The sequence below is a fragment of the Episyrphus balteatus genome, chromosome 1 (genome assembly GCF_945859705.1).
Source record: "Episyrphus balteatus chromosome 1, idEpiBalt1.1, whole genome shotgun sequence".
NCBI classification, from domain to species: domain Eukaryota; kingdom Metazoa; phylum Arthropoda; class Insecta; order Diptera; family Syrphidae; genus Episyrphus; species Episyrphus balteatus.
This window is the reverse complement of record NC_079134.1, coordinates 157,945,791-158,066,856: the sequence shown is the minus strand read 5'-3', so window position 1 is coordinate 158,066,856 and position 121,066 is coordinate 157,945,791. Positions and strand designations below refer to the sequence as shown.

Genomic DNA, 121,066 nt, shown 5'->3' with positions numbered 1-121,066 from the left:
CACATCAACTTTTTGACAGATCTAGATAAACAAAAATACATCGATATTTTCAACAATAGAAAAATCCAAAAATAAATTATTCCTTAAATATAAATATTTTTATTCGTACTGTACTCAAGTATATTTTTCATTATGTTCACACCTTTAAATGTTTCCAACAAAAAACTAGCTTGTTTTTCAACTTTATCCCTCAACTTCAAGCAGCTGCTTAACTATACCTATCTCTTTCTAACATTCGTATTTTACGAAAACAAATCCATGTTGCTACACATTTTCCATACAAATTCAACTCTCTGGTCATCTCTTTTACACAATCAACAGCCGGTTTGACAAGTTGTTGCAGATTCAAATTACTTGACGTTTTGTCAAATACAAAATATAATTTTTTTTTTTGCATACCATTAATCCGTTGCTTTTTCAAGAGTTTTATCTTATTTAAATAATATTCTAATAATTTTTTCTTATTTATCGCAAAATAAATAATCTCATTAACTAACTAATATGTTAGAAAATGTCTTCGGATAAATTAAAACCACCAGCAATTTGGAAAAAAGCCGCCGCCAGCACATCAAAAATAATTCCCACCACAAACAACAGCAGCAAGAGCAACAAAAATTGCAATAACGATGAGGAAGAAAGTGCTTCATCAGCAAAACGAATTCCAGCAAAACCAAGTTCTTCAGGTAAAGAATCTTGATATTTTTTTCTTTGTTAAATTATTTTAATTGAAATTTATTTATAACAAATAAACAAGATTTTTTGTTTTTTTGCATGTATTTGCTTAAAATCCTGATTTTTTGTTATTTGTTTGGAATTCTCTTATAATTTATTGTGGGTTTCTTTTTTTTCGCTCTTTTACTTGGTCCGAAAGCCTGCTTTGGTTTTTTTTTTTAGTTTAAAATTTATTTCGCAAGTCTGGCAAATTTTATTTAAAAACTTGAAATCAAACAAAATAAAATAAAGAAATAGTAAACTTCGTAGTAGAGATTCATGGAGGCTCCATTGGCTTGTATTCTTGTTTTATTGAATAAACAAAAATTTTATGACGTTAAAGCACGAACTTTTTCAAAAAGTTTTTTTTAATTTTTTTTTTTTATTATTCTTTCCAATTAACATTCAGAGTCAGAGTTTATGCATTTTGATTTGATAGCCAACCTACGTGATAAAACTTAAATTCTTTCCATCTTTCTTGTTCTTATTGTTTTGTATCGGTGTTGCTTGCATTTTAAAAAAGGGTGATTATTCTCTTTGCTTGGGAGTTTAAAGTTAAATTGTCTTCTTGTCTCAACCCTCTCAGCCTCAGGTATAAAGACAATTTGTCCTTGAATTTAAAATAGGTTGCAGTTTTTTTTTTTCATAGGAATGCAGGGCATTTGTTCTAGTTTATGAAGTTCATATGGTAGACAGATGTTTGATTATTGCTCAGAGTCACGTAGATAGAAGCGATGGGATGAGAAAAAAAGTAATATGAAAAAAGTTAGTTTAGGTAGTCGTAGTCAAGATTTTTGTTTTTATTCCTTAATTGAAGGGTTGTCTGGAGTGATTTCTTGGATAACAGATTCTGTTAGGTGTACCAGTTACCTGTTGTAACCGTGACCGGCCTGTTTCTATTAATTATAAGAAAATTAAACATTATGTATTTACATTTGCATTATGATTCTAATTCCAGCCTCATTTTATGTTGTTTTAAAATTTGGCAGATTTGTAGTTCGTTAAGTTTTTGAGTTAATATTTAAAAATGCAATATGGGGGGAAAGAACCAATTTGTTTTTTTTTTTGCATTTTCGTATCAATAATTATAAAATTTGCGGCCATGAAATGTGAAAATATAGGAACTTATTTAATAATGTAATTTATTATGGCCTATTTTTGGAATATAATTTTCCCTTAGAATTTCTAGGTTTTTTTTTTTTTTTTGATTGATTGATACTTGGGGTGTAATCCAAGATCTATTGTACCCCCCTTTTAAGCTATATGAGTTAGTACCTCATTTTATAGCTCCTCCTCTAACCTAATTCCTTTCATGAAATTGATTATTTGGGGTATTTTCAAAGAGTCCAATTTGTCCTCTTCGGCTTTGTAGCGACCAATGTGTTTAAATCTTTGGTGTATTAGTGCATTGCAACTACCCAGGATGTGATCTGGTGTTTCTTCTTTTTCGCTACAGAATCTACATGTTGCACTATTAACTAAGCCCAAAATATGTAGGTTAGGGTGGGTCAAAAAAATCGAAATTCTTTTTTTTGAATTGGTACTCCGAAAAATCGATTGCTAGACCCCTCTAGAATATACACACCAAATATGAGCTCTTTATATTAATGGGAAGGTCCTCCGCTTTGCAATTTTCCATTTTTACATCAAGCTTCTACTAAAAAAAAATAATTTTTTTATTAATTGACTTTTTAGCAAATTTCTTTTCATATTCTTGTAGGAAATTGAACGCTCTACAAAAAAGGCCTTATACACTTTTTTCGTTTATCTAACCGTTGAATAGATATTTGAGGTCCAAATATCGAGAAAATCTTTAAAAATTCGTTTTTTGTTCTTAATTTTGTAACAAATTGAAAAATTATAATGATTAAACGCGCAAGACATATTCTTGTTGGAAATTGATTGCTCCACAAAAAAGGTCTTATTAACTTTTTTCATTAATCTAACCATTCTAAAGATATTCGAGGTCAAAGTTAAAAAAAAATATAAAAACATTTTATATTTTTAAAAAATTTCTAATTCACTGAAACTTTATTATTTTCAAATTAGCAAGATATATTCTTGTAGGGGCTTAAACGTTCTACAAAAAATTCCTTGGAATGAAATTGATTGCTTTAACCGTTTAGAAGATATTCGTATCCAAACCAATGCTCACTGATTTCAATAGTTTTCTTATGACCCGTATGCATTGCGATTTGGATACGAATATCTTCTAAACGGTTAAAGCAATCAATTTCATTCCAAGGAATTTTTTGTAGAACGTTTAAGCCCCTACAAGAATATATCTTGCTAATTTTGAAAATAATAAAGTTTCAGTGAATTAGAAATTTTTTAAAAATATAAAATGTTTTTATATTTTTTTTTAACTTTGACCTCGAATATCTTTAGAATGGTTAGATTAATGAAAAAAGTTAATAAGACCTTTTTTGTGGAGCAATCAATTTCCAACAAGAATATGTCTTGCGCGTTTGATCATTATAATTTTTCAATTTGTTACAAAATTAAGAACAAAAAACGAATTTTTAAAGATTTTCTCGATATTTGGACCTCAAATATCTATTCAACGGTTAGATAAACGAAAAAAGTGTATAAGGCCTTTTTTGTAGAGCGTTCAATTTCCTACAAGAATATGAAAAGAAATTTGCTAAAAAGTCAATTAATAAAAAAATTATTTTTTTTTAGTAGAAGCTTGATGTAAAAATGGAAAATTGCAAAGCGGAGGACCTTCCCATTAATATAAAGAGCTCATATTTGGTGTGTTTATTCTAGAGGGGTCTAGCAATCGATTTTTCAGAGTACAAAATCAAAAAAAAAATTTTCGATTTTTTTGACCCACCCTAATGTAGGTACCTTCTTAACTTACAGTTGCCCGTGAGGAGCCCAGTGATTAACCTGAGATTGTTCCTACTTAGACTGATACATGATTTGAAACGCTCTCGGTTTTAGTTCCCGAGAAGCATATTCGATTGTCTCAGTTTTGGTAGCTCTGCCCAGTTTTTTGCTCTCCTGGTCTCCTCGTCTAGTTTTATTTTATTTTTAATAACATTTTCTCCTATTCCGCAATACGGTTCGGGTCCCATTAAAGGGGAATTTGCTCCCGTTTTTGCTAAAGAGTCCGCCTCCTCGTTTCCCTGGACACCAACGTGCCCAGGTACCCAGTGGAGAGTGACTTTGTTTATTTTGCCAAGTTCGTTAAGTTTTCCTATACACTCCAATACTAGCTTGGATTTGATTTCGTAGGATTTAAGTGCTTTTAGGGCAGCTTTACTATCAGACATAATGGCAATATTTTTGTTCTAGGTACCAAACAAGTGGCCGGATACTGAAAATTTGCCTGAAATTTTTTTTACACTAAAACAAAGGAAAACACTTTTGTCCACCACTTCAATCAATTAGAATGTATTTAAGTATGCCAAGTTTCAGTATACGATTTTTCTTTTTGGATAAAATATTGCCATGGCCGGTATATAAAACAAACAGCACCAGAAAACGGCTACTTAATTACTTGCATCGAATTACTTTTTGTAGAAAATCAGCAAATAAGAATCACAAAATATTTAGCTGCACTCCACAGTCTTAAACAGATCAATCTGTCGTCCCGTTTAGATAAAACTGACTCATTAAAAATTAAAAATTTTCAGACTTTTTCGTTTAAAGTTATTTCTATAGGTATAATTTGTCGGAGACTACCTTCATCTTCCAAAATCTTGAGGTACTTACTTATTTAATTAATTTAAATAGAAAAAATGAACGGCATTACGCAGGCAAAGCCAATAAGGAAATTGAATAGAAGTTAAATAGTTAATGTCTTAGCAAATCCATTAAACTTGGTATGTATCATGATGTCTGAATTACTACATATTCTTAGCCTAAACGTTTTCAAAATTTTGTTAATAAAATATACAAATCTCGTAAATACGTGGAAATATTTGAAATTTTCACGTATATAAGATAAATTAAGCCTTAAAAAGGTTGCTTTAAAATATTGATTAGGTACAAATGGATGACTTTTCCAGGAAAAATGATTAATAATTTAAAGATCTATAGAAATGTTGGCTAGTTTCTTATTAAAAAATGCCTTTACGCCATATTTGACTCTTATTTAATTACCAACAGAACCAAGAACCACATTCGATGTGTTAGCTGACCAAGAACATGTGTAGTTTTTGAGAAACGGGCCTTCCAAAAACCGTAACTCACCCACTGCCAAAAAAAATTCAAGGTTACAAGTTTTAAAACGATAAAATGCTCTAAGAAAACACACAACAAAAAATTTAAGAATACAACAGCAATTTAAAAAGGGAAAACTTCTAACGATGAATCTTGTAGATGCTAATGATGAATCAGAATAAATTATACAAACAAAAAAATGTCTTAAAATAAACACAAAAGATGTTCTTATTTCAACGGCACACTATCCATTTATTTTCATTTAGTCATTCCATAGATCTCTCTTACCCTGGCAACTACCGACTTTCTCAACTCCTCAACCCTTTAAGCAAAATTTTAATTTTTTTTTATAACATAAAAATGACATCCAGAAACAAAAAACTATATTTTTAGTGATGTTTTTAAATTGCACCTATGAAGATTGATACTAACTATTAACCCAAAGATCTTTTTATGGCTTTCTCATAAGCTCTTCGAACCACGATTGTTTTTTTTTTTTTAAGAAGATTACATCCGGCAACCTAAATGTATAATTCATACAGTTGTCTCTCACAAAATTCTCGTTAGCAATTGGAACATAATTTTCTTTTTTTTTTTTTGTATGAATAAAAAACCAAAGATCTACAAAAATAACGTCTTATTGCTTAAAATTACAAATATTTTTATGTTATGCAATACGTTTTCTATCAAGATCTTTCGTAAACTTAATTCTTAATTTTGCTACCATTTATTGATTTTTTTGTATTTTTATCCCTATGAGAAAAAATAAATAAAAAACACTATTTATTGAGAAAAAAAACATCCAGATGTTTGCCCGATGCGATTTCAATTCCTTTTAAGTGTTTCAATTCAACAAGAAAAAATCATAGATTTATGTAAAAGAATTTGATTTTTCTTTGATAAAAAAATCATTCAAACTCAAATAAATGGCGCCAAACATATATTTATTGAATACAAATTCTGTCTGCGTTTGATTGTGTAACTCTCAATCGTGCAGACATTCTAGTTGAAAACAACAAAAAAAGCAGTTTCGATTTGTAAAACCAAAATACTTGTCTTCATTGCTTATTACATAAATTGCGCGCCTTACTATTAAACCACTCGTAACCATCCCTTCTTCAGGAACCAAATTCGAATTCATTTGAAAAAAAAAAAAAATGTTCAACAAACACTGAAACTACGAACGACTTACTTTTCATGGTATACCACCAAATTGGAATTGGTGTAACATTCTGAGAAAAACAAACCCAAAACCATTTACAGAAATTGTATCGCCTTTGCCAAAATTGGCAAAGCAGTTTCCATGTGCAACCAAAATCTGCTCCACTTAGGTGCCATAAAGAATACTTGAACTTTCCATATAAAATCAACATCAAACAAATCCAACATAATTTCACTTTGTATTTTGAATTTTCTTTTGGTAATATTGTATTTTATTTTTTTTTCTTCAGCTACAACAACTGTTGGCACAATGCGGAGTCATAGTCCCAGAAAGATGAAAACCCAAATAGCAAAACTTGTTTATAATCCATCAACAACAACAGCAGCAGCATCAACAACAAATTCAATCAATCGAGATGATGTGAATGAAATCGAAAAGACTGTCATCGTCGCCGCTGAGGTGGGAGACTTCCAAAAGAAGCGACAAGACCGTGATAGAGAAGTCAAAGAAATCCAAGAAATGCTCAATGAAATTACAAAAACTCCAACAAAGCAAAAAAAGGAAACGGTGGCAGTGGTTACGGTAGATGACCCACCCAAAGTTGTAGTCGCAAAACATTCACCACCAAAACAGCAGCCAACGACTACTATTCAGAGAAGCAAGACTGATACGAACTTACGACGTCCTACAGCACGAAAGATTCAACCAAGTAAAGAAGCCCAAACAGCACGTTGCAAATCAGCAAATGTAGACGATAAAAACAGTCCACCTAAGCTACGCCAGAAGACATATAACTCCGAAGAAGCCCAGCGTTACATGCAAGAACAGAAAAAGAAAAGAAGATCTCTTCAAATCAATGATGCAAAGCCATCAGCAATTGATAAAGATGAAATTAAGAAGCGTCTGGAAAATCTTCGTCAAAATACTCGTAAGATTGTAGATAAGAATGTTATGATAGCCAAGAAGAAAGCTGGTTCATCCACAGAGCCACCCATTAATCGGAGGGAAGAAGTCAGAAATGGAATGAATAAGGAACCTGAAAGTAATTTGAAGCCTTCAGGGAGAGAAGCCTGGCCTGAAAGGGTACTAAAGGCACCGTCTCCACGTAAAAATGAAGTTAGGATTGAAGATGAAAAAGAAATTCCTGCAAAAACTTCCAGAGTTGAACCATGGGCAGATAAAGTAAATACTGTACATACAAAGATGTCACCAACGAACCATCAAGACCCAAGTCCATTGGCTGAGAACCACAAGAAGATTGGTCTCTTGAGGAAGCCGGAATTCAAAGATCATTCCTTCAGTGCCATAAAGGACATAAACATGGACAAAGAAAATCTTATTATAGATAATCTTACACCACAAGTATCAGCAATTCCCACTTCCAGATTACAGATAAATGGAGAACAACTTCTTTCACATCATCTAACACCTCAAATCTTGGAACATACTTCATTAAGATTCAAAGAGGATAGCAAAGAACAATCAGCGTTAAGCAGCAACAAAAGTCTAGATCGAAAACTATCAGAATCAAATATATCCGGGAGAAGCCTTAAGAGAAAAAGTTCTCCCGAATTGGATTTGAAAATCCCAGAAGCAAAACTTCTATCACGTACATCGGTACGGGAAAAATCTGTTCAAGTCGATCCGATAGGATCTTCCAAAGTACAACAACAGCAAAAGAATACTGATTTACCTTATTGGTTAAAGCCAACATTAGTTCAAGCTTATCCCTATAACTTTATTATGGCAGTTCGCAAGAAACTTGAAGCTATTGCGAATCCCCCAGCTGTTGCGTCATCTTCATCCTCTTCAATGGAACAACAAGTGGCAAAGAAAACTACAACAGAAACCCCAGTTTCTTATCCAAAATTCCAGCGAAATAATAACGTTAAAAGGCGAATAATTGATGAAGAAGATAAATCTCTATCCAAATCAGTTGAAAAGTCATCATCGAATAAGGAAAATATCGGTGAACCTAGATTATCAAGAAGTTTCTCAGAAGTTACATCCAATTTCAGTTCAATATCAATACAACTTCCTGAGTCGAATAATACATTAAGCATTCCCAAACCGAAACCACCACAGCAACAGCAATTGCATGACGATGATGACACAACGGTCTCTAGTTCTATATTTTCAAGTCCCGAGAAGAAAAAGAAGAATTTCAATGGAAGATCAAATAATTCTCAATCAGAAGCATTAAGTCCTCTTTCTATGGATAATATTACAAATTTACACATTAAGTCCAAGTCAATGATGAGTAATATTACTCTCGGAAGAGGTGATCATTTCGATAATTCCAGTACTATCTCTTCGCATCGAAGAAAAGAAACTGGTTCGATTACTAATAGATCAGATGGCAGTGTGAATTTTAGTCAACTCTTGGATGATTTTAATCGCAGTCTTTCGCAAGTAATTGAGGTTAATCAGCAGTTGAAGACAACCCTAGTTAAGTCACAAATTTTCAGTCCTGAAAAGAAGACTAATTCAGTTCTTACAACTAATCGTGTTGAATTGGCTGAATATGTGTCTGATTTTGAAGAATCTTCCAATGTCGAAGGCAAAGTTGAATCAAAAAAATCATATAAAACACAAACTGATAGTAGTATCCATGAAGTTCGACGAGAATCTTCAAAACAATCAAGTGCGATCAATACTGATCAAAAATCTTCTTCGGTTTCTTCGTCAAACGAAGAAGAAATTCCAGAAGAAGCATCACAAAGTTCACAAAATTCAATTAAACATATCCAATCATCATCCCGAACAATCAATCAATCCCCTATTTCTCTGGGAACACAGACATTTACTGTGTCTTCAGAAGAAACAGGAGGGCAAACACCAACAAGAACTCAAACAATTCATGAGGAAAATATTGACGAATCACCCAACAAAGAGAATATGTCAGGAAATCAATATTCCTTGGATTCGTTAGAAACTTCGCAGCATGATGATTATATCAAAAGTCATATAAACACTTCGCGTGGGGATTATAATGAACGAGTTGAATTACTATCAGCTGGACCACCACCAAGCTATAAAGTTTCTTCAGAATCTCAAGCACGTTCTTCGTCGAATTTTATAAATTCCTCAATGGATAGTGAATTTGTTAGAATTTTCAATAAGTCGGACATGGAAATATCTGTGTTGTCATTGAATAGGAGTTTATCGGAGTCGACTGTAAATTATTCGAGTATTGGAATGGTAAGTTAAGATTTCTATTGCAATTTTCTTTAGTAATTTTCGTTTTTTCTTTTAGTATGAAAAATTGATACAAAATGAGACGAGTAAATCAGATCATTTAGCTGCTTTGCTTAAAATGCGAGAGAAAGCTTTAATCGATCGTACTAAAGGTCAAATTGCATGGTTAGAAGTACAGAAGGAACGCTATAAGACAAAGGGTTTGGTACTTCAGATATCAGCTGTTAAGAAGAAACAAAGAGGAATTCTTATGAAAATGGAAAAAGAAAGAGAGGAAATTAAAAAGTAAGTTAAATATTTGGTGAGCTTTTATATTTGCATCTGGTATATGAATAGGACGATTTTGCCTATATTTGTATAGCCTTACGAATACGTCACTAAAAAATTTAGCATTTAGAAAGTGCGAAATCCTTATTATATCATTTCAGAAAAAAAAATTCATAGAGATAGGTGTTCCATATTTCCAAAGTAATCAAAAAATTTAAAGTTTTGATTAATTAATTGTTAATGAGAGCGGGGGAATGAGTTTAGGCGGTATTTTATAGTTGGTCTACTAGGAACAGCTTTATTGCTAGAGGGATATTCAAACCATACCAATGTTTTACATTGGTCAACAAAATTTAAGTTTCTTTTTTTTCCAAAAACTGTTTAAATCTTCCCGATATCACTTTTATTGTCATGATATCTTAAGTTTAAGTAATTTTTTGGCTAATTAGCTTAAACTTCAGGAACATATTCCATCAGCATGATCTCCAGTTTTCAGATATCACCATTATTATGGCCATTGCATTCGAGATAAGTTTTCTTTTTCTTATACCCAACGGCATGGTAAAAAGCCTAGATATCCAAGTAATTATTATTTACCTTTAATATGTAATAATAATTTACCTTATCTATGACATGCCATTGAAAAGATCATATACGAAACGACTCTTAAATATTCGGTGTATTAAGCTTCTTTACTGCTAAAGAGAGTATTAAAAAGTTGACCTTTGGTCAGCTCAGGTTGAAGACATGAGTTAAACTTGAGGATGACAAAACGAAAGTATAGTTTGTAGAGAGAGAGAGCACATATCGACGATTATTTGATGATATTTTGAACTCTTCCTGTAGTTCGCGGCCTTTACTTATCCTAAAAAAAAAAACAGAACCGCTTATCAAATCGCATTAGTTATGATTTCAATCTGCATAATTTTTTGAACCTATTAGTAGTTTAAAAGGGTTTTGTTTTTAGTTGGCATGTAAAATTTAGGGAAAAGTTTTAAGGTATTAAGATTTGGCTTTTATGACAAGGAGGAGAAATGCACTCCAAAAATATTCTAACCCGTCCTCCCAATAGCTTGTAAATGTCGTCGAAGTAGTCCCTTCCTAGTATTAATGCGCTTATTCTGACTAAAGAAAGGCAATAATAGATAGAGTTTACGAAGGTGTTATCTATCGAACTGGAGATAACAATGAGACATGACATTATGATGTTCTTGCATTTCTGTATGTCTGCATAGGAGTCTGTCTGTCTGTCTCTATATCGAGCTACAGCCCAAACTACCGAGGCGATAAACGTTTTGGTGATTCTCTAGGGGAGAAATTGAATTTTTTCTTTTTTTTTTCTTGAAAAACAGATTTATGAATTTATAGAAAAGTTGTCAAAATTTGTTGAACTGTGTATTATCAAGTTTGTGCCAGATTCAACTTTAAAAAAAAATGTTTTATTTAATATGAACGTTTGTACCCAAAATCAAATTCTTTTCAACATTTTAAAGCTGCCATTTTGAATAAGTTTTGAAAAAAATTTGTATGCTTAATACTAACATCTTCGATGGTACCAAATTTCATCAATTTTCGCCAAAAAATGGCCATGTAAATGATTTTTGACTCCAAAACTTATGAAGGCACCAGTACGTATGATCATTTCATTAAACTGATCCCTTCGATACAGTTATGGATGTTTTAGTTTTTCTTCTCGCCTTAGGCTTGTACCGCTTGCCATTCAGTGTACGTCCATACCCAAAATCTTTTGAAAAATTTCGTCATAATCCCTTAAGTTTCATATTTTCCGATTCATCTGCATAATTAAAATGGAACTCAAACACAACCAAATGACTACTGTGAGATCATTCCATTTCTACTCTAAAACAATGACGTACAAATTAATTCCTTCTTATCTGATTCAGGAATTTGTTTACATTAAAAGCTAATGTTCAACAACATTTCTCTCGCATTTCAAAATGTATACCTTCTATCTACTGTGTATTTGCTTGTTGAAATTGAAAAACAGAAAAAAATAATCTGTTTATCTTAGTTGTATTGACATTGTAAATTCCAATGGAAATTATTTTTAAAAACTGCTGTTCAACAAGCTTCATACAGTAAAACAAAAAAAAAGCATTTGTTCTTACTACTTGAAGCTTTGCCTTTGTCTTATTGATATACAACGCATTTACTATTTTTTATTATATCGAATTAGTAAGCAATTTCTTGAAAAAGAAAAATTGAAAAAAAAATACACTAAAAAAATTCGTCACCTTTCTAATTTCAAATAACAAACCGTAAAATTTGTGAGCGATAAAATTATATTTTTAATCAACAGACAAACAACAATAACAAAATACACACACCATCCATCAGAAAAAAGCTACTAATTATACTCATATCTTTTTTAGTTTTTGTCTTACATAACAAATCCCTCGAGACATTGGCGCCATATATTTATGTTATTTATGTGTCACTGCTTTTCTATATGTTCAAAAATAAAATATGCGTGTAGGTCTTTGCCCTGCTTTAAGTGCTTGCTCTCTCCTCCTGTTTTGTCGATTGTCTGGCGTTGCAAGTACATTTTTCTTCTTTTTCTGTTTTTGTCTAATAAAACCACATTAGAACATAAGGCAAAACAAATTCATTTTCTGTGCGCAATCCCGATCATTCTATATGAGCGCTTGAAAGATCTGACGTACTAAGTTATAAATTTAAATAAAAACACAGGAGAGGTAGTATATTCTGTATGAAAGGTACCTCTACTCTGCTGATGCGTTTCATTTCATCCACCTAAAAAAAAAAAAAAAAAAACAGAGCAGCTGCCAAAAGTAATTTCACTTCGCAAGAGGGTGTAGGAGAACTCTCCTGCCATGGGCAGACAACAACGACAGGCAGGCAAACCAAACCTAGAAATATCATCAGCAGCGCGCGCCTCGCTACCGCTACCATAGCCGCTGCCACTGCCAGTTCGTCGATTGTGCAAATGTGAGCTCACTATATAGGAAATCCGCCACAAAGATGATGAATTCTATTAATAGTGTGATCCTCCGTCCAAGATCGCTCTTCATTCATAAACGACCGACAACAACGACGACGACGCTGGCTGCCGTCGATGAAAATACGCTTGGTCGTGCTCGTAGTTTTAGTTAGTATTGAGCGCGCGTGTGACTCAATTTTTTTTTTATTTTGTGCGAGCATCTCGACAAAATGTAAACAAGACAGCTAAAAGCTAATAACAGAACAGCGCAAAGATCCAAATCGGCATGCTGCTGCTGGCACTGGCATAGCTTTCTTTCGCTTATTTGTCATCGGCTACTGCCTCAGCTCAGCCGCCGCCGTCGACTTCGAACACGACAACGACGCACCAATTAATCTAATCTAGAGAATTTCTGCTATTTATTATATTACTAGTAATTTTTTATTTTTTTGTAAATAATCTTATCGCGCTACAAATTAAAATACACATATTGCGCCCATCGGGTGGCGCACACAGTCCAGACCTACAAACGACGGCCAACATTTAGTCGATCAGTGTATCTCGTCGTTGATTTTTGAATAGAATTTGGAATAGTAGAGAAGTTAGAGTCAATTGGAAAAAGGAAAAAGCTCCCAAAATCGAAAAACAGACAGAGGGCCACCCTCGCCCATATTTTCCATATACGTGTGTGTATTGCTCCGTGTTGAATACGGTGGCGGCGGCTGCAGTAAATAAAAACTTGTGCCTCCTTCTGTGTCTTATACGGTATTTTGCGTATTTTTAGAATTACAGCACGCGTATTAGTGAGTGAGAAAGAAAAAAGATAGAGGGCGGCCGACGTTGTCTACGTCGTCGTTCTCGTCTTCGTCGTCAAATTGTAATACTCAAGTGGAACCTTGATTTTGTTGTTTAGTTCATTTCCTTTCTCGTCTCTTTATTCACAGACTACTGCAGCGTACAAAAGTTCAACGAGACGACAACAAACTTCGAATACCAGAAAATCGTCCTTTCTTGGATGTTTCTTTATTGCAACAACGACGACCATCATCAAACCAGGTAGCATCTGTGTCACAACAACAAAAGCAACAACAGCAACAATATCAAAATAATCAACAACAAAGTAATAGTGTGCGATCAACTAAATCCTCATCAGCCATTGTGAGGGGCTACGAATTAGAAACAAGTCGCAGCTTGGAGCAGCTATTGCAAAAACGTGAGGAAGATCTGCGCCGAAGGCGAGAGCATGTAGAACGTCTGATGGAATGGCATCGACGTTTAGATCAAGAGGAAGCCGAAGTTCTTCAGCTTGAAAGAATTTTACTCGATTACAATAACGTGCATGTTCAGCAACGACAAGAACAACAGCATCAACAAAATGAAAATGTCGCTATCCAAGAAAGAAATCCTAACCAAACCAAAATGGAGAAAAAACTTCGTGAAATCGATCGAAGTTTACGAGAGTTGAGTAGCATTTCAGGAGCGGATGGAAGTACTGATGCGTGTGTTCAGGGCTCTGGTGAATTTGTTCGCACAAGTGGTACTAAATTAAATAAACTCTGGCGTCGACTAACAAGTCAACGCATTGAAAAATTCCTACCCAACAAAAAATACAAACTATGCAAAGCTGATGTTGAGCAACTTTATGAAGATGCCAAATTGGCGGTGTTGCATGATTTCGGTGAGAATGCTGGCCAAATGGAAGTCTTCTTGGGTCAAACGTCAATTATTAGTACACCACAACCGTCCAACAATAGCATGGAAATACCACAATTGAATTTGAATTTTAGTTCTGGTGGACAATCTGAGGAGGATATTATGATGCGTGGTAATTATAGTCCAAGTGCAGCTGAAGAAGGATTTCATGTGCCATCGACTTCGAGTCGTGATGTGTTATCTGATGAGTCTAATTCGAAAAGAAGAGGAATATCTAGAAATTCTTCATCTGCTTTGCATTCGATGCCAGAAGGTTATAGCTCCAGTTGTAGCAGTCAAAGAAGATTTGATAATGATGACGAATCGAAAACAAATAAATTCAAAAATACTTCGTCAGATGTGGATTCGAAATCGGTTTTTAGTACTAAAAGTGCTAATGTGTCAAAACTGTCTATTAATTATGTGTTAAGTTCTAAAAATGATGTTGATCAAAGAGTCTCAGGAATAGATTCAACAAAGAATGATAACAGAATTGATATTTCTGAGAATTCACAGACTCTAAAGTTTAGTACTAAAAATGAAAGTGTGCCAAACGAATCACTTTCAAGTCAAATTGGAACAATAAGTACTAAAACTTCTTTATCGCTTCCTCCTTCTAAAAGTGACATACCAGAAATCCTTGAAGAAGACAATACACAAAGCCATCAAATAGATTCTCAAATCGATGGCAATTCTACTTTGAGTAGAAGAAGTACTAAGCCACGAGAAATCCTATCAAATATTGAAGAAGACGTTATTAGTACTGCCCCAGAACTTACTTCAAATGCGGCCGAAAGTATTGAAACTCTTAATCGAGTCAATGAAAGTACAATAGATTCTTTGTCAGAGGTCTCTAAAGGTACCAGTGTACCTGAAGTGGATTTTAGTACTAACTCAAGAAGCTCTCAAATTTACTCAAGTTACAATGCGAATGCAAACGAAAATGTTTCTAAATTCATTGAGAGTACTAAAACTGGTGTTAGTACTGCAAGTAATTTGCAAAGTCAATTAGAAAAAAGTGTTCTAAAAACTCAAACAAGCGATATAACTGATGGAAATGTAACCAGCTTGATAGCGAGTATTTCAAAATGCTCTAAAAACTCTTCAGATAATGTGCCAATCACTAAGACGACGAATCAATTAGAAAGTGCCTCAAATATAATAACTCCATCGGAGAGTCTAAAACAAAGTTCTAGTTCAATAAAAAGTCAAACTTTGAATACCGCATCGAGTACTAAATCAAATACCTCAAAGGATAATGTTTCGATCGAGACTAAACCATCAACAAATTCACAGACTGAAAGTAGAAGCTCTAAAACAGAAATTGAAGAAATAGCTCAAACCTCCAATAATGAAGAAAAAACCCCGCCCACAACAAACGAATCACGAAAATCTTCCGAAGAATGTGCAACAGTTTCCATATTAAAATCCCTTCTAAACAGCACTTATAACAGTAATTCAATTTTTATATCAAATCAAGCTTCAAATACTGCCAGTGACATTCAAGCACAACTCCGAACGAATGGCCATGATTTTTCAAATTGGTCAAACACCACGAAAGAAGATTCTTCCCCCTCATCCAAGGATGAGCAGCAACAGCAATCATCAATAGCAACCCAAGTTTCTGATGAAACTACTTTAAAAAGTATTAAATCCATTGACAATAGTACAAATTCAAAACATTCAATACAAGATCATCCTCCTACTCCAGTTTCAAAGTCTGCAAGTGAAGGAGATATCATCCATCATTCAAATCAGCAAACTCATAATGATTCGAAAACTCCTGAAGATAACAACTATCAATCGTATTCGTCGGCATTTGAAGAAGATTCTTCAAGCTCCAATCAGATGCGTTCAAGTGTAATTATGAGTATTAAATCACCAACATCTCATCAGATTGAATCTGAACCTCTTACAAATGCATTTTATGAATCTGATTTTACGGAAGGTGAAGAAACTAATATCGATGATATTTCTTTGCCTAAATTCGAGTCTACCGGTGAAGAGGAACAATTTAATGAATCTCAGTTGGAAGAGACAGCAGTGAATTCAACTGATTTTGAAAAACGTCTGATTGACTTGGATGTGAGTTTAAAAGATTTAGATGCGACTTTTGAGAAGGCCTTGAGTCCTGAGAAAACATTAAGTCCGCCACGAGATGATGGAAGTAGCAAGAGAAATCAACAACAACAACAGAATGAGAGTGCCTTAATGCCAGATATAATTAGTGAAGTTGAATTGCGACGTCGTCATCAGGCTATGCTTGAAAATGAGGTAAGTTTAAAGAAAATACTCAAATATTTTGTCATAAATTCAAGTTTTTTTTTTTTTAACAAACAGCTAAAGCAATTTGAACATGCCGTTCCTTATATGTACGTCCGTGAGATTCCCAATAAACCACCTCCACCGTATGTGCCTCCTGCCCATGGCAGCCCAATGACCACAATATTTCCATCTGAAGAACGAATCAAAGATATTACATTTCGACGAACGAAAGAGTTATATTATGAGATTCTTAATATAGGTAAGATACGACCTCAGAATAATTCCAATTTCAAATTTATATTAAATAATTTTTTGCATTTAGATACAAAAGACGAAAACGGAATAAAACCACCTTCCGTGCTGGACGAGAACATAACAAATATTTACGAAAGAATAATTTTAGATATTTGTAAAGAATATCTAACCGAATACAAACCAATACTTACCTCAGCCGATCCAAATAACTTCCATAGTTCGTTGGCATTCTTTAATCCACCCGATCGTGTTAAATGCATGCAAGAGTTTATATACAAAGAAGTTAGAAAAAATCTAGCCATGGATAAGAATACAACAGAAAAGAGTCAATTATATTCAGTTTATGGACATCGAGGAAAGAGAGATCATATTGGGGAGATTATCATCCAGGAGATGTTTGAAGAAGATAATATTTGGAGTAATTTTTATATAGAAGAAGAGGAAGTCTTAGAGTTGATTATAGATGAGATGATTGGCTCTACAGTCAGAGATATTTGTATTCGAGTATTGGAAGATGAGGTTCCAAGAGATTCGATTACACCAACAGCTGATAATGCTGATGGAGATGAAAGTGTGGAAATGCGCTGTAATAATAGTACTTAAAAATTTTTTTATTATTCATGTTTTTTTTTTATTTTTCATTTTAAATTTCTTATTTTAACTTATGAATTAGTTTGCCGTATTTTTTAATTATTAACTATAATTATTATTCTTGTTAGTTTTTAAGGTTTTATTTTGAATTTTAAGTTTTTTTTTATTTTCCATGATTTTTTATTGGATATACAAGTCAAGAAACTAAATACATTTTTTTTATGCGATTTAGAATTTGCAATAAGAATGTTCAATGTTTAAGCAGGTATCTGGCAGACAAACAATTTCTGGGAAGTTCTAAGTAAGTAGGAAGCAGATATCACAGCCATACCATTCAGAAAGTGTGATGAGATGGAGAAGACATACGTAAGATTTTTCGAAAATACAAATCCTCCCAAACCAATGCGTTTCTGTAGACGTGACAATATGCTGTGTCAGGTTAGAGATTTCAACTACATAAGGCCATATTCATAGCAGGCCTGCCAGAAATCATGATTTAGCATGATTTTCATGTTTTTTTAACTAAAATCATGTTTAAATGTTTTCGTGCCCAAAATCATGTTTTTTTTTTTTTATCCAAGAGAAAAATCTTTACAATCTGTTTGTTAACCAACAAACTTTTTCACTTGGTGAACTGTTATTTTTAATAATGCGTACAAATTATAAACTTATTTATGTTTTCAAGTTTTATTCCTGTCATCTTTGTAAATTAATGGCGTTTTCGATTGGCAGTCCGGAAGCGTCCGGAATCATTCTGAAAGCGTTTTATTCGCACAAAACTAATAGTTTTGTGTGAATAAAACTTTTTCAGAATGATTCCGGACGCTTCCAGACTTCCAATCGAAAACGCCATAAGTTATAACTACAACTACAACTTTTTGAAAAAAGTGGGAAAATTACAAAAGCAAAAAACTATTTATTCCTACAAAGTCCATCTTTCCGGAAAAATCAACTATAAACAAAATGTTTGAAGCCAAGATCTAAGCTTTCTGCATCCTAAAATGAGTTTAAAATCGTTCATTTTTAGAATTTTTGCAAAACGGAGCCTATGTAGTTATACCTTTGATACTTTATTAATACTATTTTATAAAATAAACTCGAAATAATTTGTTTAATTCCTCCCTAGTCACGATGTGGTTGCTCATTTTCTATACGTTTTTTCTTTTTTTTTATAACTCATGTTCTTTGAACTGAAATCATGTTTTTTATCATGTTTTTTTTTTCAAATTTCGAAATTGCAGCACTGATTCATAGTCATATTTTAAAAGCGATCCTAATTGAGACTGGAGTCTCAAGTTACTACCCACTACCCAGGTTAGAAGCAGGGGTCGAATTACCGCACACGATTACGATCATACGTTAACGTTTTGACTATTGCTCTCTCTTTAATCAGTAGAAAAAGATAGGGACACATAGAGACCATACGTTAACGAACGTATGCCGTAATTCGACCCCAGGTCTTTTCCATACAAAAATGATTTAGAAGTGGGTCTAAATTCTCTATGAATAAGATAAACCTCAGTATCATGGTATACCATGCCTCAGAATATCTTAGAAGCAAGAAAGTTACAGCTTAGGAAAGAACTATGAATATGGCCCATATTGTCGTATGGGAGTCCCCACACGAAAAAAATGCCAATATTGGCGTTTTTCGTACAAAAATGCTGGTGGCACCCACGCTGATGTGTACCCTGATCACGATAATTTTTTGAGAGCTGAATTTTCAAACTGTCGAAAGTGTATCCCAATTCAATCACGACATTGGACCATATTCGTAGACACTGTCTAAGCCGCTTCTAAGAAAGACTGGAGTTTATCATATTCAAATAACATTGCATAAACCCCAGTCTAAGATAAAATGGGGTCTAAAAACGACTATGAATATGCCCCATTAACATTGAACATTTTGTTAAGCAAATTATCTTATTTAAGAGCCCATAATGGCAAATTTCATCAAAATTATATCATTTTCCCTGATGGAGATAGGTATTTTCATTTTTAAATGTGCTGATGCTCTAAACCTGGGGCTGAATTATACGATTACGGCTATACGTTAACGTATTGACATTTTATGTCTCTATCTTTTTATACTGATTAAATAGAGACAAAAATAGTCAAAACTCAAAACGTTGACGTACGATCGTTATGCTACAAATCGACCCCAGATTTTTTTCTTCACACTTTCATATTTTATGCCCTTTTGTTTGTAACTTTGCTTGAAAACAATTTTATCTATAAAAATGTATTATTTTTCTATCACTTTATGAATTTTTTTTTATTTCTTTAAACGATAATCTTTTTTTTTTATGAAATTCCTCTAGATTTTTTACATTCATTTTTGTTCACACAGTCATCAAATAAAAATTGCGTTACGTTACGTTTATCTAACTTTTCCAACACATCCCTAATATCGCATGCAATAAAACAATTTCAACGCTGTCCCTTCTTTATACCATGACATTTTTCTATCAAAACATCTAAAAATGTCACAAATTTTTCTGTCAAAAAAAATATCGATTGCATGGTAGACATGAAACAAAAAGCATACAATAATTATTTCTCGTGATATCTTTTTCTTGATGCTTCGTGAATAAAAATAAACAAAAAATAATTCCACTTCCTCATTTGTAAAAACAAAACAAATCCTCAAAATGAAGGATGCAACAAAAGCCATTAAAAACTGCGAATGGACTCGTGAGAAAACAGCCACTCTCATATCACTCTATCAATCACACGAATGCCTTTGGAACAATTTCATTGAATCCTATAAAAACAAGGACAAACGAATCAAAGCAATCAATCAGATTTGCAACCAGTTGAATCTAAGCAAAGTAGATTTTGGTAAAAAGATTCACAATCTTCGAAATCAGTTCAATGCTGAAATGAAGAAGCTGGAAAAGAGGAATGAAAACTCGACGGAAATTCGTCGTAGTCGATGGGAACATTACGAAGCTCTGATGTTTTTGAAAGATGTCATAGCTCCCCGGCCGGGATTCTCGATGGCTTTTAAAGGTCCACGGGTAAGGGTCGTCTTCATTAAATGTATCAGCTTTTTATCAAACCGTTTTCTTAAAATCAAAATTGGTTCTAATTTTTCAAATCTAGTTCAAGTCCATTCTGGTATTCCGCAGGGTTCCTTTCTTAGCCCTCTTCTTTACAACATTTTCATTCATTTTCTATCTTCGAAAGGTGCTTCACGTAGTATTCAATACGCCAACGACAATAATATTTGCCTCTCATGAAAGACTGACACCCCATAAAGGCCTTGAATTAATCAAATCTCACCTTAATCAAGCGATTAGATACCTACTTATTTTGATAAATGAGGCATTTCACTTAACTTTCCAAAGTGCGAATCAATCGGCCTTATTTAAATTCCACTACGATTCCCGAAAAAATAATCACGGAATCCGTCCGTTATGTTAAAAATCATACAAATCACCACAATTTTGTGATTGTTTTATTCGGGAATCGTTGAAATTTTCCGATACGATGGAATACGTGATAAAGCCGAATACACTGGTCTGCAAGGAAATCTTCCTATTAAAAAAACTATACTTTTCTAAAGGATTTTTGTATGCTGATTCTGAATCCGAAGTCAGAATTGGCCGTAACGTTTTTTAGGTATTCCCGTTAGAAAATCTCAAAAACCCATTTTTTTGCTGTTTTCGAAGAAATATTTTGGCATAATGTAATCTTTTTCAATTAAAATTATTGCGGTTTGTGAAAGAACTTATTTTTTTCTTTCAAATTAGTTTCAATCTTCTCAATATCTCTTTTCTTCTCCGAGATATCTTCATTTAAGTAAGTTTAGTAAGTTTCGCATATCTTTCTCCCTAGAACAAAAGTATACTTTTCTAATGGATTTTATGTCGTTTTCTTTCACTCTATTAAGGAGTACTCTAAATTTGTACTCCTTTTTCTGGAGTGAAAGAACATAATGAGAGTAATTTTTTTATTTGTAATTGTGTGTGTGACAAGGCAAAAATGGATAATTTCCTTGAAAAAAATAGTGATAACAGGCCTAGGGAACAATTTTATGAATTAAAAAAAAAAAAAAAAAATTAATAACATAGGTATGAAGCATAATAAGCGTTCGTTGATAAGTCTGCTTCTACACGAAGACGCAAGGCGCAGAAATTATCTTCGAATTTCCTCTTGATTTTCGTTTCGGTGCGTCGCGTGCTTCTACACATAGTATTTTTTTGAAGACGCAAATTTGACAGCTATTTTCTTTGGTTTTATTTTGTTCTTGATGCACATAAGAACAAGGGAGAGAGAAAGATCGATTTCTCCTTTGCTCTTATGTGCATCTTGTGCGTCCAGCGTCCACGTCTTCGTGTAGAAGCAGACTACGTATTTTAATTTAAAAAAAAACACCAAAATATACAAAAAAAAACAACTCCCGTGGGATCTACGTGCAACGAAAACTTTTGAATAAATTAAAAACGTTACTATACACGCAAATAATACAAAACCGACGAAGCAGACTCCGCGACCGATGAAATAAAATAAAGCAGAACAGCAAACAAAAGAACAAGATCAAAAAGAAACGTCAAAAAGAGTCACAAAATTTTTTACCGGAGACTCACGGTAGAAAATCTTCCTTCCCTTTTTTTCGAACTTTATTTCTCCCTTGCTCTTATGTGAGTCTTTGCGTCTTCGTGTAGAAGCGGAATTATTTTTACTTTTGGTATATTTTTCATTATACTTCTGATCGTTTTTTTCAGCTAATGGGATTTTTTTTTTAACTGGCACAGGATTTATTTTTATTGATGAAGAGCACTGGCTGAAAATTTTTTTTATTCGGTTTTCAATTTCATTTTGGAAAAAGGGAAGAATTATGTCGAATTCCTTTCAATTTTTTGAATCGATTCAAAAAAATCGAATTTTTGGTGTTAAAAAGGAACATGAAAACAGACCGAATTCTTTTTGCGATTGTATGTGTGTCATTTGACAACAATTTTTACACGAACGTCTAGCTGAAACCAAAACAATTTCTGCAAAATAAAACCAGAGATTCCTTTGATCAATAATTTTGTTTATTTTCTTCGGTAATATAGATTTATTTTAATCAGAATCAAAGGGAAATTGCAGTTATTATTAAGATATGAGTGAAGATGAAGTAGAAGGTTATTATTTTGGCCGTATGCTGTGGTTTTACAGAGAAAAAAAATTTTGACGACAATTACGAGAAGAAAAGTCACAGTAATTTGACTTTTTCACAAGAACTATGCCAGGAAAAAATATATTTTGATCGCACATTGTTTTTTTTTTATTTATTTCATATTTTTCCGCAATAAAAATACGATATTCAATTAAAATTTACTCTTTATTTGAAGTTGGTGTTCTCAAATAAACTAACAACACGAAGAAAACTTTCAGCTTGACGTTTGAGAAATGTCAAATGTTCCAAGTGTGTGTGCAAATCCGTGTAAATCTCTCAAAAAAGAGGGATTAAAAAAAATTCGAATTCTGCTACGTTTGAATTTTTTTTCTATGGAACATGATTTTCAAAAAAAATTCGCTTCGAGATCGCCGAAAATTCGATTTTTCAATTGAAAGGAATTCGACATTAAAAAATGGAAGAAATATATCTGGCGGAATATAATACAGTAAAAAATATGTTCATAATTGTTGTTTTTGTTAATAACAAAAGAGTTTGAAAGAAAAACTTTTCGCATTTTTCACTTTTCAAACAAAATTTTAAAATGTCAAACTTCAAATTCATAAGTGTGTGTGCAAATCGGTGTAAATCTGACTAAAAATGTGGAGTAAATCCGGGGTACTCCATAGTACTAAAATTACTCCGGAGTAATTTTTTTTTACACTTGTGGCGTCAAAGAACACAAAACCTTCAAAAGTGCAAAAATAAGTACTAAAAGGGTACTCTCATTGGAGTGAAAGAAAACGACATTAGTGTGCTGATTTTGAATCCGAACTAAAAAAATTTCGGTCAGCTCTAGTTTTTGAGATGTAGTAGTTTTTTTGAGATTTTCTAAAAAAAAAACTTGATCCTTTAATGCGAATATCTCAAAATCTTGACGTGATAGAATTTTTTTAACTTCGGATTCTAACTCAGCATATCAAAAACTATAAGAAAAGCATATTTTTGTTTCTAGGAGAAACAAATCTGAAGCTTTACAAGGCAGTTTATCGAATGGTTTATTACAAATAAGATATTTCTAAATAGAAAAATATGTAGTATGTAAAATTACAAAACACTTAAGAATTTTGTTTTTCTTTACATATTTGACTTTTTAAGTATAATGTGTGTTGACATTTTACATTTTCCTTAATTAAGGTGTTTTTTTTTTTACGTGGGATTTACTAAAAACTGCAGGATTTCGATATTTTTTTCTGTTTTTGTCAATTAGTATCCTAAAATGTGTTTAAACTTTTCTTAATAAATGCAAATTTGGTGTCATATTACAGATCATGTTATGAGAAATAAGTCCTCCAAATTTGAGCTTAATATGAATCAGAGACCGAGAAATTACCTAAATATTTAGTCCCTAACGTTTCTGAACCTGCCCAATAATAGTTTATAACCGCATCTAAAAGGGTTATTTTCTACAATCCACTCATATTTAAAAAAAAAAAAAAAAAAACATTTAAATAAAAATGGTACGTGCTAGAATTTTTCTGAAACCAGATTTAGATTCAGGAAAGTCAAATCTTTCATAATTTCAAAAAATTATTTGAAGGAGAAAAAAAAAGATAAATTTTGCAGACCAGTGATATGTTTCAGAAACGTTTCTCCCAGAGATCATTACCTGGCAGTTGGAGAGAGTAAACAACTTAATCTCTGTATACAAGACAACACAATTCTATTAAAAAATCAAATAAAATACCTAGGCATAAAACTTCACCATAGATTAAATATGTATGTATATGAACATTCAGACTCATAGCGTTTTCGTTTGGTCGTCCGGAAGCGTCCGGAATTACTCCGAACGATTCTGAAACTGATCGTTTGGCACTAAATGACAGTTCTAATTCTGAAAAGAAGAGAAAATCAATTCCGAATTTTAAGGCAGAATCAAAACGAGAATCACGCACACAAGTTCACACATGAGACGTCAAAGTAATAAAGTGTTTTTGTTTATTGCTTATTTCTGAAAATTGAGACTTTTTACTACGCCAAACTTTAAATTATATTATAAAAAGTGAAGAAAACAAAAATAAAAGATAACTTTTTATGAAATAAACAAAAATAACAAAACAAAACTTTCGCATTGTTTGATGATTCACAAATACAAAGAAACCCAAACTTCAGAATCAAAAAGAAGTATATAAGTTTGTTCGTTTGGCATTCCGAATCGGACAGTCCCGGACCCTTCTAAGAATTACCAAACGAAAACGCTATCACTTAACAAGAGTAAGCCCGTTGCTGTTCAACTTAAATTACTATTAAGATCTAGATTTATATTATAATTGCTCATGGCCTTAATTGGTTCAAAATCTCCCCCACAGTAGCTAAGGAATTTCAAATTTTCGAAAGATATTTATATTGAAATTGTGTTCATTAATATAGGAGACCTGGAGGAAAATGGTATAGAACCTCTACTATCTTATCTTTCTGATTTAGCAATCAAAAGAATACATTCATTTCGTTACCACGAAAACCCACTTATAAGAAATTTGTATTCTGAAAATATTAATCTCAATTTAGAAGAGAAATACTATGCTTCTCCAATTGAGAAGCGTTTTTTTTTTTTTTTTCAAAACTTAACAAATACTTTTTTCAAGTTTTTCAGGGGAAGATTTTTGTTTCCCATTTGAAAACAAAATCAAATTTTCAAAAAGTAGAAAGGAACGATTTGTCCTTATTTTGAACATGAAAACACCGCGTTTTTTTTAAGTAAAACAAATCCAAAAGTACACTTTTTTTACCTAATGTTATAACCTTTATTCCATAATATAATAATATTTGACACATATAAGTCTTTCCAACAATAGGCAAACTTTATTGAGTTTGGCAAAAACCTGAAATTTTGTTGAGTTTTGCAAAACACCTCCATACATTTTGTTGAGTTTTGCAAAAACGATTTCCTTAAATATTTTTTTAAATTAAAACTATTATTATATTATATTTTTCTTTTATTTCGTCATCTTATGCGCCTGGTCATGCCAAAAATTTTTAAAACAATATTTCATTTTTGCATTTTTGGCGTTTGTTGAGTTTTAAAAAAAAACCTCCTCAATTATTTTAGCCAATTCAACTCTTTACAACATATCACCAACTCAATAATAACGAATTCCTTTCTGGCTTCTTCAGGAGAAGCAGCCATGCCATAGATAAATCTTTTTTAATTTCAACCTTATTTTTAAATCATAAGAACAAATTAGTTCTTAAAATTGTTTTTGTTTATAGATAACCTTGCATTTTATCCTAACTAATTAATAATTATTTTTTTTTTCAATCAATTTTAAAAATGTTACCAAATTTGCTATAAAAAAATTCAAACTATAACTGATATTTATACAATTTTTGATAAATTACCATACGTTCCTTTTGTTAAACTTTAGTCATTTCACTTAATAAATTGACAAAAACACAAGCACTTTTTTTATTTTGATTAATTTTTAGTTTTTTTTTTTGTTTGTTAGTTTTAAGTTGTATATACTTTTGTCTTTATATCTAGTTTTAAGAAAACCTAAATAATTTGTAGATTCTGTAGCCCTTAAAATTGTTCCTATATTACTATATGAGGCTATGAGAACAATAGTGGCGTAACCCACTTTTTTCAAAAATGATTTTTTCATAAAAAATGGGTCTCTTAATACACTCAAAAAAAAAAACTAGATGGCATTAAAAAAAGTGTTGTTTTAAAAAACCCTGTAACTTAAATCTCTCGTTGCTCAAAACTGAATTTTATAACTTAGCTAGACCAATTCTAAGTCAGTTTTTTTTTTTGTTAAATACCAATGTATTTCAAACATAAGTAATTATATTGTAGTCAAAAATAAGTCTCAATAAATCTAAATTTGAATTTTTTTTTAAAGGAATCACCTGCTTCTTTCCAGAAATATGAAATAAAATACAGCGTCTTGGACGAGGACGAAGAACAACATCAAAGTAACAGCGAGATTCAAGAAACTACAGATGCCGAAGTTCAATACGAAGAGACCACCGAAACTGATCAGAATGCAATTGAATTTGATTCAATTCCCGTCGTGAGTCGAGAAGAAGTACTCGAATCGAAATACCATCGACCGAGTCAAGAAGAATTGGAAACACAAGAATATATTCATCATCCGCCAGTTCATCATCATGAGATTATCCATCACCAGCCACAACGTCAACAATCCCATGAAGTCATGCACATTGAAAATAGTCAAATTGCACCGACACCACCCACGCCAACAACAACTAAAGTCGTTCATATGGAAACACTTCCGCCCAAAAAAAGAGCTAGAACTGAGGAATGCGACGAACTGAAACGCGATCAATGGGATGTATTTGGAGAGTTTGTTGCTGCTGAATTTAAGAATTTGAACTCGGAGTTGTCGAGAAAGAAATTGAAGAGAAAAATCATGCAAGTCATGTTGGAAGTTGGTGAAGAGGATGATGGAATTAATATTAATATTTCTTTAAATTAGTTTGTATTAAACCAGTTAATAGTTAGTAATGATTTATGTACTAGCTATGTATTTGTATTTTATGTTTAATTCTTTAAAAGAAAAGAGAACTTATTTTTGTGTCGTATCTTTGTTTCTGTTTGTCCTGAAACAAATTGACCTGTCAATAAATTTTTTTTAAATAATTTGAGCGGGAGCTAGTTTTTTTCTTCATTTCGTAACAGAAAATGATCCATATGAATTTCTAATCGTCTACTATCAACGAATGCTAAAAAAAGGTTGTTTTTACTAACCACAACTTACCATTAGTAAATTTTAAATGCTAAAAAAAACAAGTTTTGTATAAAAACATTTTTTGTAAGATAAATTTATGTCTTTTTATTATCTTTTTGATAGTCGGCATTCGGCCGAATGTGGTGAACTATTCGGCCAAATGAAATAAAATACCGAATATCAAAAAAATTGGCCGAATACCGAATAGTGGCTCTTTTCTGAATTCAAGTAACCCAATAGGTGTCAGCAAGCTATTTGACTTCTTTTTTTTTTATTTTGAAGTAAAATCTTGAAGTGAATGGCTTTTATTCAATTTGGAATAACGGTGTGTTGTGAGTGTTTTTATGAAAAAAACATAAAGCAAGCAAAGTTAATTTCTCAGATATAACTTTCATGAAACTTTCATGTTATTCTGGACAAATTAACGGTAATAGACAAAATGTTAGGGTACACTTTTTTTCAGGGTTTAAAAAAAAAACATGATTTAAACCAATGTCATTTGGAGGGATATATGCCAACTGTGTGAATCAAAATAAACTGGTCCCAAATTAGATGCTGCCAAATGCCAATACTCGATTGTATGGACCACACTCGATAGTACCAAGTTACGTGCTGAGGCCCCCCGAATAGATTTTGGATATTTATAATTTAGATATAATATGTTCAGTGGAAGATTTAAGATGTCTGTGTGTATGAGGAGCCACAACCTAAACGGATAAGTCCATTCACTTGTCACGGTTCACGGTTTTTGGAGATGGTACTATATATAAGCAGCCTTACCAGACTAAACTATTGGCCGACAGAATGTCTGCAATGTAGGTACTTGGGCTTACGAAAAACTGCCTTTTAAAAGTTTATACAATTTGTTCGTTGGGTTTACTCTTTCAGTCACGTTTTAAAATGATAGATAAAATATATAAGTTCTGCTCACAATTGTATTAGTTATGGTTCGAAGATTGCAAAATGTATAACATTTTGTTCTATACATTTAGTTGTTTTTTTATTAAAAAAAAAAATAAAAATATTTAGGTTTTCTGATACTTCAAAATGTCCTGGGGTGGAATCGGCTAAGGTGATAGTTGATTATCACCTTTTTGATTGTCACTTTTGACCATCACCTTTTCTTTGCTACAAGTGCAGAAATTTTGATGAGTATTCGACTCACACGGGGAAGACCGAGGTTCAATCCCTACCGGTGCCCAATTTTTTTTTTTTTTTTATTTCTTACTAATGGCGTTTTTAATTGCAATCTGGAAGCAAAAAAAAGCAATCTGAAAGCGTTCAATTGGGCAAAACTGACAGTTCTGATTCTGAAAAAAAGAGAATTTCTCTTCTGGTTTTAAAAACAGAAATGTGACACAAGTCAATATCAACCAATACATTCACATCAAACATCAGATTCTTCGGAATAAAAAAAAAAGTTCAATTGGTATTCCGAATCGAAGAACAATTCCGGATTGCCAATTAAAAACGCCATAAATATTTTACTCAACGAACTAAAATATTCGTATTATTTTTTAATATAATGAAGTTCGCCGTTGAGGAAATAGAAAGTGGAAGTGACACATAACAAAAAAGTGATCGTCACTTTGATAACCACCTTACGTGGAGCAAAAGTACTTATTGTGATGATCAACAATCAACAACCACCTTAGCCAATTCCACCCATCTTTTTTTTACAAACCATGTGAAACTTTGAAAGTTTTCATTATCAAGATGTGTGACCTGGATCATGCGAACTTAACCGGAAAGCATACCAATGAGATATGCAAACAAAAATCCGCCAAATGTTATTTAGAAATAAATAGAAGCAAATTTGAAAATGTAGTTAGTTATGTTTACCAACGGTACTGAAAGCGTTAAAGGCTTTGATAGAAAATGATTTTCATTTAAGAAAACCTTTCTTTTTCCTATTTAAAAAAAGTGAACATAAATTATTTATCGTAACTGTGTGTACCTATTCGAGGATAAATAGGTTTTCCAAAATTTGTTATTTTGCCAAATATTGTTATTTTTAGTACAAAATGTACGGCAATAGCTAGGATTTTTTTTAAATTGTTAAGCCTAGTATGCAGCTGAAGCGAAACAAAATGAACCAAAAATTTCATTTATCTTTTCGTTTTTCAGTACGCAGCTCTAGGGAAAAATTGGAGAGTTTTCACTCATTTGTCACTTACTTTTTACTGTCCTGTGCATTTTTTTCATTCCAAGAGCAATTTTAATGGTTTTTCACAAAATGTATTTATTTCTTGTGTTGAAAATTATTTTCTGTTGCTTTTTCTCGATTTTAAATTAATTTGGATTTTTTTTATTATGACATTGACAGAATACTCGATATTTTTTCCTTAGCATTTTCTTTGTCGACTTGAAAATTTTTCACTTTATAGGTCGTTTCAAATCAAAAGTCCCATGGAAAATTGAGCAAAAATAAAAAAAAACTCATTCGCTTACTGGAAGGAAGCATTTATGACGCAGCTGAACTTTTTCTAAAATTACGATAAAATAACGAAGAACAATTCTTGATATACTTTTTTTAATTAATTGATCTGTCTGTGAGATTCCCTGGGTTAGCCTCAGAAAGCGGAGGCAAGTCTCCCGGGCTTGCATCACTCCATATCCGCGGGCAATACAAAAAACATACAATTATTTATTTATTTATCATTTGAAGGCAGTTGGGATAACTTTGCCGAAGATATTATTATAGGACTAGATGAAGATGGACCAGAAATGTCCAGTTTATATGATAGAGCAATTCAAAACTTAAAATTCTATTCACATCTTTTCATTTGTATAATTGGGCAGTAAATATCTTATTTTTATTTTTCATTTATTTTGGAGTCGTCACCATAGAAATCATTAATAAACAAATTCAGATTTTTCGTTTGTTTATTTTTTTTCTCTAGCATTTCTTTCATTCAAACAAGCATGATTTGTTGTTATTTTTGAGTTGATTTGTCGCAATGAGCCAATAAAATTGAGTTTTTTGTTTATTTGTTCTCAATTTTATTGGAAGGGAGAAAATAAACTTTGAGTCAGGACTTTTGATTTGAAACGACCTATATGAAACAAAACATAAAGCAAGCAAAGTTAATTTCTCAGATATAACTTTCATGATACTTTCATGTTATTCTGGACAAATTAACGGTAATAGACAAAATGTTAGGGTACACTTTTTTTCAGGGTTTAAAAAAAAAAAACATGATTTAAACCAATGTCATTTGGAGGGATACATATATGCCAACTGTGTGAATCAAAATAAACTTGTCCCAAATTAGATGTTGCCAAATGCCAATACTCGATTGTATGGACCACACTCGATAGTACCAAGTTACGTGCTGAGGCCCCCCGAATAGATTTTGGAGATTTATAATTTAGTTATAATATGTTCAGTGGAAGATTTAAGATGTCTGTGTGTATGAGGAGCTACAACCTAAACGGATAAGTCAATTCACTTGTCACGGTTCACGGATTTTGGAGATGGTACTATACATAAGCAGCCTTACCCGACTAAACTATTGGCCGACAGAAAGTCTGCAATGTAGGTACTCGGGCTTACGAAAAACTGCCTTTCAAAAGTTTATACAATTTGTTCGTTGGGTTTATTCTTTCAGTCACGTTTTAAAATGAAAGATAAAATATATAAGTTCTGCTCACAATTGTATTAGTTATGGTTCGAAGATTGCAAAATATATAAACATTTTTTTCTATACATTTAGTTGTTTTTTTTTATTAAAGAAAAATAAAAATATTTAGGTTCTCTGATACTTCAAAATGTCCTGGGGTGGAATCGACAAAGGTGATAGTTGATTATCACCTTTTTGATTTTATATATGGTCATAATTTTGAAAAAAAGATACATATAAAAAATATTAATGCAGAAAGTGTTTTGTTTTTTTGCTTAGAAGAAGTAGCATACATTATAGTTTCATAAAAAGTTATTTTCTCAGTTCTCCGACTTTTTTTGGTGGTCATTAGCTGTGCATGTTACTTACATGTAACATGAGAATAACACGTTAGTTTTGCTATTTATTATTTTGGAAAATAACTTTTTGCTATTCATAATTCTTAGTTGTGATGTTTTTGACCCGATAATACCGAAAAAACATTTTTTAATATTAATTTTCATAGCTTGGGTTCGAAAGGGTTAATGGTTTTTCACAAAATGTATATATTTCTTGTGTTAAAAATTATTTCCTGTTGCTTTTTCTCGATTTTAAATTAATTTGGAATTTTTTTATTTTGACTTGACATTGACTCGATATTTTTTCGTTAGCATTTTGTTTGTCGACTTGAAAATTGTTCGTTTCACTTTAGCTGCGTACTACTCTTTATTATAAGAAATTGATAAGCTACATAATTACTATTTAATGTACCTAACCCAAATGGTAGTGTCGAATTTAAGCACTTTATCAATTGCCTTTGTCATAGCTTTTAACCAAATTTCGTCAAATAGTTCGGAGTACTTAAAGCCAGAGAACTTTTTTTAACCAAGTCTCCGAGTCACACATACTTTTAAAAGCTGCGTTCCTTTGGAAATATTTATCTACTGCTTAGTACTTAAAGCTGCTTTGAACTACTTTTTCAGTATAGCAAAAGTAGTTCAAAGTAGTTTTAAGTACTAAGCAGTAGATAAATATTTCCAAAGGAACGCAGCTAATAATTATTCGGCCTTATCACGGATTCCGAAAAAAATAAAATGCACGACTGGAGTCGCACGTACTTGCTCTTGCAGTTCAAAGTACTTTTATGTTAGTTTACTTGTTGATTTTACGAGCTGCCTCTAAAATAAATTTTAAAGAAATTTTGTGGAGGTTGGGGAAGAGCCGACATTTAGACTAAATTTTTTTCATATAAAAAATTTTTTTTTTTGTATTTGAGAAAAAAATGCAATTTTATTGCCATTGCTTTAAATATTACGTATACAAAGTTTAATCAAAATCGTTAGAGCCGTTTTCGAGAAATTCGCAATATCGTATTTTTTTGTATGGGAGGTATACGTTCTAAACGAGATATAAAAAAAACAAAAAAAAGGGCGCTTTCATAAATGCATGGTTGCGCAAGTCTGACGAATGCAAAGCTTTCATTAATGCAAATGACAAATGTCAGGTGTTCATAAATGTAAAACGCAAATGTGCAAATGAAAAAATTCTCATGCGCAGTGAATTTAAACTTAAAGAAAGAAGGAACATGTTGAAAAGATGATACAGCTTTTCTTTGTTTCTCAATTCTGTCAAAATATTAATTGGAAATTGGAAAGTCAAAATAACAAAAAAAGCCGCAAATTTCTTGGATATAATAAATTTGTTAATATTGACAGAAATGTTTAAAAAAAGTGTTTTTTTCTTAAAGGATGGAATCAAGATAATATTTTGTTAATTTTGGAGAAGAGGCTGAATTGCAAACTTAAAAATTTTGACAAATGACGCAAATCAGAAAAAGTGTTCATAAATTCAAAGTAAAATACATGCGCAAATAGTTTTTCTGACATTAGTCTGATCGCAAATGACCGCATGTAAACAAAGCAACCATGCAATTATGAAAGCACCCAAAACCAACTTTCAGAATTCCATAAAAATCATCTGTACCAAATTTGAAGAAAATCCATCCACGCGTTAAGGCTATGGAAATGTGTACAGATGGACGCACAGACGCACGGACGGATTTGCGAGACCCACTTTTTTTGAATTCTCCATCATCGTAATGTTGGTTTTGATTAAAACCTCAAATTTTTTTTTCGACACGAAACCAATACTTGCCCTATAGAGCAAGTAAAAAAACAATCACAAAATCCCTTCGTAATGACGATTTGCATGAAGTAATCCATTTCGAACGGCTTCTGTGACTGTTTTTTCGAGTTTTGAAGCAAATGTACCTACGATAAAAATAGAATTCGTGAAAGGCTTATTTATTCAACAAACAAGTAACTTTTCATTCAAATTTCAAAATCAGTGAAACACGTAGTTATGTGCTTATTCGTATTTGTTTTTTCTTCTGTTTGAAAAATACAAAGGCAAACATCCTTTGCAAATCATACAAAATCCACCCCTATCCGAATATCCTCTGTAGCCTACACAAATTCTATGAATCTTCAAAGTAAAAACATTAGATCGGAGCACTGAGAACATTGAACAAAGAGCCCCTTTTGAGCTATTTAATGATAAGAATGAATGCAAAATAAATTGCTGCAGTTTAATTGCACAGTAAATGCCGTTTCTCAACAAACGCAGCACCGACATTAACTTTTGCAAACCGGCTTCACATGCTATAGAAATTAAAGCACTATTCGTCTTTTTTTAAACATGAACCGAATACAGAAATCCATTTCAAAAAATTACTAAACACAAATTTTAGCTCAACATAAGTTTTTATTAAATGTTGATTTTTTTCTTTGTATTAAAAAAAACACTCTCCGGGAATTGTATTATTTTTTTTAGGTTAAAATAATCTTCATTCTCATTCTTTTTTTACTTAACCTCCTTAACTTGGAGACCTGGAGGAAGAGACTGCTTGATTTTCTCGGCCTTCTCCTTGTCTGGAACGACCAATGTGTAGAGGAAACGTGAGCAACGAATCTTGAACTTGGTGTTGGATGGGTTCTTCTTTATTTTCACAGCACGCGCATCTGATCTGCGGGCTGTGTTTAGGAATTCCTTGACTTCTTTAATTTCACGCGGCATCTAGAAATTATTGAAAATTGTAATCAATTATTTCACATTCATTTATTGAAATTGTTTAATTAAATCTTACTTTGCGTTAAATTTGTAAAAATTATATTAATTTTTAGCAGCACGATGTGAAATTCAACTTAATGTTGACGTTTCCACGTTTCGAAAGAAAGAGAGAAGGAAAAGACCAATGCAAAATGGAGTAATATCCGGTTGTCATTTTTTAATGACTTTACTCGCTAGCGATTGAAGCGATACCAAGTGAGTAATAGTAAATACAACAAATTTTTTTTTTTTAACAAAAAAATAAAAAAACAATTTTTGTTTAATCAAAGTACTTTCAATTTATAAACAATTATTCGTCCAAAAAAATCTGAACTTGAACCGAAAACAAATTTCAGTTTTTTCGTATTTTCGATTGGCTGTTTTAGGTTGAATGTTTGCACTGAATTGATATCGTCTGGATAGAAAGGTTCCCCGATTTCTGTACCATCTTCTTTGGTGGCAGTGACTTGAGCATCTTTTCCAACAAATCCTCCTTGGAATTGGAAACTAAACGATGTTACTGTTTGTGGTTCATCAAATTGAAGTGCTATCCATTGAGGAGTACCCTAAAATACACGTGAAATGCGTATATAACTCCAAATAGACATCAAATTCATTTTGTTGTTTACCTCGCTGGAACTCCAGGATGTGTCCTCCTCCGAGTCGAACATGAAGTTTTTGCCATGCTGTTTGATGTCTTTGTTTAGTACAGAGCTGACCCTATTTGAAAGATTCTATTTTATTTTATTCAAGAAGTAAATGTGAGTAAATTTATTTTACAAACTCTTAAATTTTACGGAATCAAGGAGGCTCATTTTGATTTTTTTTTTGGAATATTTTGACTTGGTTGGATTTGACGTATTTTTTGAGTTTATTTTCTATTCTCCTCTAGAGGTCAGAAACAAGAATAGAGAGAATGTTTAAGGCACTGTTTACACTGCGTTGAGAAAAATTTGATTGAGCGATTTACATTGAACGATTTTGGGTGCCGATATTCGCTTGTGTTTTCGTGGGAATTAAATCAGCTATTACACGAAGCCTCAAGAGGAGCGCCTCCTTTCAAACATAATAGCCCTGTTCCATTGGAGGTGGTAGTTTACTACTAGTAGATGTTTTGGTTAATCTAGTACTATAATCTACTCATGCTCTTCTTCCCGAGTAGATACGATTTGTATTGAATTCGTTGAAAGTGCGTTCCATCAAAAATCGCTAGTAAACTACTAGTAGTACTTTGCTACCTCCCAAAGAAACAGGGCTAATGAGTGCAAAAGAGAAAAAAGATGAAACAAAAAATGATCAGACCTAAATTCTGAGACTCTTTTTTGACGTTTCTTTTTCTACTTTTTTTTCAAGTTCACTTTCATTTCTTTTTGCTTCTTGGTGCAATACCCATACCCAACCACAAAAAATTTTAAATCAAAAGAGAAATGTCAAATTTGAGTCAACAAGAAAAGTGTAAAAGTACGCGCTTCACAGAATGATTATCAAAAGAAAATTAAAAAAAAGTGTAGTCGCTGACTAACGAATGTGTGATTTTCTAGCTCAGTCTGCGTCCAATTCAGTTAAAATTCTTAAATAAATTTTATCTCGGTTAATTTTTTTTTTTTTTTTTTTGAGGATTTTGTATGGGAGTAAAAATTTAGTTCGAACCGCGTACTAGGCTTTAAATATAATTGAATGTTCAAATTTCATTAGTGCCGGCGACTACACGGTGATTTTTCAATCGCCTTACCAGTCATGTTTTAGGCAAGAGGCATGGTATAAGAAAAGAAGGTATGATCACCATTGTATATATATTTCCATAGTACTATCATGAAGTAAAACGATCTTAGGAACTCTAGTGGTGACTTGAAAAAGCAGAATTTGTATGAAAAAAACACACTGAGCGCCACCTCAAAAAAGTGGCGACATCAACTAATACTAAATTCGACTTCATGATAGTACTATAGAAATATATATACAATGATGATCACGCGAAGAAAGTCTGTGCCTACGTTCTGTAACTCTCGCATCAAGAAATTTCTCGCATGAAACACGCAAATAAGAACAAAAATAATGTGAATCGACACAAAAATCATTTTCTCACATTCGCTTGTTTCTATAAACAAAATTTTCTCGACTTGAAACATTTCTGAATAAAAATGCTTGAAAGACTGGAAAAATATGTGAATAAAACTGTGTCTGTAAAAATGCACAGGACAGTAAAAAGTAAGTGACAAATGAGTGAAAACTCTCCAATTTTTCGCTAGAGCTGCGTACTGAAAAACGAAAAGCAAAACGAAATTTTCCGTTCAAAATTTCGTTGACAAAATTTTGTATGGAAAATTTCTTTTCGCTTCAGCAGCGTACTAGGCTGAAAAACGAAAAGCAAAACGAAATTTTCCGTTCAGGATTTCGTTAACGAAATTTTGTATGAAAAATGTCTTTTCGCTTCAACAGCATACAGGCCATATTATTCACTAGTTTAAAAAATAAAAACCGGCTAATATGGCCGTAAATCTTTTTTATTACATTTTAAATAAGTTTATTTGATAAAATAACAAAACTTAAGCCTTAAATACAATGACCTAAAAAGTGAAAAAGTGGGAAATTTACAAAAGTAAAAAAATTGTTTTTAGACTTTTTGCAAAAAGTGGCCGTTGTACTTATACCTTTATAAATATAATTGTTTTGTGAAACACAAAAATGAATTCATTTAACTTTCGTCAAAAGTTTTTTCTTTTTTAAGAAATGTCAAATTTGCGGACGTTAATTTGAGAAAGGAAAGTGAGTTTACGTCCGAAAACAAAACTAAAGGCTTGGCCACACCGAAGGGTACATGCGGTAGCGGTACGGGTAATTGTATGAAAAAAATTCCACATCTGAACGTTGATGTGTCAGTTTGGAATTTTTTTCATAGTACCCGTACCGCTACCGTATGTACCCTTCGGTGTGGCCAAGCCTTAAACGAAACCGAGCAAACCGCTATGACGTGTGATTTGCATGTATTTGGGATTTTTCGTACGTACGCACTCTTCCGACTATTATAGTTGGGCCTTTACAAACAACACGTGATCATTTTCATTGAACCTATTTTGATGACTTTTGTACCTTGCCCAACTAACATTTCAGCTTCGGTTAAGGTATTACAAAAGCTACATTTCAGCTTCTTTAAAACTTTAGTAAGGTTGTTGGGCATTGAAAAAGGAGAACGTTATACAAGTTTGACACACTATAAGGATCTTAAACGATGCTTTACCGAAGCTCTACCGAGGCTTTGAGATCTGACAGATAGCTCCGGAAGAGCTTGTATAGCTCTTTAATACATGTCTTATCGAAATAAAAAAAAAAAAACTATAAAAACAAAAAAGAATTCTTTTTTAACTGGTTTTAAATCATGAATTTTATCTTTTGATCTGATATTATATATAACATTCCATTAGTTTTTAGTATATCTATTAATAATAATTTTAAAAGTATATAATTTTTTTACCACACCCAGGAATCGAACTTCGTATCTGCTTGGTGGTAGTCCATCACTCTACCCATCTCGGCCATTCTAGTATATTCATTAAGTGCCAGTTGTACAAACGTGGGTCAGCCTTGGTTCAGGAATTTAACCCGCCGATTTCGGCGGATTAGCTGCGGGTCAACTTCGGTTCAAGCATGAATGTGGCTATTTTTACATATATGGACCTTGAACCAGTGTTAAAACTCATCCTTACTACAGATTTCACAAGATAAAAGTTGCTGATCCACGGATTAAATATTTGTACAACTGGCCCTAATAATATCAAAAACTTAATCAGTTCAAATAGCAAAAAAATGTCCGAGCTAAATTATTCAATGTCAAAACCAAAAAGTGTCCGAGCTAGATTATTTAATATCAAAACCAAAAATCAAATACAAAACTTGATAATTTCTGTAAAGCTTTTATAAATTCATTAAACAGGCTTATAAGAAAAACAAGCTTCCTTCGTTTAAGTTTCTTTAAGAGTATTTAAACAACTTATTAGAAGTTGTTAAACAAGTCCGAACTTCTATAAGCAATCAAATTCTGAAGCAAGCTCAATACAAGCTGTATACAAAGTAGATCCTGCGAGATTTCAATTTACAGAAGCTGTCGTGCTAGTTGGGTGTACGTCACTAGGCAGACAAATAAGAGATGGAACATGAATCGGATAGCTAAACAAATAATATTGAGCGAAAAAGAGATGAATATACAAATCTGCATCCATATTGATCCAGATGGTTTTATTTTGTAATCATGATCTATATGGATCATTGGTCATAAAACGCAGCTTTTCTCTAAAGTATTTAAGCGAAATTATAGGGGTATTCACGATCCGATGCAACTGGTCTAGTATCATTGCAAAAGTGCAAAAGTGTAAAATCTTGCAACACTACAACAACAAAATATATGGATTGAAATTTTACAATGGTCTTGCACTTTTGCTATACCCTAACCCTATTGCAACATAAAAATACAATGGTGTAAAAATTTTTTGACATATGGCAGCTCGCCGTCGCGTGTCGCCCATGATGAACAGTTTATCGTTTTTATTCTTATTCTTTTTTATTTTGTTTCTTTTGATGTAATTTGTGAAAATAAATTAACCCGAACACAATAAAGAATGAAATTATAAAAAAATTGAAAAAAAAGAAGAAGCATCGGTGGACAGACATTTCCGTAAAAAAAAAATGAAGCTGATATAAATCATATCATGGATTCCATTCAATATTTACTATAGATAAGAAGAGGTGCGTTCACGATCTATTGTAAAAAAATAAAATTTTACACTTTTACTAGGCCTGTTGCACCAGATCGTGAATACCCCTTATATTTTTCCCGCTGATGCAGCTGGTTGGTGAAAAAGAGTTGACAAATTATTTTTGTATGCTAAAAACCTAGCTTTCTACATAATTTTTTTAAGATTTCCAGCCTCAAAAACTAGCAAAAAATATGTTTGAAAATTTGTATTTTTTGTTTTCGAAGGAACATACAAAATCTAGTTCTTAATACCATGCCAATGCAACAGTACCATAATATTACCATGTGATTTATATGTATCATGCAATTTCTATCGCAAAACAAAAAACTCTCATCAAAAATCCAATTAAAAATTTTTTCTTCAGTTCGATATATTTTGCCTTTGAAGTTGGATGCGCTTTCTCTCGCTGTGTTCTTTTTTTGAGTTTTGTTTTAATTTTTTCTTTGAATAAAAATTAATACACATTTGTGTTGACATCGCTAAAGTTATATAAAAACAAAATTTATCTCTGTGATAAAAATAGAGTTTACAATTTGTAAATTCTTCATAAATATTTATATATTTTCTAACTGTGAACTTTCCAAACTTCTACAAAACAACCGCTCAATATTCTTTTGGGAAATACCTAAGAACTTTTGCTAAATGTAAGTTCATTCACTATATTTATTTTTTTTTTGTATGTTAATTGCCAATTAATAGAGTGTCTGCAAAAAATGTAGGTACTATCAATCATTATAATCACATTTTAATGCAACTGGTTGTGATGATGATTACAAACAAATTCCTTCATAATTTAATTACACCTAGGTACACCTACTCAATAAGGGTGATTTGATTTCTATAAAAAATTACAGATTGTGGACCATTTTTTTCTCTTTAATTAGGTCAAACGTGGTTGCATTATCTCCACCAAAACTTTTGATTTCGTAAAAAAAACAGAAATAGAAAATAAAAAACAACTTTGCCTTTTTATTACTCAAAAACACACAAAACTGATTTATTAATTTTTTTAAAGTTAAAAGTTAACCTGTTCGCCATTCATTTTACGAAATGCCATAGACAGTACCGATTCCGATACCCCCGAACAGTCCAAAGTCCATTATTTATTGTTTTTCTGTTTTTTTTCTGTGTTTCTGGTTTCTCTCCACATTCAGAGCTACTTTATTCATCAAGAGTTTTGATGATGTTGTGGTGCGCTAAGCGAAGCGCTGCGCTGGCAAAGGCAAGGCATTAAGAAGACAAGATGTTGTTTTCTGTTTTACTGTCGTAAACTCGTAACGATATGATACAAAACAAAAAAGAAGGTGTGTGCCTCAAATGCATGCAATGTATAGGCACGCAAAAACATAGATAACACGAAATAGAGACAGGTTGCCTAGGCCTAGAGCGCTCATGCTAAGAAATTTCAACAAAGTAGTCGCTTTACCTCTTAGAAAAGAGATATGATGAGATGGCTGTTTGTGGATTATACAAACACAGAAACAAGAGCAATAGATATTTCATCGTTCAATGACTTAAAAAACGATGGTAATACAGATACACCTGCCACAACTCAACTTTACTTACACATAGCTCCTATTTGTTCTTGTATTCAAAGTTTCTAGAAAACTAAAAGGTACATATATAACAAGAACAGAGAACCAGCCTCTACGAAATTAAAGTAAACAAGGTTGTCTTTTTCAGTTCAAGGCAACCAACTAAAACGAAATAACACTGAACACTGATGGAGTTCAAGTATGTTCTGGTTTAGCGCCTTTTTTTTCGTACTACTTGTTTCTGTAAAGGGCTGGTATTTGTGGTGAAATTGATTGATTAATTTTTATCAGTTTAATAGAAAAAAATACTATTATCTCTTGTGAATAAGATTTGATTTTTATTTGGTTGGTTCGGGAAAGGTTATCTTCATTTGGAAAGTATTTTCGACAGATGGCCGATAAGAAATAAAAAAGTTGTCTTTCCACCAATTTGAATCAGCTGCAAATGAGTTAGAAAAGTTTGTAGTGAAATTATAAAAAGGCCATTTTATGAGGGAGATAGGTAAATAGCGTTCAAGTAAAACTAAAACTTAATCATTTTATACATTCTGTACCTTTTGTCCATGATACACGGAAAAAAATGGTCCACTTACTTGGCAAGCGTTCTTCAGGTGAAATAAGACCTTAATTACAGAAACATTAATAGGTGATAAAGTATCAATTTAAGGTATCAAATATGTTATGTGTTTGTTTATTTCTTTTTAATGACCGAATAATGCTCGGTGTCTTCGAGTTTCTAATTAAATTTTATAACTTTTAGTAAAAAAAGTATAAATAAAAAAATTTTGCTAGTCGAACAAAAAGTTAAAAAAAAGCTGTGTTTCCAATTTCTATGAAAACAATAAAAATACTTTAATTTGCATTTTTAACATACGTTATTATTCCTATGTCTGGAAACATCAACTTAATACTTACCCTCAAAATTATTTAAAATTTCAATTCTGAGTTGTGACCTTATCATACTCCACGTGCGTTATGTGTATATGTACATAAAAATATGAGTAGGGTAATAATATGAATGTACAAACTTCATTACATTATTACACTTATGATATTATAATTTTTAAGTAAATTAATGGCGTTTTCGATTGGCAGTCCGGAAGCGTCCGGAATCATTCTGAAAAAATTTTATTCACACAAAACTGTCAGTTTTGTACGAATAAAACGCTTTCAGAATGTTTCCGGACGCTTCCGGACTGCCAATCGAAAACGCCATAACGTAATACCTTTGTATTTTGCGAAAATGTGACATACAATACAATATTCTATGAATGGAGAGTAACGAATTCAAGTCGAACCTATCGAATTTAAAAGTTTGTAATAGGTGTCCCAACACGACGCTGCCTCATAGGTAGACATGCCATTAGAATTGGCGTAGTTTCAAACGACTTCTGCAGAAGTTGATTTGATGATGAAGAAGAAGAAACAATCTAACATCTTCTTTGGTCATGTCCTGCCCTTTCTAGTAGACGTTAAATATACTTGGAAAAATACTTCTTAGAAGATACTAGTGAACTTATTAATACTGACATTTTCAACCTTTTCCGCTTCATTAAAAGCTCCAACTGGTTAAATTAGTGAGGAATTGCCTTGCAAAATCATGGTATCTCAAAGGACAAATAAGTGGTCTAAGTGTGTCAGTCGTTTTCGTGACAGCAATTTCTACCTAACCTAGCCTACCATTCTTGTCGTTTTAATGTTGTTGCAAAGACATGTGACGCAATTAAAGCATAATTAAAGAAATTTTTAATTTCATTTTGTGGGGTGGCAAGTCTGAAATGTGAACTGGATTAATAAATTCTGTTGTGAATTCAAGTCCTCCCTTCTTTCCTAAATTTCAAAAATAACTTTCATTGAAATCTTTACATCCATTTTCAAAGTAAAGTAAATAAAAACGATTTTAAACATTAATTAAAATACAAAAAGCTTTAAAATCGTATCAAATTCTTTTTCAGAAGAAATTACATTACCATTATAGAAAAAGCGAAAAAGTCTGTAAATTCTATGTGTGAATATAGTTTGACATAAAAATGTTTAAAATATCGATTTTATTTTAACTTTTGAACTCGATTTCTTATTTCTAGAAAACAAGTTCCTGTCATTTTGCTTTATAAATCTATTCAAAATTGTTATCAGACACTCCATAAAAAAGTAGGTTTTTTTGTTCTTCTTTTCTCCTTGTTCTTGCAAATTATTAAAAATACTTTTCTGTGTAACTTTACTATGCGACGTAGCTTATTTACATTCTATTCACATAATTGCTGTGCGTCTTAGTCAAGTCGAGTGCATTGACTTGCATATATTTACTGGAAATAGATTGTGTTATTTAATTTCGACCGGAGAGAAAGAGCACATGTTGAAGCACTTAAAAGTTGTTTGCAATTTATATTATGTCCCAAAGGCTTTGGCATATGAAAGTGTTATATTCTTCAATTAGAGGGTCATCTTTTTAAGATATTGCAAATGAACTTAAAGCTTTAACTTATAAACAAATTTTTGAATTTACGAGTAATTGCTAAGTAAGTTGAGAGTGCAAAGTTTCATTGGTAAATTAAAACGCAATTTCGGAAGATTATAAATGTATAAACCTTTTATCATAATTGCGAATATAAAACCTAAGCAATGTGTCATCGTTTAATAAAATGGATTTTTATAGGTATTGTGAATAAACTAATTGTGCTAACGACTGGGGGTCATTTGCAAATAAAATTTAAAACGAATACTCTGATAAGACTTAAAAACCAAATTTTGCTGCTATCGCATATTTTCTTCAATGGAGATATACATTTTTTTATAATATTATCACTATAGGCGTTATTTCTTTATCATCAAACGCATGATAACATTAACTAGGACATATAAGTTTATTATTTATTAGTTTTGAAGAATTATTTAAAAGTCAACTCGTGAGAAGCAATCTATGTTTGTAAGTAGTGTAGATGATAACCCATTTTGAAAGTAAATCTTATCTCTATAAATTTTTTGAGTTGGACCCACCTGAACTTCATAGTAAATACATAGTTAAATAAGATAAACTTGTTTTTAAGTTAAGTTATCCGTTATTATTTTACAATATTTATTATCAAAAATTAATTCTTTTTAGTTTTTATTAAAATTTCTGCTATTTTAAATGCTGAGTAATGTTGATTTATAAATCAACCATGCGGAATAATTAAAAAAAAAAAAACTTTTAAAAGCTGGAACATATTGATTCTCTTTGTAATTGTGAGGAAAGATATGAGTTTTAAAGTTTATTCTAATCAGTGGACTGTTAAAAAAAAAAAATAAGCTATTTTAAAGAGTCTTTTGAATGTTATGTACATCCTACCTATGCATAATATTGTTATTTGTTAAAAGTTCTGGTTCTAAATACAATTTCAGTGTCCAAGATTATTCCTAAAATTCAAATAAAATAGTGTTTGAAGCATGCGATTTCCAAGAAGAGTCATAGAAATCACAAGGAGAACCTTAATACAAGCTACAAGCGCAATGATTTTTGACGTTTCTAATGTGGTTGCTCAGTTAAAATTATTTTTTTTTTTTCAACGCACTTTTAGTGCGCCACATATTCTGTTCATCTTTTCTACATTTTGAGCGATTTTATTTGACATCTTGTCCCACGGCGTTTTTCTTTGCTACAAGCGAATTTGCATTCTGTTCAACCAGTTAAGATGTAAAAATTAGAGAATTCGGAATTCAAAAATTGGGAAAAATTCCCTAATTTTCAGTTAATGAATTTAAGATTTTGAATTCGTAAGACTGAAGTTCTAATAAATCTCTAAAAAAGTAATAGAAAAAACTGGGATATAGGACCTTTGTATGTCTATTTGAAAAAAAAAAAAATAATAACATTCTCATATATACCGCATTTCATTGTTGTGTACCTATTTTTTAAAAAGAGAACTTTAACTAAATAAAGTAAACATTCACGACTTATTTCTTTTTTAATGCGTTCGCGCTTGCCAATATATTTTTATATTATTTTTAATAACACAAATTAAATGTGTAATTATAATAGAAAACACGTTTTTATGATTTTTTTATTACTGATATTAATTATTAATACTTTGTCGTGTTGATTTTTAAATAGTTTCCGCATGTTTTTTTTTTAATTATGATGACAGGAGGTCTCAAACCGAAAGCTAAAATTAAAAATATATTTCCCAATCCAAACTACAAATTGGTCAATAAAATTATCTTTAAAAAATATATAACCCATAGCAAAATTGCAAAAAAAAGCGAGCGAAGAAATAATCTGAGCAATCGTGGGTGATATCGGCAATTGTGATTTGTGATTGGTGATAGTCACAAGAACCAAACTTTGTATGTGACAATCATTTCGCAAAGCGAATTGGTCTTTTGTAATTATCACCGATAACAAATCAAAAATCACAATTTCAGATTCCATTTCAGATAAAGTGATTTGTGATAGTTGACAAATACTATTTTGTCGTTGCTTTATGGCCACGAGAACATACAAAAAAGTACAATGTCGAAAAAACCGCCAATTTAGCACGGCGAATTATGAATTATTCTATTATAGACATCATTTACAGTGAAACTAGTGAAATACATTTTATTATGTGACTAAATATAACTTTTTTTCCGTGAAATTAATTATGTGAATTTATGCTACTTGCTCAGAAAAAAACAGATTTCTATTTAAACATTACCACTAAAAACCCACTTGATGTTCTACGTCATTTTAACAGGAACCTGTTCTCATTTATAAAGCTTAACAAGAATTGCAAATATAATTTCTGTGTTTCCTTTAACACAAATATTGCACATCATGCAAGCACATCGTGTAAAGTGTGTCTTTGAACAGGGGATAAACTGTAAGCTCTTTTCTTCACGATAATCGTAATTTTTTTTTTTTTTTTTTAATTTCAATCTACGTCATATTTTGTGAAAAGCTTATGTCTCTGGGTTCATAGTCCATTTAGTTATTTATTGGTTTCCCCAACAAACAACACACTTAGTTAGTATGCCACTTGCATTGTATAATTCCTCTGTCTATAGGTATTTTAACAATTGACTCAATTCTTCGTAATAAAAATGATGAATCTAATTTGGAAGGAATTTTGTGTTTTTGCTTTATATTATTGCGAATTAAATGAGAGTATCAGTATATGCACGGGCACGCGTAAATGTTCACCGGTAATTTTTGTTGTAAAAAAGAGAACTTTGATCGTGGCGATACTACTTACACTTTTACAGCTAAATTATGATATTTGAACTTTAAACATTGTCGTAAGCGATGAAATAAATGGAAATACTTAGTAGTGTTTATGAAACAGTATTTTTTCTCCGTAAAAAGTACAGCTTTTGCTTTTCAGTGAAAAATATTCTTTTTGAAAAAAATGTCTGTTTGCTGTTCAATAATTTGGTCTTAGTATAGTTTAAATATGCGGATGCAATTCCGAATGGACTTGGGTTCAATTAAAATTGGACTACTTTGACTACTTGGACTAACTGTATCGAAGTCAAAACATGCGTAATAATGAAATCAGTAAATAATTATTAAGATTTAGCAAAATGATACTGTCACTTCAAGTAGACATTGATTCGACATTAATCCAGCATGGTCTATTACCTGAGCCCACCAGAAAGAACCAGAGTTAAATACCCGACCATTTTTGAACCCGCCCATTTTCTCTACCAAAGATGCTTGTATTTCAAACTCGCATTTTTTGCGTTAGTCAAAAACTAGAACCTCAAAAAATTTTAACTACTTAGGTTGAGTTTCTGATATAAAGGTTTTCGAGTATCTCAAAAAACCTCACTGACTGATAAAGAGCAATTTCCGATATCGTAGAAATTTTACTTACCTTTTATTAAACATTATAGACCAGTTCTGACTATCGTAGAATCATGATATTATGTAGAACGGCATAGTTAAGTTGGTAGCTTATGCAAAAGAAAAAAAAAAGAAAATTTTCAGATTTTCTACTCAAGTGGCGTAGTATCCGCCCATTTTCGCTGAATATTACAAAACTAATAAGCACTTCTTATGATCATAAAACTTTGAAACTTGGTAAAATGGTAGAATTTGTAGTTTACACAAAGGAATTTCGTGTAATTCGTTTTAAATTTTGGGTAAAAGGACAAAGAGGAGTCGTTTTCTAAGAATTTTCCGTTCGGGTGTTTTTATTGTGTGTCAATGAAATTTTTATTATTATATTTGGCAAGTTTTAAAACGCATTCAGTGCGTTCGGGATTAGAATCCCAGCTTCCACCACTTAAAATAAAAATTTTAGAATTAGAAGAACTTGGCTCTTTTTTGACGTGATAGTCTTATAAATTTTAGTACCTGGGTGACCGAGCTTTGCTCGGTATCTTTAAATGTTATAACTTTCAGTGAAAAAAATCAAATGTAAACAGCAATTAGTTGGAGTGGGTTTGAGTTTGCAATGACCAGTTTTTTCGCGGGTTACAAAACACCACATTCCCACTTTATAATTCAGTTTATTTACGTTTGAATACACACACGAGGATCAGCAATGGATAGAAGCGTTACAGGAATCTGCGTTATCGAAAATGCCTACAGCAATGAGATCCTTTTTTGTTCAAATTTTAATTTACGGGTCAGAAAGTTTTGGATGGTGTACATAAAGTTAATCTTTTTTTAAAGTTTAGCCTTGTCGGCAAAGCTTAGTATGAAGAAATACTATTTTCTATCCCTGTCTCTGTTTTATTTTGTATCAGTGGATGCTTTACTTCTTTCTTTTTTTTACTTAGGTATTATATATGTATTATAAGATTGACATTAGGTCAATGCTGTTGCTTGTGAGTTATTTTATTTTTATACGTTAACAATAGTCGCATTAAAACAAAAGAAAAACTTAAAACAAAGATGATGGGTGATACCAAATTAACAAATAACTTAAAAGTTTCAATACATGATCAAAAAAGTCATGATCTTAAAAATTTTGTTTAGTTATTGTAACAAAAAGAAAAAGAACAATGCGTAAAAAGTGGAACCAGCCCTCAAAATTTTATTGAAATCGTTGAATCTGTCTCCGCGAAAAAAAACTAATGTAAGAGAAAATACTTCCAAAATGTTGTATTTGCCTAGGGGAAAAAACCCTCAAAATTTCATCGAAATCTTTAAAGCAATTACCAAAAAACTTATGTATATGTGAGAAAAATAAGCGTACCTGTTGGCGGATATTTCTAAAAGTACTTCCAAAATATTTTACTCGCCTAGAGGACCAAACCCCCAAAATTTAATTGAAATCCTGAAAGTTGTTATCAAAAAAATTCCATGTTAAAAAAGTGGGCGTGGCAGTGGGCGGATTTTTCCAAAAAGACTTCCAAACTTTTTACTCACTTAGATAAACAAACCCTGAAAATTTCATCAAAATCGTTAGAGCCGTTCCCGAAAAAAATTATATGTTAAAAAAGTGGGCGTGGCAGTGGGCGGATTTTTCCAAAAAAACTTCCAAAACTCGCTTAGATAAACAAACCCTGAAAATTTCATCAAAATCGTTAGAGCCGTTTCCGAAAAAACTTATATATTAAAAAAGTGGGTGTGGCAATGGGCAGATTTTTCCAAAAATACCTCCAAAACTGTTTACTCGCTTAGATAAACAAACCCTGAAAATGTCATCGAAATCGTTAGAGTCGTTTCCGAAAAAAACTTATATGTTAAAAAAGTGGGCGTGGCAGTGGGCGGGTTTTTCCAACAAAAAAACTTCGAAAACTTTTTACTTTCTTAAATGAACAAACTCTGAAAATTTCATCGGAATCGTTAGAGCCGTTTCCGAAAAAAACTTGTATGTTAAAAAAGTGGGCGTGGCAGTGGGCGGATTTTTCAAAAAAAAAACTTCCAAAACTTTTTCCTCGCTTATATAAACAAACCCTGAAAATTTCATTGAAATCGTTAGCGCCGTTCCCGAAAAAACTTATATGTTAAAAAAGTGGGCGTGGCAGTGGGCGGATTTTTCCAAAAATACTTCCAAAACTTTTTACTCGCTGAGATGAACAAACCCTGAAAATTTCATGGAAATCGTTAGAGCCGTTTCCGAGATCCGAATTTTATATATATTTATATATATATACAGGGTGTCCCACAGTCACCGCCCCAAATGAAAATCATGGATTCCTGAGGTCATTTTAAGTCGAAAAACTTAAGATGTAATTTTCTCGTTTTCGTCCCGTTTTCGAGTTACCACGGTTTTAATGGTTTTTTCCCTTTTGTCCTTTAACTGGCCTTATCTTTGCCAAAGTACGTTTGATTTGAAAGATTTTTTTTGCAACCAATCAAGAATTTGTTGCAGTTTAAGTTTGTCTCAAAACTTTTTTTTCTGCGGACAATCATTTCTCCACAATTTTGCATTAAACACAACTTTCTTCGTTTTTTAAGTTGTTTTTTACACTTTCATATCATTTAAGTCAAAAAAACACGTTAATGAGTGTAAATTTTTTGTGCTTTTTATTAAAGCCCAGTTTATTTTCATATTAAAATAAGTTTTATTTCATAAAAAAGGCTACTGAAAGTAATTAAAAAAAAATAAACAAACTGAGTGAATTAAAAAAAAAATAATTTTTAAATACAAAATTAATTTAAATGAATTAAAAATTTTTCTGAGCTTTATCTATTTATTCTTTTCTTAACCACAATTGCTCAGAAAAAGTTTTAAATTCATTTAAATTAATTTTTTATTTAAAAATTATTTTTTTTTTCATTCACTCAGTTTGTTTATTTTTTTTTTTATTACTTTCAGTTGCCTTTTTTATGAAATTAAACTTATTTTTTTTATAAATATAAACTGGGCCTTAATAAAAAGCACAAAAATTTAATACTCATTAACGTGTTTTTTTGACTTAAATGATATGAAAGTGTAAAAAACAACTTAAAAAACGAAAAAAATTGTGTTTGATGCAAAATTGTGGAGAAACGGTTGTCCGCAGAAAAAAAAGTTTTGAGACAAACCTAAATTGCAACAAATTCTTGATTGGTTGCAAAAAAAATCTTTCAAATCAAACGTAGTTTGGCAAAGATAAGACCAGTTAAAGGACAAGAGAGCAAAAATCATAAAAACCGTGGTAACTCGAAAACGGGACGAAAACGAGAAAATTACCTCTTAAGTTTTTCGACTTAAAATGACCTCAGGAATCCATGGTTTTTATTTGGGGCGGTGACTGTGGGACACCCTGTATATGTATATATAAACAATTTTAGCTCGTTTAAAGTTATAAGATAAAAAGTGTGACTCATTCTCACGTTTCACCTGAGCGTCTTAGCTGTGTGTTATAAGTTGCAATTCCATACTAAAGGCCAAGTCATATGAAGCCAAGTCCAACTCGTTAGATTTATCTAATTTCTACTTGTTTTATTTTGTTAAATTTTTTCCACGTTTAACTTTTATATATTAACTCTATGTAGGTCCTAATCAAAAAATATGTTATCAATAATATATTGTGTGTGCTTTTCTCTTACGCACATTCGCAACCTTCATCAAAGTACTTTCCAACGTAACATACCGGCAAAGTTACTCACAAATTAAACAATGTGTATCTAAAAATATATTATCTTTCGTACTGATATCGAAGTATATAACATAAACTGTCAATTTTTTTCCGAAAAAATGTGTATTTTAGCAATAATTCAATCTATTTACCTATGTATGATCTAAATTGAAATTAAAATAAATACACAAACCCATTTGAAAAACCTGCATCAACTCTTTCATCAACAGGCTAACAAAATATGTAGATTTAAAATTAGAATGAAAAAAATTGTTTTTCGCTCAGTTTCATGATTAAAAGTATCTTTTTATCAAATTATATTCATACAACGCGGGGGCTATTTTTCGTATTTGTTTTTTTTTTTTTTTATTATCAAGAGGGTCAAAGTCCTCTTTTTCATAGGAGGAAGAAGAAACTTTTTATACCGGCAGTGGCAGTGGCGATGACAGTGTTGGTATTAGTATAGAAGGTGTAGACGGGGGCTTGATTTTATATCTTTCATTTATAATCACAATAATGTTTGTTTTTTTTGTAAAATTTTTATTTACTTTATTTTGCTACTCGTGTGTAGTGTCTCGGGGGGGAATAAAAAAGCTTATTTTGTTGTGTGATTGTAATAGTGTTCGACTTTTTGATATCCCCCTAATAATCTCATAGCTAAATGATCGCGTAATATGACTTTTAGTAATCAGTCAGCTTTTGTCTGGTATTGAGACAAGTCGTTTTCTTAAATAGACCGTGGGTCAAGAATAAACTTGATAGTATAGTTCCTGACTGACTTTGAAACTGTGATAATATAAATTAATACATTTTAAAAACCTTGAAAAATTTTAATTCCTCATTGAAATAATAAAACATTGTTTGTACTATATCAAATCAGCTAGTAGAACTAAAGTTAGAAAAAAAAAATATTAATAAAAGTGAAGTGGTTTGTTTGAATAGCTATTATAGCTTTTTGAAGTGTTTTTACAACGCTCTCTTTTTATTGCAACGAAAATAAGGTAAACATTTTATTACATTATTTTTCGTTAATAATGAATGATTTGTTTTTGATTTCATTTTATTTATGGCTTGTAAATTGAAAGTGTTTGCAACAACGAAATAACATGCAAATTGTTTGATGACAAATTAATTGATCAAAATTATAATTTTAAAGATTTTTTCCTACATACAACTTTTTTTTTTTATTTATGGGAAAATTTATCGGCATTATGCAATTAAGTAGTTATTAATGGTTTTATACACAGTAAAGATTTGTGGCGTATTTACTTTTTAAACTGCGAGTATAGTATATTTTTCTAGCTGGTGGAACATGACGAATTTGGTTGTATTAATCCAAATTTCAAATAAAGCATTCGCAAAGGATTTGCAAGACAGAGTGAAAATTGACCCATTTTTGACAATTTTAGTTTTATCAGTTTGTTTTTGAAAGGAAATACAAGTGCTGTCATATAGACACAAGCTTGTGGTTAGTGGTTACTAATGTAATGTATGGCGTTGACCCGAAATTCGGGTATAATTTGTTAAATTCGACGTAAAAGCATTTTTTCCTTCTTAACCCTTTAACATTCTTGTCAAAAAGTAAATTTTAAGAAGTATAACTTCAAAAATCTCATACATTATAAAACTTAATTTAATTAATTAAGTTACATATTCAGCCGAGTATACATTTTTGACACTATTGAGGTGAAAAGATAAATTTTCAGCTGTCAAAAATGTACCTGCTTGGAGTCGGTTAAATTTTTATCTTCAGAGGATACATTTTTGACAGAAGGTTTTTTTTACATATAACCCAATTGCCACACGCCCTTAAGCGGCCCATACACACCACACTTGTGTGCACACCGGAGCAACAAAATCAAAACTTTTTGATTTTTTTGTGTCGGTGTCATGATCGGTGTGCCGTCTGTGGTGCGGTGTACACACAAATGTGCGCACAAGTGTGTCTTGTCTATGGACCGCTTTAATTCTATCCGGTCGATGATACAAGCTCTTAGAATATGATTGTCAATTCTTAATTTCGTACTTTAATCATTCCTTAAAAGGGATTAATAGAGATGAAGTGAAGAAGCTAATGTATTTTCGTTGCAATGCTTACAGTTTTTTCTTCTTGAATACGTTGTGTTCCATGAAGTTGTGCTGAACTATTCCGAACAGAAAAATACAGCTTATTGCATTTCAATGAGTTTTTCTGTTCCAAATTGTTCTAGTTTGCGGTTCAATGACGCTGCCTGGAACAGTTTATAACAGTTTTTTGTGTTGCTTTTGAGTCATAACAATTTCGAACAGATTCGAGAGAACTGTCAATTTCATTTTTCGATCGAACTCAATCCACATTGTTTTTTGCTTTGTGAAATTTTTGTCTTCAACAATGAATGTGAAACTTTGTCCTTGCCTGACAAATCGAAGCAATTTCGAAACAGAAAGAAATTTTGGAGATGGCATTTTATTTCGATCATGTTGAAAATTTATTTCCATTCGAAACCATGAACGATCGAGTTAAAATTTTCTAAGCTTTCGCAACAGCATGAAATCTAGGACATGGTATTTAATATCGACCGTATTTGAATATGGATTTCAATTGGCTCCTTATCGAAATGCAAAACATGGCCGATCGAGTAAATTTTTGAAAAGAGCACACCAACTCGACTCAAGATTACAAAGGATGAAAATAGCTTTCAAGAAAGTTTCTAATGGTGTTTTCGTTTGGTAAAAAAATCAATTTATTTTTTTATCTAAATCTGTCAAAAAAACAATTTTTGATCTGTTCAACTGCAATTAAGTAGTCGCAACAACAGATTTAGATCAAAAAATAAATTGATTTTTTTACCAAACGAAAACACCATAACTTGTAATAAAAATTGATCTGCGTTATTTCATCAAACAAAAATGTGTAACTTAACTTTTACTTACTTAAAATGAGTTGCATAATATTTTTATTGTGATCTAAACATTTTGATCAAATTTTATCAAACAAAAAGCTTTTTGTCTCGACAATTTTGGGGTCAATACCTATTTTTTTTTTTTTTTTTTTTTTCATCGATAAAAAAGGGGTGGCGTTTTATTATTTTGTTTGCAATCTATAAATCAATTGAAAATATCATGAGTCGCATTTTGTTTATTTATCTCTTCAAGAAGAAAAAAAAGAAACAAGAAAAAAAAACAAATTCATTTCCTCAATTTGATTGTATCTTTCTTTCTATGTTTATGAGTACAATTATTTTAATAGAGAGAAACAAATTGTGTGACAACTTGAACTGCACATTGTGTAGTTCAAAACCTTTGATTGCCGGTGCACGTATTGTAAACTATTTACATTGTTTTCTTCTTTGTTTTTTATTACCTGCACGTTTAACCTGCCTTGAGTTGTCTATGTTTTTTAATTTTTTTTTTTTTTTGTTAATAAAATCAGAGATGGTAATGTAGGACAAGGTCGTCTTTGAAACCCCAACCAAAACCAAAACGAAGACAGACGCAAATCAGTTTTGTATGGACGGACGAACAAATGAAATAAAAACGACAAATAATAATTTTCAATGGTTTGATTTTTTTCAAGAGCACTCAACTTAAGAGGCATATACACCTACTCACACATAAACGGCACATCTGTGAAAGTTACTTTTTTTAAAAGCTCGACAAAAACTCGAATAGAAAAAAAAAAACAGATGGATGTGGTTTTATTTGTATCTGTTTTTATTTTGTATTTGTCTTTTAGACGAAACGTTGAGGGCAAAGTCCAGATCTGATAGTAAATAGTGTTATATGAATCTTTGATTTTATTGTTGTTGTTTATACTTTTTATTTCAAGTATTGTGGCAGTTTTAAGTAAAATACTTGTTATGCCGCTATTTAATCAACAAGAAAATCAAAATGAATTGTAATTTTATTGCTTATCAATTGGTTTTGTGTGTGGTCAAAGTCGCAAATGTTATGAGATAGGTTAGATACCTAGATCAAAAGCAAAAATAAAAAGATGGCAAATGTGTCATGTTTTGACGAAGAATGTTTTCAAGACTGTTTCAGAGAATATTTTTTTCAAAACTTTTTTCTCTCTCTATTTTGTGATAGTAGACATCCTTGTGTTTTACTAATTTTTGTATTAAGAAATAGTATCGGTGTCTTAATCTACTCTTGTGTGACTCCACTTTCGAGTTTATTGCTTTTAGGCAGCATTATTTTCACTTTGACTACCAAGATGTTTGTTTATTTCAAATTTTGCTACGAAAAACTATTCTCAAACCTTTCTATCAAAAAAAAAAAAACTTGTAAATATATTCAAGTTATTTATTTGTTTACAATTTTCTTTTTGTATTATCTTTGTTTTCTTTTTTTTTTATAATACTTGCATGTATGTATATATCTTGAAAGCTGTTAAGATATTTTATTGTAAGACTTTTGTTGTTTTTTTTTTCTTTTCTAATTAAATGCCGGCCTAAGTTTACCTTGCCAGCTGATTTAAAAAAACATGAATGACATAAGAAAGATAGACAAAATAAATAAAAGATACATAATGTTATGTCGACATTTATTTATTTACAAAGCTCTGCCGGTTTTTTATTTTTATGTTATGTGTATAATTTTAAAAAGCTCACCTGTATATTTTTACACAAAAATAAATCTGTGAAAAGAGGCATAATCGCATAATTATTTGCCACGTTAAAGAACAAGCAAGAAAAAGTTATCCGATTATGTTTTAAGTTAATTGGACTTGTCAATAAATTGCACAGACAAAATTGATTTTATAAGAATGTAATGATTTTAAAGCGGAAATGGCTTAGAAAATTTCTTTTAGATTGATGACTTAATTTAAATATTAAAAAAAAAAATAAACACTTTTTCGTTACAAATTCGAGTGGAAGAAATTCGTTTTTTTTTATAATGCTCTTTTCTGTTAGAAATAAAACCCACACTTTAAATCTTTCAAAAGCGATTTCTAATATACATATGTACATATGTACATATTCTCAAAACTTTAAACTTAATTCCGAGTTGTTGACCCTTACTTTAGCGAGTTAACAGACATTTTTTGGTTATAAAGTTAAGGCTAGTTTACACGGGACTGTGATCTTCCAATATTGGCACATTTTTGGAAAACAAATTTTACAATTAGGTTTAGCAATTGGAAGATATCTGACAGGTATGCCAATATTGAAAGATCTTCTATTTTGTGTATACCTACTAGGCTTACTTTTCGTTCCAGTAAACAAGCATATGGGATTTTCTAGCGGCCGATCCGAAAATAATACTGGCGTTTAATCATTTGTCGTTAGGGTCAACTTAACTGACATAAAAAAAAAAACAATCGATTCCACGGTGTTATCAAAAATTGTTTATCGCTAAGACCACACTATAGCTAATTTAACGAAAGTATTTTTGAATTACACTGTCATAAAATTAAATAAACTCAAGAAATAAACCCATTTGATCATATAAAAGGATACACCTTCTCAGATCAGGCTTCATCAACAAATTAAAAAATACCCTCTAGGCTAGATATGTGCTTTAAGAAAGATTATTGTTATGTTGTTAATACAATTTGAAATCACATTAAAGTCAGTAAAGATCGCTTTAGTTTAGATAATGTTGTAACGTTGTTATTTCTTTGGACTATGATATGCTCCACAGCGGGTGCTCCAATCGACTTGACTCGATGAACGTGTTATATCCAGAAATAGTTTTGTTCATTGACCGCCTAGATCAAATTTACTTAACCCGCGACCCACGGGCCTCCAGTGCTTCGTCATTACTCTATGAGTGACCTGCTTACAGAAAAAATGTCTTTTTTTATAACACCAATTTTTATATTACATCTGAATTACTCTTATATAGTAACTTGCCAACAACAGAAACGCAAGGACGTACGACCCATTAATACACTCAGTCACAAAAGTAAGTATACACCCCTAACTTTGTTTAACCAAGACCTCAAAAAAAAGAATCTAACACATTTTCGAAAAAAATTTAAATGTGGTTTTATTTCATTAATCATTGCCTACATATTTACAAAAAAAAATTTGTCAAATAATCAATACTAAATGAAAAAGTGACAAAAAATTAAACACAGTACAAAATTTCGCATTACAAAAGTAAGTATACAGAGAAGAAAAAACTATGAAAATCGATGTATAAATATCTTAATTTTTTGGGAAATAATATATTTTAGGCTACCCCCTAGACTTGACGAGGTCAAACTCACTTGAAGGCATTGATTTTACTAAAAGACTCGTTTCAGCTAATCCTTTGAATGCTTCCTTACTTTTCTCACCAAATGGTCCAACAGATGCTAAATAGTATCCAAATCGAGTAACTGGGGGACGTTTGGATCTGGTTTTGAAAGTTTTTGATCAAAAATTCACTCAAAAATACCGAGTTTTGCTTAGGGCCGTTACCTTTATTGAAGATAATCAATCCATCTTAGCCTAATTATTCGACACTCTGGTGAAGGTTTGTCTATAAAATATCTAAAAAACAATACCCATCCCTTGTTTCCTCAAGGAGACCAAATAACCCACACCAAAAGCTATAAGCAAAAACCCCCATACCATAAACGAATCACTGCCGTTTTTACCAGTACCTTCCTTTCTTTTCGGATCTACTTCTTTTATCGGTTTTCTAGAAATATTCCCACATCCATAACTCATATACACGTAAGACGAAGTGTACTGCTCAGATGGACCTGGTAAAATTTGGAGAAAGATACAAAAGTAACAAAATCCCATCAAAAAGCTGGTACTGGTAAAAACGGCAGTGATTCGTTTATGGTATGGGGGTTTTTGCTTATAGCTTTTGGTGTGGGTTATTTGGTCTCCTTGAGGAAACAAGGGATGGGTATTGTTTTTTAGATATTTTATAGACAAACCTGCACCAGAGTGTCGAATAATTAGGCTAAGATGGATTGATTATCTTCAATAAAGGTAACGGCCCTAAGCAAAACTCGGTATTTTTGAGTGAATTTTTGATCAAAAACTTTCAAAACCAGATCCAAACGTCCCCCAGTCACTCGATTTGGATACTATTTAGCATCTGTTGGACCATTTGGTGAGAAAAGTAAGCATTCAAAGGATTAGCTGAAACGAGTCTTTTAGGAAGAGTGGAAAAGATTCGGCCCAAAAGTTGCAAAAAATCTAGTAAAATCAATGCCTTCAAGTGAGTTTGACCTCGTCAAGTCTAGGGGGTAGCCTAAAATATATTATTTCCCAAAAAAATTAAGATATTTATACATCGATTTTCATAGTTTTTTCTTCTCTGTATACTTACTTTTGTAATGCGAAATTTTGTACTGTGTTTAATTTTTTGTCACTTTTTCATTTAGTATTGATTATTTGACAAATTTTTTTTTGTAAATATGTAGGCAATGATTAATGAAATAAAACCACATTTAAATTTTTTTCGAAAATGTGTTAGATTCTTTTTTTTGAGGTCTTGGTTAAACAAAGTTAGGGGTGTATACTTACTTTTGTGACTGAGTGTACATTAAACTTTGTTGTGATTTTTTTACTCTATTCTAATCATAAATTTTGCAAATTAAGTCTATTTAATGTTTCTATTTCGAAACCACAAACCTCACACACACCTTTCCCATAAAAACTATATTCAACCACTTTGAATGAATCTTAAAACTTGTTTTGTTAGTTAACCTTTGAATAAGAAGTTAATTTATGGTTTGTTTATGAATATTTATGTTACTCATAACAACGAACGAGAAACGGATGGGCGTGTTTGTTTTGTTTGTCTTTTTAAGTTTTTAGACCTAGACTACTGACCCTCAGTTCAATACAGATTTATAATTGGCATTTATTTACTTGTATTTATTTCGGTCACTTAACCAAGACTTTTTGTGAAAAATTTAGCAAGTCAACCAAAACTTTTTACTAAACATACATGTTTTATTGAATATTCTTGGTTAAAGACAAAAAAATTGACACATCCGAGGTAAAAAAAAAACTTAATTTCCGAACTCGTATTTTCAAGACCACCAAAATAAATTTTGTGTTTTTGTTTCATCATTGGAAATGGTTAATTTAAATATTTAACTTACACGTGTACTTACACCTACGGACTGTCCGAATCTGTTTACATTTAATTAGAGTCTGAATAATTCTAATTACATAATAACTAAAGTATGTAATTCAATTTTGGTGTAAACAAAATAATAACATGAAACATTTGAATGCAAATGTTTTGAAATGTTCAATGGCCAGTTTTATTCAATTTAACTCAAAATCAAACAATATAATAAAACAGAATAAATTATTAGTTTCAAAACCTCTGTTAGCTATTTTTTAAATTGTTTATTAATTCGTTTTTTCCTTTTTTTACAGCTTCAAGGCATTGGTTTTTGGTTTTCTTTGCTAAGGGAGCTTAAAACAAGCCACCGCCATGGCTGAAGCCCATTCAGCTGTAGCCTTCCAATTTTCAATCACCCACGAAGGATGGGACATTAATTATGACCAAGAAGTTCTTAATCTTGTTTGGGATTCAGGCGTACGATCCTGGAAGAAACGTATAGCCAGAGCGAGAGTAAGTTTAAATTAATCCGAAACATAAAAACATAATTTAATTATAAATCTTATTTTATTTTAGAATGGCATACGCAATGGTGTCTATCCGGCACACATTCAAAGTTTATGGCTAATAACAGCCATAGCAATTGGATTACACTTTTCCGGCTATAATGCGCCTTTTAACTTAACAAATAAAATTCTAGTCCGTCTTCCAACAAACACTGTAAATTATCAATTATTAGCGTGCTTCTTAGCTTCACTTATTGTTTGGCTAACAATATGTTTTACAATGCGTTACACACTCAAAGTCCTACTCATCTACAAAGGATGGATGTATGAGTCAAGAGCGCCTGGTAGTAGGATCTCAATTGGAACAATACTCTGGACGGCAGTAGTAAAATTACTTTCCAGTTGGAATACTCCTGGTTTGTATAGTTTTCAAGGATCATTGCCACGATTGCCATTACCTAGTGTGCATGATACAATGCAAAGATATTTGCGATCAGTTCATCCTCTTTTGGATGAAGAAAACTACAAAAGAATGGAGAATCTCGCTAAAGAATTTGAGAGTACAATTGGCAAGAAATTACAGCGTTATTTGGTTTTGAAGAGCTGGTGGTCATCCAATTATGTTTCTGATTGGTGGGAGGAGTATGTTTATCTTCGTGGTCGCAGTCCATTGATGGTTAATAGCAATTTTTATGGAACTGATGCTATTTTCTTGGAATTCACCACAAAACAAGCTGCACGTGCTGCCAATGTTGTTAGTCAATTGCTTGCCTTCCGTCGTTTGATTGAGAGACAAGAACTTCAACCAGTTAGTCGATAAAAAATTAATATGAAATGATGTAGTTTATTAATAAATGAAATATTCATTCTTCTAGATAATGATCCAGGGTATGATTCCACTATGCTCGTGGCAATATGAACGTACTTTTAATACAGTTCGTGTGCCAGGGTTAGAGACAGATAGAATTACTCATTACAAAGAGTCAAATCACATCGTTGTCATGCACAAGGGCTGCTTCTACAAAGTAATAATCTACTACAAGGGACGTCTTTTGAGACCATCTGAACTTCAAGTGTAAGTTACAGGAAATATCTTATCTTTCTTAATTCTAATTTCTATCATTATTCCTCTAGACAAATGGAAGAAATACTCAATTCTAACGCAACTCCACTGCCACATGAAGAACATCTTGCCGCACTGACCGCATGGCAGCGTTCCAAATGGGCAGAAGTACGTAACACTCATTTTACACGCGGTGTCAATCGTGTATCTCTCAATGCAATCGAAACATCTGCATTTATTTTGTCTCTGGACGATGAGCCACTCGAATATGACAAAGATGATCACACTAAATTGGACAACTTTGGAAGACGTCTACTTCATGGAAAAGGATACGATCGTTGGTTTGATAAGTGCTTTACTGTTTGCGTAGGAAGCAATTGCAAAATTGGTTTTAATGCTGAACATTCATGGTAAGTCAATTTAGTTGATGTTTTCAATCAATGTTGGAAGAAAACCTTTTAGAAAAACTCTGTTAACTCAAAAATAAAAATCTTATTTTGATATTGAACCAATAAAAGGGGGGACGCTGCTGTTGCCTCTCATATGTGGGAGAATCTTATCACGGATGAAGGGCTCACCGATGGGTAAAGAAAAAAATACAAATTCTTCTTCTTCTATTCAAATAAATAAACGTTATGTTATTATGTTATGGCAGCGGCATCCAATTGGCAGCTTTTCCCCCACAAACTTACTTTCTTTCTTCTACTTATGTTACGTTTCCGAAGCTTGGAAATGAACTACCTATTTCTTCTTCTTCTGTTATTATTTATTATTTTTTTTTTTTTTTTATTTTTCTTCCAAATGTATTCATTATTATGCTTTCTTTTATTATTTTATACACATTATTGTAAATATATTTCTATATATTCAGGGCCGACGCACCGGTCATGGGGCATTTGTGGGAATACATAATTGGTGATGATATTGATGGGTAAATAGATTTATTTTATGTTTCATTTATACTAACTAACAACCAAAAAAATTATGCTTCATTTCTAACACCAAAAAGCTGTTTTTGTTTTTTATTTATTTTTTTTTTTTTGTTTTAGTTTATTTAACTTTTTTTTAATTTTATTTTAAATACCTTGCTGTACAAATATATTTTCCCAATGCAATTGGATGCTAAAAATAATATACGTGCTTTAAAACAAAAATAATAAAAACCCAGGGACGAAATAGGCTAACGCAATAGCCGATAGTTGATAGCCAAAAAACGACAAATTATGGAGCAAAATCATCGTTTTTTGACTATCAACTATCAAGTTAGCCGATTCTACCCCAGTTTTTTTACAACTTAGTATCAACTCAATTTTTTACCAAAAATAAAAAAATGAGTAACTACTGGGCTTTAGAAAAAACACGGCTAAAGACAAAGCTTCTGTTGAAGTATTGTTTTCTTAAAAAATTAACTAATCATCCTTTTATATACAAAAACAAAATAGATATGATGAAGATGGTAACACTAGAGGAATTCCTGAATTTACTCCTCCATCACCAATAAGATTAAATTGGGAGTTGGAACCATTCAAGGACAAAATTGAAGAGGCTACTGTTGATGCTACTAAACTTTTGAATGTAAGTATTTTGCCTTACCTATAAAAAGCAAAATAGTACAGGAAATATAGACTTTTTCGTGGAACGAAATACAGGTTAGCTGATTTTTTCAAATCTGAAAGAAGGGTATTAGAAAAGCTTAAGTCCTGGTTTTCGCGCCTGCTTTTTTACTAATTTTCCTGTACTATAAATACCTAACATTTAATGTAACCTATGGATCAATTAAGTGACCAATTAAGTGAGTTTGTTCCTTCAATATTGTTGCTTTATCTTAAAGTAGTGCTTCAGAAGCATTTATACCATCATTAATAAGCAAACTAGTAAATGTGTGATTTTAATAGTACGACTTCTCATTTCAATGGATTTTGCACACATGTATTGCTTAATTTAGGAATTGTTAAGTATGCCTTATTCCAAATGGAATGGTCCACTAAATTATACCGTAATAATACTTGTACTGTCCCTTGGCGCTTGCTTGTCACTACTTTTTTCTGACCTTGGTATAGAAAATAAATGTTAGATTCCTTAATATTAAGTTTTCTTTTTTATTCTTTTACTCTCTAAATGCTAACTGTATGGTTACATTTTCTTTTGATTTTGATTTTTTGTTTTTTATATATAAATTTGCAATTCAAAATCGTTAAAATGCCTATATAATCGGCATATTTCGGACAGTTCATAGTGTATGAAAGGTATTTGATATGCGGGTTAGCTTAAGAAATATACACTGAACGTCAAAATTAAGAGGACGCTAATTTAAAAAAAATTTTTTTTGATTTTGTGTTTTTATGATAAGGACTTATAGTTTGATCAATTCCACATCATTTAAACAAAAATTTGATTGCAAATTTTTTTTTGGGAGTGACAGTTTAGGACTTGGTGTTCTCTCTAATTGCTCCAAACATTGCAAGATGTATCCTTACCTTACTGTTTATACTCTATAGGTCAAATAATGGGGTATTTGGTTTCATGCAATTTTGAGTTTCCCTATAGTGTCCTGGGATCTATGGATTAAAAAAAAACCACGCTAGTCGGTATAGAGTATTAAATTGGGTCAATCCAAGACAGTGCGACAAGCTTTCTCCAATGCGAGAAAAAATGCTACTTTGTATTAAAAGGTAACGGTGTATTTAACTTGAGTAATGAGTACACAGAATTGTTCTTGAAGGTCCTTCATATATCTTCCTATATCTATCACAGATAACTATATGCGTCCTTACAACAAAAATGTATTCCACTTCTTTTTCGGATCTAGACTACTGATAAAAAAAAGTGTACAAACAGTCAGGTATAAATAAGTTTTAAAGTCTTCAAAAAACTTTCAGGACTTTCTAAAATAAACTCATCATTTTGGAGAAAAATAGTTTTGCTGCTTCTTTTGAGGCAACATAGATTTGTTTAACAGTGCAAAGTTATTATGTTAATTTCTTTTTCTAATCATTTTCAGGATGTCGACTTACGTATTCTGGTTCACAACGAATACGGCAAAGGATTCATGAAGAAATGTCGCATATCTCCAGATGCATTCATTCAGATGGCTCTTCAACTGGCATATTATCGCGATGCTAAACGTTTCTCACTCACATACGAGGCTTCTATGACAAGACTTTTCCGCGAAGGTCGAACTGAAACTGTTCGTCCATGTACAATCGAATCAAGTGCATGGGTTAAGGCTATGGAAAGTGGACAATCAACGGTAAATAAAAATAAATTATTGAAAGTTTAAATAGAAACTTAATTGAAAACTCTTTTAATTCTAGAACAAAGAATGCGTTGAATTACTTCTTAAAGCTTGTAATCGCCATCAATTGGGCTATCAAGATGCTATGTCTGGTCGTGGAATCGATAGGCATCTATTTTGTTTATATGTTGTCTCAAAGTACCTTGAAGTGGATTCTCCATTTTTAAACGAAGTTCTCAGTGAACCTTGGCGCCTGTCCACTAGTCAAACCCCACACGGACAGACACCTAAGATGGATCTGAAAAAGCATCCAAATTTAATAAGTGCTGGTGGTGGTTTTGGCCCAGTTGCCGATGATGGTTATGGTGTTTCCTACATCATTGCTGGCGAGGATTTGATTTTCTTCCATATTTCTGCCAAAAAGAGTTGCGGAACGACGGTAAATTTGAAATTAAAAAAAAAAAGTAATGATTTCAAGTTATTAATAAATTTTGTATTATGTCCTTAGAGTGCAAATAGATTTGGTGAAAATATACGAAAAGCTCTAGCTGATATGCGTACCATGTTCGAACAACATATCAAGGACAATCCAAAAAAGACAAACGGAGCCATCCAAAAATAGATGAATCAAACCTGGCCGACCACATAAATAATTTAAACAAAACAAAAACAAAAAACACATTGTTTTATGTTAAGACTTAGACCTAGATTTAAGAATCATAGTTAATGTAATAATATTTGAATTTTATGAGAAAGCAAGCAAAAAAAATCGAGGAATACCATTAATGAACAAAAGCTTTAAAACAAAATCAAAAAAACAACACTTTAGGTATCTTTTTTGAGACTCTATACACACTCGTGGTAATTGATTGAAATTATCAAATGTTTAAATTTGACACAATCCTCCCCAAAAACACAAATATTTTTGTGCAGTTAAGTGAGAGTGCATTTAAGTAAGAGCTTTTTGTTTAAAAAAAATATACAAATTTCGTAAAAAAAAAATTTTCTCAGGGAGAACGATTAACTTAGAAAAAAAAAGAATTTTTTTAGAATAAAAATTTACCAACCAAACAAGTGCAATGCAAATTTTTTGTATAACTCTTAACGGTATAACACTTTTTTATAATCCAAAAAAAAAAAAATTATTATTGTTTTTTCTCTTTACCTAGTAAAATTTGTATTATTCGTAAAATGAAAGTGAGCTACATAATATTTCAATAATGTAAAATTAAATTATTGCTGTTTTTCTTTAAACTAAGACTTGGCAATATTATTAACTTCTCATTAGTTGTAATAGGTAATGTTTTTTTTTTATTATTATTTTTTAATTTTAAGACGAAATAGCTACTTTGTATCACAACATTTTCTTTGTTTATTTTTTACATATTTCTGTTTTGTTACTCAATTTAATGTAATAATAAAATCATAATTATTAATATTTTCTAGATATTATGTTTGTAAATTTTTTTTCTTAGAATATAAGATGTAAAGAAACGAATTGTATAAAATAAGAATAAAAAAATAAAAACAAGAATAACTAATTTTTTAATCTTGGTTGACTTGCGAATGTATTCCACATCCTTTACGGTCATGACAAAAATGGTTCTAGACAAGGCAATGATGCATTGTCATACAGCTTCCTTAACATCATCCTTGAAAGAATAACACAAAACTCTAACGTCAAATCTATGAGTCACCCTCTTTTAAAACTCCGTCCAGCTGCTTTCATATGCACAACACAAGGATTTTTTTGCCAACCGCTCGTACTTTGGTCTGAAAATGTAATTCTCCAGCATAGGCGTCTCTCCAGCAACTTGTGTCCCTATAAAAGACAGTTATCATCCCAGATCTGCTATATGGTACAATTTGTACAATTTTTTAGTCTAGTTTCACTTACTTATTTACAAAACTTGCAGAATAAATTAACGCGTGATGTTTTTGCTTTAAAAAAAACTGATTTCATTAAGGCAGTGATGCTCGTGCATCAAAAAGTAAAGTAGTGTACAAAATTGTGATGCAAAAGCAACGATGCGTTTAGAATTCACTCTCTACATGAATATTTCCTGCTGAGCTTTTGTATGTATATAGTTGCTTTTATTGAAAACAGACGAATTCGATTCTCATCATTTGTCTAGGTTAGGCACTAGGTAATAGGTAGATCGGCTCTGAGAATCTTTTAAGCAGTTTCTAAGGGTTGTTCTCAAAGCGAAAACGTTAACGAAAAATTGGTTTCATTCTTGCGTTTGAATTTCATCTATTTCCAGGTTGTAGTGATTCGCACAGCGAAACTACTCGTTATAAGATTTTAATTTCCAATTTAGCGCCAGCATCTACATGGATAAAGGAAAGGGTCTCCAAATAAGGACAAGACTTTGATTTGAAAATCAACACAAAACATACAAAAGCAATAGCAGAGACAAGTTCGAAAGGTGCAAAAAAGGTAATGGGCAAATTCAAAAACTTCAGGGATTCAGAAACGTTAGTCAAGTTTTGCTATTCTGATTGGTCAAGTCGTTAAGTTGTAAACAAATCCTCTCAATTCAGTCAATTTTTTGACTAAAGTTGACTAACTCAGTATAGAAAAATACCCCCACGTTGACTTCAGATATAGTCCCTGATGTTTCCTGAAAATGCCCAATATCAAGAGCCTTTTTTTTTAAATTGTTAAAATCACCATGACAACACTGATTGAAAAAAAATAGGAGTCACAACGGAAGGTCAGATATGAAAATTAATGATAGTCTTATAGCATTCATGACCTCTTAACATTGGAGATCCTATTGTTAAACTTTTTTTCTTTGAAGAAATAAACATACAAGTTTTAAAAAATTAATTATTTATTTTTTTTTTTTTTGTTTTTAAGAGCTTATTAGTTTCCTGCCTGAGCATTCGCAATGGGATTCGCATGCATTGTTATGCTATTTATTTTCTTTTCCGTATGTGGCCTATAGTTTTTGGGATTTACTGTAAGCTTCTCGAGTTCATCAAGCACATCAAAGCCATCTATTACTCTGTAAAGTAGTTGAATTTTCAATTATCTATCGATTTCCTTGATTTGGCTATTAACATACCTTCCAAAAACTGTATACTTTAAGTCTAGATTTGGTTGTGCAGCATAAGTGATAAAGAATTGACTTCCATTTGAGTTGGGTCCATTATTGGCCATTGACACAATTCCACGGTCCGAATGCTAAACATGTGAGAGTTAATAAAATGTGACAAGAAGCCATATGAATTGTTTACTTTACCTTTAATGAATCTTTGAATTCATCTTCAAACTTTGTACCCCAAATAGATGTGCCTCCTTTCCCAGTATTTGTTGGATCACCTGTTTGAACCATGAATCCTTTAATATTCCTTAAAAATACACAACCGTTGAAGTAATCGCTAGCACAGAGCGCCAAGAAGTTTTCGCACGCTTTCGGACAATCATCGCAGAATAATTCAATTTTCATATCACCATAGTCCGTGTGTAGGGTAACAGACTTTTAATATTTATTTAAAAATATATTAATTAAAGGAATATTTCGAAAAAAGAATTTATTGCTTACCATTTTGTAAATATTTTTGTTTATTTTCTTTTTTTTCCTGCTCGCGAGTGGTTACCGAAAAGTGACAGTTGACAGTCCAAAAAGCATTTGTCAAATTGTACAGGGTTGTTATTAATCAATTTGCGTTCCAGGTTCAAGCATAAATCAAATTACAGATTTTTTTTTAATGGGGATGTTACATGTAATTTATTAGCAATAAAGGTATGACCACACCGGAAGGGTATGCGAGCAGTACGAGTAAAGGCTTGGTCACACCGAAGAGTATATGTGGTACCGGTACGGGTACTTGTATGAAAAAATTCCAAACTGAAAAATTAACGTTCAGATGTGGAATTTTTTTCATACAATTAATTACCCGTACCGCTACCGCATATAGCCTCCGGTGTGGTCTAGCCTTAAGGCTTGGCCTCACCGAAGGGTACAGGTATGCAGATATCGTGGGCACAAAGCCAAAACCACGAATCTGCAAAATTGTAGTTTTGAGAAAAACGGCTTCAAAGTTTTGGAAACACATGCAATCTTATGGAAACTCGTGTAACGGAAATTGATATTTTAGGCTCTTAGGCAACATATGGAGGATTGGGATCGAAGCAGTGAATAGAGAGACCGATAACAAGTAAAATGATGCATTAAAGTGAAAATGTCCAAAAATGCAGATTCGCGGTTTTGGCGTTGTGCCGACAGTTTTTTACGTTTACATTCGGCCTTATTATCTCGAATTTTATTAGTATGAGAAATTTTCTACGATTCCCCAAAAAACAATCACGGAATCCGTTCGTAGTTGAAAATTTTATACAAATCGTCTCTATAATCGGACTTTGTGATTGCTCTTTCGGGAATCGTAAAAAATTCCCGATACGAATGGAATTCGTGATGAGTCAGAACTATAATTGTCGGATCGTCGGATGAAAACGGATGGGAACAGCGCTCGCAACCGCACTCGACGGATGAAAACTTGTCGAAAATACAAAGAAAACATCAACAATTGACAGTAGCTTCCGACTCCATCCGCCAATTATGGTTCTGGCTTAAACTAACATCCATTCGATTTAACAAAAATATTTGATGTTACTTCTGTTACGGAGTTAAATATTTTATTAAAATATCAATTTTAAGCTATATAGTTGTTATTAGCCTAAAAATACAAAAATGAAAATTTTCACTTTTGTTTTCTCTAAATGGAAAAATAGAGAATAAAAAAGAAGCGATCTCTTGAAGATTTGACGCGTTTCTTTTTTGAGAATGATGATTTCCAGAAAAAAATGGCCTCAAAATCGTAAGAAGTTCGATTTTTTCTTTGAACTTTTTTCATAAATCAATATTATGCTTTTGCATCAATATTATACTTTTGCAAAAAGTGGCCAATGTTGTTCCACAACTACCTACATCCTATTCCTGGCCGGGTAATAACCCCGAAAGCTGCTCCTTAATCACTTTAGCTCTGAAAAAGTAGCTCATATACATAATTAACTCATATACATAAGTAACTCATATTTCATATAGTGTAGACGCCACCGTTGATCACATCTAGGTTCGAGATCCAAAGAGAAGTTTCTTAGTGGAAACATTTTCAATGTTGTTTAACCTAAACTTGTGAATTTGACTTTTTGCGAAATCACATGCGAGTTTACATGTAACAGCATGGTCTTCGATTAATCGTAAGAATTCATTTATTTATCATTTTCTGTTTATTTGTTTACCATTATAATAAAACTCAAGTTATTTTCTTTATTTATTTTGTTTTATTTCTCGGAACAGTTTATCAATTATTAAATTTCATGATGATACAAGTTCGATAAAAAAAGAATTATTATTTTTTTATTTATATTGTGTTTTTGTGGTGATTAATTAATTATACAATAATATACTCAAGATCAGAAACCATATCGTATTTAAAAATAATTAACAATGAATATAAGTAAGAAGTATAAATTGTATATAGATAAGCTATTACATTTTGGAATAAAGTATAATTATAAAAATTAAGGTTAAAAATATAATTATAATAATTATATACGTATTGTTGAAAAAAGTTTATAAAATTTAAAATTAAAATTAAAAAAAAAAAAAAAATAAAGAATTCAATAAACGATTGATCTTAATAAAAATTGATAGAATTAAAAAAAAAAATACTTTAATGCTTTACTTTGAAAAAAAAGATAAACTGAAAATTATTAAATGTTATATAAAAAACTTTAGTACTAATGTTTAATGCATTTCTCTATGATGACAAAAGTTTAATCAGGTTTGATAAAAAAAAAATATGCGCAAAAAAAAGACAATACTACTTGAGATAAAAAAAAAACATTTAATTGAATGGGCTATGCGCAAAAATTTTCCTAAAACTATAATATATTTTTTTTTTGATTTTTTATATTTTTTTTATTTTTTTTTTACGTTTTTTTTATTTTTTATTCATTATTTTAAATACGATATAGAACTCCTCAATGAAGCTTACATTCTTAACTTTTTTAATAAATTTTGTTTCAGATATTCGATTGAAGATGGTGATGTGATTTCTGAATTAAAATTGGCAATATCCGGTTTTTAAATCTTTTTTGAACACTTTATGATGACAGTTTGTGTTTTAGGGGAATCTTTTTTATTGTTGTTGTTGTTGTTTTTTTAAGTTCCAAGATATAAAGACATCTCTGATATTGTGATATTGATTACGACGATTATGTTTTTTTTTTTTTGTTATTTGATGATGAAAATACTTGTGACAATTGTTGCTTAAATGTTGTTTATTCCTCGATGTTGTAAATGAGGAAACAGTTGTTGTTATCAACTTTCTCTGCTGGTGGAGCAAGAGGAGATTTACGTGACAACGGCTGGAAGCCAAGAATCAAGAAAGTTTGCACCAAACGGGCACGGTCTGAACGATCCTTGCGCATGCAGAGAACTACAGCGTCGGCGTCCAATTTTTCGTCAGCAAATTCCAACAATGAGAGGAAAGTTTGCTTTGATGCTTCTGGAGGTAAAACCTCTGGCATCACGACGTACAAGATGTTGTTTAGTGGATTTAAGACCTGTAATGAATAGAAAAAAAAATATAATTGTTTAATTGATGTTACAAGTTATTAAACAAATTTAGAAAGTTAAGATAAAAAAATGTGGGTGGGTTCTTAATTTGCTAAAGCCACGCTATCATATCACATTATACAAGTTCTTTTTAGTAAGATCATAATATTTCTAATCTACAAAAACAGATTTTATAGAAACTTGGTCCGATGTATGTACCGATACGATAAAGTTCTAGACCTTTAAAAGTCGAGCTACTTCCGGAACTCTGAACAAGATTAAACGGGTCTCCCGCAAAAGTCTTAGAAGCAGCATTTACGATATCGAGTAACTGCATCTAATCATAAAAGGGCTGATCGCGAGAGATCTGAATTGGACACGCTTAAAAACGGGAACTATTGTAGTACAATGTCTTCCCAGTCTGTGCTGAAATCAATGATTTTAATAACAGAAGAAGAGGTTCGTGCTGAATTTTCTGGTCTTGATACCAATCAAAGAACTGGTCCAGAAAATATTCTTGCAATGTTATTAAAGAAATGTGGAAGTATATTCTCGAAAACCCTATTAATTTTATCTCTCTTCGAAATTGTAAGTTTGAAGTTATTCTTATACATATAAGTCCCGCCCATAAATCGGGCTCAAAACAAATGGTTGAGAATTATAAAATATAAACCCATTACCAAGTTGAATTGATTCTTTAAATTTTTGAATTAATTGTATGAGAATGTTAAAAATCACATATGGGATTTTCAGCATCGTTTCGTCAAAGTAAATCCATTGCGACCAATAATTTGTCTTTATTGTTTCTAGTGTTTTCTTGAGAAATATGGAGTAAGAGTGTGAAACCGATAAGAAACTTTCTGTGATTTCGTTCTACCCTTCAAAAATGGATACGTAAGTTTGATCGTTCCAGGTTTGTAAAAATTGGATCTCAAGTATCGTTCAAAAAATTAAATTACTCTGGTGTACCTCAAGGTAGTCATCTTAGGTCTCTTTTGTACCTACTATTTATCAATTTTATAAATTTTCTGACGCTTGCAGATGACGTTAAGATTTTTAAGTAAGTGTTCTGTACTCGTTACATATGAATATCAATAAATGTTCAATAATGGGTTTCTAGATCCCTAATACCTATAATATTGGAGCATAAACTATTTTATGTAGCATTGTAAAGAATTACTTGCCAAAAGGATTAGAGAGTAATTTTGTAAACGCATTTATTTTTGAACGTTCATTTTGATTATGAGCAATACCATGTTAGGATTCTTATTTAGAAATTCTAATGAGTTTAGAAATCCTTATACACAAACAACGACAAACAACGTTTAAATAAAATCAAAAAAAAAAAAAAAATAAAACAACGCCAAAACCACGAATCTGCAAAATTTTAGTTTTGAGAAAAACGGCTTCAAAGTTTTTGAAACTCATGCAGTCTTATGGAAACTCGTGAAACGGAAATTGATAGTTTAGGCTTCAAGACAACAGATAGAGGATTGGGATTGACGCAGTGAATAGAGGGACCGATAACAAGTAAAATGACGCATTAAAGTGAAAATGCCCAAAAGTGCAGATTCGCGGTTTTGGCGTTGTGCCGACGATGTAATATTGGATGTTTGTGGGGAAGCGAAACAATGGCTTTTATCAGTCCAATTAATTTCCTTTCAGATCCACCATCATCTTTTAACTAAATAAAACCCACGCGGTTATAACAGAGTTTATTTTTTCAGTACAGAAAGAACTCTTATTTTGCCAACATTTTTATTTTCGTCATAAAGATCTCCAGAGGCTATAATATGGTTCTTTGGATAGATTTAAACAAAACCCCTGAAAATGCAAAAAGCAGCTATAGTTACTCGTATTCGTCTCTATACACACAAAAATAGACGTTTAGATTTTCTTCTCACCTAGCAACAGCTATTTTATAAAAAATTAAAACAAACTAAACAACAACATTACTATGTCGATGGTAATATAATTAGTTTTTGTGTGCTGTGCATGCATTCAGTCGTGATGGTACCTAGTGAATTTTTCAGCCCTGATTCCACAACACAAACTACATTGCATGCTAAACAATTTTTAACCTGCATATTTATTTAAGTAAATCGATAAAAATTTTCCCCAAGGACATACGAACGAGCTTAATTTATTGAACAACAAATGAAATACTATTACGTGTTTGAAAAAATATCGAACTACTTAAAAATGTACAATGAATTCCATGAGAATTAATAAATGGATGACACACTAAGAAGCTACAAGAATCAACATTAATTATTGTTCCAAAGGAATGAGCATAAGCGCATAATGTGATTAGAAAAGAAGTCAAGTTGCAGTAGCACAGAATGACAAAAGACAATATTAATTCCCATTGCAGAAAAATAATCCTTTGATAGGACTGATATATGAACTCCATATTATTCTCTTCGTTTGTTTATGATATTTTGCTTGAGAATGGCAACACAAAAACAAATAAACGTGATTCTTTGCTTATTGTATCGCAATACAATTAAAATGCGAGTTTTTCATTTTTAATAAGCTCGCACACCACGCAATATAAAGCCAAACAAATTGAAGGTTATTTATTTTTTTTTGTTTTGTCTCGGTTTTAATCAAAGCTTGATATCGTCAGCAAATAATATGAGACACTACCTACGGCGAATAAATGGAAAGTTAAGAGTATTGAACAAAATTTCGTTTTGTTTTTGCCTTTTGCGAATTATGTAATTTTAAACTCTGCAGAAGTTTTTCTTTATTTTAATTATTCTTCAATGGAATTTATATGATAAAGTCTATTAACGATATTTAGCTTCATATTTATTTGCTGATGGATGTGTAAGTTGAATATTTTCCCAATCATAAAATATTTCTTCAAGTAAATAAAGTTTGGAGTTCTTTTATCATGGGCTAGAGGCAAGACCCCACAAGAATTTTTGAACATCAGTTTGGGTGATAGCAAAAAAAAAGTTATTGGCACTTTTCGATATCTTTGGATTTGATGTTGGAACGTTAATATGAAATTCCTAAAGACTCCTGTTACACCATGAGTAAGTTTTTTGTTATACCAAAAATGTTTCTAGTATAAGCAATCGAGCTCTGCTTAAGAAAGGTAAGCTCTTATAAAAACTACAACTTTTCCACCTCGAAGTTTCGAATTATAGACGTAAAAATGACTATGTTATTAAAGCAAAACTTATATTAAGCGTATAATGAACACAAAGAGTTTGAAAAAGTGGTTTTTAACTCTTCGATATTCCAAAAATCTGGACTTGGATCACGACCAATGAGAATAAAACTATTTATTTGGTCTGAAGAAAGTAAGACTTATTGAGGCTATGAGAACAATAGTGGCGTACCCACTTTTTACAAAAATGAGTTTTTCATAAAAAATGGATCTGTTAATATATTTATAGCCCAGGGAAATTAGTAATTTAAATCGCATTTTTCGCGGGACAAAATTTTTTTCATGGAATGTGTTCGGGTGGTTGTCCTTATCATAAAAGTCAATTTGTTGGGAAAATTGGAGGTTGGGAACAGCCGCCATCTTGGAAAAGAGATTGGTATCGTTTTTATTGAATAGCTCCATTGTTATTCATTTTAACAGAAAATGACAAAGGTAGGACTTATTAACAATAAAATTATCTAAAAAATGATATACAAAAAAATTCCGTGAGTTGATTAAATAAAATTTTATAGTTGGTCAAAGTGCGGGTTTGTATCGCAAGGTTGGGACAAAATGACATTTTTTCATATATCTGACGAACTTTTGATTTGTTTGGATAATTCTTCAAGAATGAATTTTAGTACTTATAATTACCTATAAAATGAGCCCACAATCGTTATTGTAACCATCGTATTGTAGAAATAATCTAACTCCGAAACTCTCCATGTACTAGTCAAAAGTGAGAAAAAAGCAAGTTTTTTGCTAGTAGGCCGAGACAATTTTGGGAGTAGAGGTATAACCAAATTATAAGTACGCAGTTTTGCAGCCATACTCGTGTTTATGTCGATTTCAAAGGTCTAACAACTCTAATTTTGGGCTTTATACGGTTTTTGGGGGGTTAAATGACGTAAGTTTTCCAGTTAACGTGAATGGGCTAAATTTATACTATTTGAAATTATAAATATACAAGCTGATGCTCTATCATTTTTCCTAAATCTGGACACCTCAATCTCGGCTATGCGGTTAATAGAACTCACGATATAAGCTTTTTTAACTAACTATATCAGGCTTTTCAATTCAAATAAACAAACAAAAATCGAAACAAAAAAGCCTCTAAAACATAATCGTATAAACGGCTTATATCTTGAGTTCTATTGGTCACATCCTCAAGATTGGGGTGTCCAGATTTAGGAAAAATGATAGAGCATCAGCTTGTATATTTATAATTTCAAATAGTATAAATTTAGCCCATTCACGTTAACTGGAAAACTTACGTTATTTAACCCCCCAAAAACCGTATAAAGCCCAAAATTAGAGTTGTTAGACCTTTGAAATCGACATAAACACGAGTATGGCTGCAAAACTGCGTACTTATATTTTGGTTATACCTCTACTCCCAAAATTGTCTCGGCCTACTAGCAAAAAACTTGCTTTTTTCTCACTTTTGACTAGTACATGGAGAGTTTCGGAGTTAGATTATTTCTACAATACGATGGTTACAATAACGATTGTGGGCTCATTTTATAGGTAATTATAAGTACTATAATTCATTCTTGAAGAATTATCCAAACAAATCAAAAGTTCGTCAGATATATGAAAAAATGTCATTTTGTCCCAACCTTGCGATACAAACCCGCACTTTGACCAACTATAAAATTTTATTTAATCAACTTACGGAATTGTTTTGTATATCAATTTTTAGATAATTTTATTGTTAATAAGTCCTACCTTTGTCATTTTCTGTTAAAATGAATAACAATGGAGCTATTCAATAAAAACGATACCAATCTCTTTTCCAAGATGGTGGCTGTTCCCAACCTCCAATTTTCCCAACAAATTGACTTTTATGATAAGGACAACCACCCGAACACATTCCATGAAAAAAATTTTGTCCCGCGAAAAATGCGATTTCATGCCCATATTTTGACTAATTTCCCTGAGCTATTATGTTAATACAAAATAGATTTATGCAGCTAGCTACACTCAGAAATAGTTGGCACTCAAAAAAGTGTTGTTTTAAAAAACTGTGTATCTTAAATCTCTTATTGCTCAAAACTAAATCTTATGGCTTACGCCACTATTGTTCTCATAGCATCAATTAATGAAAACTCGGCATACTATGCAACATCTGCATGAAAGGAGACGCTTTGTATTGCACAAACTCATTTTTCATCTTTAAGAAGATGGTTTCAAAGAAGAGTGTATCAAAGCAAATTGATGTTTTGTCTAGAGTTCCACAAGGAAGACATATTGGACCAGTTTTATTTATTCTTTTTGTAAATGACATCTCTAAGGTTATTTCATACTGTAAAATTCTCAAATTCACTGACGATTTCAGACTTTTTTACGGATTTAAGAACCCAAATAATTATGTATTTCTACCACATGTCATCGAAATATGACAATTAAAATTAAACTTGGCAACTAATGACAATAATTACTTCTGGGTGAAGTACTCAACCGATCTCATGTCACTTATTAAAATCACAAGGAGAGTTACTCCTCCTGAACTTCTTGGTGGAGCTGATTTACAAGAAAGGTGCGACCTATGTAACTTTAGACATAATAGCACAACATTTTAAACGATTAGGTTAATTGCTAAAGCCATTTTAGTAAGTTACTAAGTCAAAAAGCATACGGATTTTTAACTTAGTAACTTATTAAATGGCTTTAGCAATTTACTTAATCGTTTAAAATTTTGCGCTAATGAGGACAAATTTCACTTTCTGGGTAAATGTCCGGTTCTTGTGGAAACCAAAGTATAATAAATAAGGTTAGCACTAATTTTAAAATACATATGTAGGTTATTTTAATTGTATTATACAAAATATTATTTGCCAATTGTTAGACGTTTTTATGGCCATAAAGCCTGGTACGCTGCTCGCGCTAAATTTTAGCTGAGATAAAATTTCCATACAAGTTATCGATAACTTGTATGGGATCCATTTTATCTCGGCTAAAAATTTTCGATAATTTGTATGGAAGCTAAAATTTAGCGCGAGCAGCGTACCAGGCTTCAATGGAGAATAGTCTCAACTAAGATCTACTCTGTATTGTAAGCGCCAACTTAATTTAAGAAGTAAATAATAATATTATTATTATTTATTAACATAAAATTGCAAATTACATGCTAATAGTAAAGAGCCGACGAAGTAAATAATAAGACCGTTTGATTACTCTTTAATTTTTAAATTTTGAATCTAGATTTTAAACTTGAGTAATGATGTGGCATGATTTTTATTTTGGTTCGAATATTGAAAAGTTTATTCTTTTCACAATTTAAATTGTTAGTCATTGAAAGACAATTTTGTATGATGAGAAAACGGTTTGCCTTAATTATTCATCACGCAAAATAATATAGAACAAAACAATCTAATCATTATTAAAACGGTGACACGCTCCCAATTACTTTATTTTCGACAAAAAAAGTGTAACGCATTAAATGAAGTATTATGGGAATTAAATGGAAATTTAATATTTTTTGTATTATAATTTAATTTCCATGTGATGGCATTTGCTAAAATAAAAAAAACCCTGAATCATCATACTTCTTAACAGGTTTTTAAGTTTTGTTGTTAATTGTCATGGCATCAGCAAATATAAAATCGATACACAAAAACAACAATGCACACACATACATGAAAAAACACTTCATGTTTCTTTTTGAATATGTAAATTGTACAAGAATGTCCCTTCTCTTCTCTTTTTTTTAACAAATGCTCCTTGTAGTTTGTATTATTTTTTTGCTGTTGTTGCATTTTATACGAGTACGAGGTACATCGATATCTGAAGAGTTCTCATTCCACATTAAAAAGCAATTTGTCGTTTAAGACAATACAAAAAGCTTTCAATAGTTATTTTCTTTTTGCTTTTACAAAGAAAACGAAACAGAATAATAAGAAACTAAAAAGCCTTTTCAATAGAATAGTATAATAAACGTGACTTTTTGCATAAGAATTTGAGCACTTAACCCTTTCATTTCTTTAAAAAGAACAGACAAAAACAAAAAAAAAAAAAATAACCATTAGATAAGTTATAAGAAGAGAAATTCATACCGTATCCCATTTAGTGTATTTGCTTTCAGTAACATGCAACTTGATGGTGATGCGCATTGGTCGTTGATGTTGAAGTATTTTCTTGACAACCTCTTGGCAATCGTCATCGGAACAAGTTGAAATAACATCGTCAGGTGTTGAATCAGCGTACTCAATATCAGAAAACTCCGAAGATGTTATGGAGATGTTGCTTCCAACGGAGCTTACGGATGCTTTTCTATTAAAATCTAAAGAAATTGAAATGGAATAAGAAAATGTAAATAGAAAAATAAATTGGATTTGTGTTTTTTTGTTTTTCAGAAAAACTTACCGGCTAAGAATGACGCCCTATCGTGATCTGTTCTGTGGTGGGTAGGGACATCAGGACCACCACAGAGGCCCTACGCCGAGAGAGATACAGTATGACTCATTTGACATGGTCGTGGCGTTGGAAGAGGTAGACATGGTGCGCGATTTGCCGCAGCTATTACTTGAACTTGGATACTCCCTTCTACTACTACTCAAACTACTAAACATTGGGTCGCTAAAATAAATAAAATTTAAATTAGTAAATAAGATTTTGATTTGGATTTATTAAATTATATTATTTAATTATGTTAAAAAAAGGAAGTAATATAATATTTTGGTGGTAGTCAATTGAAAAATAACAAGTTCGGGCTGTGTTTTGGAAAAGTCGCAAATTTGTTTAATAATATAAAACCCAAAAATTGTTATGTTGTAGACCTCTTTAGTAAAATTTTTTTTTAAACTCCAATATGTATTTGTTGTTAAGACTGGACCCGTAGAAGATTGACATGGAAATGTTTAGAAATATTTTATATGTTACGAGAGCAAAAATGAAAGGCCTAAGATTGCTGACTTAAGGTAAATCAGAACAGCGTGTGTAAAGGATATGAGCAAAAAAAATATCTTAAAGTTAAGATAATAGATTCTATGTATTTGTAAATACGCCGCCGGCAAATATCCTAAAATTAACTTCGTGAGAAATATGATTTTTAACACCAAAATTGTTATTATAATATATAATTTCGTTTAATAAATCAGATGTTAATCTTGGGAAATTTTGTTATTTGTTTTTTAATTTTATCTTAGGTAAAATCAATAAACAAATTGCGATGCTAATTTACGTGAAATTAAAATTAAAAGAGTGTATAAGTAGCTATCTTCGAGATAACGATAATAGATTATACCAGAGTTTTTGCGATGTGTAAATTTTGTTCTCTTGCATTAAAATTAGAACCGAAATTGTTTGAACAAGAACGAAAAAATATCAATTGCCTGCTCTATGCAAAATGCCAAAAAAATGACCCAAATGTGTTAAATCACACGAACGAGGTGGCCAACTAACAGTTTAATTTCTTGAAATGATTCGGTCACCAAACGTTTGGCTCAGCAAATTTATGGTTGCCAACGCTGTTCGGCATGTTGAAGGACTTATCCTTATTATACGTAAATACCCCTCAGATCATTACAGAACCAACTTTTAAGCTAACCCAGACCTAACTCCACTTCAAACGCGCTGGAATAACTTGCTTAATCAATAACTAAGTGCAAAAACAGAGTTTAATCTCTAGTGAAAGAAATAATACGGCTGCCAGAAATATGCATATTGTTTAAAGACAATAAGAAACAAACAAAAATCTGACTTCAGAACAGGGTTGATAAAAATCATGATTTTTTTGTTTCTGACAGATTTTTTTGATTTTTTTAAAAAAATCATGATTTTTTTGATTTTTTTTGATTTTTTTTGGTATTTTTGATTTTTTTTTGATTTTTTTGATTATTTTTTTGATTTATTGATTTTTTTCGACTTTTTTTCTGTATTCTTAAGATATCGTTTAGCATAATGATAGACTTTTGTTTTGACAAACAATCTTTAACAAAAATATCAATTTTCTTTTCAAATCAAATCAAGTATGCCTTGATTTAATGCCCAGGTTTAAAAATTTGATCGAAATTTTGTTCTTTTCATGAATGTATATATGTACATATGTATCTGCATTGCATTCTCGAATATTTAAATTTTCAAATTCAAATCAAGTATGCCATGATTTTTTGCCCGGATTTGAAAATTTGGTGTTTCTTTTACTTATTATTTGGGATTCACCGCATTCATAATTTGTTATCTTTCGCTGGTTGAAACGCATCTGAAAACTTTAAATACAAAACATTCTTAATTCTGTAATTTTGATAAAATGACTGGCCGCAAAAAAGATCCAATTTGGACACACTACAATGAGATTCATGATGTGAATAAAAAAGGGTCAAGAGCTGTTTGCAAAGCATGCAACAAGGAGATCCAAGGAATTCCGCAGCGATTGAAAGAACACTTTAAATCGTGTTGTGCACATGTACAGAGTAAGTATTTTTGAATATTTAATTAAAGAATAATACCAACATTTTTTTCCATAACTATAATATCTTTTCTTATATTCTAGGTCCTGGTTCCTCAATCCTTTTTACAGCTACCACCACCGGCAACCAAGCAGCTGATCTTTCGATTCCACATGCAGCTAGTTCTTCAGAACCCAGTACCAGCGCAAGCGGGACAGAACATTTGTTATCTCCTCCGATCGCCAAAAAAAGCAGAGTACAACCGATGACAAATTTTCTGGTAAGAACATCTGAAGATCTGAAGAAGCAATTAGATCACCAAATTGCAAGAGCTGTGTATGCTACAAACAGCAGTTTCCGATGTGTCGAGCATCCTCAGGTGAAGAGAACAATTGAAATGCTCCGACCGGGTTATCAGCCACCGTCAAGGTTTGATTTGGGAAACACACTGCTTGAAGAAATATATAACGAAGAAAAGGAAAAATGTTTTTCTTCCGTGAAGGACCAGACGGTTAATTTGTCGATAGATGGTTGGTCTAACGTTCATATGGAACCCATAATTTGCGGATGTGTAACGACTGAGACTGGAGAGGTGTACTTACTGGAAAGCATCGACACGTCCGGGAAACCCCACACAGCTGATTATCTTCAGGAAATATCGAAAAATCTCATATTAAAATGCAAGACGCAGTATAAATGTAGAGTAGCAAGTTTTGTTACCGACAACGCCTCCGCCATGACCCGAATGCGATTGGATTTGAGATCTGACGATGACAATGACGGCATTTTAACATATGGTTGTGCTGCTCATATTCTAAATTTACTGTCAAAAGATTTGGACATTAGAGAGGTGCGAGAGCATGTCGTGCAAGTCGTTAAATATTTTCGCAACAACCATGAAGCGGCCGCAAAATATAAAGCAGAGGGTGGTAGATCCCTAATCATCCCACACGAAGTACGGTGGAACACCCTAGCGGATTGTTTTCAAACATATTTGTCTGAATGGCAAACAATTTTGAAGGTATGTGAAGAAAACAGAAATATTATAGCTAGTGCCATTTACCAAAAAGTTACAAACATGATGCTTAAAAGGTCGATCGAAGATCTGTTGAAAATCTACAAACCAATTGCAGTAGCTTTAGATTCCTTACAACGAACGAATGCCTCGTTATCAGATGCAGTTGAAGTCTTCAAGCAGCTGGAGTTGACGTTTGAAGAACAAGATGCCAATCTTAACCAGATATCAGCGCTGAAAAAAAGATATAAAATGGCCTTAACTCCTGCTCATTTTTTATCTTATATGCTGGATCCAACAAAAACAAGCTTCGCATTGACATCTGAAGAAGAGAACACAGCCCTCGAATATGCCCAAAGCGAATACGCGGGAACAGGCCTCCTTCCTCTGATAATTAAATTCAAGTCAAAGACCGATCCATTCAAAAAAGTGTTATTTTCAGAGGAAGTTTTAAGGAATGTAAAACCACTACAGTGGTGGAGGTCTCAGTTGGGTTCAAATGATGAGCATGGCGAACTTATGCCAATCTTTAACCAATTGTTTACGGCTGTGGCATCCTCTGCGTCCGTGGAAAGAATATTTTCAACTTTTGGCTTAGTCCAGTCTAAGCTACGAAACAGGCTGGGAAACGAAAAGGCAGCAAAATTGGTGTTTCTTTTTAAATATTATAACAATGAACAAAAAATGAATACTTAATTTTAATTTGCTGTGAAGAGTGCATTTACATTTTTGTATGATTTCTTAAGGTTCCTAATAAAATAATTTGATGATAAAAAGTTGCGATTAACAAAGTTTTTCTTTTTAATGATTCTGTTTCAATTTTTTTCATAAAAATCAATTTTGATTTAAATCATGATTTTTTTCAAAAAAATCATTTGATTTAAATCATGATTTAAATCATGATTTAAATCAATTGATTTAAATCAATCAACCCTGCTTCAGAAAGTCTTTTTTAACAGTACCATTTTTAACCCTTAAAAAAAAGTCTGTCTTAAAAAAGGCTTTTTTTAACTTTTTTTTTAGAAGCGAATGTACTTTTTTCCACTTTTTAAAAATGTGACAATTTTTATACTTGGTAATTTTTGTTTTCCTCAAATAAAAATAGTTACACTTTCATTGTAAAACTTACTAAGCGCATAGGAAGTGGAAGGAATTGAAAAGCATACTAATTTAATGTTATTAATCACACGTCACTTTTCGTTAAAAGCACTTCAACTGCCTTTATCAAGTGTACATCTGTGTCAAGTTAAGAACTCGAGGAGCTGTATAAACAGCCTGTTAGTATAAAACAAAATAAAAACCACTTAAAAGATACACATCATTGTGATTGGCAGAACAAAATAATACAAGATATAAAATCCCACCGGTTCGGAAATTCCTTTCTATACCTACGATTGATATACAATCATTGGCATATTTAATTGAATGGTGAAATTAAACACAGATGTGTCTGTATAAGCACATACATATTTAAATGAACTAAATTTAAAAAAAGAACAAATTTATGGAAAACGTGTGCCCTCTACACTTATTATAAAATGTTTACAAAACAATAGTTCGTACTTTTATAATCTTAATCAAAAGACCACGACCCAAATTAATTTATTTGAAGTACAATTTAGATTTTATTAGGTAATCTAACAAAAACCAATTTACTCTCCAAATTAATCTTATCTAAAATAAAATATTACTTTTGATATTTTTTTTCCACTTCAAATAAATAATTGATTATCTTTATAATGGAAAAAATTAAAATTTGTTTCAAAAAAAAAAAAAAAACGTACATACATTTGCACTTGGCTACGCACTGCCTGCCCAGACGCTTGGACAGGCAAACGTTGTGGCTACACGTGTCCTCGTTAGGCGCCTATCGACAATTTGAAATAAAAGAGTTCAAATGAGAAAAAAACTGCATCTGAATCACACTTTCAAAAAAATTCAGATTTTTAGGCCCATAAACTCACCCGATAGGCATCTGGGCAGTCCCTGTGTAGTCACGTTCTTTTTAGTTGAGCCCTAACATTAGGAGCTTCAAGATGTAAGCAACCGATAAGTAAGATTTCTGATGACCAATTTTATCATTTCAAAGGCTAGTTTCCAAAAAATAACTCATTCAAAAACGCAATGAAAAAGAAAAATGTTACTCATACACCAGAGTGACTATGTAAAAGACAACACAAAATTAAATCTGTAGCTGAAAAAATAATGAATCAAGTTTTTTTTTTTTCGTTGTACATAATGTTCATCTCTTTTTTTATGCCTTAAAATTTTAACAATAAACGCTTGAATCTGCGACAAATAATAATTTTATAGCTTTGAGCCATAAAAATCAAGTATATACTCGTATATTCGACCCAATTGCCCATTTTTATTGTTAAGAGAAATCTCCAATGCTTAAACAAAAATCACAATCTATATTGGATTGTCTGGGTACAGACAACTGACTGCTTGAACTTCAATATATCGTTGCATTTCATGAATTTTCAAGGTCAATCAGAACTTTGATCTCTAAAGTGTTTATTTTGAGAACAATACTTTTGTTTTTTTGTTTTTTAATCTTTTATTTGGGCAATTTAATTGCCTCGGTTATTGTGAATAGTCATGCTGACGTAAACAAATTTGAACAAGCCTGATAGAAGCGAGTAATTAAAACCATTTCATTTCCTGAGGAAGTTGGTTTTTCAAATGCTGTAGATAGAGAATAAAGCACATATGTACATATGTTTATATTTTTTTGAAAGGAAAATACAATTGTTGCATTTAAGAGTGAAACTAGAAACTAGATTGATAACTATAGACATCGAAATAATAAATGTATGTATGTATGAATGGTGTACATGTAAGTACAGTGCCGCTCACTTGAATAGCCCCCCAATCGTTTGAATATAAGAAGAAATAGACTCCAAGTGAAGAGTTACGAATAAACTCTTCAACATTTTAGGATTTTGTATGTCTCCGTATACTTTCTCTCTGTGAACACAATCATTCATTGGAAATGTTCAGTTAATTAAGTTTTGCTATTTTGTGCGAAATCACTGGGAATAAAGTGCTCCTATTTTTTTTCATTTGAATAGAACCCCTCCTCCCTAGTTACTGGTTTAAACTTGCAAGTTAAAGCAGATAGAAATGCAAAAATTCTCTATTATCTTTTAATAATCATTGCCAGAAGACGAGAAAACAGAAATCAATGCTTACAGCAAATATGTAAAAAAAAAATCAAAAATTATAGCAACATTTATTTATCCGAACGAGCTCAACTATGGTAAAAATATGCAAAAGTAACACATTAGTTTTTGCTGATCTCATGGCATGAAATAAGAAAAAATTTGTTTAGAAGGATCTGACGGCTTTAACTATTGCTTTCATGATTGCGTAAGGAGAAATAGGCAGGATCTTAAAATTTAAAGGTAAAGCCATCGGAATGCTCAAAACTAATTTTTTTTCTAATCTTACAGAGTTCTTACAACTAACGCAATTAAAATATGAAAGTTAAAAACTTACTGTAAGTTGAATTTTTGAGTAATTTGGTTTGTATTTTGACCTTTTTCTTATCTATTCCTGAAAGTAATTTCTGTAAGATTTACTTAACACATAACTTAAAGCTAAATTCCTGCCATTAATAATAGAATTCAAATACTTAATCTTAGAACTTGGTTTGACTGAGACAAAAAACCACTCTAACCACGTCATTATTAGCAATAGTCTAAAATATCAGACGTGATTATAAACTGCAGACGTCAACATAAACTACAGACGTCAGTAAAAAATTGCACCTGTAAATATAAATAGCAGTCTTAAGATGGAAGACGTTATTTTCAACCAAAGTTTTGAGATATCAGACGTCACTAACTACAAGGTAAAAAATTCTGTCGTAGTATGTATTGAACTTAAAAAATATTTTGGCGTTGTTTAAATATGGAACCCAAATTTTCGTTGAAACCACCCCAAAATATTTAGCAGTATACTTTGAGACCAGTCACCTTGTGGCTCTTATATAGTTGATAAATACTAAAATTTGGTGTTTTCAAACCTTATTAATGGGAAAACTGGTCAACTTATTAATGGAATTGTTCAATTACATTTCAATTAATAATGGAAAGCATTATTCTCTATTTTCAAAAATTTTGTGAATTAAGCAATAAGATGTCGAAATTTAATTTTTTCTATCAACTATCAATTGAAGACAAAATTGTCATTTTTTATTCAGAGTCCGATAGAAGCTTGCAAAAAATTGCATTAAAATTTCTATAATTATTTATGCTATTGAACCAATAATTATATGTATTTGTTTTAAATTAAATTTTATAAATTGCATCAGTCTGTACAATGCACATTTAACGCACTAGAAAATTAGACATTTAATATCTGAATAATGCTCATACAAATATTTATCAAGCTAAAGAGAAAATCTTAAGTTAATTAATTTTAAATTTAATTTGCAACTCCTCTTTAATAAAAGTGAGAACATAATAATTTCTAAAAGCTGTCTTCAGACAAAGACTTAATATTGAAACGAACACCTATACGTAAACACATAAAATTTGTGTGTAAACATTCGCATGGTATCTTTTTTTGTTTTGTTTAAAAATAAAAAAAAAAACCGGTTGACATAATAAACACACGCTTACTGCTGCAGCGATTGACGTCAAACGTTTCATTGATTTAAATGAATTTTAAATTATTTCATTTTATTTATTTATTTTTCCTATTTCATCATACAAATATAATACACATGAGTCGAAGAATAAAGAATGAGCTATGTGTAAACAGTATTGTTTTGACTGACAATAAAACTAAATTATTTTGATTAGTACCTTATATGTACGTTGTACGAGTATAATTGGGAAAATTCCATATCATAAACAATGAAAAAATAATAATAATAGAACAAATATTTTCGAAACCATTTTGTAGATTCAAGATTTTTTTTTGGGGGAAAATTACTTTCGATTTTCTAAGCAAAAGCATTAATGAACAACAAAAACAGAACAAGTATTCAACAAAAAAATTTCTGGTATCTATTTATTTTTATAGTATTTTTTATTCTAAAGATATTAAAATAATTCTTGTAATATAATACAAAAAATTAATTTTTAAAGATAATATTCCTCCAATTTTTTTAGCCTAAAAATAAATAATTTTGTAATACAAATTCTTAGAATAAAAATTACAAAATGACAACGAAATTTTTGTAAAGTTTCAACACAGCATCAACACAAGGAAACAAGGTTATTGACTTGTTACTCGAATACATTTTTAAAACTTGAATTTTTTTGTATACTCTGGTATGAATTTACGAATGATTCGATTACAGAGATTTTTATACAGTGACCTGATTTTTTTCTGAATAATAATCTCCAGTCAAATCGTATTCAGATTCATAAAAGTGTAAAGTTCTGGTGTATTTGTTTTTGGATTCTGGTTTTGTTTTTTTATTTTAGGATGCTGTGCACGAATCTGAAAAGTTGTTCAAAAATGAGAAATTACCAAAAACAAAAAAAAATTCAGAAAAAATCTGTTTTTTTTCTTGTATGCCTTTTGCATGAAAATACATTTTTTATACAAAAAAAAATTTAAGTAAAACAAAAAAATACCATTTTTTGACTAAACATTAACATACATATCTACTCTAACTCGTACTTTTTGAATGAAAACAAAACAAAAAAAGAAATTTTATTTGTTTTTCGAAGAGTGCTGTTGTATGAAGTTTTGTATTCCTTTATATGGATTTTTCAAAGGTATGTATTTTCAGCGCAAGTCATAAGCTGTACAAAAAAATTAATAAGACGCAAACTGTTTGTACTTTTTTCTTCCTCTATTCTTTATATTGAATTCTATTCTTTATAAATTGTTTTTGTACAAAATGTCACTTTTCATGTTATAAGCCATAGCCGATAACAACAAAAAAAAGCATACATTATAGCATAACTTTCCAGTTTACCATCGAGTACAATTTCATGCGAACTCTCAAATAGAGATATTCTTTTTTCAGCCGCACTACACGAATGTGGAACGCTTTATAAACTTCAAGAAATATTGCTGCATAAAAAGGACCACATAACACATGACACACTTGCAACTTCCCTAGTGCTAAATGCCACCCCCTACCCTTGACTTGACACTTGACACATGCAAAATCAATGAAATCGCAGATACTCAAAAATTGAAAAAATTTTCCTGAATATCGCGTTTTGATTGATATTTTTTATCAATGTTCAAGTATCAGGGATTGATTCCCGTTCTGCACAACTGGTTATTAATTATTTTATAAAACTACCGACTATCAATACAATCATTTTTCTTAAAGAAAGGAATATTAAATTACAAAAAAAAAGAAGTTTTTTGCATGCCAGGTTCCTCCTAAACTATTTTCCTTTAAAACAGTATCCTTAATTATTAAATTTAAGATTTTTTGCCAAGTTTTAATCACCTTGAAAACTATTTGTTCAAAGCAAAAACAAAAAAAAAAAATAATAAAAATAAATTAAATCCCATTGACCTAGTTATAAAAACCACAATAAAGTGCTAAATACTCTCATTTACTTCATGAACTCATTCTTTAACCTCTGCTCTGGTAGATTATTCTGGTTTGAACGAAAAACCATAATGTACATTTATACCATACCCAAGTTCATATTACATCGAAACGAAAGAAAATGTAAAGTAGCTTGTGCTAACTTTGTGTTTGTGTTCTTTTAACACTCTATACGCAATCACTGCGGCTGCTATTTGTTGGTTATGAATAAGATTTACAATAATTAGATACATACAAAAATTCTTGCCATCTGTCTGGTATGGAGTACGTGATAAACAGCATGAAAATTATTTATACGAATAATTGTTTGCTTTGGGGTTGAATTGCAACAACAAAGACAGAATGAAATTTATTTCAATAAAAATGATGAATCTCATCTACATTAATTTAAAAATTGTAACGTATTATTTTAGGCTTTCGGTCAGTGCTGATATGCTAGTTCCCATTTTAGCTCGTCGGTGGGGTGGGTTGTTTGACCTTATTATACCTTACAAAAAAAAATTAATCATATCAGACTTTAAGCATCTATAGGTGTTTGAAGATGCGCGAGAATCCTTCCTGCCCTCCCTACCATTGTCGTCGTACTCGCTTAGACGATCCCTTAACTAGGTATCTTTCTCACTCCCAGAACATCATTCTCTCAAACTGCCTTCCTCATCTCTTTATAAACTTACTCTATTCACTCTTCATAGTGAGATTCTCAAAATCTTCATGAAATTAAATATATGAGTTTCATGTTGGTTTTAATTAAAAAAAATTATTACTTAAAGTTTTATTACATTTGTTTTATTTATGATTATAAGTTTGTGTTTTTAATTCATTTAAAAATTCAAATGTAAATCAATATTTATAATAAAAAAATTAAAGTTTAAGTTTCTTAGTATAGATTTATAAGTTTAAGTTTTAAGTAAGTTTATGTATTAATTCGCTTTATTATGCCACGGAATCACATTCTTAAAATAATTGTTCTTCGCAATCTTATAAATACGTCTTCGATTTATTATATAGTTTTGGGATATAAAAATCCTCTTTTATTCAATTTTATTATTAATTAATTTATCATTGATCCCCACACAATATATACCCTTTTAACTCCCGCAATTATTATAATAAGTAGATATATATATATATGTATTTATGCAATCAATTTTAAAGAGAAAACTCACCCTTTATTTCCTTCTTAAGTGGCCACTGCTGAAGTAGGTGTTGATTTTTTGATTTTGAGGATTTCAATCCACGTTCACTCATAAATTTCAAATTTTAATATTATATATATAACACTTTTAATTTCGTGAGTTACTTTACTTTAAGTACGGTTCACGTACTGATAAAATTGTTCTAACACTTTTTTTGCTGAAGTAACGCGGTGAGCAAAAATATAGCAAATTATCAGAAACACTACTTATTAAACAAAAAATCTTATTTTAAAAATTAAAAAAAAATATAAAAAAAATTAAAAAAAATAATTTTTGAATTGGTTCGGCTCGGGATTTGAACGTCGAACCCTCCCAGCTCGTTCGCATATATCGGAGCGTAAGACCTCTGAGCTATGTACTTGCTGAAGAATCGGTGGACTATTTTTAGTCGACAGGTATTATGTTTCGGTCGGTTTAAATTTAGTTGATTTCAACTTAAGTATTTCCTTGTTATGTCACTGCCTAATTTTCCTGCTCGCCTGGTATTATTAGGAATATTCGGTGAGACTTTTCCGGGTTTTCCGGAAGCAATTTTCCTAATGGAAGTTTCCTGTCTAGCACCGGGGTAGAATAGATGACGGCTCTTATATTCAAGAACCGCCTATAATTTAAAAAAATTTATTAATTAAACAAAAAAATCAAAAACTAAGGGTCAATTAATTTACCTTAAAACTTGAGTTCACAACTTATATATCAAAAGGATAGTTTAACTATCTTGCAATCTTAATTGTCTTAAATTTCTTTAAATTTCTTTTCACACACGAGAAGTACCACTTTTGTGTTTTCGTGATGACGGTAATTTGTCGAATGTTTTTTTCCTACCGTAAGATAGCGTTCAAAAATTTTTATAATAAAAGAAAGCTTCTTTTACCGAAATTATTGGACATTCTCTTTGGGCATTTGTAGCAACAGTTGTTGCCTCAACTTCACTTACAGCAACATGGTTGCACAATTTATTGCTACATTGTTGCACTATCGAGTACAACATGGTTGCAGTAGCGACTACAACATGAATCTATCGATTCTTTTAAAACAAAGTACCTTCTTATGTATATTAGATACAATTTTTAAGATACAATAACTAAAACGGTTACAGGGCTAAGCTTGTTTTTGAAGACAAAACTCTCGAAAACAACGCTTATGAACCCACGTTCAATAGTTGTCAATCTATCCATGAGGATACACCCAAAACCAAGAGATAAAAAAAATTCAAGGAGTAAGTTATTGGTGTTATTATAATTTTTTCAAACGTTAACATATAACCTACTAAAAAATATAAACTAAACTCGATACGTCATTCAACCAAAAGAAACGAATGCTAGCAAATCACAAATGATGTTGTGTGACTTAAAATTTAACTGATTATATCTCCATCTTAACAACGTGGGAGCCGTACCTAACGCCCTGAAGTCTCTTGCCGGGCATTTCAGATAAGTCAAACAAACAAATTTTTAGTAGATGTGAATTGTGAACATTGTAATTTTCTTCCTTTTTTTTTTTCAGATTATTGTCTTATGTCTTTAGAGTGGAAAACACCTAAACGCTTGCCATCACGAGTTTCGAGTTCGTACATACAAGAACCAACTTTTCTAAGAACTCGAGATTTGAGAAACTTAGGCAATAACTTAGCATTTATGCCTTTCGCAAAGTTACTTTGAGCAAAATTTCGATGAAAGACTTCCTGTCCGATTTTGTAATCAACCGGCTTGGAACGCAAATTGTAAGTATTTTTAGATTTTATGTGAGCTTTCTTTAAATTTTCAGATAATTTTTGCCGCGATAGAATTGCTTTTGCTTCTTTTGGTGTAGTTGTTATTTCGGGATCTGCGAGTGCCTTTAAGTTTCTCATTATTTTGTAGGAAGATGCATGAACTACCATGTTTTGCCCAAATAGTGCAAAATAGGGTTGACAACCTATTGCATCATGTACATCCGAGCGTAAAGAACACGCTATGCTCGACAAGTGTATATCCCAGTCGTTTTGTTCCTTAGAGATGACTATTCTTAATTTGCTCAAAATATTTCGATTTACTCTTTCAGAATTATTAGCTTGTGGAGAGTATAAGGCCGTTTTTTGATGTTTAACACCGTATTTATTTAAAAAGGTTTGAAAATCTTTCGACACAAACTGCCGACCGTTGTCTGAATGAACTATTTCCGGAGTTCCAAATTGGTGGAAGATGTCATTTTCTAAAAATTGAATAATTTTAGTGGAAGTTGCTTTCGAAAGCGCTTTCAAGAAAATAAATTTAGTAAAGTGATCTAACACTATAAAAACGTAAACGTTACCACTCTTTGTCCTTGGATAAGGTCCTAACAAATCTATAAAAATTCGTTGCATCGGCCTTTCGGTCATAATCTGGTTTTTGATGGGAGCACGTAACGAAATGTTTGGAGCCTTTACCGTCTTACAAATTTCACATTCATTTACAAGATTTTTAATATCTGCGGCCATTTTGGGCCAAAAGTATTTTTCACGGATTCTTTCATAAGTTTTCGCGAAACCACTGTGTAAGGATAGTCTACTTCCGTGAGCTAACTCTACTACTCTCTGTGTAAGTGTTTCGGGTAACCAAAGCCTCCAGAGAGAATCTTCTTCACCTATTTCACCACTTCTAAAACGAATTCTTTTGTAAACATATTTACCAGAGACCACTAAGTCTGGAAGTGCATCTTGTTCCGAGATAATATTTTCTCTTAATTTAGAATATTCTTCTGAATCGAAATCTTCTGCTTCCAAATCTACTTCATCCCCAATACATGTCACAAAAATCTCATCAATGTTTTCATCTAAACCAAACCCTGTCGTTGAAATCTCTTCCATATCCATTCGAGATAAGGTGTCGGGCACTACGTTGAGAGATCCTTTTCGGTGTTCGATGCTGAAATCGAAGCCTTGCAGCTCCAAGCTCCACCTCGCCAACCTCCCACTCAAGTCTTTCAACGACATTAACCATTTCAGACTTGAGTGATCAGTTATCACTCGAAAAGGTAATCCCTCAACGTACGCTCGAAATTTCCTAATGCTCAAAACAGCAGCCAGACATTCCAATTCAGTAACCGTATAATTTTTTTGGGCTTTGTTGAGTTTTTTTGACATATAAGCAATCGGTTTTTCATTTTGATTCTCATCTAGTTGGAAGAGAACCCCTCCAATTCCTTCCGATGAAGCATCGCATTGTATTGTAAAGGGTTTCTTGAAATCTGGTTGGTTTAATACTGGTGCTGAAATAAGTGCTTCTTTTAGATTACTGAAAGCTTCTAATGCTTTTGTAGTTAGCTCAAACTTTTTCTTCTTCAGACAATCTGTTAAAGGGGCTGCTAGGTCAGAATAATTTTTTATAAAACGCCTATACCACCCAGTGAGTCCTAAGAATCTTCGAACCTGTCTTTGAGATTTAGGGATGGGGAAGTCCACCATTGCCTCAATCTTGTCAGGATTAGTCTTCAAAGTACCTTGGCCGACTATGTATCCAAGATACTTAATCTCCCGCATGCAGAACTTGCTCTTATCGAGGTTTATGGTTAGATTAGCCCGGCGCAAACAAGAAGCAACTTCAGTAAGGATGCTAATATGACTTTCAAAATCTTCTGTACAGATCAATAAGTCGTCTAGATACAGGAACACATTGTCCCTCAGATGCGATGGCAGAACCTTATCCAGCGTACGACACAAAGTCTGTGCCGCATTACTCAGTCCGAATGGCATGACTTTAAACTGGTAAAGCGGTTTCCCGGGGACTGCAAACGCAGTTTTAGGCCGAGAACTTTCTTCCAATGGAATCTGCCAATACGCGTCCTTGAGATCAATGCCCGAAATGAAATGCGTATCTTTTATACGACTTAAAAGACCATCGACGTGAGGCATTGGGTAAGCATCTTTTACCGTGACAGCATTGACTTTTCGAAAGTCTAAACACAAACGAACTTTGCCGGGTTTTCTAACCAAAACCAATGGGCAACACCACGGAGAATTGCACTCCTCGATAACACCAAGTTCTAACATGCGGTCCAACTCCTTGTAAACTTCTTCCTGACGGACCGGGGACAATGGGTAATGTCGTGATTTAATAGGAACCGCTGTACCTGTGTCTATGGAATGTATACCTATATTAGTTTTCCCCAAACCTAACTCTACAAAGTTGGGAAACAATTTTTTTGTTGACTCTAGCTTTACTTTCTGTTCTGGAGTAAGATCTATAAGCTCCGCTTCTTCCTTAAAACTCGTTTGATTTTCGTTATCGTGTGAGTCGGCTTGAATTTCATTTATCTGAGGTAACAAATTGAACTCTTTCCAAAAATTCATCCCTAGATATAGTTTCTGGGTTAAATTTGGGATTAAATAATAAGAAATGAGCTTAGATACGCCATTATATTTGGTAGGAATATTACAATACCCTACAATATCGTGGGACTTGCCGTCCGCTGTACGTACGAGATTTTTATATTGTTTTACTTCGACTCCAATTCTTTTCACTAAATCCCAACAACCGTTACCTAACACCGAGATAGATGCTCCACTATCTAACAACCCGAAATTAGCTTCATCCTTAAGTAGTACGTTAGCGTACATCCTACCATCTGTTTCTGAACAGATTATCGAGTCTACAATGAGTTTTTTTATTTTTCTTCGATTTCTATATCTACCTCTACACCTTTGTATTTTTTTATTTACTAAATTTTTTGTTCCCATGATTCTAGCACGGGCTTTTTCGTAATTTACCTTGCGATCATGGAGAGACTTAAGTTCATACGTGTGCCTGGGATGGCTACGAAGCTCTTCCGATACTTCACGTTTCAAGATTTTTGGTGGAACTGACTCTTCGATTTTACTCCCTAATTCCTGACACAGCTGATCTGCTCCCGGTTGTTGTAGGGAGTCAATTTCTTCAGAGGTGAGATTTTTATTATTATTAATGTTATTTATTGTTTGGAAGGGCCTTGATTGGTTTTCGAGGGACGACTTTCCCAGCCCTTCTTCTCGTCCCGTCGAAAGTTTCCCGCATGTTTTCCACACTCAACTGTAGTTACGCTTTTTGCTCCACAAAAGTAACAAAACAAGTTACGTGTGTGCGAAGGACAATATAAATAGGAGTGTCCCTTTTCGTCGCAATTATGGCAGCTATAACTTGGTGATGACCCTACCCTATTTTGATGCGAAAAGGCCGCAATTTCTTCACCTTCTAGGTCTGGTTGGTCTTGTTCTTCTTCAAAAGTTATTTCATGAACTTTTGGCGAAGAAACCCGTTTAGCCAGGTATCTTTCTGCTTCCCTTGCCTTATTTCTTACTTGTTCTAAGGTTTTTACATCGGCAGAAAGCAGAATCTCCCCCAACTTATCTCGAACATTACTTCGTATGACGTTTGCCAACTTCTTGTTGTCGAAAGGTTCTTTCATTCTATCATTGATAGTAATAATGGCATTATAAAATTCGTCAAAGGACTCTTTAGACCCCTGCTTCCGAGTAAGTAAACGCATATAAATATCTACATCACTTTCAGGTCTTCCAAACTCCTTCCGCATCTCAGATTTTACTTCTTCCAATTTCGCTTCCGGTTTTTTGCGCAAATATCTCCAAAACCAGACATTAGCCCTGCCACTGAGTATTGTGTGAAACTTTGAAGTAATTTGCTTATCTGAGTATCTGGAAGAAGCTTGACACGTATCTACTTGGAATAGGAAATCCCCTACATTAGTTGTGCCATCGTAATTTATGTGCCATCTATCGAGACGGCATTTTTCAGAATCATCTGAGTTTGCTAACGACATTGCACCAAAATCTCCAGTCAAAGGAGACATGAAGTGGTGTCTAAATTGTTCAGATGCAGCCGGTTGCGGATTACTTCCCGCAAAATCAGTGGTACCATGTGCATTTACAGGTTTGCTGAGTGCATCTATGCGTTTATTAACGCTTTCCATAAACTGTTTCATTTGTTCGAATACCCGCATTTGATTATCGATAAGACTTCTCTCGACCCTATCAGCAAAATCATCGCGTTCAACGCTTCCTGTACCAGTGACTGTGTTGGAAGTCCCTGCCCCAGGTGGGACAGCCTGTACTGTCCGTGTAGGATCTATTCCATTCTCAAACGTTTTGTTTGCTAAGTCTACATCTGACTCTGTGCTTTGATTCACCTCAGAAGGTTCTACTGAACCCTCTGCATTCGACATGTCGGCGCTATACTCTGAAATAATTGAATTTAATTCTCTTGAAAAATCTACTGACTGATCTAAGTTAAATCTATCTATCGTGTTATTAAAACGACGTACAAAGCTTTCGAATCTCGCTTCAGATATTGCTCGAAGATTTCCCCAACTACTGCCAAGAAAACTTTTCCTTGGTCCGTTTTGGCTCATGCTTTTGAACCCCAAAAAGATAGTTCTAAACACCTTTCAATTTTTCGTATTGAGTAACCGAAAAGTTTATTCACCAACTCGAACCAATTCAAAATTGTATTTGTATTTTGTTTTAATGAATAGATATGTTTATAATTCAGTTATAAAGATATGTTTATGTATAAATAAATAAGAAAAAAAATCAAAATCTATTTTTAATTATATTTTGTTTAAAAAAATTTAATGTAAAAACCAAACGTTTTTATATTTGTTAAATTATTTCCTTTTCAGAAACTTTGCATTGATTACTAAAGAGATGAGGATGACGATGTATGAGAGGATTAAAATCTTAAGAATGAGAAGACACCGTAGTCCTGCGAGCCAAGATATACAAAATTAAAATAAACTATTGGTATTTATCTGAAACTAATGTTACAATTATTAATAATGAAATTAAATTCTTTTTCTTTCAATAGGACATCAACAGACGCTTCCCATCTGAAAAGACTCTAAAAAAAAGAATAAAAGAATTCTGAGAATTTGTGGGAAGGACTTCTGCAAACACTCCCGCATTGGCGAGTCTTCTTCCCACTTAAATCTCCAAGCAAGGGCTAAATTTGTTCGGCGTTACGAGTACCAAATCGATACTCACAGACTCGAAACCTTATACCTTCTTGTATATGGATATTTTTTTGGTTTCGTCTTTCTTGTTGCAACTCGATACCGAATGCTCTACATCCAGTCATAGGGACTCACAAGAACGACTCTACCCAGTTATTCAAAAATCAAAACAAAATTAAAATTCAATAAAAAAATAAATATTAAAAAAAATCAAATTGAAGTGGCTCAGTAAAATATTAGCCTCACTATACTGTAATAGTGGGCTCCACGTTGCGGGCGCCATTTTGTAACGTATTATTTTAGGCTTTCGGTCAGTGCTGATATGCTAGTTCCCATTTTAGCTCGTCGGTGGGGTGGGTTGTTTGACCTTATTATACCTTACAAAAAAAAATTAATCATATCAGACTTTAAGCATCTATAGGTGTTTGAAGATGCGCGAGAATCCTTCCTGCCCTCCCTACCATTGTCGTCGTACTCGCTTAGACGATCCCTTAACTAGGTATCTTTCTCACTCCCAGAACATCATTCTCTCAAACTGCCTTCCTCATCTCTTTATAAACTTACTCTATTCACTCTTCATAGTGAGATTCTCAAAATCTTCATGAAATTAAATATATGAGTTTCATGTTGGTTTTAATTAAAAAAAATTATTACTTAAAGTTTTATTACATTTGTTTTATTTATGATTATAAGTTTGTGTTTTTAATTCATTTAAAAATTCAAATGTAAATCAATATTTATAATAAAAAAATTAAAGTTTAAGTTTCTTAGTATAGATTTATAAGTTTAAGTTTTAAGTAAGTTTATGTATTAATTCGCTTTATTATGCCACGGAATCACATTCTTAAAATAATTGTTCTTCGCAATCTTATAAATACGTCTTCGATTTATTATATAGTTTTGGGATATAAAAATCCTCTTTTATTCAATTTTATTATTAATTAATTTATCATTGATCCCCACACAATATATACCCTTTTAACTCCCGCAATTATTATAATAAGTAGATATATATATATATGTATTTATGCAATCAATTTTAAAGAGAAAACTCACCCTTTATTTCCTTCTTAAGTGGCCACTGCTGAAGTAGGTGTTGATTTTTTGATTTTGAGGATTTCAATCCACGTTCACTCATAAATTTCAAATTTTAATATTATATATATAACACTTTTAATTTCGTGAGTTACTTTACTTTAAGTACGGTTCACGTACTGATAAAATTGTTCTAACACTTTTTTTGCTGAAGTAACGCGGTGAGCAAAAATATAGCAAATTATCAGAAACACTACTTATTAAACAAAAAATCTTATTTTAAAAATTAAAAAAAAATATAAAAAAAATTAAAAAAAATAATTTTTGAATTGGTTCGGCTCGGGATTTGAACGTCGAACCCTCCCAGCTCGTTCGCATATATCGGAGCGTAAGACCTCTGAGCTATGTACTTGCTGAAGAATCGGTGGACTATTTTTAGTCGACAGGTATTATGTTTCGGTCGGTTTAAATTTAGTTGATTTCAACTTAAGTATTTCCTTGTTATGTCACTGCCTAATTTTCCTGCTCGCCTGGTATTATTAGGAATATTCGGTGAGACTTTTCCGGGTTTTCCGGAAGCAATTTTCCTAATGGAAGTTTCCTGTCTAGCACCGGGGTAGAATAGATGACGGCTCTTATATTCAAGAACCGCCTATAATTTAAAAAAATTTATTAATTAAACAAAAAAATCAAAAACTAAGGGTCAATTAATTTACCTTAAAACTTGAGTTCACAACTTATATATCAAAAGGATAGTTTAACTATCTTGCAATCTTAATTGTCTTAAATTTCTTTAAATTTCTTTTCACACACGAGAAGTACCACTTTTGTGTTTTCGTGATGACGGTAATTTGTCGAATGTTTTTTTCCTACCGTAAGATAGCGTTCAAAAATTTTTATAATAAAAGAAAGCTTCTTTTACCGAAATTATTGGACATTCTCTTTGGGCATTTGTAGCAACAGTTGTTGCCTCAACTTCACTTACAGCAACATGGTTGCACAATTTATTGCTACATTGTTGCACTATCGAGTACAACATGGTTGCAGTAGCGACTACAACATGAATCTATCGATTCTTTTAAAACAAAGTACCTTCTTATGTATATTAGATACAATTTTTAAGATACAATAACTAAAACGGTTACAAAATGTGCTTGTGTTTAATCAATACGATTCTAATAAAATAAATGTCGAACCGTATATGGACAAAGACAAATGCTATGACGAAAATATTTTTTTCAGCAATTTTTTTTTTTTTGCACAGAAACATTAAAAATTAAATGAAGGATTGCGATCTTATTAAACACTACTGACTGACTGGAAATCAAGACTAAGCCAGTATTAAGTTAAGTCAAGACTTAGCCAGTATTAAGTTAAGTTTTGACCGAAAATACAAAACAAATAAAAAAAAAAAAACAAAACTCTTAAAGAGATAGACGATATGGAAGCAACTTTCATCTGCCTTCTTCTCCTCTAAACTGACGAGTATGAGTTGAGCAGCCTAAACGGCAGTAACTCTTAGGAAACTTGTCAACTAGTTTTACGGCAAGAACTACAATTTCATCATGATTTCAGCAATTTGGTTCAAATCAGTTGGCAAAGTTTGGAATAGTTTTTAGTACAAAATCATAAGATTTATGAAGTAGCCCGACTTTTTTGGATTGTAATCCAATAGAAAATCTTTGGAGAATTTTTGAATGTGGAGAGATAAAATAAAATGTTAAATGGTCTGAGGGTTGTAAAGTAAATTTTATTTTAAAATAAATATTAACTTAAGTCACAAAAGTTAAGAATAACTATTTTCATTCAAATAAAGACTATTGCAATGTTCAAAGCTATTTAAATAATTAATTAAACTATATATTGTTCCAGCAAAATTTTTTTTTTTTGGTTTTTGTGAAATGCGTACTTCTTGGAAACAATCCGACAGAAAATTTGAATTCGGAAAAATTTGCATGAAACACAACATTTTTCCCGATCTGTGTGGTTCCTGTTAACTAGGTAATTCAAAAGCTTTAATTAGGAGCTTTATATATTTTTCGGGGAGGTTAACAACGTGAGTTTTCCAATTAAATTAACATAAGAACTAATGCTCTGAAATTTTCCGTAAGCTTGAAGATTTTAAATTTGACAATGTAACTAACAGAACTCAAGATAATAATCTGTTTAAAAGTTTAAATTTATAATTTCTTCAAGGAATGCCCATCAGTTTACACTAGAGCAGTCAAGTATAGAGATTCTTTCCTTAGTCGTACTACGAGAATGTAGAATGCATTACCCGCCTCAGTTTTTTCCTCCTATTTTAATGTTCACACAACTTTAAAACCAATGTGCATCGGCATCTCCTTTTAAATCCTTCCCTCTTTCCCTAAAGCTCCTACTGTGTTTATATACATATTAAGGTTATCCAAAATCCCTTTAGTGCTCGAAAATTATACAAAAAAAAAGCCTTATATTTTGGAGAATTTTTAGTTTAATTTCTTATTTGTTTGTTTGAATTGAAAACGAACACTATTCGACTTAACTTACTAAAATACAGAATCATAGTTTGGGTTGGAAAATATATTATCCGTCGGCTTATACGACGGAAAATGCATTTTCCAACACAAACTAATGACAGAATCTTAAGACAGCAATAATTGGTAGAAATAATTCATTCAGCAAAAAAAAAAAAAAAACAAAATGGACATGTTGCGGCACTGACATTTTCAAAATTTCCATATACCATGTAGAAAATGAAACGAGTTTAAATACAATAACCGATGCCGATTTAAGAAAACTACAATTTTGAAAATACCAATAATTAAAGGTTAAGAAAAATCATGGGCAGCAGAAAGTCACCCAATTTAAAACCTTTATTTACACCTAAATATTTAACTCACTTATTTTCTTCAATTTATTATTTGTTGTTTTTTATTGTGTACAAATTTGCTGGTCAGCCTATAAATAAGCACAAAATTATAAATTTGATTTGATTTATCGGATAGTTGAAATAGAGTTTCCAACTACAGAAAAAAATTTCGAGAAAGATTCAATTTAAAAAATCTTTCCAATTTTCCACGAAATTTTCAGAGAAATTTGTGAACTTTTTATTTTTACAACTGTTAGTGCATTAAACATGGAACTACGTAAATATTCTTTTAGCTAAATTTCAATTTCATTAGTTTTTACATCGTAAATGTTGATATTTGAAGAAGATAGAAGTAAAAGGGTAAATTAGAGATAGGTTGTTTTGATTTCAAAATCCTACAAAAAAATAATCACAAAAAAGAAAATGGAAAAGCTTTGATGCATAAACTGGATTATTTTAGACTTTTCTATTGTTTTTTGTTTTTAATAAAAAAAATGCCATGGAATATATTCACATCAAGATTAAAAACAAAAACATTCTCTACGATTACAATAAACATTGTTTTGCTTTTATTTTATAAAAATATTTTTATTTTTTTAATTGAAACATACCACGCCCACGCCAAAGAAAAAATGCTTTGTTTAGTTTTGTCGTCGATAAGACACAAAAGAAAAATGTAGATTAATTATCTATATCACAGTTGAGACAGGTCGCACAGAAAAAAAATAAGCCTCCAAAGGATATCACAGATAAAATATTTTTTGCGAGTAGGTTGTACGAAACCGTAAACGCGATTGCACCAGTGTGCTGTGCATGAACTGCGAGCAGACTAATTTCTAGGAGCTGAACAATTTGCTTTTTATATTTGCTAGCTAGCCTGTTGTGTGAGGTCGTAGCTCGAAGTAGCTGTGGTTGTTGTTGTTATTATTTACCGGCAGCACTATACTAATGAATTGGTCAACTTAACGTATTTGTTTTGTAATTGGACGAACAAAAACGCAGTTGGCATTAAATAAGAAATTTTATTCTCTCTCACAATTCTCACAACCATTTTCACCGGTTGTTCGGTTCGCAACAATTCTATATACCTAGCTAAGTTTTATAATGTACGGACGATTGCGAAAATCAAATCAACAAAATTAGAAACATAAGCTACATTACGTAGATATAGTATTTTTAAGTAAGGGAAGTCTATAAGCATGATAGACAAAAGCCAAGAAACCAAATGAAAAAAATAATGACAACAATAGACAAAAAAAAACAACATTCCAAATAAAAATAAATTTGTTTACGCGCAGAGGTATGCAGAAATGATCTATAGATTTTTTTTATTAAAAAAAAAATTAAAAAAAAAAAAAAACAGAAACCTTATTGTGTTGTTATTCCATTTGTTGCTTTTCAAGGCCGTATTCAGAAGAATATTGCGGAAGGGGTATAATAAATAAAAAATAACCCTATTATCCTTTATAAAAGAAAAATTATTTATCTACCATTAAATGTGGAATAATAAAAGCTTTGGGTTAAACGAATGCAACGATACCTGCATTATGCAGTTCACCTCAAGCATGCGACAGTTCAAAAGGATTAAGCAGTAGAATGAGACAGTTGTGGGTAATTACAGAACGTCGGAAACAGAATAACTTTTTATGCAAACATGCAACCCGCATTTATAGCTAAAAAAAATATTAAAAGCACTTTCAGATAAATGTGTTCTTTTGTGTTAAAAGTAAACTCAAATTTATGAAAAATGTTTAAAACATACATCAAATTTGAAAAACTTGCTACTGATACGTTATTTAATTTTGAAATCAGAACAAACAAGTTCAAAAATAGTATCTCTATAAAAAGCCAACACGTTTACGAGATATAACTAAACACATTAAAGATGTTTGAGAATATTCCAATTTTTTCTCATCGGCTGTTTTGGTCGTAGTGGTGTTTTAATGAAACAACAATTTCATTAGTTTCCCAACATTTCGATGGTGATTGCCATCCTATCAAATAAAACTAAACACAGATAGTGAACAGACAGGAACTTATAAGATTTTAAATTTCTTATGGCTCTCTATAAACGTAGGATTACTTATTTTAAGAGCTTAAAGACAAAAATATGGGACAAAAAATCTTACGTGATATTCCCAGTACCACCAATAAATTGTAAAACGTTGCGATAGAGGTTCTCGGTTCAAATCCAACCTTCACCGTCTTTCTAGATATTTTTTCAAGGCTACGACCATTGACCTACTATATATGGACTGCTAGTCGTTTGACTTTTCCATACAAAAATTGAAAAATAAATGATTCTACATCTTTCTAGCTCTACTAGCGGTATAACCTTAGACGGCGAAAAGAGGAAACTTTTAGTGAATGACATATGTCGTTAAAAGGTAGTGCTTTCTCTGTTTTTCTATATTTGTTCCTTTCGCACTTCGTCAAAGATGTTGCACTTATTCTCCGCTTTTTTTTTAGGGCGCTAGTATCGCGAAGAAACAAGTGGAACCAACCTGAATATGCTTCTAGCAGTCCATATATATTAAGTCAATGGCTACGACATTTTGCCAGGAATAGACTAATCCTCAAAAGGTACATTTGTTATGAAAAAGTATTGAAGGTGGGGTCTATTCTTACAAAAACTTATTACAGAATGGTTGAGAGTTCTAAGTCAAGGCCTTGCCCTTTCATGGAGTCATCGTGCAAAAATGAATGTATTTTTGTGATATTCCCAAAAGGTTACTTTCTGATGTACTACTTTCCGAGCAGGTGAAATAATTGTGTCCTTACTTGTTTTCATAACGATAGAGAAGTCAAGCATAAATTAACGCTTTAAGATCAAAACAATCAATTTTTCATTTACGATAAAAATTTTGCGGATACCTCTATTTTGCGTCGTTTTAGTCACGTAAATTGCACTACACCAACAAACTGTGAAACTTTGACAAATAAAGCTATCATTCGAGATAATTTAAAAACATACAAGAATTAAATTTACATTGAATCCATTGTCTTATGACATCATTGATGTTAAAAAAAATTAGGTTACAATTGAGTACATTTCATTTCAGAAAAATGTATTTAATATTCTGATAGGAAAACCTGCGAAAAATCGCGAGTAGTTTGCTAGTTAACCATAAATATCATTTATGTAGTGTGTTTTTAGTATGTAATTGCGTTGTCGTTCCCAATTTATCATGACAGTAGACTCTGTGCGCTTTTTGTAACAATATATTTAGCACGGAGAGGTCTTATAAAAACTGATACATTGGTAAACATACAGTATATTAAATCCTTAGCGGGCTTTAGGTAAGATAAAGGTCACTAAGATAGAAATAATTGGTAAATATACAGGTTTAAATATATGTAAGACCGATTTTCGGGGGGCATATTAATCTTTATAGATTGATTTATATTTGTATGTACTAAAGATATACACTATTTGGACTTATATCTATTCGAAAACCTAACCATTTATCTTAACTAGTATAATATTACTCTCATACACAACCTTCTTGCTCACAGTCTTGCATTTTAATATATAAAATGTACCGACAAAAATTAATATTTGTCAAAATATAGCTAATGCAAGCAATAATAAAACGCAAAAGTGAGAAAAATCTTTAAAAAAAAAAAATGATAAATATGAATGTATACATATTTATTTATATAAAAGCGAAAAATACCAAAAATATTTTTATAATTGAAATTGCACGTTTTCAAATAAAAACAACAACAGCTCGTGTTTTGTTTTTATTTCAAAAATAAATTATTAAAAAAAACATCATTTCAAAATGTTGCGAATTATAAATAGAAGATTACACTTTAAACATTCTTTTAATAAAATATTACTTTAAGTAAGAGATAATTTTAAATTTTCAGATGATTTACTAATTTTAATAATGATGGATGACAGATGTTGATTTTAGTTATACTTTATAGTCTGACTGAACACATCGCTTTTTCTCAGACGCCGCGCCATCTACTCTTACTTAATTTGTATGGAGGCCTAATATATTACAACAGGTAAATTTAGTTAGTGTCTTTAATCAAGAGTACAAATCGTATTTGTAAGGGTACTATGTAAGCTTTTTACCAGTTCTGAAAAGAAACAACGAAGCTCTAATAAAGTTATGTCTAAAATTGTTAATCCTCTCAAATAACTCGCATACATTACATAAGTACATAGTTAGTCTACTCTAGCATCATACTGTAAAATTTCTAACAGCCATGAAATAATTCAGTGATTCAAAATAAAATCTATATGAATTCTGTAGATTGACCATGAACACAGTTAACAGCAGATTTGCTTTCTATGATCAATCAACATTGGTGGCTTGAATTCTCTTGAACCTATAGCTTAGCGAAACTGTGACTTGTCAACAACAACAATAACCAGTACCAATGGTTTAAATTCATCTGAAGATCTCTGATTGTGGGAATCTTTTAAATTTCAAGGTATTGCAAACTATGGCGGGCGGTTGTTGCAACTTTATAATTAAAATAAAAACAACAATAGCTCATCAAGATTTTACTATCTTTGTTTAACCAGTATTCAAATATCGTTAGCTTATTGGGTTAAACAGATAAGACCACTTACAACTTTCTGAAAAAGCCAAAACAAAAACTAAACTATTCTGCAATTTTGAAATAAAATACAGTGATTGGTTTCTATTACAGTGTTGCAATTCTTTAAAGTTTTGCAAACAAACTGGTTGCAATTTTTTTAGTATTGACCTTATTCTATTCCACAACCTTTAAAATACTTGATTTTCAAACCTCTCAAGTTATTTGATTTTTATGTGATTTTCGGTTTACTGAAGTCAGCTTAAAAACTAACTATCTGTTAAAGTACTGTTACAGGCTCTGTGGGATTTCTCCCACCATTTCAATAACTTGTTTATCTCCCAATCTCAACCATTCTTTGAAAAATGTTTGTTTTCGGTTAATTAAATGCCTTGCTAAGATTTTTGGAAGGCATTAATCTGAAAGTTATAATAATATCAGGATTTAGAGAAAATTTTAACGTACATATATGGAGAAGAGGTAATTCAGTTTCCAAATGAAGCATAAACGTGGGTGTGCTTTCGGGTAGTCGGAAAACAGTAGCTTTTCTTTTTTCTGACACACTATCGATCTGATTACAGCCTCAAAAAGTTTGTATGTATTTGAATTTAAATGTCTATAGAAAATATGTGCGTATGTGCATTTTACTTTGATTTTGATTGACATGATGCAATCAATTTAGTTTCGTCTTATACATGCATAAATGTTATTAGGATCTATAATTGGTAAATAACCCTTCTCAATTACATGTACATATAAAATACTATTTAAAGACAAATTTATTTATTTGCTCGTTAAATAAATTTAAGTGATTGCTCAATCAAATTTTGATTTTACCAAGATCGCGTGCTAGTCACGCGTTCGACAGGAAATTTAATAAAGTGCATACATTCATACAACACAACTGAAACAGAAAATAAACAGACAACCAGCATTCTAATATAAAATTAAGTTCAATTTGTCTGACCTCGAATGTTAAAATTACAAAAGAGAACTTTGTGTTTGTGTTGTATTTTATGACAGTAATTGCTTAGTTTGAAACACGCAAATAATATCCCAAAGAGAGAAACGCGTTTTTTAAAGTAAAAGTATAAATAAAAATAAATTTAAGAACAAAATTTCTTATTGGTCTTTAATTGGTTGGAAGACTGGAACAATAGTTTTTAAAAGTTCCATCAAAAACAATACGAATTTGAATATTTGAAGCTGCACTCAACGATTTGTTGCTATACATACTAGACTTCATGAATGTTTTTAATACAATTTTTGTTTAAATTTTAAAAGGCATATAGTTGTTCACTTTATTTGTAAATTATATAGTGTCGGCACTGTGAAACAACATTTATCAATCAGAATATACTCTGTCTGTCTGATTACAAGATACGCGTAGTCTTGATGACAACACTATTGCAACAAATATTTGTTCTTAATTGTTTGTGAAACATTCAACGTCAATGTTAAAATTTCAATAATCAACAGCAAAAAAAATACCTACTTCTCTTGAAAAGGGGACCTTTACATAGTTATACTTATACATTTATTTATTATATTAAACAAGTTTAAAGAAAATGATTTATTTTATTAATTGTTGTAGTTGTAAGCTTAATTGCACATTTTGTAGTGTTTGATTAATTTTCTTTTATGTGACTGAACTTAAAGACTTTATTATTTCATTTAAATTATAGGCTTATGCAGTATTAAAATATGGCATATAATAAATTTTGTTTTAATAATTAAAAAAAAAAAAAATATTGTTTGATAAAGATGAAACGACATCGCTATTTAAATAAGAAATTATTTAAGCAATAAATTAATGCCGTTCAAGCAATTAAAGTTATCCAATTTCGTTTGCTTACATTACATTCAACTAATGATATCATGTGACCATAAACTAGCAATATAAAATAAATTGGTCATGGAAAGACCACATAAGTCATACAATAGCATTTTGTTCAGGAATCATTAACAAACTTTTTCGTCATCCTCTAATATAAAAAATTAATAAATAATAATAATATAAAGAAGTTTTGTTTAGAGCATATTGGTCCAACTGGAATTAGAAAATATTTAAAATATTTATATATTTTAAGCGTCATTTCTAAAATTGTTCAGGAAACGCATACATGATAGAACAACCAAAACGGTACCAAAACGTGGCGCTTGTTAGGTATTTGCAATGATTTTTTGCTTAGACGGGGAGGCATCATGTGACGAACTGCAAAACATTTGAATAAAATCTAACAAATACATATGACAAATTTTGCCAACAAAAGCAATTTCAAGGTAGAAGCTAGGCAAGAGGAATCCGTATCTAAATAAAACGACGCCATGAATAAAATTTAAATATAGATGTAATTATTTGTTTTGTCTCTTATCAAAACAGTTTTATGAATAAATCTGTTTTAATGATTGTGTTATCAGTCACGAGACAATGACCCTTATTGTGAAAGTCGATTACCAGTCCGATAGCCATCAGCAAATTGAAAAATCGGTACTCGAGTGGCGATTAATTAAGAAATTAAATTAAGTGGTTAATTTAAGATAAAATATTCACTTCTTTCAGTAAAAAAGAATTAATTCCTAAGGTTACGAAGCATTTAAGTTAAACCCTCGTCAAGCAGAGGACTTTTTTAACGGATTAGGTACATTTTTACTTTGTGAAAACTGATAAGATTATTTTCACGCGACGTTCTAACAAAATCAGAAAGCGTCAAATAGAAACAACTATAAACCAAGTTTATCGTGATGACAACATGACAAACAGTTACACTAAAAAAATAAGAAAAATTTAAGTTCCACAATTAAGTTAAATTCCAAAAATTCGAAATGGTTCTGTAACTAAGCTCTTATACACATTACTAATCGATAGCCGCAATAACACCTAATTTTGTATTCCCTTAATGTTCTTTCTTCTCTTAAATTGATTTTATTTGAAAAAAGTTTACAATCTCGTTTTAAACAAAATGTGTTACTTTTTTATGTGGAACATCAAAAAACATTGACGTTGACTAGTAAAATGCGATATTATTTACTACCAAAAGTGTTCCTATTCCTAGTTCCTACATCAAATGTAATCTTCTATCATTATGATTTCATCAACTTGAGTGCATGAGTACGAGTACTCGTCGTTTATCTATCTTTGTTCCATTTGTTCAGCTGCACCTAGCTACTATTGTATTTCCTTCCCCATTATAATGATGATGACAACGATGATTACAATTCTACCTTTGGTACTTTTTCTTTTAATATTCAGTGGAAAGTTACCAAGGAATGATACGAACATTTTCAAATGCAATGACCGCATTTTGAAGAAGAAAAAAAATGACACAACTACAAATACACATCACACTTTGTATGCATATAAATGTACATAAGTGATAAGTGGGTATTTGTGTAGATAGAAAAAACAGGTATGAATGACTTTCAAAAGAACTTTGAACAAAGAAATAAGTTTATATAAAATTAAAGCCTATAGATGTTGTATGTACAACCCTAAACAAAATCATATTAAATGTTATCGTTATATTTTATGCTATCGGTTGGAATCGTCTGGTTTAATTATTAAGCATTAACTTCGTACGATTTATTATCACACACATTATTATCAATTTATTTTTATGTGAAACATATAAATTAGGTTCAATTTTTGTTGGTTTATTGTCTTAGCTTGTGAAAAATGATTATTTTCTATGTTTGTTTTTGTTTTTTTTTTCAAAGAGTCGATAAATCTGTAGCTATTAACTAATTATGACTCCGCTTTGTATATAATATAAGCTGTTTTGGGTATATTTGTGTTACCAAGTGATTTATGGTCCTCAAGGTTTTGTAATCGACTAATCGCTAGCATACATTTATGGTCACTATCTTAATACAATTTGAAATGTATTTCGTAGATTCCGAAACCAAAAACCAAATTTATGGTCATAAATACAATTTGAAATGTATTTCGTAGATTCTGAAACCAAAACGACGAGTTTTCAAAACAATTGATTAACTTGAAATTAGCATTGAAGAAAACTCGGTATGCAGGTTCATATTATTGATTTTTATCATATTTTTCGATAAAGCTACATCTTATAACTTTAAACGAGCTAAAATTGTTTATATATATATATATATATATATAAATATATATAAAATTGGGATCTCGAAAACGGCTCTAACGATTTCGATGAAATTTTCAGGGTTTGTTCATCTAAGCGAGTAAAAAGTTTTGGAAGTATTTTTGGAAAAATCCGCCCACTGCCACGCCCACTTTTTTAACATATAAGTTTTTTCGGGAACGGCTCTAACGATTTCGATGAAATTTTCATGGTTTGTTTATATAAGCGAGTAAAAAGTTTTGGAATTTTTTTTTGAAAAGTCCGCCCACTGCCACGCCCACTTTTTTAACATATAAGTTTTTTCGGAAACGGCTCTAACGATTTCGATGAAATTTTCAGGGTTTGTTTGTATAAGCGAGTAAAAAGTTTTGGAAGTATTTTTGGAAAAATCCGCCCACTGCCACGCCCACTTTTTTAACATATAAGTTTTTTCGGGAACGGCTCTAACGATTTCGATGAAATTTTCAGGGTTTGTTTATGTAAGCGAGTAAAAAGTTTTGGAATTTTTTTTTTGAAAAATCCGCCCACTGCCACGCCCACTTTTTTAACATAAAAGTTTTTTTCGGAAACGGCTCTAACGATTTCGATGAAATTTTCAGTGTTTGTTTATCTAAGAAAGTAAAAAGTTTTGGAAGTTTTTTCTTTTTTAAATCCGCCCACTGCCAAGCCCACTTTTTAAATATAGAATTTTTTTTTTTGTAACAACTTTAAAGATTTCGATGAAATTTTCAGGGTTTGGTCCTCTAGGTAGATACAACATTTTGGAAGTATTTTCTCTTATATTAGTTTTTTTTTTAGCGGAGACAGATTCAACGATTTCAATAAATTTTTGAAGGATGGTTCCATGTGTTACGCATTGTTCTTTTTCTTTTTGTTACAATAACTAAACAAAATTTTTTAGATCATGACTTTTTTGATCATGTATTGAAACTTTTAAGTAATTTGTTGATTTGGTATCACTAATTATCTTTGTTTTACGTTTTTTTTTCGTTTTAATGCGACTATTGTTAACGTATAAGAACAAAATAACTCACAAAAAGCAACACCGTTGACCTAATGTCAATCTTATAATATACAGGGTGTCCCAAAAGTAATGGATCAAACGAAATATGCTAATTGGTGAACTTAAGGGCTCTTAGAATTTGGTAACTTGTTCATCCCAAATCCTTACGGTTTTCGATTTAATGCAATTCTTGTGGAATTTCGAAAAATCCCTACTTGGCAACAGTACTCTGCTTCTTGCGCCCATTATTGATTTTTGTTTTTTTAAAATTCTTTTACGACATTGTCAAATAATTAGGAACAATTAATTAATCAAAATATTTTGTATTCCATACACCATTTCGCTGCAAATTAACTAACAGTTTCAAGTTTTATAAAAAATCTATTTCTAACTTTTATTTGCGACCAACACCGCAAAAAAATTTTTCGGTGTGAGAATGGTTTATTATTTTAAAAAGTTGCCCTCTTATTGTAGTTTTCAAAAAAGTATAAAAGTTTCCAAAGTTGCAGTTAGATCGCAAAATATTACAAATTGAATTCAACAAAACAGGGTTTTTCAGTTGGTTGTTTTTTGTTCTGAAAAACCCTGTTTTCTTGAATTAAAATTGTAATATTTTGCGATTATTGATTAATGGCCGCAGGAAGCAGAATACTGTTGCCAAGTAGGGATTTTTCGAAATTTCACAAGAATTGCATTAAATCGAAAACCGTAAGGATTCGGGATGAACAAGGTTCCAAATTCTGAGAGCCCTTAAGTTCCCCAATCAGCATACATAACCTGTATACATAAGTTAAAAAAAAGAAAGGAGTAAAGCATCCACTGATACAGAAAAAAAAAAAAAAAACAGGGATAAAAATAGTATTTCTTCATACAAGGCTAAACTTGAAAAAAAGCTTAACTTTATATTCACCATCCAAAACTTTCTGACCCGAAAATTAAAGTTTGAACAAAAAGAGATCTCATTGCTGTAAGCATTTTCGATAATGCAGATTCCTGTAACCCTTCTATTCATTGCTGATCGTATATTCAAACTTAAATAAACTGGATTATAAAGTGGGAATGTGGTGTTTTGTAACCCGCGAAAAAACTGGTCATTGCAAACTCAAACCCACTCCAAAAAATTGCTGTTTACATTTGAATTTTTTCACTGAAAGTTATATTATAACATTTAAGGATACCGAGCAAAGCTCGGTCACCCAGGTACTATATCTTAAAGGGATAAATAATTTGGTAGCATCTCATGTTTTGTCTGACAAATTTATTTTCTCCTTAATTTTTTTCGTGTCGTTGGCACTTAAAAAAGACCAAAACAAAGTAATACGTTTTGTTATTCTAAAAAAATGAGATTGGAATATCTCCGATTTTTTTTTTTTTTTTTTGTCTAAAAAAGTTTCTTATCAATTTCTTATCAAATGCATCGCAAGTCTTTTAGATTGTAGGACAAACATCACACTTTCACATAAAACAGCTTTGTCATTTAATTGCTCCATTTTTTTCTTGCCGTCGTTTGTTTTATTTGGGAATTTGGTAAGCAAGAGTGGAAAAAAACCGACACTTGATAGCTTTTCAAAAAAAAAAAGTAAAAATTAATTTCTGTATTTCATTTATATACCTATTCAGTGTATATGACGTTTTAAGCTAGTCATTAACTTAACCGTCACAAGTGCACTGTACCGTATTGAATCCTTTTAGACAACATAACTAGCTTTTTCCAGAAAGTTGGATCTAAAATTTTCACTTCAAATTTTGTAACTCAAGTTTCAGGATATAATGTTTATTTAATAAACCATTTAATTTTATTGATCCATATTAACATTTTTTTTTGTCAGAATTGTAGAAATTGATTTGTTAGATTTTTGTTTTTCTAAAAAAAAGTAGGCTGATTTTTAGTACATTTTATGAGGAATTGAATTGAATATTAAAAATTTTTTTTGGCTTATAGCTTTAATGAAAACTGCAGAAAACAGAGATTTTGAGTTGAAATTAACCAACTAGGCTCTGCAAGAACTTCTATCTTATGGTGGATTTACATACGTCTGCATGCAGAAAAGTAAAGGGGGATAGATATTATACCTGAAATCCGTACGTATGAAGGAGAGGCATTGATGAAGACGAGTAGTCTTCGCCATAATCTTCCTATAATCTGCATTTATGAAGATCTCTACATTTTCATCTCTCTCTCTCTCTCTCTCTCTCTCTCTCTCTCTCTCTCTCTCTCTCTCTCTCTCTCTCTCTCTCTCTCTCTCTCTCTCTCTCTATCCAACATCTGTGAATCTTAATTACTGTATCTCCTTTTAATGCAGACGTATGTAAATCCACCATTATACAGCCGAATCAAAGACACTCCCAACATGCCTCATTTTATGTTACCCACATCCACAAGCCACATAACTGTTATGGGTACTAAGTCTATCGTGTGCATTTTGCCGAAAAACAAGCAAAAAGCGTCTCTAAAAAAAACATCCTACTCTTATGCCACATGATCCTTTGGTATTTTTTGAGGCTGGATCTCAAGAAAATCTAACTTCCCTGAAAACAGTTTTAACGGGAAAAAACTTAAAACTTTAAATTAAAAACCGTCAGGTACCTAACTGGAAAAAAAAATTGGTCAAATGTTTTGCCTTTTTTTGAAAAAGTTGTTTAAACATTTGTGTTGTTAACATTAATGTAATCGTTTAATTTGTTTTAATTTTTTATATTATGCCAACATTTTTAAATTTTTAAATATGATTCGTAGTACAAAAAAGAAGAGCGTCAAATTGGTGTTTGAACTTGACCAGAGATGGCAGAGTACGTCAGGTAATCTACTCGGTTAACTACGCGTAGTTAATCGAATAAACTACTCACTTGATTTGTTTCATTTACTACCTACATTTGCTACGTGTAATAACTACATAAAATACGTTAAATTTCAAAAATATTTAAAATAAATATTAACGAGTGAAAAATATTGGACCACAATAGCTGTGTTTTCGTGAGAATTTGGTTAAGTAAAGTAAAACCTTTTCATAGAAACCACCCCAAGTCAATCTGGTTTCAAATATTCTATTCAAATTCACACTATCACAGTTATGTATTTCGATTTGAATAACATTTTGACAATTTGGTGGTAAAATTGGCATTTCAAACTACATTTTGACGTCTAGCGCTACGTCTGTTACTTTTAACTACGTTAACTACATTAAACTACGTTTACTACCTCATTTATGTAGTAGACGTAACAAATGTAGGAAATAAAAAAAAATCGCATTTTTGCCATCTCTGGACTTGACCAATTTAGCTCGTTTTGGATTAGGTTGTTGTTTCAAAATACATACCTATTTAGTTCACTAGAATTCATTTTTACCACTTTTAACAACACTGGCCTAAAAAATACTTTTCTATTGGCTTTTGACGTGCTTAACTTGAATCAAAAAACGTTTTCTTGCATCTTCTAACGGTAGTATTTCAAAAAACGGGAGCTGATAGGATATTTTTGACTTCAGCACATCTAAAACCTATATAGAAAAGTATATCTTAGTCTCGGCACCAAAAACCTTGTTGGCTTGTACAATCAGTAATTGTTATTCTGAGTAAAAATTTCCGGGGAAATATTTTCGCGAAAAGATCATTCTATCAAAAAGCTAAAGGAATTGCTGCCCTTTGTTATAGTGAAATAGTAAAGGTGGTTTTGGGATTTTTCGATTAAGAGATTTTCAAATTTCCGACGCAATATTTGCAAATTTTAGAGAGTTTTGTATGGTCTAGGGTAAAAATGATATCAGACAACACGGAGCCTTTTCTTGCCAAAAACAAAAAAAAAAAAACTTGGTAAATTGTACCGTTTTATATCGACATATATAAATTTGGACATTAATTGCTTGAAACATTAGCGTGGTTGAAAAAGCTAAAGCAAAAGTTGAATCAACTCAACCTTAGTAATGCACACCGCGCTTGATTACCCAATCATCATAATTATTTCTTTTTATGCATGCCCGCAATTAGAATTGGAGCGCATTACTAAGGTAAATTTAGAATTTGTGGTCGTCGATTCTAACATTATTAATCTTTTTAAGCCATTTTCTGAGCTTCAGCTTTATTATATTGACTCAATTACCTTCTTATTTTAGAGTTTATTTTTGAGCGAACTCTAGTCGCAAGTTTGCCAAACATTTATTTTTATTCATTTTCATATACCTAGAAATATATTTCCATGCGGATATGCTGAAGTTCTTAAAGGCACAATTTTTTTTTATTTATTTTTTTTTTTTTTTCAGTTTGTTATTTTCTTATCATTTTTATTCGTTACTTTATAGTTTATCTATTTAAGGTACATAGGTACCTAATTCTATTCAAAATTAAGAACGAACACGTTTCCATTTCCATTAATCATAACCACGTTTTAAATTTAAAATTAAAGATTAAGCTTTTTATTTTGTATAAAATTGAGGCGTAACTTATGAAACTTGCGAGGGCCACAGTTAGCCGCTAGCTACATTTTCTGTCTGGACATACATACCTACCTATACCTAACTAACCTAGTGGATAACCTCAAAAATAAAAAACAAATACGAATTTCATCATAATCATTTTTTTTAATCTATAAATACTTACCACAATGTTTTTCAAAACACACTTTACCGCGTGTCATACATCTACATAAAATTCAAAAAAAAAAAAAAAATGAATTCTTATACATAAATCATTAAAGCTACATAAATTCATAATCCATTGTTGTTAGTGCAAACGGGAGAAGGATAAAAAATAAAAAAATAAAAAACCTGTCTCGTGAGACAACGGTGTATTTCTCTCCACAAACAACAACTGACTTTGTCTATGTATGTATAAAAAAAACAACAACACGAAAAAAAATGTAATGGCGAATAAAAACAACATGGCGGCCATGTATGATGTGGAAACTTCCCATGAGCTTTTTTCGTGAAAACGAAAATAAAATAAATAGAAAAAAAATCATAATCAAAACATTTAAGTGAAATTTTTCGGATTAAACGGTGTTTTGGTGAGGATGTTTTTTTAATTATTTTACTTTACTTACAAATACCATCTCAATGACAGAGAATTTTGTCCATAATTTTTTTTTTGGTCAAATATTTTACAACACATTTCCATATATATAACTGTCATATGTCATGGGAGAGAACGGAAAACGACACAGACAGTTGGATATTATTTACTATGACGTAAAAAAAAAAATGAAAGACACCCCACCCTACCCCTCAACCTATACAACCTTCATCTTTTTCTTTTCACAGAAAAAAAAAGAACTTTTTTTATGTAAAAAAAATTTCGACTACCACCAATATCATCACTTCATTTTTATTTCTTCTTTTTCAACACTACTTTTTTTTTCTTTCATTTTTACTTACAGTTTATTATTCATGTTTGAAGGCATATTTTTAATTTTTTTTTTATTAACTGAAACTTCACAAAAAATTGAAATAAGGAATTTGTAGAAAAACACACAAAAAACTTTGTGAGACTTGGTAAACTTTTTTTAATTTGGGGTTGATTTTAAAAAAACTTTCCGCGAATTTATCCGCTGCGAACTGTTTAGGTTGCTTTCCGTTAAGAAACTGATATTCCAGTTAGCGATGACGTTGCTATTTTATAATAAAAAAAAAATTACATATATACTACTTCTTTTTTGTGCGCATTGGGAGTGCCACTTTTCTCTCGTTATCTTATCGGAGTGTGTACTTTAATACGAATTTGTATTATATTTGGTTGTCTTGGGTATTTTATTGTATTATTTTTATAATACGGATTGTTTTATATTATTTTTTCTTATCATGAGGTTAAAGATAGTTATCTTGAGATATAATTAGTTATGAAAAACAACAACAACAAATAATAATAATAATCATTATGTTGTTTTGAGTGCGTTTTCGTAATCATAAAAGTCCACAATAAATATTCTTAGGTAGCTAGTAGAGGCACATGTTGGAAGAAAGAACGAGAGATATAAATTCAAAATACTTAAAAGGTATTCATCCCTTCTTTCTCATGTAAGGCTGGCATATCTTATCAAATTCTTAATCGCTTTTACAAAAACATAGGTATACAAGAAATTAAGGTTATTTTTTTATATTGAGTTGTCACTCAACAAGATAAAGGCTGTCCAATGTTCGATGAATATTTTACATTCATAATACCCGTTTTTACTTGTTTTTACATTCAGTTCCTCTCTTATCTGTTATTATCCGAATAATACAATATGTACTAATGTTAGGTTGTAAGTAAGATCAAAGCAATTCTTATTAACTCACGGAGCCTTCATCTAACAAAATACCTACCCTACACTTAAAAAATACATTCCTCTCAGATGTACTTTAGGTATACAAAAAAGACTTGAAAATAACCTACAGTACTTTTTTAAAACACAAAGTGGTAGCACTGCTTCATACTGGAAAACTGGAATTAATAACATGAAATTTCCAATTTCCATTATTCCAACTATTCTTTGAAACAGGGTGATCTAATTTTTTGGGAAACTGACGGAGATGACACTTTTTTATTTAAAACATTCGCTCCTGAAGCGATACGGAAAAATCGCATGGAAAAGTGATTCGAAATATTGAGCCCAGTACGCAGATCGCTCTAAAATTTATCTTTCATACAAATTTCCTCCAAAGATTAATTTTAGCGAGGATTTTTAGCCAGTTAGTAATCATTTTATAGCTTCTGAAGAGCTTGTATAGCTCTTTAATACAAGTCTTATCGAAATAATTATAGAAACAAAAATTAAAAAAATTTCTTTTTCAATTGTAATGAATGATTATGAATTTTATCATGGATTTCATCTTTTAATTTGAAATTACATAAATATATATAACATTCCATTAAATTTTAGTAAACGTATACGTATTAATAATAATTTTAAAAGTATATTATTTTTTTACCTCACTGAAGAATCGAATTTAGTATCTGCTTGCTGTTAGTCCACCACTTTACCCACTCAGCCATCCTAGTATATTTATTCATTATTACTTTATCAGTTCAAACAGCAGAAATGTCCGAGCTAGATTATTTACAAAAAAATGTCCGAGCTTCTTTATCCATACCAAAAATCAAATACAAAACTTGATCATTTCTGTAAAGCTTCTTTAAGTTCATTAACCGAAGCTTATCCGAAAAACAAGCCTTCTTAGGTTAGGTTTCTTTAACAGTATTTAAACAACTTATTAAAAGTTTTTAAACAAGTTCAAAATTCTATAACCAATTAAATTCTGCAGCAAGTTCTTTACTAGCTCTTTAAAAAGTCGTACCTGTGAAATTTCAATTTACAATTTACAGAAGAAGTGTTAGTTGGGAGGTAAACAAAAAATACCATCGGGTATTATGTCAAAGTCAAAATATTAAAAATACAAATCAAAACATTCAAGAAAAAACATGAAAATAAGTTTTGAAGCAAAACCAAAAAAAATTTTTTTTTTTTCAAAAACTAGTTTCTGATGTTTTTTTCTCGTTTTCAATTTAATTTCGAATTTTTTATTTTGAATTTGACGGAATACTCGTTGATATTTATTTTGTTAGCATTTTCGCTTTCAAGTTTGGAGAAAATTTTTCGTTTCACTCAAATGTTTATAAAGTTTGTTAAAAAAAATCCTTAAAACGTTTTATTAAAAAAAAATATGTTTTCCAATCGTCATTGTGAATGTACCTTTTCCAATATATGTATTTCCAATAAAATTCTACTTTCAACCTTTCCTACATTTTTGACAGCTGACAGATTTTCAAATTCCAATACTTTTTTTCCAACACAAACCAAAAATTTCTTGTCGGCTTTTATTTTTTGTTTACAAAATCAAACAAAATTGTGTTCTTATTAGAAAAAAACAAAGCCAAAATAAAAACAAAACAAAAAAAAAAAAAACTAGTTTCTGAAATTTCCTAAAATGTTCAGTTCCAATCTCAAAGACTATGATTTAAAAATAGAATTAGCCAAATGTTGCAATGGCATTGCCACAGTATTCCTTAGCCAGTACATCCCGAATTCCCACCATGTAGCAGTTAAGAAATATCGCATGGACAAAGCCTCCAAAGAGGAGAGCAACATGATTTGCGATGAGATCTTAACTATGCGTCAATTTAATCATCCAAATATTCTATCATTCCACACGGCTTTTGTCCATGCTGCCGAAATGCATTTAGTTGCTCCACTTATGTGCTTTGGTAGTTGCAAGGACACCAGCAGGAATTGTTTTAGTACCGGTAAGTTGTTTGTTTTTACTGATAAACTAGGAACTAGTTGTTAAGAGATGTATGTATTCATTTATTTAGTATGATATATCGAAAGGGCAGCAAGAACTTTTGGTCCATAGTTAAAAACATCAAAAATTCATCCGAATCTTCTATCCCAACGCCCGTTTTCAACGATACTCCAATAGTTTGATCATTGGAAAAAGCAAATTTTCTTGCAACACAATTTGCCGCTAACTTCACGCTGCCTGACAGTTTTATGCCAGCTCCAGTTCTTAAGAGTTTGTCGAGCTGTGAGAAAACAAAAGTTTTCTTTCGTACTCGCTGTGTTGAAAAAATACTAAACAAATCTCGACATAAATAAATCTTCTGGTCCCGATTTAATATCTCCTTTAGTTTTGAAGAGGTGTTCTTCAACTTTGGGTAAACCAAGATATTTCTAAAGCATTCGATAGAGTTTGGCATCAAGCTCTTTTCTCAAAATTGTATGGTTATGGTTTCTAAGATTCTCTGATCAAATGGATTAGAAACATTCTTTCGAACCGCTCAATACAAGTTGTATTAGATGTGTTCAAATCAGATATCCACGAAATTAATGCTGGCGTTCCTCAAGGCACCTACGGTTTTCCTTATTTTTATCAACGACCTTATAGAAATAAATTCTAACCAGCTTCATTGTTTTGCTGATGACAGCACTCTAAGTTGCTCATACCTATTTTCAAATTCGTCCCCCAATTCCTCGGATGTGGAACTTCAGCGACAACTTATGACCAATTCATTAAACTCCGATCTTGACAGAATTGTTCAATGGGGAAAGTTTTTCAGTGCTTGGTATGTGCTTTTCCGACCATTTGTCGTGCAACGACCTACATACTAGAAATGACAAAAAATGATGCTAAGTGCTTAGTTGTATATGTTGTATACGTTTATCTTTATTACTATATATTCAAAGTGGTAACTGAAATTCAGATCATTAGGTCTGTTCTTTGTTTTCCCGCTCCAGGGCACTCTGAGTCAACTGTAAAAAAATCAAAGTTTCTCGGGTTTTATTTTACATCGAACACCTTAGAGCTTTAGTTTCATCAGCTGATTTCTGTTTTGACATTTTTTTCTTTATTTAGTTTCTTATTTCATGAATTTCGTGATAAATCTCATATTTACCACACAAATTTTGTATCCACAAACGAAAAATCACTTTTCGCACTCCAAACAATTGTTTTTTCTTAAATGACAACAGCTGATTTGATTTTGATAACTCTGAATTCCGCGCTCTGACAAAATACCCAGAGTTGTTTAGGGTGCGTTCAGAGCGAACATCGAACACAGAGGAAACAACTCTGGAATTCGGAGCGACCCAGAGTGCCCTAGAGCTCACAACGAACAAACCTATTGTCTATCATAACACCCAAATATTTAATGCATTGAACTTGTTCAATTTGATTATTATTAAGTATGTTTGGAGAATACTCCACGTTTATAACCATAGATTTTGTTTTATTAACATTTATTTTATTCATAATAGAGAAAAATTTTTCAATTGACAACCGTATTACCAAAATGTCTACATATCAATTGATAAGTTTATCGTTTATCTATCAATTGATATTTGGCAAACGTAATAAGGGCCTTAGCTTATTCATTTCTAACCACTCACAAACTTAAATTAAATCAGAGTATAAATTTCCGTTTATCACCACCAAATCTTTCCCGGAAACAAATAAAAGTGCATCATCCGCGAACAATGAGATTGTGCAGAACTTTATAATTTTATATATCGTCGGCTTAGAGTGTAAACCTGCTAACTCCACTTTTACACTCGTGACAAAATTGTTAAAAAATAAAATATTTCTAAATGTTTGAATTAATTCAAGTCAGCATAGAGTTATTCCTTAGATTTCATACTATTAAATGTAAAAGAATTGATAAGATTTGAAAGCTTTTTGTATTTTTAATCAATTTTTGAAATCATTTTTATGTGGAGTTAGCAGGTGGGAGTTAGCAGGTTTAAGCCGACGATATGTATATCATTAATTTAAAGGAGAAATAGAAGTGGGCCTACTATTGTTCCTTGTGGTACATTGAAAGAAGTATTTTCACTGTTGGAAAAGCACTCATTTATAATTAGTTCGTTGAGTTCTATCAGTCAAGTAAGTTTGAAACCAATTTAATTGTTGGTTAATTACACCGTATTTTTTAAATTTTATTAAGAGTAACGATCGATCTATTGTTTCGAAAGCTCTTTTAAAGTCAATAAAAACGGAAATTATTTTATTTTTATCATGTCTCAGGGTTTTTTTAGGGTCATAATATAAGCATTCACAAGAATGCTCTGAACGAAATCCCGACTGATTTTGAATAAGAATGTTATTAATCGATACGTATTTAAATAATTGTTAATAAGCCACTTTCTAAATTTATCACAGTTATTGTTGTTTTGTTCTTTAGGTATGGGAATTATCATAGATTCTTTTTAAAATATTGGGAAAATAACTTGTTGGAATGAGTCATTAAAACTTTTTGCAATATGGGTCCAATCACATCAAAGCAATCTAATATTATTTTAATATTAAGTTTTAAACAGTCCACTTTTTTATTTATTTTCGTTTTTGTTCTAAGGTTTCCCGGAAATATTTGTCGCTTTAATATTGCGTGATGTTCTCGCTGGGCTAGAGTACATTCATCGCAAAGGTTACATCCACCGATCCATTCGTGGTAGTCATATTCTCCTTAACCAGACAAAAGCAGTCATTTCTGGTTTTAGGGAATGTACGAGCATTGTTTCGCATGGAGAACGTGCCAAAACTTTACACAATCTAGCGCCATTCAGCAAAAAGAGTCTGAATTGGTTGGCACCGGAGGTTCTTGAACAGAACTTGATTGGTTATACAGAAAAATCAGATATTTATAGTGTTGGGATAACATCATGCGAATTGGCCAATGGCATGGAACCTTATGCCGATATAGAACCAACATTTATGTTCACAGAAAAGATTCGTGGAAATGTTCCCACTCTGCTCGATCGTTCTACTTGTCCCAGCGAAGAGATGATGGGTGAGTTAGAAGAATCTTGGATTCCATGAAAAAGTTTAATTTTCTATGTTTTATATTTTTCAGATGCATCAATGCTGGAAAGCACAATGGTTGTTAAAGCAGGTCATATCTATAGTCAGCGTGTATTTTCGGATGATTTTCATCAATTCACTGAAAGTTGCTTGGAAAAACGTCCCACCAATCGCAGCAGTGCTATGCAACTTCTAAGTCATCCCTTTTTTAAACAATGTCGATATACTAGTATTTTAGATCAATTGACACGATTTGGTTTGGAAACAATGGATTATACACAATTAAGAGGTATGTACTTCAATATTAAAATTCATAGAGATAAAAAAAAATATTTGGAGTCTTTGGAGCAAATTATCAAACATTTAAAACATACTCTCACGGCCTGTTTTTTTTTTACAGAGTCCTAGCGCTAATACCGGTCCTATTTCTTAAGTTAGTAGTCAAATCAGTATCAAATCATTTCTTCACTCAAGTACTAGATCCTAAAACTGTCATTGTAGAACTGACTACTAGTTAGGACTTGGTCCTAGATAGATCCTACCTAACTAGTTAGTATACCAATCGTTAGTATTCAAATCGGTACGAAGTGATTTCTTCACAAAAGTACTAAGGGCCAGTTTGTTTAGAGTGGGTTCAATCGTCAATTTGGTTACTACAGATTCCCCTTAATTGAGAATTAAGAATCCTTGATTAAAGATAATCAACTGTGAACAAACCGGCCCTAAGCCCTAGTACTGTAAAATTGGTACCGATTATTATTTAGGACACGGTATTAGTTAGGACCTCAAAATCGGTAGTCTAGCAATTAATACATTAATAAGAGCAATGTATTTCATTCTTTTTAGGAGATATCTTGAATGATTTTTTAAAACTTACCAAAAACACCTGAAATGAGAAATGCAATGCCAGATAATCTTCAAGTACAAATTACCAACCAAAATAAGGTACTTTTAGACTTTTAGTCTCGATCCGTTCATTTTGATAATATACCCAAATAAAAACAAAATATATTAAAAGAATTGCACATGTCCGAAAGCTGGCTGGCGAAGCTTGTTGGTTGAGGCCCAAATCCACAGCGGATTGTAGCCGCCTTACGGCGCTGGTCACCCTAAGTAAGTAAGTACATGTCCGAAATTTGATCGGACGATTTTCTCAATAGTGTGCTATTTCTCTATCCATAGCTGTATCAACAAATACAAAAATTATGAATAGTTTTTTTTAATTAAAAAACCGCTTTTCAACATACATATTTTTGCAAAAAAATAGCTAAATACATCTTTCCGCTTGAAATTGGGCCGTATCTATTAACGGATTAAAAATGTTTAACAAAGACTAGCGGAAAAAAAATTCCAAACTTCCTTAGGTTTTTGCCCTGAAAAACGTCGTACCTACCTACTGAAACCTTGGTTTAAAAACTTTGAAAAAAAAAATTCTATAGTAATTTGGTGTGAATGTGTTTTTGTTGCAGAGGTCCCTCAAGTTTCCTTAGTTTTGCAATTTCGAGGAGTTTAGGTAATGATTTTGAGATTGCTCTTTAGTGTTAAACCAAGTTGCGACGTCTTTCTATTAATTTTTTGACTTAGAAATGGCTATAAAAGATAGTTTTAAAAACTTCTTTTTCAACTTCTTTTTCAGATGAAAGCTTAACTATATGCAGCGAACTTGCCGATATCAATATGAATGGAAATTTCGAATGGGATTTTTAATACATAATCAAATAATGTAAATAATAAAAAAAAGTTTATCAAAAAAAGGTGCTCTCAATAAAAATGGCACATATGCGTACGTTCTAAGAGTTCTATTTCTATTATTAAAAAAAAAAGAACAAAAATAAACACATTTTATTTTTTATTTGTTAAAACACTTCATTTTTTATTTCTAATAAATTATACAAAAAATGCATAATTTCTAATTAATACGTATATACAGCTGTGTTCAAAATAATAGTAGTGCCTGCATCAAAATAACATTTTTTATAATTACGGTGCTTCTACGGTTAAAAATTTAGTTTCTTTGATG

The 121,066-nt window shown here is 31.5% G+C and overlaps 9 protein-coding genes across 14 annotated transcripts; 5 read left to right on the top strand and 4 right to left on the bottom strand.

Moving 5' to 3' along the window:
* The first annotated feature begins 381 nt into the window (after nucleotides 1-381).
* Nucleotides 382-17,475, top strand: LOC129920127 (centrosome-associated protein 350-like). 2 transcript variants are annotated; one of them, XM_056001349.1, is made up of 7 exons: nucleotides 382-683; nucleotides 6,333-6,971; nucleotides 7,029-9,244; nucleotides 9,300-9,526; nucleotides 13,415-16,436; nucleotides 16,503-16,686; nucleotides 16,750-17,475. In XM_056001349.1, exons 1-7 carry the CDS (start codon nucleotides 512-514, stop codon nucleotides 17,283-17,285), a joined length of 6,996 nt encoding a protein of 2,331 aa, XP_055857324.1. In that variant the 5' UTR covers nucleotides 382-511; the 3' UTR covers nucleotides 17,286-17,475. The 2 variants fall into 2 exon arrangements, with proteins under 2 accessions (XP_055857324.1, XP_055857316.1); XM_056001341.1 differs by having other exon boundaries at nucleotides 6,333-9,244.
* A 2,291-nt stretch (nucleotides 17,476-19,766) lies between these two features.
* Nucleotides 19,767-27,043, top strand: LOC129906441 (uncharacterized). 3 transcript variants are annotated; one of them, XM_055982223.1, is made up of 2 exons: nucleotides 19,767-20,293; nucleotides 26,304-27,043. In XM_055982223.1, the coding sequence occupies exons 1-2, from the start codon at nucleotides 19,925-19,927 to the stop codon at nucleotides 26,877-26,879; spliced, it is 945 nt and encodes a 314-aa protein (XP_055838198.1). In that variant the 5' UTR covers nucleotides 19,767-19,924; the 3' UTR covers nucleotides 26,880-27,043. The 3 variants fall into 3 exon arrangements, 2 of the variants coding, with proteins under 2 accessions (XP_055838198.1, XP_055838197.1); XM_055982222.1 differs by having other exon boundaries at nucleotides 26,283-27,043; XR_008770788.1 differs by lacking the exon at nucleotides 19,767-20,293 and adding an exon at nucleotides 26,122-26,221 and having other exon boundaries at nucleotides 26,283-26,397.
* Nucleotides 27,044-33,476: 6,433 nt separating this feature from the next.
* LOC129916491 (60S ribosomal protein L38) lies at nucleotides 33,477-34,024 on the bottom strand. The gene is made up of 2 exons (XM_055996485.1): nucleotides 33,879-34,024; nucleotides 33,477-33,808 (listed from the first exon to the last, which is right to left on the bottom strand). The coding sequence occupies exon 2, from the start codon at nucleotides 33,806-33,808 to the stop codon at nucleotides 33,596-33,598; it is 213 nt and encodes a 70-aa protein (XP_055852460.1). The 5' UTR covers nucleotides 33,879-34,024; the 3' UTR covers nucleotides 33,477-33,595.
* Nucleotides 34,025-34,094: 70 nt separating this feature from the next.
* LOC129916485 (nuclear receptor 2C2-associated protein) lies at nucleotides 34,095-34,751 on the bottom strand. The gene is made up of 3 exons (XM_055996478.1): nucleotides 34,622-34,751; nucleotides 34,471-34,561; nucleotides 34,095-34,407 (listed from the first exon to the last, which is right to left on the bottom strand). The coding sequence occupies exons 1-3, from the start codon at nucleotides 34,654-34,656 to the stop codon at nucleotides 34,126-34,128; spliced, it is 408 nt and encodes a 135-aa protein (XP_055852453.1). The 5' UTR covers nucleotides 34,657-34,751; the 3' UTR covers nucleotides 34,095-34,125.
* Nucleotides 34,752-38,970: 4,219 nt separating this feature from the next.
* Nucleotides 38,971-63,645, top strand: LOC129916472 (carnitine O-palmitoyltransferase 1, liver isoform). 3 transcript variants are annotated; one of them, XM_055996464.1, is made up of 10 exons: nucleotides 38,971-39,236; nucleotides 57,923-58,121; nucleotides 58,185-58,922; nucleotides 58,990-59,189; nucleotides 59,249-59,587; nucleotides 59,696-59,761; nucleotides 60,620-60,752; nucleotides 62,179-62,427; nucleotides 62,492-62,851; nucleotides 62,921-63,645. In XM_055996464.1, the coding sequence occupies exons 2-10, from the start codon at nucleotides 57,981-57,983 to the stop codon at nucleotides 63,032-63,034; spliced, it is 2,340 nt and encodes a 779-aa protein (XP_055852439.1). In that variant the 5' UTR covers nucleotides 38,971-39,236; nucleotides 57,923-57,980; the 3' UTR covers nucleotides 63,035-63,645. The 3 variants fall into 3 exon arrangements, with proteins under 3 accessions (XP_055852439.1, XP_055852428.1, XP_055852445.1); XM_055996453.1 differs by lacking the exon at nucleotides 38,971-39,236 and adding an exon at nucleotides 50,286-50,602; XM_055996470.1 differs by lacking the exons at nucleotides 38,971-39,236; nucleotides 59,696-59,761 and adding exons at nucleotides 50,287-50,602; nucleotides 60,049-60,108 and having other exon boundaries at nucleotides 62,921-63,644.
* A 1,633-nt stretch (nucleotides 63,646-65,278) lies between these two features.
* Nucleotides 65,279-66,085, bottom strand: LOC129907692 (peptidyl-prolyl cis-trans isomerase-like 3). Its single transcript, XM_055984015.1, has 4 exons — nucleotides 65,964-66,085; nucleotides 65,661-65,897; nucleotides 65,484-65,602; nucleotides 65,279-65,423 (listed from the first exon to the last, which is right to left on the bottom strand). The coding sequence occupies exons 1-4, from the start codon at nucleotides 65,964-65,966 to the stop codon at nucleotides 65,282-65,284; spliced, it is 501 nt and encodes a 166-aa protein (XP_055839990.1). The 5' UTR covers nucleotides 65,967-66,085; the 3' UTR covers nucleotides 65,279-65,281.
* Nucleotides 66,086-68,641: 2,556 nt separating this feature from the next.
* LOC129907691 (ornithine decarboxylase antizyme) lies at nucleotides 68,642-113,370 on the bottom strand. Its single transcript, XM_055984014.1, is given in 5 exon segments — nucleotides 68,642-68,992; nucleotides 76,200-76,426; nucleotides 76,510-76,561; nucleotides 76,563-76,722; nucleotides 113,152-113,370. Coding segments are annotated over 5 exon segments (750 nt in total). The 5' UTR covers nucleotides 113,178-113,370; the 3' UTR covers nucleotides 68,642-68,707.
* On the top strand, nucleotides 77,976-80,480 carry LOC129907690 (uncharacterized). The gene is made up of 2 exons (XM_055984013.1): nucleotides 77,976-78,557; nucleotides 78,638-80,480. The coding sequence occupies exons 1-2, from the start codon at nucleotides 78,395-78,397 to the stop codon at nucleotides 80,242-80,244; spliced, it is 1,770 nt and encodes a 589-aa protein (XP_055839988.1). The 5' UTR covers nucleotides 77,976-78,394; the 3' UTR covers nucleotides 80,245-80,480.
* Nucleotides 113,371-115,538: 2,168 nt separating the features above from the next.
* Nucleotides 115,539-120,840, top strand: LOC129919836 (putative serine/threonine-protein kinase STE20-like). The gene is made up of 4 exons (XM_056000910.1): nucleotides 115,539-115,996; nucleotides 118,601-119,035; nucleotides 119,099-119,335; nucleotides 120,683-120,840. Exons 1-4 carry the CDS (start codon nucleotides 115,681-115,683, stop codon nucleotides 120,751-120,753), a joined length of 1,059 nt encoding a protein of 352 aa, XP_055856885.1. The 5' UTR covers nucleotides 115,539-115,680; the 3' UTR covers nucleotides 120,754-120,840.
* The last annotated feature ends 226 nt before the right edge of the window (nucleotides 120,841-121,066 follow it).

Bases quoted from the DNA above. Each gene is read 5' to 3' on its own strand.
- LOC129920127 (XM_056001341.1), top strand. From the start codon at position 512: ATGTCTTCGGATAAATTAAAACCACCAGCAATTTGGAAAAAAGCCGCC. The intron at 9,245-9,299 runs GTAAGTTAAGAT...TTTTTCTTTTAG, and splicing joins ATTATTCGAGTATTGGAATG to TATGAAAAATTGATACAAAA. The intron at 16,687-16,749 runs GTAAGATACGAC...TTTTGCATTTAG, and splicing joins TTATGAGATTCTTAATATAG to ATACAAAAGACGAAAACGGA.
- LOC129906441 (XM_055982222.1), top strand. From the start codon at position 19,925: ATGAAGGATGCAACAAAAGCCATTAAAAACTGCGAATGGACTCGTGAG. The intron at 20,294-26,282 runs GTAAGGGTCGTC...TTTTTTTTAAAG, and splicing joins TGGCTTTTAAAGGTCCACGG to GAATCACCTGCTTCTTTCCA.
- LOC129916491 (XM_055996485.1), bottom strand. From the start codon at position 33,808: ATGCCGCGTGAAATTAAAGAAGTCAAGGAATTCCTAAACACAGCCCGC.
- LOC129916485 (XM_055996478.1), bottom strand. From the start codon at position 34,656: ATGAGCCTCCTTGATTCCGTAAAATTTAAGAGTTT. The intron at 34,562-34,621 runs GTAAAATAAATT...TCTTTCAAATAG, and splicing joins TCCGTAAAATTTAAGAGTTT to GGTCAGCTCTGTACTAAACA. The intron at 34,408-34,470 runs GTAAACAACAAA...CGTGTATTTTAG, and splicing joins CATCCTGGAGTTCCAGCGAG to GGTACTCCTCAATGGATAGC.
- LOC129916472 (XM_055996464.1), top strand. From the start codon at position 57,981: ATGGCTGAAGCCCATTCAGCTGTAGCCTTCCAATTTTCAATCACCCAC. The intron at 58,122-58,184 runs GTAAGTTTAAAT...ATTTTATTTTAG, and splicing joins AACGTATAGCCAGAGCGAGA to AATGGCATACGCAATGGTGT. The intron at 62,428-62,491 runs GTAAATAAAAAT...TTTTAATTCTAG, and splicing joins TGGAAAGTGGACAATCAACG to AACAAAGAATGCGTTGAATT.
- LOC129907692 (XM_055984015.1), bottom strand. The intron at 65,603-65,660 runs GTAAAGTAAACA...TCACATGTTTAG, and splicing joins AATTCAAAGATTCATTAAAG to CATTCGGACCGTGGAATTGT. The intron at 65,424-65,483 runs GTATGTTAATAG...ACTACTTTACAG, and splicing joins AAGTATACAGTTTTTGGAAG to AGTAATAGATGGCTTTGATG.
- LOC129907690 (XM_055984013.1), top strand. From the start codon at position 78,395: ATGACTGGCCGCAAAAAAGATCCAATTTGGACACACTACAATGAGATT. The intron at 78,558-78,637 runs GTAAGTATTTTT...CTTATATTCTAG, and splicing joins GTGTTGTGCACATGTACAGA to GTCCTGGTTCCTCAATCCTT.
- LOC129919836 (XM_056000910.1), top strand. From the start codon at position 115,681: ATGTTCAGTTCCAATCTCAAAGACTATGATTTAAAAATAGAATTAGCC. The intron at 115,997-118,600 runs GTAAGTTGTTTG...TTTTGTTCTAAG, and splicing joins CAGGAATTGTTTTAGTACCG to GTTTCCCGGAAATATTTGTC. The intron at 119,336-120,682 runs GTATGTACTTCA...CTTCTTTTTCAG, and splicing joins GGATTATACACAATTAAGAG to ATGAAAGCTTAACTATATGC.